This window comes from Schistocerca serialis, chromosome 2 (genome assembly GCF_023864345.2).
Source record: "Schistocerca serialis cubense isolate TAMUIC-IGC-003099 chromosome 2, iqSchSeri2.2, whole genome shotgun sequence".
NCBI lineage: Eukaryota > Metazoa > Arthropoda > Insecta > Orthoptera > Acrididae > Schistocerca > Schistocerca serialis.
Genome location: NC_064639.1, coordinates 308,101,983 through 308,246,161, shown reverse-complemented (window position 1 = coordinate 308,246,161; position 144,179 = coordinate 308,101,983). Strand labels below are relative to the sequence as shown.

At 41.4% G+C, this 144,179-nt stretch overlaps 2 protein-coding genes across 2 annotated transcripts in view; one reads left to right on the top strand and one right to left on the bottom strand.

The window, feature by feature from the left end:
- The window catches only part of LOC126455929 (trypsin-like), a 48,570-nt gene extending 2,194 nt beyond the window's left edge, over positions 1-46,376 (top strand). Inside the window, exons 2-7 of the mRNA XM_050091688.1 lie at positions 6,178-6,263; positions 10,377-10,489; positions 13,247-13,397; positions 20,126-20,239; positions 31,517-31,681; positions 46,191-46,376. Of these exons, the coding sequence (XP_049947645.1) occupies positions 6,178-6,263; positions 10,377-10,489; positions 13,247-13,397; positions 20,126-20,239; positions 31,517-31,681; positions 46,191-46,376 (815 nt within the window). The remainder of the gene's footprint in view (positions 1-6,177; positions 6,264-10,376; positions 10,490-13,246; positions 13,398-20,125; positions 20,240-31,516; positions 31,682-46,190) is intronic.
- Positions 46,377-58,989: 12,613 nt separating this feature from the next.
- LOC126457088 (gastrula zinc finger protein XlCGF49.1-like) lies at positions 58,990-141,839 on the bottom strand. Its single transcript, XM_050093113.1, has 3 exons — positions 141,718-141,839; positions 96,732-96,784; positions 58,990-60,582 (listed from the first exon to the last, which is right to left on the bottom strand). Exons 2-3 carry the CDS (start codon positions 96,758-96,760, stop codon positions 59,784-59,786), a joined length of 828 nt encoding a protein of 275 aa, XP_049949070.1. The 5' UTR covers positions 96,761-96,784; positions 141,718-141,839; the 3' UTR covers positions 58,990-59,783.
- Positions 141,840-144,179: the final 2,340 nt, after the last annotated feature.

The following is a 144,179-nucleotide window of genomic DNA, read 5'->3' as shown; positions in this document are numbered from 1 at the left end:
TATGATCCTGTGGATACAAAAAGATGACGCAAAACCCTATGCAGCGTGTTCGACGTTCTCCACATCTCTCACGCTTTGAAAACATCTGGTCTTCAGTTTCTGAGGGACTATAACGTCATGACTCGCCAGCCAGTACATGTCGATCCGTATCTGTCTATCATGATACCCAGCCGCGTAAGAGTAATGTTGCCGATACAGATGGGAGCTATTTGTACTAAACGAAAACATCGTATATCCTCAAATCATAAGCTTTGCTCATGTGCTCATTGTGTTACACTGTCCACGCACAATAAGTGAAATAAGGGTGCCTCCTGTTCTCCCTGGTTTTACAAGTTCAGTGGTCAGCAATTTCTTTGATGCCGGCGTTGCCCGAGTATGTATGTAGTCCAATCTTCCGTTTAGCTATCTCCGCGTTTTCCACCTGCCCATGACCCACTGCCCCCCCCCCATCCCCGCCCCCCCCCCCACCCTCTTTCTCTAGTAATATATGAGCCAAGTTCAGTTAAAATTGATCCAGGTGTTTAGCAGGAGCTTTTTATCCACGAATTTACTAGACTAAGCACATGTCACGCATGTTTAACATATTTCACGCATATTTCACCTGTCTCTGTAGCGAATTACGCCCTGCGGTTTCGTGGTCACGTAGCTCAATAATTATGACGTCACATCTTCCCGAAGAACGTGTCGTACAATGACCTAATTTTGCAGCTAATTTCAGTGGTATATTTGAATATTGTCTGCGAAATGTGTTGCGAAAAGAGTTTGCCACAAGAACGTAATAAATTAAAACGTCATGCATGATCCGGCAGTTTTTCACTCATCTCAGTGTTTATCTCACCAACTATTTTCCTAAACCTAATTGGTAGTATTCTGTCCTAAGCACTCTTCAACATCGCGTTTCGAGAGACAATGCTTTCATCATCAAGTTTTTAAACGTATCTCACGAGGTTAAACACTTAAATGTCTGCTAACACAATAGCGGTTTTTATAAAATTAAATTGAGTAAAAACACGTTGGACTGCGTGTCCTCGTCCTACATTAGAATCGTCGATTGTTGTTAGACTTTTTATAGTGTTTTTTTCCTGATGAGTTAAGTCTTACAACCTGATAGTGAGAGCATTGTCTCGAAACCCATTGTTGAGCTGTATGTAAAACAGAAATACGGTGGAATACACCATTTATTGCTGTTAAAACATAGCAATCGTTATCTCACATCATAAAAATGGATAATATTTTATTCCTAAAGCATTGTGTCTGCCCGCGTAACAATGTTAATGTCTTTTGTGTTTTATGGAAACTGATCCATTTCTAGGCGATAGCACACAGCCAATATGGACACATCTACCCCTGGTTTTGCTCTGCGTAAGTCACTGTACGGTGGGTAGCGAAAGTTCCACAGCATACCAGTAACATTTACTCTCCTAGCTATTCAAATCTACGATACTGTATGAGAAATGATCGACTGTTGAAATACCACGGCAGCTTTTCAAATTTCTGTAATTCCATTGTCATGGACATTAAAAAGAGAGGTGTGTTTTGGCATGATGTAATATTCTCGAAACTTCATGCAAAATACTGTCTCATGATTTTAACAGTAAGCGCTCTCGTGGTGCGCAGTGCCTCTCTCGTCTCACATTGAGGTTAGACGATCATTTATGTGACCTTATCGTGCCCACAAAACAAGTCAGTGTCCCGCTGATCTTTTGAATCAGTAACGAAAACGTAAAATCTTACCGTGATATTGAGGTGTACTATGCTATATAGGGAAAAATTCAGCAGTTGCAAGTTACAACATCCATTCAGAAACCACATGTGAATGCTTGCAGGTCATTGGGTTCAGATAGTGGGTTGATTTAAATTCCGGATATCTGCTGTAGCCCGGTGATTGATAGAGATAACAGCTCGCCTCAGATAATGGTCAAATGGCAGCACGCCACAACTCTAGAAGAATAACACCTCTAAAGCCATGGAGGCCAAGTTATGATGTCCAGTGTGCATTCTCAGTAGGTCACTATGTGCAGGAAGCGCCTACTGCGGTAGCAGAGTATGTTGCACACGTGGTTTTTTTTTACGTTAGAGACATCCCGCCACTGAGGCGATAAAATATTTTCTAATTTCAAATGGGGAAGAATACTGTCTCTGTTAATTATAAAATAGTATTCATCACGGCATATCGAAGAAAGATTGTTGATGTAGTATTAGTTAACTGTAGGATCGCCTGTGGAAGTATCCCTAACAAGTTCGTTTATAAAGGTAACAGTGCCCACATAGTACTAAGGACAGAAAATGGCTGAAGCCAGATGTTAATTTCAATGAAAGTCTTAATTACGGTTGGAATGTGCAGCCATATCGGAAAAATGCATTGAACGCCGGTGTTGGTTGCGAATTTGTAGCTGTAAAAAATACAATACTACCTAACAAGGCTAATACGGATTCAGAAAGCGAAATAAGTGTTAATGGAGGATCAAACATAGTCATCGAATGTTTTTATAGACCCCTGCTGTACGAACAGAAGCGGGGAAACGTTTGGTGGAAACTTGGAGAAGATTTCGCGTAAATTTCGTGGTCCTGTTTTAATGTTAGGTATAGATTTCAACTTACCAACCATACACTGGGAGACTCAAGAGAAAAAGATAGGTAGTGGAAACAGGGAGTTATGAGAAACTGTTGTAAATGCCGTATCTGCAATTTACCTTGAGCAGCTTATCAGGCAACCGTCTCCTAAAGGCAACATATTAAATCTCTTGGTCACCAACAGGACCGAAATTTTCGAATCAGTTAGCGGAGAACAGGGGATCAGTTATCATAATGGAGTTATAGCATCACTGAATACGGTTGTAAATTGGACCGTAAAGAAAGATAGCAAGAACGACAAGAAACTGATTTCAGATTACTTGAGCATGCCGTGAAAAATTTGTGATCGAAAATGTTGAGCATCACTCAACAAATTTTAAGAGAATAATACAAAACGCCTTAGACAGGTATGTGTCGAGGCATGCTAGTGTCAGTTTAGTATACGAAGTAGTTCATAAAACCCTTTGCTTTCGACAGTGTTCCAGAAATTCATCTAAATGTACTGACGGTTTGTAAGACATCTGCTCGTGAATTTCTCACATTTCAATAATGCATGAATGAATTCAGATGATGTCGCATTTCCATACAAAACGACATTTGTGAATGGCGTCCTCCCAAAATTACAATCACAGCAAAGCTAAACAATGCGATACTTACATGCTGTCAGTAGAAACTCTCGCCGTGGGCAGATGAGCATTATCTTGTTGGAATGTAAGCCCAGGATAGTTAGCCATGAAGGACAACAAAACGGGGCGCAGATTGTCGTCGACGTACCGTCGTTTTGTAAGGGTGCCGTGAATGACAGCCAAAGACGTACGAAATAGCTGGCACCTTATACATGCTATAAGAAAGACTCTGGTAAGTTAATATACAAAGAAGCCATGAGAAAGCTACGCTCAAGATAGGTACCGCAGTTGTTCATTGCTTAAATAGTGAGATGCAAAAAGATATTTTCTATGATAATTAATTGAAACCCTCAGCTGCCGACAGGTGTTGTTGATATACCTCGACATCCGTTTCAGTTCATCATTGATCCATTAGCTCAGTTTTTTTATTGCAGATGGAAGCTAACCCTCTGACAGAACACGCTGAGCTACCGTGCAGGCGGTTTTTTTTATGGATATTTTTTAAAATTTTGTTCGTTGTTGATCGTTGTGTTTGGTCGTTGTGGACGTCACTTGACATCCTTTCAAGTTCGTTTGATGATCCTTCCACTCAGTTTTTTATGACAGAGGCCAACCAGCTCTCTGACCGAACACGCTGAGCTACCGCGCCGGCCATTAAACTTAGTCTGTGCGAATGCGTACAGGTTGCGCGAACTCTTACGGGAATCGACACCTTAGTGTGCGCGAGTAATGAGTTGATGGGCAAATATCTATTAGGTACATTACGTATGTACAGGGCTATTACAAATGATTGAAGCGATTTCATAAATTCACTGTAGCTCCATTCATTGACATACGGTCACGACACACAACAGATACGTAGAAAAACCCATAAAGTTTTGTTCGGCTGAAGCCGCACTTCAGGTTTCTGCTGCCAGAGCGCTCGAGAGCTCAATGACACAAAATGGCGACAGGAGCCGAGAAAGCGTATGTCGTGCTTAAAATGCACTCACATCAGTCAATCATAACAGTGCAACGACACTTCAGGACGAAGTTCAACAAAGATCCACCAACTGCTAACTCCATTCGGCGATGGTATGCGCAGTTTAAAGCTTCTGGATGCCTCTGTAAGGGGAAATCAACGGGTCGGCCTGAAGTGAGCGAAGAAACGGTTGAACGCGTGCGGGCAAGTTTCACGCGTAGCCCGCGGAAGTCAACGAATAAAGCAAGCAGGGAGCTAAACGTACCACAGCCGACGGTTTGGAAAATCTTACGGAAAAGGCTAAAGCAGAACCCTTGCCGTTTACAATTGCTACAAGCCCTGACACCCGACGACAAAGACAAACGCTTTGAATTTTCGGCGCGGTTGCAACAGCTCATGGAAGAGGATGTGTTCAGTGCGAAACTTGTTTTCAGTGATGAATCAACATTTGTTCTTAATGGTGAAGTGAACAGACACAATGTGCGAATCTGGGCGGTAGAGAATCCTCACACATTCGTGCAGCAAATTCGCAATTCACCAAAAGTTAACGTGTTTTGTGCAATCTCACGGTTTAAAGTTTACGGCCCCTTTTTCTTCTGCGAAAAGAACGTTACAGGACACGTGTATCTGGACATGCTGGAAAATTGGCTCATGCCACAACTGGAGACCGACAGCGCCGACTTCATCTTTCAACAGGATGGTGCTCCACCGCACTTCCATCATGATGTTCGGCATTTCTTAAACAGGAAATTGGAAAACCGATGGATCGGTCGTGGTGGAGATCATGATCAGCAATTCATATCATGGCCTCCACGCTCTCCCGACTTAACCCCATGCGATTTCTTTCTGTGGGGTTATGTGAAAGATTCAGTGTTTAAACCTCCTCTACCAAGAAACGTGCCAGAACTGCGAGCTCGCATCAACGATGCTTTCGAACTCATTGATGGGGACATGCTGCGCCGAGTGTGGGAGGAACTTGATTATCGGCTTGATGTCTGCCGAATCACTAAAGGGGCACATATCGAACATTTGTCAATGCCTAAAAAAACTTTTTGAGTTTTTGTATGTGTGTACAAAGCATTGTGAAAATATCTCAAATAATAAAGTTATTGTAGACCTGTGAAATCGCTTCAATCATTTGTAATAACCCTGTAGATTGTGGACAGTTGGAAATGTGGGTCTCACGGGAAGCGCGCAAGAGATAAGTCCCTGCAGTCAGGGTATTCAGCTGTGTCCTCGGTGGCTCAGGTGGCTAGAGCATCTGCCCTGTATGCACGAGATCCCGGGTTCGAGTCCAGCTCGGAGCACACATTTTCAGCTGTCCCCATCGAAGTACATCAACGACACCTGTCGGCAGCAGAGGGTTACAATTAATTATCGTTTGTTCTAGAGAAGCTGCACGGTCATCAATGGTCTCTGTTCTTTCGAGAACAGTTACTATCTTCATATATTAGGTATTTTCTATGCTGATGATTCTATGCAAGTGTATTGACCGAACGGTGAAAAAAATTTGGAGGTGTCCGAGTTACAAAAGAAAACCATATTCTGCCATGTGAACAAACCCACTCACAAAAGTCACGTAATCGGGAAACTGCAGTTTTGAAGTACGATGCGTTCACCAGATTTGACATTGGATGACTTCCACCTGATCTGACGTCAAAGCGGTTTGTCTTTTGAGAACCTTTTGAGTATTAAATAACTTTTTTTCAGTGTTGGAAACCTCTCAGCACATAAGCACTGGACTTATGCACTGACCTGAGAGGAATTTATGACTTAAAATCACAGAGTATCACTATAAATTAGAGATATTAGAACTGAGACATGTGCTTTCTACGCCTAATTGTTGATTTTGTTCTGAAATTCACTGTTTGACGAACGTTTCAAGTGACAACAATGAGCGCAGTACGGTCGCGAAAGCTTCATAGCCCTCTCTTCGTTGCTGATCTTCTTCGCCGTGATACTCCATCTGACTAGTTTCTTGGATTACTGTCGTGACTTCGTGTTGTTCTGTTGTAGGTTGGGGACGTACCCACCGTCTCCAAGTCCAAGCCGGCCGCATCGTAGGGGGACGAAATGCCACCATCCAAGAGTTCCCTTACCAGGTAAGTCCAAAACCACTCCTCTCCACGAGTGCTGTTTCAAAGGGTTTGCCGGCCGGAGTGGCCGTGCGATTCTAGGCGCTACAGTCTGGAACCGAGCGACCGCTACGGTCGCAAGTTCGAATCCTGCCTCGGGCATGGATGTGTGTGATGTCCTTAGGTTGGTTAGGTTTAATTAGTTCTAAGTTCTAGGCGACTGATGACCTCAGAAGTTAAGTCGCATAGTGCTCAGAGCCATTTGAACCATTTTTTTTTTCAAAGGGTTGGGACAGACATTCATTTTCTGACAATAAACATAGTACAGGTACACGGCCATCCTGTGAGAAAAGTGAGAAAATATAACTTGACGAAGTCATCTATAGTTCCGACCGTTACAGGAACTAAGCTTTGTCGTATGACTAGCCGTGTACAACTGTAAAGTCGTGCGATCTGGAATTTTATAGTATAAACCAAGCAAAAAATAATGGGAAATACAATCGAAGACAAAAAAAAGATGCACCACGAAGGAATTATCCAAATGGGACGGAAATTAGTAGATGTGATGCACACGTACAGACAGACAACGATTCGAATTTCAGAAAAAATGTGGATGATTTATTCAAGAGAAGGAGCTTCACTAATGAGCAATTCAACAACGTGCTGGTCCATCTCTGGTCCTTAGGCAAGCTTGTTGGTTTCGCTTCGATTGATAGAGTGGTTGGGTGTCCTCCTGAGGGATATCGTGCCACACTCTGTCCAGTTGGCTAGTCAGATCGTCGAAATCCTACGCTGTCCATAATGCTCCAAACGTTCTCATTTGGGGAGAGATCCGGCGACCTTGCTGGCAAACGTATGGTTTGTCAAGTAAGAAGGAAAGAAATGGAAACTCTCGCTGACTGCGGACGGGCATTATCTTGTTGAAAAGTAAGCCAATATGGTTAGCCATGAAGGCAACGAAAAGGGGCGCAGAATGTGGTGTTGAAATGGTGATGCGTATGACAGCCAAAGGTGTCCTGCTATGAGATGGCACCCCAGACAATCACTTCTGTTTTTCGGGCCGTACGGCGGGCAACAGTCAGTTTGGTATCCTATCGCTGTCCAGGGCTTCTCGAGATACTTCTTCGCTGGTCGTCCAGGCTCAGTTCGAAGCGCGACTCATCACTGAAGATATTCTCCTCCAGTCAATGAGATGACAGGCGAATGCGTCTGGATACGCACTGGACAGTGGTGGGATAACAACCTGACTGTCGCCCGCCATAGGGCCCGACTACCAGGAATGATGGTCTCGGGCGCCATTTTTTTTCGTGGCAGAATGCCTTTTGTTGTCATCCGCGGCAGCCTTCAGCACAGCGGCACGTCGACGATATTCTACGCCACATTTTTGTGTCCTCCATGGCAAGCCATCATGGGCTTACATTTCAGCAAGATAATGCTCACACGCACACGGCGAAGGTCTCTTACTGCTTGTCTTCATGCTAGCCAAACTCAGACTTGGCCAGCAAGATCGCTGGATCTCTCCCCAACTGAGAACGTTTTGAGCATTATGGGCAGGGCCCTTGAACCAGATCGGAATTTTGAAGATATAACGGGCCAATTGGACAGAGTTTTGCATGATATTCCTCAAGAGCACATCCAATAATTCTGTCACTCTGTGCCGATTACGAGTAGATTAACTGCTTGCAAAAGAGGCAGAAGTGGACCAACACGTTATTGACTTGGTCGACTTGTTCGAAAAATGGTTCAAATGGCTCTAAGCACTATGGGACGTAACGTCTGAGGTCATCAGTCCCCTAGACTTAGAACTACTTAACTCTTACTAACCAAAGGACATCACACACATCCATGCCCGAGGCAGGATTCGAACCTGCGACCTTAGCAGCAGTGCGGTTCTGGACTGAAGCGCCTACAACCACTCGGCCACAGCGGCCGGCAGGTCGATTTGTGAAGCTCTTTATCTTGAAAAATCATCCAATGTTGCTGAAACTGAAATAAATTGTTCGACTGTACAAGTACATCACATTTACCGATTTCTGTCCCGTTCAGATAGTTTCTTCCTCGCACATCTGTGTGTCTGTGTGTGTGTGTGTGTGTGTGTGTGTGTGTGTGTGTGTGTGTGTGTTAGAGTGTACATCAGCATACAGGCTTAGTACCATAATGTGACAGAACATTCTTCCACAATCTTAAACTATTGTAAGACGGCAGCTTGCGAAATTACAAGTGGGGAGTACCCAAAGGAAGTAAAAGAGGTTTGATTATCTCTTCAACATAGGTAAAGGGAAAAAAGATCTTAATTTAAGTATTCTGTGGAGGATCTATTTCAATAGGCTAATTTAGAGATGCACTTCCCAGGTGTAAGAGTGCCAGGGGTCACTTTCTGAGAAAACGGGCAGTGTTCTAAACGACCGTGTGGTCCATGGCAAAAAATTGCACACAAATCCGAAATGACAAATAGAGAGTAATTCTAAAGGTAAAGCCCCCGTACAAACAAAACCACAATAGCAAACCTAGAGGAAGCGAGTAACTTTGTGCGAAAATAACGTCGGCCATTAGAAGGCTTCAGAGACATTAATACAAGTGGACGAGTAAAATGCCCATACTTTCCTCCTAGGTTATGTCGCCAGAAGATCTTGTCGAGGCCTATAAATATATGTCACTGTGTATCTCCTATTTGTATGTCTCTTAATGGCTGTAATAACCAAATCGTTCTTGTACACTGTTCTCATGTTCTGTCTAGATGGTATTTATAGACGTGGACGAGTATTCAAGTCTGTATCCGCAGCCTTTGATACAATTCTTCCAGGACATAAGAAAAGGAACATTTTTTGTGCTAATTTAGATACATAGTCGTTAATATGGATTGAATTGGGAATATCGCAAATGCGTACCAACGGCGGTTTATCATTTTTTATTGTACTACCAGTATGATTTTCATTGCATGCTACCTCCGTATATTCTGTGCTATATGTCAGTCTTCAACAAGACTGTTTTCTGTCAGAAGCTGTCCACTGTTAAGCCTTTGTAACGTCGTATCAGGGTACAACTTAAAGTAATGTATGCTCTGAATTGTTAAAACCAACTGTAGTATAACATTTCCAGTGCTGAGATGGCTGTATGGACGTGTTCCGAAAGCCAGAAAGTTTTAAAAAATCTGTTTCTGAAGTCCATGCAGCCCGCGGTGTGGGTGCGATACAAAATATGACCAAAGCTAATGCGTCCGAATCAATCTCGATGTCCTAATCCGGCGAGGAAATCGAAACTAGGAGACAGCTGTCTCTCCATACCGTGATAGCTCTGCGAAAATTTTACATTTTTCGTCAAAGAGAGCTTCACTTAAAAAAAAAAGAGGAAAGCTCCCTTTTTGCGGACAAAGCACTTACTGGCTGAGTTATCGAGACACTGCTAACAGTCACCATTGCTTCTGTACTTCTCTTCCACATTCCAACCTTCACAGGTCCATTCTGCATACTTCACTCGGCTAGAGAGCGTTCTCATTCAAAGACAGAGTTTTGGATTTGAATTCTGGTCCGTCGTACGGTTTTACTAACACATGCAGATTCAAAAACCGGCAACCAAATGCCTTGAATGCAAAGGAAAATAATATGCACGAACTGTTTTATTACAGCAGCATGGCATCATTTGAGAGACGTTTTGCTCAAGTAACGCGTAAGAGGACTCAACTTTTAACAATACCGTAGTGTACCTGGTGTGTATCTTCGTCTCTATCTATGTCGGGCTTAATGATGTCGGTACTACCATTCTGCCTGGCACCACATTGCCATTTCGACTGACAGACCACTGGGGCCTGCGGGGGGAATATTCAGACACGTAATCTCAAACGCTCTTCGATGCGACTTTTCAGTTATTAGGCGGGATAGATCTGTCTACGTCCTATTGATACTCGACTGGGCTCGTAATGGGAGAACATGTTGGTGTATTTGAGTCGCTCTGCATACAGCAATCTTGTTGCTACATCACAACGTCTGTCACGTCCCCAACTGAGAAAACTGAGCCTCCTTGTAGATGCCTCTCCCTAGTCACAAGGCTCTATCTAATACATATTCACTTCTCTCAAGCTACCATTACCAGAAGCTGTGGCATGCATCCAGCCATACTAACAGCTGTTCGCCTCTCTTCCAGGTGTCGCTGCAACGCAAGTACGCCATCGGCGACGGCGGCAGCCACTTCTGCGGTGGTTCCATCATCGATGCCCGTCACGTGCTCACTGCTGGTCACTGCCTCTACGCATATTAGTATGTCTGCCCACATAATGTTTCAATTTCTTGTGCGCGTATGCAAGGGGACGGGGGAGGAGGGCAGAGGAGTGGGTCTGTTCCCACAGTAAAGCAAAGGAAGTCGTAAGTTCTTGACCAGCTATAAAATCTCTTATGTTGTTGAAGAGATCTACAGAAAGCTGCTAGTCAGTCTCCATTAAAAGAGATGTATTTGAGCCATTTGATCAGGAAGTGAGACACTAGAAGCCGTAGATGAGATATCTTATTTCTGCACGAAAATAACTAATGATGAATGAAATTAAAAGGGATATACACTATAGATCGACAACAACAAGAAAAATACTTTTCAAAAATTGTCTCGTCTGAAGATACTTATCTGGAGTGTAGCCTTGTACATAACTGAAACGTCGATGATAAGCAGTTCAGACAAATGTGGTGCGACCTCTGGGAATTAATCTACTTTGGAAGGATGAAATGGAGAGATCTGGTTTACACAAATATACAGTACTGAGACCAGAAATTCCAGTAAATTAATGTACAGACAAATCTTCACAGGTCTGGTATTATTTGCTTTATTACTGTTTCACTCTACAAACGAGATCATTTTCAGATATTCACACTTCTGATGGCAACACGTCAGAGTTCAAAGCTCCTTTCGGCACCTTCGTCAAATTACTAAGTCATCGCTTTAGCGAAGACCCATGTAACAATAATGTCTGTTTGGTGGACAACATTCAGTAACTTGAGGACTCTCGATTTCGAATCCCATTCGGAACTGAAAGAGAATAACTGCGTTTCCCGCTGTCTGTTGAATCATGTTTTATTTTCCTTAAAAAGCATGTATTATAAATACTATGACAGCGCGCGATAGGCAAATTTTGTGATGCCTCAAGGCCCGTATACTTTCGAGGAAAAGTTTCTAACATCATTACACAGTCTCTTGCAGTAAACCATTTACTCGTAACTGGCCTTGTATTTGTTACGTCACCTTTCCAGAATGTAGCAGAGGCTTGGTCCACTCAGAAAAACAATCACTGATATGCCACTGCGTTCATGGGGTGCAAAGTGACACGATGTGAAGTTCTCGGCATATAACCCAACTTTGCCGTTAAATCTGACTGATTACTGATCCTCAAAAGTCACGATATTTTAACCCGTATACACAAATCAGTGTATTGGACATAAGTTCACGCGTCAGCAACTTGAATCAGAAGTGGTCAACAACTCGCTTTTTCGTGAAAACTTAGCTACTGTCGTCATTGGACAGCTTCATATCAAAGTCATCTTTTTAAAAACAAAAGGATCGTTAGCTACCTCAGTTAAATATGTATACTAACAATAATAAATTTTCTTTAAATACCTAGTTGTTTGAAAGCAGAGTATTAAAACAATGGTTAGTTGTCCTTAAGCCTAAGGTTGGTTTGAACATCAGACTGCTGTATTAGGCGTGGTTCTGTTGGGAGAGGTATGTCCTTCCATTCTTCTGCTCTTTGAATTTATTTGCCCAGCCAGTTTAAAATGGACCAAGAACCACGGTGCAACTCAGCATTTTCTACGCGAATAAATCACTTCCGGATGAGAAAGAAGCCATAAGTGTGGGCAATAAATCGTAGCATCGACTGAGGATTGAAGCTCGGATCTTCGGATTGTTCATCTGACAGAGCTACTTTGCCAGCGAGCAACCATAGAATTAGCAGGGAAGCACCCAGGCAGATTCTGCCCAGGTAAAACGTATGCAGTCTAGTGGCTCGTTATGAGCACTACTGACTAACTCGTACGTACCTAGCTATACTCACAATCTTAATAAAACAATCATTAAGCGGAAGTGACGAACGGGAAATACTACAAGCTTCTGTCATAGGGAAAAAACAAGAAAAGGAACAAAAAACAAGTAGGATCCTTTCCAATGATGACGTATAACTTTAATAACTCTTGTTGAATGTCTTGACCATGCTTTTTATTATTTCCAAAATCACCTTTCGATATTTCGTCATTTTCAAAGACTATGAAATACAAAAATGGTATCAGAAATATGAAAATATGTTACATATAACCATTGACTAGACACATAGTATAATGAGTAGAATATGGCTTTCTAGCTTACCAGTGTTATGTCAATCATACAAAATTGTTCATCAGATATATTGCATCTGGCCAACATTCTTCATCACGAGACAAATGAACAAGTGCAAACTGCTACCAAAGAACAAATTGGAAACCAAGTGGACTAAACCGCTAGGCGGCGGTGGATACGTGGTACACGCTGCATTTTTTTTGTTTACAACTACATTTTCATCGTTACATCGGATAAAATTACTTCCTCAGTAAACAGTTCATGGGAATTATTCTACAGTGCTTTACAAAAAGGTACTGTACGGTGATTTCCATTAATTATAGAAGATTGCACTTGTCTCATGATTGAGAATGTTGACAAGATACAACGTATCTAAAGAACAATTTATATGACTGACAAAACACACTCATTATACTACATCTCTAATCAATTTTGAAATGTAATATATTTTCATATCTTCTGATAACAATTTGTATTGAATTTCATAGCCTTTGAAAGTGACGGAATGTGAAAACGTGTAAGGTGAATTTGGAAATAATAAAAAGTGTGGTCAAGACATCAGAAAACTTATTACAGTGAGTCCAATAGGCCGCTTCGTCTCAGCATTCTCATGCAAACTGCAGACGTATAACTGTTGTCAGGAAACATATTACGGAAAGGAAATATATACACTCCTTGTTATACTGTGATCCTTCTTACAGCGACGTGCTGGACCAAGTGATAGTGTCAGCTGGCATGACCAACGTCAGGGACTTCGATGACCCGAACCTTCAGACCCAGGCAGCGGAGGCGGCATTCATCCACGACGGCTTCGACAACGATAAGCTCACATACGACATCGGAATCCTTAGAGTGAGTGGTGCTACAGCTCTCGCCATCTGTCTTTCGAGTCTGCAGTACACTGTATGTATCTGATAGCGAAGGCGTTCCCACATGTAAGGTAACAGTTTCTTCTGAAGAAGACGTCCCCAGTTGGCGTTGAAAACTAGTTAAAGAATTTTAAATTCTGTTTGTAACCTGTTGACTGGAAGTTTGTAAAATTGTAATTAATTACGGTTACTGAGCACCGACGTTTGGGTAATGAACTTATGGTACAGCGCTGAGGAACGAGTTTTGAAATAATTATGCGTATGCGTGGTTTTTTGATAACTGTAACATTTCGGAAATGTGTGGTGAATTAATCCACGCTGGGAAGGTGTGACGCAGGGATCTGGTTTACACAAAAATCCAGTATCGAGACGATAAATGTCAGTAAATTAATTCGCTGTTACATCTGACGAACCTTGGGTACACCGAGCTGCACCGCCCAGCCTGTCAACGTAGAGTTCAACGCTGTATGAATGTCGCTTGTGGATGCTCAGTGTTAGTTTACCATTTGAGGACCTTCGAGTTACAGATGCAGTGTGTACGTCACAAAGCCTGAATACTTTGTTACTTGATCACATTTATGGAAAAGTAGTATCGCTGCTTTTGCATTTGAGTCGCCTACAATTGTATTTACTTTAATTGGAAACTGAAGAACCTTACTGTGTTGTATGTATGGCTCCTGATTATATACAACATCTATCTCGCAGTTTTCTACTAATTTACCTATATCAGTCATTACTCTCACACAGTGCACAGCATTTATTTTTAATATCGAGATGTATCAATGCTGTCTAGTAACATTTATTTAATCGTATGGCTAGGGCCTCCCGTTGAGCAGACCGTTCGCCGGCTGCCAGTCTTTCAATTTGACGCCACTGCAGTCGATGAGGATGATAGCACAATACCCAGTCCCTGGGCGGAGAAAATTCCTCGACCCAGCCGGAAATCGAACCCGGGCCCAGAGGATTGACAATCCGTCACGCTGACCATTCAGCTCCCGGGGACGGACTGTCTAGTAACAGATAACATTTCAACTAAAGTTGAAAGAAATCGAAATAGATCAGAAGATGCGCTTTTACAAGGTCTTTATAAGTTTGTTCCAGGAGGTCACAGAGTTCTGATACGTTCGTTGGTATGCTGTTGACTTTCAATTGAATTTGATCAGTCTCTTCAGGAGTGGGAAAGACCACTCAACCAACCTTTGGGTGTATCACGCAATGTAGGACAGGGCCATTTGAAGTGTGTTGAGGTCCTCTATTCTATTCAGACGAAGATTATTTTCACGAATTTTATACATGTTTTTTAGTTCCTGTTGCATTTCTGCAGCTGATGGAATGCCCTTTGAGGGCAATTTCATACCCTCGACAGACTGCTGATTGTCAAGTGGAACAGCTTCCGGTGATCCCACTGCGTTACTGTCGAGGCCACTGGAAAAGACTTGGTGAGGCGAGAGAGCATCCAAAAAGGGAAGCTGCATCTGTCTTTCATCCTTCTTTGCTTCAGTACTGATTTCATCACGTTGTGCGTGGTTTCCACAGAAAGGAGCGTTCGCTTAACAAATGGCACCCCACACCTATGATGTACAGCAGGGTCGGCCACGGTTTGTCAAACTACACGCAAGTCTTATGTGTGGGCTGCTGGCAGGACGAGGTTCGACTCGTCTCGTCTTTCCTCAGTACTTCTCGGAAGTACTCGCTACAGCGTTACATTTCACTTAGCAATGCGGCGCAACATTTTTCGATCAGCAAGAATTTCCTCAGACAGAACCGTGGTGTCTGCGCTGTTTCCCTTCGCTATCTATTCGTGGCATAAATGAAGTCCACAAGTCCACAAAGAGGCACTGTAGCGATCTATAATCACAAGCTTTTAAAAGTGAATGAGAATGACAGAATAGAAGGATAGCAATTCGCAGTACCTGTCATGTGATACACAGAAACATAATAGATGGGCACAGAATATTTGCTATGAAAAGACGTTACAACACCTTGCACAAAGAATTTAAAGATTTAATTGATGACGAAGGATCAAACAATCGATGGGACTTACTGTACTGTACTTCAAGAAGCACTTCGTGCTAAATTTTAGACATGGAGCGCTTGATGACATTTGTGATATGGATAACAAATTTTCTGAGGTCGTACGCATTATTCCACTGTCAGTGGCAACAGCTTTCGATGGAACCGAAAGACGAGTATCGACATCTTCCATATTACTGCAAAGTACATTGATTAAGGTAAGGAGCATGCCTGGAACGATTTTGTGATACAAAACCCGTTATTGTTAAATTTGTGAAGGAAAAAGATCAGGAACGAAAATTAGAACATCCAAAATGGATTTCAGATCTCATTGTTTTAAGTGGACTTGACTCCACACTGTCTACAGTGAGACACTGTAAGGAGGGAAATGGCTTATTCTTGATTAGATGACGGTGTATTTAAAAAGAAAATGGCATTGTGGAACGGACCAGTTCTGGCCAGTTCTGACAAAATACCGTCCATTCTCCTAAGCTCATTGGTGTTAAGGAAAACGTTACATTTCAAGAATTTATTGTGCCTTCGAAAGAAATACAAGATAGCTTTCTATGCGTTTCGAGGAAACTGCCAGTGATGGTGGTTAGTGTTTAACGTCTCGTCGACAACGAGGTCATTAGAGACGGAGCGCAAGCTCGGGTTAGGGAAGGATTGGGAAGGAAATCGGCCGTGCCCTTTCAAAGGAACCATCCCGGCATTTGCCTGAAACGATTTAGGGAAATCACGGAAAACCTAAATCAGGATGGCCGGAGACGGGATTGAACCGTCGTCCTCCCGAATGCGAGAAACTGCCAGTCTCACACCTGTTTTCGAGCTGTTTTCAAGACCGTTTGTCATTTCAGTTTGAAGTGGCTCTGTGCATGTGCATATGTGACATATTGATCAGCAGTGTAATTACTGTTTAAACGACAAATTCTTATACGTTAAAACTTTTCTGGAGATTTATCTTGTTTTTTTAGGGAAGAGTCTCCTAGTCCCCATAATGACGATGTAAATAAATATTTTGAACTTCGGTACACTACAGCAACGGTTACAGAACAGCAGATATAAAAGACAGACAACGAGTTGCAATAAATGGTGGTTTTCAAATAATCTTGACCACGGAAACAACTTCCCATTAGCAATTCATTCAGTAAAAACTGTCTCCACGTGACATGTATCGGCAACGATCTGTATGCCCATTTGTAAAAATTAAGGCCCTTAGAGTCAAGGGCTTGTCTCATCAGTCGACATGTAGCTACTAACATGGTCTGTTATTTTAAGTGATTGGTTTTACTGATGTGATAAGCCCTTAGTTATAGGGGCCTTAATTTTTACACGTGGACATACAGACCGTTGCCGATACGTGTTATGTAGGGATAGCTTTTACTGACTGAATTGGTAATGTGAACTTTGTTTGCCCTTCTGAAGAAGATGGGCTTAAGTCTATCGAAACCATGGTCAAGGTTAATTGAAAACCACCACTTATTGCAACTGGTTGGCTAACTTTTATACATTATGTGATCAAAAGTATCCGGACACCTGCCTGAAAACGACTTACAAGTTCGTGGCGCCCTTCATAGGTAATGCTGGAATTCAATATGGTCTTGGCCCACCCTTAGCCTTGATGACAGCTTCCACTCTCGCAGGGATACGTTCAATCAGGTGCTGAAGGTTTCTTGGGGCATCGCATCCCATTCTTCACGGAGTGCTGCACTGAGGAGAGGTATCGATGTCGGTCGGTGAGGCCTGGCACGAAATCGGCGGTCTAGAACATCCCAGAGGTTTACTATAGGTTCAGGGTAGGACTCTGTGCAGGCCAGTCCATTACGAGAGTGTTACTGTCGTGTAACCACTACGCCACGGGTCGTGCATTATGAACTGGGGCTCGATCATGTTGAAAGATGCAATCGTCATCCCTAAATTGCTCTTCAACAATGGGAAGCAAGAGGTGCTTAAAACATCAATGTAGGCCTGTGCTGTGACAGTACCATGCAAAATAACAAGGGGTGCAAGCCCCCTACATGAAAAACACGACCACACCATAACATCACCGCCTCCGAATTTCACTGTTGGCACTACACACGCTGGCAGATGACATTCACCGAGCATTCGTCATACCCACACCCTACCATCGAATCGCCACATTGTGTGCCGTGATTCGTCACTCCACACAACATTTTTCCACTGTTCAATCGTCCAATGTTTACGCTCCTACACCAAGCGAGGCGTCGTTTGGCATTTACCGGCGTAACGTGCGGCCTATGAGCAGCTGCTCGACCATGAAATCCAAGTTTTCTCTCCTCCCGCCCAACTGTCATAGTACTTGCAGAGGATCCTGATGCAGTTTGGAATTCCTGTGTGGTGGTCTGGATAGATGTCTGCCTATTACACATTACGACCCTCTTCAACTGTCGACAGTCTCTGTCAGTCTACAGACGAGGTCGGCCTGTATGCTTTTGTGTTGTACGTGTCCCTTCGCGTTTCCACTTCACTATCACGTCGGAAACAGTGGGCGTAGGGATGTTTAAGAGTGTGGAAATCTCGCGTACAGACGTATGGCACAAGTGACACTCAATAACCTGACCAGGTTCGAAGTCCGTGAGTTCCGCGGAGCTATTCTTTGGGACATTGTCTCCGTACGCGGAATCAGATGACTAATGACTACTGAGGTCGCTGATATGGAGCAACTGGCAGTAGGTGGCAGCACAATGCACCTAATATGAAAAACGTATGTTTTGGGGGGGTGTCCGGATACTTTTGATCACATTGTGTACCTGCTGACGATAAAAATGAGATGAAATATGTCGGTCAACATGCGTGTGGGAGAGACCTTTTTTCAATTATGAAACCTAATAAGTCACAGTTGCCAACCAAAGCGAGAAAATCTGTAAAATTGTCTGTGTCTGTCCTTATGCCGACGTTTGTACTATATATTAACTGTATCATGTCTTCAGTGTGCCAAAAATAAATAATATTGAAAATTTGTTTTGCTTATGATCTATGCTGTTGAGAAATGATAAATCACGTTGTATGCACTGCGACGGCATTACCATTTATATGTGGCTCTTTCGCAGTTTCCCCCTCTTCCTTCTTCACGCTCACAGCGTGGCATGACGTTGGAGAGCATGCAGCTAGGCGAGAAACCTGTGGCACGAGAGCGAGACCACTGCTCGTGTGCCGAATTCTTGGCCGTATGTGATTTACAGTGTCTCTCTCAAGCACCTCGCCGTCGTCCTGAAAATAACAGTCACGCAGTTCCTTCTTCCGTGAGGAACTGAGAGAAATGCAAGTAACTAAGGGCCATGTCCAATACGTTTGCAGAACAGGCCAGAATATCAGATCCTAAAGCAGTTTGCACGTATCACCGTCTGCTGTAAAGCAAGTGTGACACGGTCTTGTGCAGAAGACATGCCCCAAAATGTTTGCTTGATAGCTTTCCGCAATCACATCATGATAGCCTCATTATATTTCAATGTCATTGTCTGGGCTTTATACAAATAATCTGTTAACAGCACATCGTGGAAATCGAATTATACACTCATACTGAGTTGCTCGATGATGGCCGCATCTCCGCTTTTTTCGACAAAAGCCTTCAGTTTTCTACTGCTTGCTGCACTAACTGGCTTTGCTGAGAGATAGGCTGTCAGATTTTGGTTTATCTTTCGGGCTACCGTACTCGATACGGCTTCACTACGTAACGACAAAGCTATTCTTTGGGACATTGTCTCCGTACGCGGAATCAGATTATCGCGATTTTACTAGATGTCGATGAATGGAAACATGACGCTGATCACCAACCGCGGTTTCATCGTCTGTAGAGTGTGTGTTGTCTTGATGTTCGTTCAGTACCATAATTCTACGAGTGCAGGCGAAGGAAACTGAAGAAATGTGGAAATTTAAGCAAATATAAGAAATTTTGGGAGTAGTTGCATTCTTGCTATGATAATTTTTGTATAAAGTGAACCAATCAAGTTAGTACATACCATCATTCGTTCCACACCTGCGAATTCTCTTCCTTGTTGCGAACTTGGGAGCACATTGGACAAATGGCTCGCGAACAATACACGAACGGTTGCTCCACAATGTGGAACGTGTATTATTACGAATTTCTTGGCCGCTTCTAGTATACAGTGAACGATTCCAAAACATTAGTTGATATGTCTGCCTAGTAGTGAGATTAGCAGACGATTTATCTGCAATCTCCGATGACAGGCGTCTCGTATCGAGAATTTTGCATAGGTGTCTCGCAGTAACTTCGAGTGCATTGTCACTTGGTTTCCTTTTTTGCATCTAGGATGGCCAACAATATTTATCTGACGAGCAAGATGACTATCTAAGAAATGGTGAAAACGGATAATGTTGTGAATGCAGCTGCTATAGTTACCTTTAACTAGACAATTTAATATTCAATGTGTTTGTAAAACACCACTTACGCATTCCTACTGCTTATGCAGTACCTGTGGACCTCGAAGCCCATATTTCGTCTGCACACGGTTATGGCTCTAAATGCATAGTTTCAGCTGTTTGTCGCTTCTTCTTTGATCGGTGTATCTAACACACATCCATTCGTGAGAAAGGGATGACTGTTGGTTGCGTTTAGTTTAGTGCATAATTTCTGTTTTATATTCGAAGTTGTAAAACTGATTGGCTGCTTCAACTGAATCTGCTCGTAACTGAACGTGAACGTATTATGTTGAGCAGGTGGCGGGGAGCTTCAACCTGGACGGGACTTACGTGGCAGCAGCCACCCTGCAGAACAGCACGCCTCCTGCGGGAACCATCTGCACCATCACCGGCTGGGGGTACGTTGAACAGGTGAGACTCTCGACAATGAATTTTGACTCTCCAGTGTAGTGTGCGCTGATTTGAAACTTCTCAGCAATTTAAAACTGTGTGCCGAACCGGGACTCGAATCTTGGAACTTTGCTTTTTTCGTGCAATTGCACTACCGACTGTGCTATCCAAGAACGACTCAGGACCCACCCTCATAGCTTTACTTCCACCAGTTGCTCATCTCCTACCCTCCAAATTTCACACAAGTTCTTCTCCACCAAAACTCACACCTGGAAGCTTTAGAAGGTGGGAGTTGAGGTACTGGGCTAAGTAAAGCTCAGATGTGGAGGGGGAGTCGTGAATCATGTTTGGATAGCTCAGTCAGTTGAGCACTTGACCACGAATGGCAAAGGTTCTGGTTCGAGTCTGGGTCCAGCAGACAGTGTTAATCTGCCAGATTTTCAGGTAAAATTCTGTGTAATACTGAACCAGTGAGTTCCGTTACGAGTGCAGGCCACTCTGAAATGAAGTAAGTAAGGTGCTAGCTGCACACTGTAGTAGGAAACTCCCTGGCAGAGCTAAATTTACGCCTAAGTTTCGTAAGCCATCTCACGGTGTGTGGCAGATGAAACTTCTATTACCATCCCCCACCCCCTCTCCCTCTCCTCCCTTTTCCTAGTCTAATCGCACACTGCACTCCTTTAATATTCTTCTCTCGGTCATTTCGCGAGGTAGAAATGGGGGAAAGTAATATGTTGTGGGAAAACTCTTTGAAAGCCAGCAGGAAAAAATACCAGTAAACTTCTTTGTGAAACAGAATGCTTCCCATGTAGTGTCTACCATTGGAGTCTGGTGAGCATCTCTGTAACGCTCTTGGGCTTGCTAATCGAACCCGTGACGAAACGACCCGTTGTTCGTAAGATATCCTGTACCTCTTCTATTAACCATGCCAGCTAAGGAGCTCAGACTGACACGCGAAGAATCTGTCGACCACGTGCTTCGTAAGCTCTTCCTTCGTGGATGAATTAATTTTTTTTAAGATTCTTCCGGTGAATCTCAGCCTGACATCTGGCTTTCCTACCACCAGTTTTATTTGCTCGTTCCACTTTAGATCCCCCCCAATAGTTATTCCTAGGGCTTTAAGGGTTATTACTGCATCCGATGATTCATCACCAGTTGTGTAACCATAAAGCAGTCGATGTCCATACCTGTTTGCGCGCTGTATGTTACATATATTTACATCCACGCCCAGCCGCTAGTTTTGCACCAATCGTTCATTTCAAGGGCTCCCTGCATCATTTCGCGGAGTTTCCGATGTTATCCACTAGATCAGGGGTAGTCGACCTTTACTTACTTACTGCCCACTTTTGTATCTGTGGAAGTAGTAAAAATTTTTGATCGCCCACCGTTCTCTCAACCATGATGATTTTTAAGGTAGATAAGTGACTATATTTTACAAAGCAGAGTTACAGCAAGTTAAAACATATAAGAATAATTACTTACCAAATACTTTATGTCAAAATTTTATGAAAAACCAATGAAAACGTTCTTAGAATGCCTATCGCAAACGGTCCACCAAGTAAGCTGGAAATCCCACTAGTGGGCGGTAGGGACCATGTTGACTATCATTCCACTAGATTATTTATATACAGGGTGTTACAAAAAGGTACGGCCAAACTTTCAGGAAACATTCCTCACACACAAAGAAAGAAAATATGTTATGTGGACATGTGTCCGGAAACGCTTACTTTCCATGTTACAGCTCATTTTATTACTTCTCTTCAAATCACATTAATCATGGAATGGAAACACACAGCAACAGAACGTACCAGCGTGACTTCAAACACTTTGTTACAGGAAATGTTCAAAATGTCCTCCGTTAGCGAGGATACATGCATCCACCCTCCGTCGCATGGAATCCCTGATCCGCTGATGCAGCCCTGGAGATTGGCGTATTGTATCACAGCCATCCACAATACGAGCACGAAGAGTCTCTAAATTTGGTACCGGGGATGCGTAGAAAAGAGCTTTCAAATGCCCCATAAATGAAAGTCAAGAGGGTTGAGGTCAGGAGAGCGTAGAGGCCATGGAATTGGTCCGCCTCTACCAATCCATCGGTCACCGAATCTGTTGTTGGGAAGCGTACGAACACTTCGACTGAAATGTGCAGGAGCTCCATCGTGCATGAACAACATGTTGTGTCGTACTTGTAAAGGCACATGTTCTAGCAACACAGGTAGAGTATCCCGTATGAAATCATGATAACGTGCTCCATTGAACGTAGGTGGAAGAACATGGGGCCCAATCAAGACATCACCAACAATGCCCGCCCAAACGTTCACAGAAAATCTGTGTTGATGACGTGATTGCACAATTGCGTGCGGATTCTCGTCAGCCCACACATGTTGATTGTGAAAATTTTCAATTTGATTACGTTGGAGGACATACTGACGAAACTAAAATGAGCTCTAACATGGAAATTAAGCGTTTCCGGACACATGTCCACATAACATCTTTTCTTTATTTCTGTGTGAGGAATGTTTCTTGAAAGTTTGGCCGTACCTTTTTGTAACACCCTGTATATTGTTAACCTTATGGACACTATAACACTCCCCTAGGGTATCGTCAGGAGTGCTCCAGGGCAGCGTAATGGAACTGCTATTATCTTCTATATAAGACTAAATGATCAGGCGGACAGGGTGAGCAGCAATCTGCGGTTGTTTGTTGATGATTCTGTGGTGTACGGAAAGGTGTCGAAGATGAGTGACTATAGAACGCTACAAGATGACTTAAGCCAAATTTCTAGTTGGCATGATGAATGGCGGCTGGCTAGAAATGTAAGAAAAAGTATGTTAATGCGGATAAGTAGGAAAAACAAACTCATAATGTACGGACATAGCAGTAGTAGTGTACTGTTTGCAACAGTCACGTGGCTTAACTATCTGGGCAAAACGTTGCAGAGCGATATGTAATGGAATGAGAAGAGTTCCTAGATAACAGAACGCAGCATGTCATTCTCAATGGAGAGAAGTCTTCCGAAGTGAGAGTGATTTCAGGTGTGCCGCAGGGGAGTGTCATAGGACCGTTGCTATTCACAATATACATAAATGGCTTATCATTTAGCTACAAAATAGCAGGTCAGCAACTGGAAGCAGTTAATTCCATAAATTATCTGGGAGTACGCATTAGGAGTGATTTAAAATGGAATGATCATATAAAGTTGATCGTCGGTAAAGCAGATGCCAGATTGTGATTCATAGGAAGAATCCTAAGGAAATGCAATCCGAAAACAAAGGAAGTAGGTTACAGTACGCTTGCTCGCCAACTGCTTGAATACTGCTCACCAGTGTGGGATCCGTTCCAGATAGGGTTGATAGAAGAGATAGAGAAGATCCAACGGAGAGCAGCGCGCTTCGTTACAGGATCATTTAGTAATCGCGAAAGCGTTGCGGAGATGATAGATAAACTCCAGTGGAAGACTTTGCAGGAGAGACGCTCAGTAGCTCGATACAGGCTTTTGTTAAAGTTTCGAGAACATACCTTCGCCGAAGAGTCAAGCAGATATTTGCTCCCTCCTACGTATATCTCGCGAAGAGACCATGAGGATAAAATCAGAGATATTAGAGCCCACACAGAAGCATACCGACAATCCTTCTTTCCACGAGCAGTACGAGACTGGAATAGAAGGGAGAACCGATAGAGATACTCAGGGTACCCTCCGCCACACACCGTCAAGTGGCTTGCGGAGTATGGATGTAGATGTAGATGTAGCATGTGATGATTGTGGTAGCAAAGGCGAATCTGACTCCGGTTTATTGGGAGGATTTTGGGAAAACTGGATCATCTGTGAAGGAGACCGCATATACGACGCTAGTGCGACCTATTCTTGATTAATGCTCGACTGTTTAGGTTTCATACCAGGTCGGATTAAAGGAAGACATCGAAGCAATTCATAGGTGAGCTGCTAGATTTGCTACTGGTATGTTCTAACAACACACAAATGTTACGAAGTTGCTTCGGACACTCAAATGGGAATCCCTGGAGGGCAGACGAGAAAATTTAGTGAACCAGCATTTCCAGCTGACTGCAAAACGATTCTACAGCCGCCAGCATATACGTCGCGTAAGGACCACGAAGACAAGATATGAGGAATTAGGGCTCATACTGAGGCATACAGACAGCCGTTTGTCCCTCACTCTACCTGCGAATGCAACAGGAAAGGAAACGACTAGTGACAACGTGCCGTATGGTGGCTTGCAGAGTATGTATGTAGATGCAGATGTACTTCAGGATAACTTGTTACGTCTGCCATATCCGTCCATTTAAGAACGATATGTTGAGTTCTGTCTACAAGTAAGTTCTAAATCCAGTCACAGGACCGGCCAGCTACTCTGTAAGTCTGAACTGTAGTGAGAAACTGTATGGAATGCTTTTCGGAGCTCAAGAGCCACCACATCAATCTGGGTGACGTTGTCTACAACGCTCTGGATCACACAGACGGATAGAGTGAGCTGTTTCACATCATTCCTGCATGTGAAATCAATGTTGGTTTGCATAGAGGAGCTCAAAAAAGTACCTAACACGCAAGTATAAAACATTTTCTATAACTTTGCAACACACTGACGCCAGCGTAATAGGTCTATAACTATTACATTTGCCCGATGAACCTCTTTAAAACGGGAATAGCGGGGTTTCCTTTTTTTTATTTTTTATTTTTTTTAACACACATCTACATCTACATTTATACTCCGCAAGCCACCCAACGGTGTGTGGCGGAGGGCACTTAACGTGCCACTATCATTACCTCCCTTTCCTGTTCCAGTCGCGTATCGTTCGCGGGAAGAACGACTGCCAGAAAGCCTCCGTGCACGCTCGAATCTTTCTAATTTTACATTCGTGATCTCCTCGGGAGGTATAAGTAGGGGGAAGCAATATATTCGATACCTCATCCAGAAACGCACCCTCTCGAAACCTGGACAGCCAGCTACACCGCGATGCAGAGCGCCTCTCTTGCAGAGTCTGCCACTTGAGTTTGCTAAACATCTCCGTAACGCTATCACGGTTACCAAATAACCCTGTGACGAAACGCGCCGCTCTTCTTTGGATCTTCTCTATCTCCTCTGTCAACCCGGCCTGGTACGGATCCCACACTGATGAGCAATAATCAAGTATAGGTCGAACGAGTGTTTTGTAAGCCACCTCCTTTGTTGATGGACTACATTTTCTAAGGACTTTCCCAATGAATCTCAACCTGGCACCCACCTTACCATCAATTAATTTTATATGATCATTCCACTTCAAATCGTTCCGCACGCATACTCCCAGATATTTTACAGAAGTAACTGCTACCAGTGTTTGTTCCGCTATCATATAATCATACAATCCTTCTTTCTATGTATTCGCAATACATTACATTTGTCTATGTTAAAGGTATCTTGGTATCCTTCATGGCCTCGGCGATAAACAATTTGTTGTTGCTAGAAAGGGAGCAAGTTCGTTCACACTTTCACATAATCTTATCAGGATCTCATCACGCGATTATGTCTTTACTCTGTTGAATAATTTTAGTCTACGATCGCTTACTTACTGTCATTTCGGAGCTCGTGCCATGACTTTACCTGTTGCTATCTAGTACGCTCTCTCGTTATGTAAAAGGGGTCGCAAGCTTCCTCGCTAAACTAACCCCTGTAGTCTTGAGATAAATTTAACTCACGTTTTACTCCCCAGGCCCCGGTGTACAAAATAAATTACAGCGGTCAGAGAAACAGTACAACAATTGGCTGTTTCGTTGGAGAAAAAGCTTATCCCCTATGATAAATTCCATCAAACGTTTCATTCTTGCAATTCTAAAAGACTGTCTTTCTTTCACGTTCTTTAACCTTTATTTCCTTTCCCACACTTTTTGTTTTGTATTGATGTTATTATAATATAAAACTGATGCTACACGCTCACTTCTTGACGTTACTTTCTATGTAAAAGTGTGTGCAAGTCCAGTCTAAAAGGTAAGACATCTCGGTGGATGTAACTGAGTTTTATACACGCCTCACCTGGTGAGACTACGTAAATACCATTGCAAGTAAGCATTCACTGTGCGAAAGTAGCTGCAACAGTCTGAAAGAATTGTCGAGGGGAGTCGCAGTGCGCTCGTACTGAGATATACTACTGTGGGCGTAGGAAGTTCTTTGCCTAAATGACTTCAGACGTGGAGTACCCCGTGTGTGTGTCCCCAATGATCTGGTCCGGAACACGTGACGAGCCTGTATCACATTCTCATTCCGACGCACAGTGGAATATTTGCACTGAAATCCTGGCCAAAATCAAAGTCTAAAGCACTCCAGTTCGCTTTTAATTTAATGATAAGTGTAATATCCCTAAAGTAAAAGATTTCGTTTCCCATTTTCAGTGGCAGAAAACAGAAACAAAAGTGACCTATAGTAAGGCTGTAAAACTTTAACTTTTATCTCTCGAAGGTAGTGGCTCAATAATACTTCCGTATAACGCCAAGGCCAATTTCAGAAATGTAAGAATTAACTGTTATATTTTTTTTTTAGAAAAGAGTACACATGTATATTTGTATCCTTTAGTATTCCGTATATAAAATAAACTGCCCGTGAAGCACAATTCGGATTCATTATTGACGAAAATATAACTTAAAAGGGTAATTTTATAGCAGACAAACATGCCAAACAAAGAGATATAACTTGAACGTGACAATATTAAGGAATTAGCAACTTACTGAATTTCACACTCATTAAGGAACGCAGAAATATTCGTAAGAAATCAACCGTCTGTAGCAGCAACATTAACGAAGACAACATTAATGTAATGGCAACTCACAATCAGAGCGAAAGGTTTCGCCTTGTGTCCGCCAGGTGGCAGCACTTACGACTATTTCGCCCAATTTCATCTTTGTACAATAATTTCAGCATCATCTCCCTTCTTCTTAGTATTATTATGCAATCTTTGATGTTGTTTCTCTTCTGCTTATGTTAAAGACTTCCTTTTCCTTTGGAAAGAACATTAAACGTGAAATAATAAAGTTTTACGGATTCACATTCACATGAGTCATACAAAATATGGCTCTGAGCACTATGCGACTTAACTTCTGAGGTCATCAGAACTAATTAAACCTAACTAACCTAAGGACATCACGCACATCCATGCCCGAGGCAGGATTCGAACCTGCGACCGTAACGGTCACGCGGTTCCAGACTGATGCGCCTTTAACCGCACGGCCACACCGGCCGGCTGAGTCATGTTGTTGTTGTTGTGGTCTTCAGTCCTGAGACTGGTTTGATGCAGCTCTCCATGCTACTCTATCCTGTGCAAGCTTTTTCATCTCCCAGTACCTACTGCAACCTACATCCTTCTGAATCTGCTTAGTGTATTCATCTCTTGGTCTCCCTCTACGATTTTTACCCTCCACGCTCCCCTCCAATACTAAATTGGTGATCCCTTGATGCCTCAGAACATGTCCTACCAACCGATCCCTTCTTCTGGTCAAGTTGTGCCACAAACTTCTCTTCTCCCCAATCCTATTCAATACCTCCTCATTAGTTATGTGATCTACCCATCTAATCTTCAGCATTCTTCTGTAGCACCACATTTCGAAAGCTTCTATTCTCTTCTTGTCCAAACTATTTATCGTCCATGTTTCACTTCCATACATGGCTACACTCCATACGAATACTTTCAGAAATGACTTCCTGACACTTAAATCAATACTGGATGTTAACAAATTTCTCTTCTTCAGAAACGCTTTCCTTGCCATTGCCAGCCTACATTTTATATCCTCTCTACTTCGATCATCATCAGTTATTTTGCTCCCCAAATAGCAGAACTCCTTTACTACTTTAAGTGCCTCATTTCCTAATCTAATTCCCTCAGTATCACGTGACTTAATTAGACTACATTCCATTATCCTTGTTTTGCTTTTGTTGATGTTCATCTTATATCCTCCTTTCAAGACACTGTCCATTCCATTCAACTGCTCTTCCAAGTCCTTTGCTGTCTCTGACAGAATTACAATGTCATCGGCGAACCTCAAAGTTTTTATTTCTACTCCATGAATTTTAATACCTACTCCGAATTTTTCTTTTGTTTCCTTTACTGCTTGTTCAATATACAGATTGAACAACATCGGGGAGAGGCTACAACCCTGTCTTACTCCCTTCCCAACCACTGCTTCCCTTTCATGTCCCTCGACTCTTATAACTGCCATCTGGTTTCTGTACAAATTGTAAATAGCCTTTCGCTCCCTGTATTTTACGCCTGCCATCTTTAGAATTTGAAAGAGAGTATTCCAGTCAACATTGTCAAAAGCTTTCTCTAAGTCTACAAATGCTAGAAACGTAGGTTTGCCTTTCCTTAATCTTTCTTCTAAGATAAGTCGTAAGGTCAGTATTGCCTCACGTGTTCCCGTGTTTCTACGGAATCCAAACTGATCTTCCCCGAGGTTGGCTTCTACTAGTTTTTCCATTCGTCTGTAAAGAATTCGTGTTAGTATTTTGCAGCTGTGACTTATTAAGCTGATAGTTCGGTAATTTTCACATCTGTCAACACCTGCTTTCTTTGGGATTGGAATTATTATATTCTTCTTGAAGTCTGTGGGTATTTCGCCTGTTTCATACATCTTGCTCACCAGATGGTAGAGTTTTGTCAGGACTGGCTCTCCCACGGCCGTCAGTAGTTCCAATGGAATATTGTCTACTCCGGGGGCCTTGTTTCGACTCAGGTCTTTCAGTGCTCTGTCAAACTCTTCACGCAGTATCATATCTCCCATTTCATCTTCATCTACATCCTCTTCCATTTCCATAATATTGTCCTCAAGTACATCGCCCTTGTATAGACCCTCTATATACTCCTTCCACCTTTCTGCTTTCCCTTCTTTGCTTAGAACTGGATTTCCATCTGAGCTCTTGATATTCATACAAGTTGTTCTCTTATCTCCAAAGGTCTCTTTAATTTTCCTGTAGGCAGTATCTATCTTACCCCTAGTGAGATAGGCCTCTACATCCTTACATTTGTCCTCTAGCCATCCCTGCTTAGCCATTTTGCACTTCCTGTCGATCTCATTTTTGAGACATTTGTATTCCTTTTTGCCTGTTTCACTTACTGCATTTTTAAATTTTCTCCTTTCATCAATTAAATTCAATATTTCTTCTGTTACCCAAGGATTTCTACTAGCCCTCGTCTTTTTACCTACTTGATCCACTGCTGCCCTCACTACTTCATCCCTCAAAGTTACCCATTCTTCTTCTACTGTATTTATTTCCCCCATTCCTGTCAATTGCTCCCTTATGCTCTCCCTGAATCTCTGTACAACCTCTGGTTCTTTTAGTTTATCCAGGTCCCATCTCCTTAAATTCCCACCTTTTTGCAGTTTCTTCAGTTTTAATCTACAGGTCATAACCAATAGATTGTGGTCAGAGTCCACATCTGCCCCTGGAAATGTCTTACAATTTAAAACCTGGTTCCTAAATCTCTGTCTTACCATTATATAATCTATCTGATACCTTTTAGTATCTCCAGGGTTCTTCCATGTATACAACCTTCTTTCATGATTCTTAAACCAAGTGTTAGTTATGATTATGTTGTGCTCTGTGCAAAATTCTACCAGGCGGCTTCCTCTTTCATTTCTGTCCCCCAATCCATATTCACCTACTATGTTTCCTTCTCTCCCTTTTCCTACACTCGAATTCCAGTCACCCATGACTATTAAATTTTCGTCTCCCTTCACAATCTGAATAATTTCTTTTATTTCATCATACATTTCTTCAATTTCTTCGTCATCTGCAGAGCTAGTTGGCATATAAACTTGTACTACTGTAGTAGGTGTGGGCTTCGTATCTATCTTGGCCACAATAATGCGTTCACTATGCTGTTTGTAGTAGCTTACCCGCATTCCTATTTTCCTATTCATTATTAAACCTACTCCTGCATTACCCCTATTTGATTTGGTGTTTATAACCCTGTAGTCACCTGACCAGAAGTCTTGTTCCTCCTGCCACCGAACTTCACTAATTCCCACTATATCTAACTTCAACCTATCCATTTCCCTTTTTAAATTTTCTAACCTACCTGCCCGATTAAGGGATCTGACATTCCACGCTCCGATCCGTAGAACGCCAGTTTTCTTTCTCCTGATAACGACATCCTCTTGAGTAGTCCCCGCCCGGAGATCCGAATGGGGGACTATTTTACCTCCGGAATATTTTACCCAAGAGGACGTCATCATCATGTAATCATACAGTAAAGCTGCATGCCCTCGGGAAAAATTACGGCTGTAGTTTCCCCTTGCTTTCAGCCGTTCGCAGTACCAGCACAGCAAGGCCGTTTTGATTAATGTTACAAGGCCAGATCAGTCAATCATCCAGACTGTTGCCCTTGCAACTACTGAAAAGGCTGCTGCCCCTCTTCAGGAACCACACGTTTGTCTAGCCTCTCAACAGATACCCCTCCGTTGTGGTTGCACCTACGGTACGGCTATCTGTATCGCTGAGGCACGCAAGCCTCCCCACCAACGGCAAGGTCCATGGTTCATGGCTGAGTCATACAGTTTACATATTTATTTATAATGTCATTTGCAATCGGAACACACATGAATTTTTCAATAAGTTAAACAAAAGCTGTATGTTATTTTAAAAACCTTTTTATTTAAGTATGGGAAATTTGGAGAATTTTTTATCTTTGTAACCGGCTCTCAGTACTGTAACAATCGCGACTACACTTTAGAATAGGCCCAATAAGCCCCAACACATTCAAAATTGCTGAAGAAAATGACAAACGAAAACATTGTTCAGTTAAACTCATCAGTGTCGTTGGTGTGTTATAAATTCGAGTAATTAGGTTTGTTCAAGTTTAAATACAAGCTGTTAAAATCCCTTGATATTTAGATCTGCTGAATATTAAAAAAATTCTTTTAGAGAAGCCACAAAAAATTAGAATCGCGCTAATACCTTAATTAAGAAAAATGTTCCCTGGGAGAAAATCCTCATTTCAACTGTTGCTAGGGACTAACAGATATGCCACAGGCCCCAAAACGCAGGTATGAACCTACCAGTTGGTCAATTACTATACAATATGCTTGCTACACTCTTTGGGCAAACTAATTTTTGCAATTTTGGCGACGATTTCGGTACCCTGCACAATTTCCGACGAGATCATGGCCTGTAATTTCACAGAACAATTCCATTCGTCGAGGCAGTGAGACTGTCATCTCCCCAGATCGACAGCCACCATCAACGCACTCACGTGCGTATTTATTTTCCAGATGCGCTGGATGTGTGATTATCAAATACCGTTCGTTTTGTGTTTCAGGACGGATATTATGTGCTGCCTGCGATCCTACAAGCCGTAGATCTGCCACTGATTTTGTCAGACGAGTGCGCCGAGTTGTACGCCAATTACGACGACCCTGACGCCGAAGTACGAGCGGACAACATCTGTGCCGGACTGGAGGAAGGAGGAAAGGACTCCTGTAACGTGAGTAGCCGAACAGAACAATGTGACAAGTGTTTCTGACTGGGTCAACAACGTGCTGTTTCTCGCATAGAAACGAACCCATTGTGACTCTGGTTTCAGGGATGCGTAACAATGGGCGCTGACGAATGGGACAATCAGGAGCTCTTGCTCAGAATCACGATCGTCTAAGGCTCGTTAGTACAATGCGTCCGCAACGGTGTGTTCCGCGTGTCTTGTCTTGAGGGACGCGTAAGGTTGGCAGTACATTCATGCCACTGTAGGAGGGGGTAGCCAAGAAAACCGGAATAACACTGCCGTCGTTGGAGCTTGTGTACTCAGCATTTCTGACGATAGGCACGTACAGAGACATTCATTGCCAGTTCAGTGCCGCCTGTGTTGTCGACCTGGCTTGTTCCGTTCACCTGCAATGATTGTTTTTGCTTGCGCAGTTTTGTTCGTGTTTCGTTTTTTATGAAGCCAAGTTTCAGTGTACGAAGTTTAGCTGTAAAATTTTGTGTTCTACTCGGTAAAAATGTTGTTGAAACTGTTTTAATGTTGAAAAGAGCTTACCAAGATGACGCTATGGAGAAAACCAAAACCAAAAGAACCATGCCAATATTAGCCAAAAACTGTCACTGTGTGGCCCCCACAGGGCTACTGAATAATCTCAAAAAACATGTCCTGACACCACTAATGTTTAATATCGCAGATCAAGCTTGAATTGCGTTCCTGGCGGTTTCCAAAACTCTATCGATGTAGGTTATTTTCATACTCACTACACAGAGGCCAGATGAACCTAAAGTAAAGGGTACTTTGTGGTGATCGATTTCAAAGGGTCGTCTGGTGATCCAGGAAATCCTTCCCTCGCTACTCATATAGCATATAGGGATAGTAAGTATATGAAAAGGAAGGTTTAAATCTTCCGTCCGGTCGACACAGGAATACAATGATGTGGTAAGTGAGAAGCATAATTATACACCACTTTAACAAGTTCTTGAACTATGTTTCTTAATTTCACCTCCTTTTCTATTACCCCAACGATTACCACATCTGTAACCTATTCGCAACGTCTTTTACTGAAGTGACACGTGTAACATAATCCTGCAGGTTTCAGGAAGGCATCTATTCCGAAGACTTTTGTACTAGCAGAATGCGAATTAGTGTGATACTTGAAGTTACTATAACAACGAAACACGTTGCGTTAACAGCTACTAAACGGAAAAATTTTACAATTATACTGATTAATTTGTGAGTAGTTATCGAGAATGTTATTGTTTTTTATCTGAAATTTAGCAGAGCTGTTCAAATGGTTCAAATGGCTCTGAGCACTATGGGACTTAACAGCTATGGTCATCAGTCCCCTAGAACTTAGAACTACCTAAACCTAACCTAAGGACATCACACACATCCATGCCCGAGGCAGGATTCGAACCTGCGACCGTAGCAGTCGCGCGGTTCCGGACTGCGCGCCTAGAACCGCGAGACCACCGCGGCCGGCAGCAGAGCTGTAAATGTTACATGAAAATAATGTGGTCGTTAGCTCCTCTTTGAACAAAAGTTATGGAACTGTTTATGTTGAGTGGAAACATGAATGTGAATACTGAAACAGCTGTAAGCAATAACAATCAATGCATGCACGAGAGCTCGGTTGAGAACGCCGTACATGACAAAATATTTTAATTTCTCTAAGACTGAACAGTTTGTAATAATTCAAAACAGAAAGTCATTCATTAACTTGACACGTAACGCAACAACGAAAGAGAAACGTTACTTTACTTCAGTTTTCAATGACCACTTTTTTTTTCAATAAACAGAACACATTATCAGAAACTTGATACATGAACAATGAATACGTCCCGATCAACAGTAATTGAAACTGACTATACCAAAAATACGAAAGCCAAGAATCACACTATAATGTGATATATAAAATTATAGGAACAAAAGCCTAATGTTGCTAGGGATGACTTGGATCTTATGCTTTTCAATTTTTCCATATGTTATCCTTCAGTGTTAAAAGTCGCTTCACATTACATATACTATTTGTAGTATCGTTCCCAGAACCGATCGCGGTCCTCTGGTTTGGAGCCGAGTAGAAGGCTTAAACCAGAGGCTCAGACAATTCTGCGGAGATCTGGGGTGCAAATTTCTCGACCTCCGCTATCGGGTGGAGAAATGTAGGGTCCCCCTGAACAGGTCAGGCGTGCACTACACGCAGGAAGCGGCTACAAGGGTAGCGGAGTACGTGTGGAGTGCACATGTGGGTTTTTTAGGTTAGAGAATTCCCTCCCTAGGCCCGACAAGACGCCTCCTGAGGCGTGGCAAGGTAGGAGTAGGCAAAATGCAACAGGGAATAACAATATTAATGTGCTAATAGTAAACTGCAGGAGCGTCTATAGAAAGGTCCCAGAACTGCTCTCATTAATAAACGGTCGCAATGCCCATACAGTACTAGGGACAGAAAGTTGGCTGAAACCAGACGTAATCAGAATGAAATCCTGAACTCAGATTGGAATGTATACCGCAGAGACAGGCTGGACAGTGAAGGGGGAGGCGTGTTTATAGCGATAAGAAGTACAATAGTATCGAAGGAAATTGATGGAGATCCGAAATGCGAAATAATTTGGGTGAAGGTCACGGTTAAAGCAGGCTCAGACATGGAAATTGAATATCTCTATAGGCCCCCTGGCTCAGCAGCTGTTGTGGCAGAGCACCTGAAGGATAATTTGGAAAATATTTCGAGTAGATTTCCCCACCATGTAATAGTTCTGGGTGGAGATTTTAATTTACCGGATATAGACTGGGAGACTCAAATGTGGCAGAGACAAAGAATCCAGTGAAATTTTTTGAAGTGCTTTATCTGAAAACTACCTTGAGCAATTAAACAGACAACTGACTCGTGGCGATAACATATTAGACCTGGTGACAAACAGACCCGAACTATTTGAACCAGTTAACGCAGAACAGGGAATCAGCGATCATAAAGCGGCTACTGCATCGATGATTTCAGCCGTAAATAGAAATATTAAAAAAGAGGAAGAATTTTCTGTTTAGCAAAAGTGACAAAAAGCAGATTACAGAGTACCTGACGGCTCAACACAAAAGTTTTGTCCCAAGTACAGATAGTGTTGAGGATCAGTGGACAAAGTTCAAAACCATCGTACAATACGCATTAGATGAGTATGTGCCAAGCAAGATCGTAAGAGATGGAAAAGAGCCACCGTGGTACAGCAACCGAGTTAGAAAACTGCTGCGGAAGCAAAGGGAACTTCACAGCAGACATAAACATAGCCAAAGCCTTGCAGACAAACAAAAATTACGCGAAGCGAAATGTATTGTGATGAGAGCTATGCAAGAGGCGTTCAATGAATTCGAAAGTAAAGTCCTATGTACTGACTTGGCAGAAAATCCTAAGAAATTTTGGTCTTATGTCAAAGCGGTAGGTGGATCAAAACAAAATGTCCAGACACACTGTGACCAAAATGGTACTGAAACACAGGATGACAGACTAAAGGCCGAAATACTAAATGTCTTTTTCCAAAGCTGTTTCACAGAGGAAGACTGCACTGTAGTTCCTTCTCTAGATTGTCGAACAGATGACAAAATGGTAGATATCGAAATAGACGACAAAGGGATAGAGAAACAATTAAAATCGCTCAAAAGAGGAAAGGCCGCTGGACATGATGGGATACCAGTTCGATTTTACACAGAGTACGCGAAGGAACTTGCCCCTCTTCTTGAAGCGGTGTACCTTAGGTCTCTAGAAGAGCGTAGCGTTCCAAGGGATTGGAAAAGTGCACAGGTCATCCCCGTTTTCAAGAAGGGACGTCGAATAGATGTGCAGAACTATAGACCTATATCTCTAACGTCGATCAGTTGTAGAATTTTGGAACACGTATTATGTTCGAGTATAATGACTTTTCTGGAGACTAGAAATATACTCTGTAGGAATCAGCATGGGTTTCGAAAAAGACGGTCGTGTCAAACCCAGCTCGCGCTATTCGTCCACAAAACTCAGAGGGCCGTAGACACGGGTTCACAGGTAGATGCCGTGTTTCTTGACTTCCGCAAGGTGTTCGATACAGTTCCCCACAGTCGTTTAATGAACAAAGTAAGAGCATATGGACTATCAGACCAATTGTGAGATTGGATAGAAGAGTTCCTAGATAACAGAACGCAGCATGTCATTCTCAATGGAGAGAAGTCTTCCGAAGTGAGAGTGATTTCAGGTGTACCGCAGGGGAGTGTCATAGGACCGTTGCTATTCACAATATACATAAATGGCCTTGTGGATGACATCGGAAGTTCACTGAGGCTTTTTGCAGATGATGCTGTGGTGTATCGAGAGGTTGTAACAATGGAAAATTGTACAGAAATGCAGGAGGATCTGCAGCGAATTGACGCGTGGTGCAGGGAATGGCAATTGAATCTCAATGTAGACAAGTGTAATGTACTGCGAATACGTAGAAAGATAGATCCCTTTTCATTTAGCTACAAAATAGCAGGTCAGCAACTGGAGGCAGTTAATTCCATAAATTATCTGGGAGTACGCATTAGGAGTGATTTAAAATGGAATGGTCATATAAAGTTGATCGTTGGTAAAGCAGATGCCACACTGAGATTCATTGGAAAAATTCTAAGGAAATGCAATCCGAAAACAAAGGAGGCAGGTTACAGTACGCTTGTTCGCCCACTGCTTGAATACTGCTCAGCAGTGTGGGATCCGTACCAGATAGGGTCGATAGAAGAGATAGAGAACATCCAACGGACAGCAGCGCGCTTCGTTACAGGATCATTTAGTAATCGCGAATGCGTTACGGATATGATAGATAAACTACAGTGGAAGACTCTGCAGGAGAGACGCTCAGTAGCTCGGTAAGGGCTTTTGTTAAAGTTTCGAGAGCATACCTTCACCGAAGAGTCAAGCAGTATATTGCTCCCTCCTACGTATATCTCGCGAAGAGACCATGAGGATAAAATCAGAGATATTAGAGCCCACACAGAAGCATACCGACAATCCTTCTTTCCACGAACAATACGAGACTGGAATAGAAGGGAGAACCGATAGAGATACTCAAGGTACCCTCCGCCACACACCGTCAGGTGGCTTGCGGAGTATGGATGTAGATGTAGATGTACACCCCACTACCCTCACGATCACTACACACCAGCTTGTCAAATGTAAAAGTATTATGTACAAACATATTTGTCCATTGTTTCTATGAATATGAAGGTGTCCTTCTTGATTCAACGATTTAAAATGGTATCTTTATCATGATTAAATCCAGGGTATCCAACGAATTATTCAAACAATGTTTGGCGAGCACTGAAAACTAAAACTCTGAAATACAAAAATAATATCAGAATGACCGAGAAAAACCGTGCTCGACGGAATAAAAATAATACATTAGCACTCATCAAAGGGGAGTAACATGAAATAAACTCATCTTGAGTTCCTCTTCTGTGCCAACCTCTTCGTCTCAGTGTAGCACTAGAAACCTACGTCGTCACTTATCTGCTGGATGAATTCCAGTCTGTCTTCCTCCCCTCTACCATGGGAGTTACTCCGTGGTGTCTTAAGAGATGTCCTACCACCCTGTCTCTTCCTCTTGTCAGTGTTTTCTATATATTTCCGTCCTCGCCGATTCTCCGGAGATTTTCAATATTTTTTCTGTAGCATCATATCTCAAATACTTCGATTCTCTTAATTTCCAGTTTTCCTATAGTCCATGTTTCACTACTATTTAACGCTGTGTTCCAAACGTACAATCCCAGAAATTCCTTTCTCAAATTCCCATGTTCGATATTAGTAGACTTCTCCTCGCTAGGAATACCATTTCCACCAGCGCTAGCCCGCTTTTCATGTCCTTGTTCTGTCAGTCGTGGGCTTTTTGCTGCCTAGGTTGCAGAATTCCTTAACTTCATCTACTTCGTAATTATCAATCCTGATGATAAGTTTCTGCTGTTCTCATTTCTGCTACTTCTGAATACTTTCGCCTTTCTTCGATTCACTCTTTAATTCACACTCTGTATTCATTAGATTGTTCATCGCATTGAGCAGATCCTGTAATTGTTCTTCACTTTCACTGAGAATAGCACCAGCGACTCTTATCATTGTTATGCTTTCATCCTGAATTTTAACTCCACTCTTGAACCTTTCTTTCATTTCTGTCATTGCTTCTTCGATGTGTAGAAGGAACTGCAGGGGCGAAAGACGCTTACACCCTTTTTAATCCGAGCACTACGTTCTTGGCCTTCCAGTCTTATTGTTCCCTCATGCTTCTTGTACAGTGAACGTTACCCACCTTTCCTAGTAGCGTACCGTTGTTTTTCTCACAATTTGGAACATCCTGCACCACTTTACATTGGCGAACGCTTTTTCCATGTCGACAAATCCTATGTACGTGAGTTGATTTTTCTTTAGCCTTGCTTTCGTTGTCAACCCCAATGTCAGAATTGCCTCCCTGCCATCTACATACAGGGTGTATACAAATTGCAGATTTATTAGAGGAGATAAAAGAAACGCTTGTGCTATGTGACATAAATGGCCCAGCTACTCTGTCTCCCCGCTAAGCGTCCTTAAAGGATTTGACGCTGAACTTCATTGACGCAATCCCTCACACTTGCTTTGACTGCTTTGTGTGAAACATGACGACACTGGAATCTACTTACAACACAATTACATCTTACAGCTAATAGTGTCCACAGCACTAGTTAAAGAATTACATTATTACTGTTTATGTTGTATTTTGTTTACACAAAAGTTTCTAGTGATGTTTACAGGTTCTTGATGGATGATTGCACACTAAATGAGTTAATTGACTATGGAGAATGATATTCAGGCAGGCTCTACAGTATCACGTCACATTGACCGACTGACGGAAGACAGGTACGTCCAGTAGCGTGCGAACAATTCAGTTTGAGGAAGCCGTGTTACAGCGAACTGAGGGCAACCGCAGCGCCAGCCAGGGAACTAAACTCCTCCAACGCCAGTGCAACATGTGAAACGTCTTACACGAGACGTGCATGAACCCATTGAAGCACCGGAAAGTACAACACCTACCAGCTGATGATTTTCCCCAGAGCTTGGGATTCCGTCAGTAGTATCTACACCAAACTGTAAACGTCTCTGCCTTCCAAACGTGTGTAGCCTCAAGGACCATGCCTGAGAGTTGGAAAATTCTAAGGCAATTCGTGTGTTCTATCTTCAATAGATTTACCATAAATGTGTGCGCTGGTACCGTTCACGACCATGTAATTGGGTCGTATCTTCTGCCCAACACGGTAGATGAGGAAAACTGTCTTGACGAAGTACAGTCGGAGACGTTGGAGAGTGTCCCGTCAGGCAACGATTGTAGTTCCGTCATGACGGGGCTCCACCACAGGTTGCCGGTGATGTCTGAGAACATTTATACAATGTTTTTCCCAGTTGTTGGATTGGGAGGTGTGGGCGAGTACCGTGGCCGCCAGTTTCTCTCGATCTCACTTCTGTGGATTTCTTTTTGGGGGAGACATGCTGGTAAACACCATTGAAAAACTGTTTGTCCGTTTGGCTGAAATTGCAGCCTTTACAAGTGAACACCTGATTGTTTTGGCCGTGTTAGACAACCATTATCCATGCAATTTGTGCATTAAAGTAAACGGACAACATTTTCAGTAACATCTCTAAAACAATATTCCTCATCCTGTGTGCTTCTACACCTAGTCACTCAATGGCGCTACTTTTCCGCACAGTACAGCGTTATCAGCATATAGTCGCAGACTGCTCCTTACCCTAGTCGTGAGATTGCCTATATATAGAATAAAAGGGATCCTCTCACACTTCCCTCAGGCGTTCCTGACGATACTTTTCTCTCCGATGAACACTCACAGTCCAGAACAACGTACTGGGTTCCATTACTTACAGTGTGTTCGAGTTACATATCTGAGAACCTATACCTTATGCTCGGATCTCTGTCAACAGTCTGCAGTGTAACGCTGTGACAAAGGCTTCTTGGAAATCTAGAAATATGGAATCTACCTGCTGCCCTCCATCCGTAGCTCACGGAATATCGTGCGAGTAGAGGACAAACTGACTGTCACTCAAGCGATGCTTTCTATGTCCGTGCTTATTTGTTGACAGAAGCTCTTCTGTTTCAAGTTAATATTAATTTGATATTTTTTAATTATGTAGCACAGCGACGTTAAGAACGTTGGTCCGTAATTTTGGGGGTCCACTCTTTTACAATTGTTACACACGGGAGGCGGCTGCGCCTTTTTCCAGTCGCTTTATACGTTCAAATGGTTCAAATGGCTCTGAGCACTATGGGACTTAACATCTATGGTCATCAGTACCCTAGAACTTAGAACTACTTAAACCTAACTAACCTAAGGACAGCACACAACACCCAGCCAGCAGAGAAAATCCCTGACCCCGCCGGGAATCGAACCCGGGAACCCGGGCGTGGGAAGCGAGAACGCTACCGCACGACCACGAGATGCGGGCGCTTTATACGTTGCATTGAGCGAGAGACTCACAGTAAATGCACAAGCTAGGTATGAGGCGGACGCTGGAAACTTACTTTTTCGTGTCCGGAAACTACAATTTGTTTGCCCAGTATTGGGCAATGTCCAATGCTTCTTCTTTAGCCAGCCATAGATCGTCGAGGGTGCATCTGTGGGGGCAGGCAGGGCATTGTAGAAAATGTTCTATGTCCTGTCGAGTGCTGCAGTCGCATTTGTCGTCATTTTCGTCCAACAACCCCCATTTGATCAGATTAGATTTCACAGGAGCCACCCCAGTTCTGATGCGGTTAAGCATTCTCCAGGTTTTCCAATCACCAGAAACGCCGCTTGGTGGGTCCTCTCTTAGTGGATAGTAGATGGGGGGCTCATCTAAGGCGCAACTTAGAAAACGGCGTCTGGATTTGAGTCTGCTGGGGCCACACACTAGGCCAAATATTGAGTGACGAGCATCAAAGGTTTGTTTTAGCTTCTCGGTATGTTCATGGGCTTTCCTACGTGAGTCAGGGTTTGTGAAACCTGCGGCCCTGTGAAGATTTTCTATGGGGGTTGGTTTCATGCAGCCTGTCACTATCCTGCATGTTTCATTCAAGCTAATATCTATCTTTTTTGCGTGGGCGGATTTGCACCATACTGGGCAGGCATATTCGGCAGTTGAGAAGCACAAAGCTTGGGCTGAAGTTCTGACCACGGTAGGTTTGGCTCCCCATTTGCTATTGGACAGCTTTCTTATTAGGGAATTTCGTGCTTCTACTTTTTTGCGTGTTTTTTCGCAATGATATTTGTATGTCAATGTTCTGTCCAGCACGACGCCAAGGTAGGTGGGAGTATCTGTGTGTTCTAGTAATGTCCCATCCCAGGTAACACTGAGCCTGTACTTTGCCTGCCTCGAGTTCAGATGGAATGCACTCACTTGAGTTTTGGAGGGATTGGGTTTTAGAGAATTCTTTTTGTAGTAGGTTGACATTGTAGAAAGGGCGGTTTCTAGTTTCTCCTCGATGGCTTCAAACCTGTTGCCTTGAACTGTTATTGCCAGGTCGTCTGCATATACAAAAGTTTTGGTTTTGTCTGGAGTTGGTTGGTCATTTGTATAAATGTTGAATAGGATTGGCACCAACACGCTCCCTTGGGCGAGCCCATTTTTCTGATTCCGCCATCGACTCTTTTTCCCCCCAAGCATTACGAAGAACTGTCTATTTTGGAGCAGGGATTCGATTATCTTGACTAGGTGGTAGTCTTTCAGGGTCTCGTAGGTTTTATGCAGTAGTGTTCGGTGATCTACTGTTTCATAGGCGGAACTTGGTCGACTAGTGCCAGCCCGGTGATTAGTTTATTCTCAAACCCACCCTCGATATGTTCCGTCGATACCAGAATTTGACTGGTACAGGACTTTCCAGGTCTAAAACCTGCTTGGTGTGGAATTAGCTTCGAGTCAACGATCTTCTCTATTCTGTTGAGGATCAATCTTTCATAGAGCTTAAAGAGGTGGCAGAGAAGGGTTATGGGTCGATAGCTCTTCGGAGACTCTGAGTCCTTCCCGGGTTTAAGGAGAGCCACCACTTTTGATTTCCTACACAGTTTCGGGATTTGAAAGGTTTCACAGCACACGTTAAAAAGTCCAAGTATCCAGTCCCTGGCGCCAAGGCCGAAGTTTTTAATCTGTTCCACGCAAATATCATCAAACTCAGCGGCTTTCCCATTCTTCATGGTATTTATGCCATTGTTCAACTCTCTCATGGAAAATGGTTTCTGGAAGTTGGTGTTTTCCGTTGGCAGTAGGCATGTGATTTTAGTTTTCTTACGTTTGGAGTTGAACTTGCTGTTTAGAAGGAGTTGGCTGGCCACCTGGTTTGGAGTGATGTTGGCCGGGGCCTTGCTTAGCCTTGGGTCACCATCCAGTTTCTTAATCAGGTTCCAGGCTATCTTGCTACTGTGGGACATATCCATTCTTTCTGGGGTTACTATCCACTTCTTCTCGCGTGCGCCGCTGAGGGCTGACATAAAGCTGTGCCGCAGGTGACGGTTTCGTCGCTGAATGGGTCTTCCGTGAACAATACTTGATACTTCTCCAGGATGTCCTTTGAGGCATTTGAGAGCCCTGGGGTATAGTGTGGTCTGCAGCCCCTAGGAATATAGCGTCTGGATACCTTTCGCAAAGTCTCAACAAAGATAGGATAATTATTTGGTGTTGGGGTCAGACTGGCTAATTCCTCATCCAGCGCTTGGGAATATTCTGACCACCTAGCCTTTTTAAAGTTGAATCTCCTACGGAAAGGTATTTTGGTTGTTTTGATTGGTGAGTAGACTTGGATTCCAATAGGTCGATGTTGTGTCTTTGGGATTGCATCATATACTCTTTTGTAGCAGGTGTTGTAGATGCTCTGGCTGACGAAGCAAATATCGGGATTGTAACCTCGCTTCCAAATTTTGCTGTTGAGGGAGCAGGGGAGCTTGGGGTCGTGGAGAAGTGAGAGGTTATTTGCCTCAGCCCATTGTTCTAGCAGCTGACCATTGGCGTCTGTCTCGTCGTAGCCCCAGGTGGTGCTGTGGCTGTTAAAGTCGCCCACAACAAAGTGAGTCCTTTGGTTGTTGAAGCTTTCTGGCGTTGAAATGTGTAAGTTCTGGCCGGGGGGTTTACATACGGAGCAAATTGTAAATGATCCACTCTCTATGGCTAACACTTCAATGTTGTTGGTGGTTGTCTTACTCGTGTAAGAGAGCAGCATCTTGCGTCTGGTAAATATTGCGTTCCCATACCTTCTGTGAGGTGCTTCTACTGCCAAGCGCATTCCTTTGATATTGGGTCTGTTTGCTGTTTCATCTCTATGCGTTTCCTGCAGGCACAGTACGTCCCACTTTTCTGATTGGCATAGTTGCGATATTACATCCTCTTTATTCTTGGTGATTCCCTCGACGTTCAGGCTGGAGAACGTCAGGGTTGGCTCTGAAGAGGACCTGTTTTTGTTTTTGGCTTTTGATTGCATTGGTTTCCGGTGGTGGAAGGTTTGGCCGTTGTCCGATTGGGCAACGTTTCCGGGGAGCGCCGGCATTTTACTTTCTTCTATGTAGCATGTAAGTAAAATGCACACGTGGAGGCACCTTCCTTGCTCCCCGGACGCTGTAAAACTGGATTCCAAGTGGACATCGGAACTTATTTGCAGCTGCTTTACGACGCCAGGGATCCCTATTTCTATGGCCTCTGCGTGAATATTTTTTTTTAAACCCAAAATTTAGAACTTCCCCTTTTTTCGTTGTCTTCTATTGCTACACCAGACTGTCTACGAGTGAGAGAATAGAAGCCTCCTACCCGCTTAGTGATTCTACGTAACACGAGAATTTTCTACGACTATCAGCTAGATGTTTCTCTAAGGTATGACAGTGGAAGTTGTCTTATAGTTTGTGCATCTATCTTTTTGTAGACGCACTAATTTCTGCTAACTTTTGCCCTCCGAAATTTTGATGGTTCTTTTTTTTTTTTTTTTTTTTTTTTTTTTTTTTTTTTTTTTTTTTTTTTTTTTTTTTTTTTTTAATGGTTCAAATGGCTCTGAGCACTACGGGACTTAACTTCTGAGGTCATCAGTCCCCTAGAACTTAGAACTACGTAAACCTAACTAACGTAAGGACACCACACACATCCATGTTCGAACCTGCGACCGCAGCTGTCTTGCGGTTCCAGACTGTAACGCCTAGAACCGCATGGCCACTCCAGCCGGTTTTCTTTTTCTTTTTTTTTCTTTTTAAATCGAGAGTGCAACAATCTTTATTATCTCAAGATTTTCTGAATTTTGTTGATAAACCGCGGCAAGTCTTATCCCATTCTTAATTCACTTACTCCACACCTAAGTTCTCCACAGCGCGTTTTACAGTCAGTTTAAACTTTGCTCACTATTCCTTTACGTCCATGACACAGGATCTAAGTGCCGCCAATTCATTGTCTAAGTATGATGTTAACAACTGCTTATCTATTCTTTCGAGCATAAAAACTCGCCTGGCTTTTGCAAAACGCTGTAGAAAGAGAACCACTGCTCAGAACAGCATATTAATAAACGCAGGGAAAAATGTCACGGAAGAAAAAAAAATTAAAGAAAACTTTACCAATAGATGGCGCTGCAAGTGTCTTAACGTAAATGGGGTTGGTTACAAATGACAGATGAATTGCTGTGTTTTGATTTGCGCACTACATCGTCCATACTGTTAAATATGCACGTCTGCACAAGTTCGGCAGTCAACAGCTGTGGCGCTGTTACTTAGGTAAGCCCATCCATCGCGGCACGGTCGTACCACATCGAATGGGGAAAATCGGTTTTAAATTGTCCTGAGGCCAAAAACAGCATAAAAAGCACAATGACATTTGTTTTTAATTGTCCTGAGGCCAAAAACCGTATAAAAATCAAAATGACATCGGTTCTTAATAGTACTGAGGCCAAAAACAGCATAAAAGCAGCAATGATATCGGTTTCTAATTGTTCTGAGACAGGCGCAAGACTTTTCAGTGCGCTGTCAACCATTTTCTGCCACAAGTTGATACTGGGAAATAGGATATTCCACAGCAGATCAGTGCGTCTCGGGGCTGACGTTCAGAATGCGTTGCGCAGTACATGTCTTCAATTCCGCTACGTTCGTAATTGGAGCACGGAACACATCTTTCAGATAAACCCGCAGCCAGAAGTCACACGGATTAAGATCAGGTGATCTGGACAGCCAGGCTGCGGGGAAATATTGGCTGCTAATTCTAGAAATTCCGGCACTGGCTGTGCAATGTGCAGAGGAGCGCCATTCTTGCTTAAAAGTGATCCTATCCACGCTGCTGAAGAGTTGGAATGACGTTGGTGCGCGTTAAGGCTCTCACAGCGTTCACCAGTGACGGTACGGGTAACATGACCCGCAGTGTCTGGAACCGCGAGACCACTACGGTCGTAGGTTCGAATCCTGCCTCAGGCATGGATGTGTGTGATGTCCTTAGGTTAGTTAAGTTTAAGTAGTTCTAAGTTCTAGAGGACTGATAACCTCAGAAGTTGAGTCCCATAGTGCTCGGAGCCATTTGAACCATTTTTTGACCCGCAGGACTCATCTCCTCGAAACAATACGGTTCTACTATAAACTATACCGTCAACCCACACCACACAGTCACCTTCGCAGAACCATGCTGGTACCGGCTGATGTGCGTGTGGGTTTTCCATAGCCCTTATTCTGGAATACTGTGTACTGACATGTCGTTGGAGAGAGAAATGGACTTCGTCTATCCACAGAATGTTCCTGGCCGTTAATTATCCATTTCCATGCGAACAAGAACTACCAGAACAAACGTTTGTCTTGCTGGTAGGTCAGCAACAAGCAATTCCTGAACATGGGTGATTTTGTATGGACAGCAATGGAGGGTGTTTCGTAGGCTTTTATGCACCGTGCTCACAGGCATCTCCAACGTTCGGGCAATTCCCTGTGCCCTGGATGTTTGCACACTATTGTTCGAACCCTCCTGCAATGCTGTGCCCATATCTCCAACAGACGTCGGATCAACTGCTTTTCTGACTCTGCCACATTGGATTCTAAAAGAAGCTGTCTTTTCGAATTTTTGTAATCATTTTCTCCAGACCCTTAGCAAACATTGGAACAATGCCTCTTTTATACCCTTAAGTGTCCGGAACTTTCATAGGGCTACATGTCCACATTCACCGTTCTAGTTCTATACCAGCAGCGAGCGATCCTTCATGGAGACTGTCATGTTGAGGGTCTCGGACGCAAACTGAGTAACAGCCGTGTGCTGTGCGTCTGTTGGTGTGTATATTCTGATACTTGCACATTTTCGTTACTTTTTTTATAATTATTTCATGACGTTTCCCCATGCGCCAGTAATATGTTGTTCAAATTGGACGCCATTCTGAGCAATGGTTCTGATTCTACAGTGTTTTGAAAATAGATCCCCTTTGAGATACCTATGGTAGCACATATAAGGTATTAATTGTGAAAAAAAAGTACTGAAAAGGGAAAATATATTTTGCAAATACTAAACCAGTACGATGTGTTGCAGGGAGACAGTGGAGGACCGATGACGTGTGGTGGTGCGGTGACGGGGCTGGTGTCCTGGGGTGACGAGGTGTGCGGCATCCCCCACTACCCTGGTGTCTACACCGACGTGGCCACCTACTCTGACTGGATCGCCGACACGCTCGCTGCCAGTTACGCAGAGATATCTCTCAAGAAACTGCAACAGTAGCTGCCTGCAGCACTGACCGTCCACATCTCGTTCAAAAGTAACACACGTGTTCCACGGAATTTGTAACCGAGCTTACAGGTTATTACCAATCAAAATTTCCCATCCATAATAATATAACAATAAAGGCCCATACATCGACAATGTTTTTATTCGTTTTAAAACTTTATTTTATCCTCCTTACGATTTAGCAACCTATGACCAGCCAAAATCAACCATTGTAATAAATTCGTTTGGTCTTCAGTTCCTTTCTTGGTTTCCAGAAACACTTCGTTCTCTCACTTTTTTAATTCTTTGTCTTGATTTTCCTTCTGGAAATTCCTGAAATTTTGATTCAAATTACTCAAAAATCACATTAATGTGGAAGTGACACACGTACATTCAATAGCTAGTCATCTGCTTTACCCTATATACACATAAACGAACATAAACAAGAACACTTTTACAAACACTATAGTTAGGGTGACGATACGTCCCGATTAAACGGGATTGTCCTGTTTTTTGAGGCTCAAAAATTTGTCCCGACTTTTTTTAAAACAAGCAATTTGTCCCTATTTTCAAGGATTATTTTCAGACACTTACAGGGTGGTTAAAATATTTTCTGAGTGTCGATTTTATAAACTATCAATTGAAACTGACATTCCGTACGTTGGTACCCCCTGATAATATACAGCTTAAGCACTACAATTGTTGCGTACTCTTATTTTCTTTGCTTTTGCTTGCCATTGTTGTCAGCACTCAGTATCCGTTTCGTGAAGTGCTAGCACGTCGTGGCGATGCCGAAACGAAAATCGAAAGTTTTCGGAAGAGCTTCAGAGGAAATTTCCATGCTTCACTGCTACAGACAATGACTGTTCAGCAAAATTTAACTGCGCTGTATCCGTGTCTCATGGTGGTGCTGCAGATCTCAAGCATCATATGGAATCAGAGAAACACAGGAAGAATCTTCGATCGGCAGGTTCCTCAAAAAATGACGAGATATTTTGTAACTTCAAGTACACAGGAACAGAAAAACGTAGCTGCAGCAGAAGGAACCCTGTCATTCCATGTTGTTAAACACCACCAAAGCTATCGTTCTAATGACTGCAGTGTTCAACTAAACAAAAAATTTCTTTCTGGTTCTAAGATTGCAGAAAATGTTTCGTGTGGAAGAACAAAGTGTGAAGCAATTATCAACAATGTTACAGCTCCGCATTCCCAGATACAGGTAATAGCTGCTGTAAACAGTGCAAAATACTTTTCAATATCTACTGATGCTAGCAACCATGGGCATCAGAAAATTTTCCCGGTGATAGTTCAGTATTTTTCTGTAAGCGAGGGTGGACTGCAGACGAAATTGCTTGATCTTGATGAACTGCAGAACGAAAAGTCCAAAACAATTTCCAATTATCTATCTCATGTTGTACAGTCATTCAGTATCATCTCGAAGTGTGTTGCATTTGGCGCAGACAATACTAACTGTAATTTGGGGGGGGGGGGGGGGTGTCAATGAAGGACACATCTGAAAGAAAAATTAAAAAACTCTTAACATTGTTGGCATAGGTTGTCCAGCACATGTTGTTCATAACACACTTCAGAGTGCTTGTGATGTTTTACCTGTTGGCATTGACTGCATTGTCATGAAGTTGTACAACCATTTTCATATTTTTTCTATTCATATTGCAGAACTCACTGAATTCTGTGAATTTGTTGGAGTCACTTACAAAAATTTATTTTCCGTTTTCAAAACAAGGTGGCTTTCACTGTTGCCAGCCATAGAAAGGATCTTGAAAATGTATGAACCTTTGAAATCTTACTTTTTGTCACAGTCTAACTCAAAGTGCCCTGCATTCTTAAAGAGTTTTTTCAGTGATCCTATAAATGAACGTTATGTACTTTTTGTACATTCACAAATGAGTGTTTTCCAACAATCCATTCTGAGCATTGAGAAACAGAATAATTCCATATGTGAAGTATTAGCAGTCTTAAATAAAGCTTTGACAAGTCTAAATTCGAGGAAACATGAACATTTTGTACCACTAAGTGTAAAAAAACTGCTGGATGATTGTGATGACCAGTCTGTTAAGAAATTTGACATAGCAGTATCAACGTTTTGTGATGCTTCAGTAGACTATTTATCCTCATGGTTACAGGGAATAGCTAAGTTTTCTGTATTCTCATGGATGATGCTCACAGAACCACCAGAATGGTCAGTAGTTGAAACTATTTTAATGTGGCTAAATGAAAGGGGCATTCTAGTAAATGACAGCCTCTTATTTGATGAAATAGTTCATATACAGTCATTTGTAAAATAACAATTGGAAACAGACAGTGAACAATGGAATCAGTTGATGGCACATGAAAAATGGTGTAGGTTTTTAGATCTTGCCAGTGTAATGAACAGTTCAGAGAATCACTTAATATAGCGCAGTACTTCTTTTCACTCCCTGCCCACAGTGCAAATGTTGAAAGAGTTTTCAGCTTACTATCATCACAGTGGACAGATGAGAGGAATAAGATTTACGGTGAGGAGCGTTAAGTGTATTTTAATGACCTGTTTAAACTTCAGTAAATACGGTTGCACTGACTTCTATTCATACCTATTAGGCAATCCTGAGCAGCTGAATGAAATTTCATCTTCGAAGAAATATGACTGCAGTGTGGAATCCACAAAACCATAAATTCCTTGTGTTCACTAAGAACTTTTTTTGTAGTGCTTGTTACTGTATGTCTTTCTACATTCTGTGTTATAAATGTTAAATTTCTTAATAAGTAAATTTCTGAAAACTTGAAATGTACTTCTTTCCAGTCTTTCCATTCATATCAGTGAAGGCTATATTTGCAGAGGAAGAAGAAATGTTAGCATTAAAAGTGATATGTAACGAGAAATAAAAATTGTCCCACTTTTTGGCCAAGAAAATGTATGAAAGTCCCACTTTTGTCCGAAGAAAATATGGTCACCCGAACTATAGTCCGATCCCCTCAACGATTCACGCAGGTCAAGAAAGGATGGAGATTGCCTTGCTGCTGGTTCGAAACGACATGTGTTTTCTGCTTGATGTAAGCGTGTATATTGCCGATTATGTCTCTCATTTGTTTGTTTAGAACTTGTCGCTTACCACCACCATCACACATAACAACTCCGAATAAATAACGGTACGATCACGTGTAATTGGGTACAACACTTACAGCAGAGCATTCAGAACACTACTGAATGCTAATTGGCAGCCAGAGAATGCGTAATGTAGGTGTGCAGAACGAGTCGAAACTCGACAGCCAGCGTTTTGTGACTAACTATAGACATTCAATTTCTTGGATGGTAAATATTTTCTCTTGTCTGAACGACAAATGCTGAAAACAGAAATCTGTCTCAAATAATCCCAGCAGGGACTCTCTTTGAACTATTACCACATCACTTGAAATTTGCCTGAAAAGTCCCTGACCTCTCAATGACTCTTCACTCGAAGAGTGTGTTCTAGCTCGAGGGGGAAAAGTATACGAAAAAAATCACGTTTTTGAATGAAATTTTATTTTTTTCTCTTTTTTCCAACTATTTCTGTCTTGAAAGTTCTCGGATCGACTACATCTTTGTTCACTATTTTGTAAGTGACTGACATTTCGTTTACTGAATGTCCCGCCGAACATTCTTACTGAAAAACAACCTTACTCGTAAAATTAGGTCCATCTGTTGCTTATCGGTATGAATACGTATTCCACCAGTGCAACTCTTGTACGGGTATACTGAATCCATTGGAAAAGTATACGACGGCAATATTCTGACCTGTTGCCACAGCGACGGTAACCACTTAACAGTACTGTTATTCTAGTGTCGGTAGTTCACATTGTCTATACAGGGTGTTACAAAAAGGTACAGCCAAACTTTCAGGAAACATTCTTCACACACAAATAAAGAAAAGATGTTATGTGGACATGTGTCCGGAAACGCTTAATTTCCATGTTAGAGCTCATTTTAGTTTCGTCAGTATGTACTGTACTTCCTTGATTCACCGCCAGTTGGCCCAATTGAAGGAAGGTAATGTTGACTTTGGTGCTTGTGTTGACATGCGACTCATTGCTCTACAGTACTAGCATCAAGCACATCAGTACGTAGCATCAACAGGTTAGTGTTCATCACAAACGTGGTTTTGCAGTCAGTGCAATGTTTACAAATGCAGAGTTGGCAGATGCCCATTTGATGTATGGATTAGCACGGGGCAATAGCCGTGGTGCGGTACGTTTGTATCGAGACAGATTTCCAGAACGAAGGTGTCCCGACAGGAAAACGTTCGAAGCAATTGATCGGCATCTTAGGGAGCATGGAACATTCCAGCCTATGACTCGTGACTGGGGAAGACCTAGAACGACAAGGACACCTGCAATGGACGAGGCAGTTCTTCCTGCAGTTAACGACCCTAATGTCAGCGTCAGAGAAGTTGCTGCTGTACAAGGTAACGTTGGCCATGTCACTGTATGGAGGGCGCTACGGGAGAACCAGTTGTTTCCGTACCATGTACAGCGTGTGCAGGCAGTATCAGCAGCTGATTGGCCTCCACGGGTACACTTCTGCGAATGGTTCATCCAACAATGTGTCAATCCTCATTTCAGTGCAAATGTTCTCTTTATGGATGAGGCTTCATTCCAACGTGATCAAATTGTAAATTTTCACAATCAACATGTGTGGGCTGACGGGAATCCGCACACAATTGTGCAATCACGTCATCAACACAGATTTTCTGTGAACGTTTGGGCAGGCATTGTTGGTGATATCTTGATTGGGCCCCATGTTCTTCCATCTACGCTCAATGGAGCATGTTATCAATTTCATACGGGATACTCTACCTGTGTTGCTAGAACATGTGCCTTTACAAGTACGACACAACATGTGGTTCATGCACGATGGAGCTCCTGCACATTTCAGTTGAAGTGTTCGTACGCTTCTCAACAACAGATTCGGTTACCGATGGATTGGTAGAGGCAGACCAATTTTATGGCCTCCACACTCTCCTGACCTCAACCCTCTTGACTTTCATTTATGGAGGCATTTGAAAGCTCTTGTCTACGCAACCCCGGTACCAAATGTAGAGACTCTTCCTGCTCGTGTTGTGGACGGCTGTGATACAATACGCCATTCTCCAGGGCTGCATCAGTGCATCAGGGATTCCATGCGACGGAGGGTGAATGCATGTATCCTCACTAACGGAGGACATTTGGAACATTTCCTGTAACAAAGTGTTTGAAGTCACGCTGGTACGTTCTGTTGCTGTATGTTTCCATTCCATGATTAATGAGATGTGAAGAGAAGTAATAAAATGAGCTCTAACATGGAAAGTAAACGTTTCCGGACACATGTCTACATAACATATGTTCTTTCTTTGTGTGTGAGGAATGTTTCCTGAAAGTTTGGCCGTATCTTTTTGTAACACCCTGTATAGATCGATGCAAATGTCCTTCAGATACTGCTGACAATCTATAGCCATATTAAATATATGAAATGTATTTGGAAATTATGAATATGGTTGTACACCATCTGTTCGATTTACTAGAAACACATGTAAGTTTGAGTCAGGATGGAACTCTGAACGTATACAGATTTCCCTCTAATCGCAAGTAGTCGTCTTAACTACATTTTCTTCTTCTTCTTCTTCTTCTTCTTCTTCTTCTTATCATGTGGTAGGTTCTTTCAAGATTTGGAAACATTATCAAAATAAACAACAAAAATAACATACGAACACCCCACTGGCGAAACAAAACAAAATAGTGACTATGTACCAATGAGAGATAGCAGGTTCACATTGATCCACAAGTCCCAGCAGGCATGGGTTGGTTACGTCTTCTCTAAGACATTCCATGGTCCTATCACATGAATCAAGTTCTGAAACAAACACCAAACAAGAACTCACCTTCTATTACCCGGAAACACCGCCTATGGAGAGAATACATGGAAACACTACCCAAAAAAATTGGCATGATATTGGTGACATCTCGAATGGTATATTAAAAAGTAAGACGATCTTGGAGGAATGTCCATTTATCAAGGACGCTCTTTCTGCCATCTTAAAACAAATAATTAGCTGACAGGCATTCGATCTAGTTCACTGCATTTGTCTTCATGCATGGGAAGAAAGTCTCATCTGGGAATGGAAGAAACTGTAACACGATATCCAGTGGAAGAGCGTGAAGAAGAAAGGCAAGTATTTTCCATATCAACGGCCACAGCTCAGTAGAAGGTTGATGTTCATCTGTGTAAAGCATGTGACACTGAAGGCAAAGTGGAGAATCCGTCTTATTAATGGCATGTAGCCAGAGTTGCATCATGTGTTCCTCACTGGCAACCAGATATAATGTCACACAAGCATCTGTGGCGAGGAGGACTTGGTACACGGAATGCCACACCCCTGGTCATGTGATCTCAGGATGCCGACTCTACACCATATTTCGGGTGAGATCCTTCATAATTAGGCAATAAATGTTATAAGCCTTAGGAGTCCTGGTATAAGGCAAGCCGACGTGGACATAATTGTATTAATCTTAGAATGGAGGGGGGTAGGCTTCCACTTTTTAATTCTAAGCAGTTTACATATTTGTACAAATAATGAAGATATAAGAATTCTTTCTGATCGGTTAAGAGAGCGTAAGAACCACCAGAAGGGAATATCAGGTGGTTTACAAAAGCCTTATCCACTGTTTCTGCGGTCATGTCATCTATCGGCACTAGTATTACACATCAGGTAAAGTGATCCAATTCCTATACTTATTTTCCGGCTGAATTTGCGAGAAGGGTCACATTATGTCCAGAACTTTTGTTTCAAACTGCCTCAAAGCTTCTAGTAAGTTCTACAAAGCAATTTTCAAACATGTCTGCTGTGCCTCTGGGGCACACGGTAACCATACTCATACATACTTATCGACGTCCACCAATAACGGGTAGCAACACAAGTATTTGTAGCTTGTTTGCCACTATGACAGACTTATATACTACCATGACATTTTCCAAGAGGAGTTTTGAAATACAATATACGTCTTCCGACTCAAAATGAGGCATTGTAGCATATTGTTGGCAATTGGCATCTTCTCTTTAGGCGTATTTAATTTTGCTACTAGCTCTTCATCTGCTTGCACTAGTGGAACCTTTCTACTGAGGGCATCTACATTGTGGTGCAGCTTTACAGGTTTATGACGTACTTCGTAATCATAACTTCAATGCCCAATGAGTCATTCATCTACTGGAATCCCGAGGAGATCACGAATGTAAAATTAGAGGGATTAGAGCGTGTACGGAGGCTTTCAGACAGTCGTTCTTCCCGCGAACCATACACAACTGGAACAGAAAAGGGAGGTAATGACCGTGGCACGTAAAGTGCCCTCCGCCACACACCGCCAGGTGGCTTGCGGAGTATTTATGTAGATGATGTAGATGTAGATTTTTTAAATTTAACAGTCATAACAGGGTAGCATGGTCAGTTACCACAGTAAATAAACAACATTTGAAATAGCTGACACCAAATATCAAAACCAACAACTCCTTTTCCATTGTTTAGCTGCTAAGGAGTATATAACCAATAGGCTTGATTTTGCCATTGTGCTCTTGGCTTCAGATGACACCTACGAGAAATCCGAGGTGTCACAGGACAGTACAAATGGCTTTTCCGAGACAGGATACACCAATAGAGGAGAACTTATAAATACTTCATTAGCTAGACCTATCTGCACACCGATTTTATGTTCTGCAGTACGTTCAAAAGTTACTTCTTTCTTCAATAATCTTTTAAAGGTTTAGTCACATTAGCATAATCTCTTACTAATCAACAGTAATAACTGGCTAGCCTTGTGAAGCTCTGTTATTCTTTCACATTTGCAGGAGCAGGGAAACTCACTATGGCTTCTGACAACCTCCGGTCAAGCTTTTCCCCATCAGAGCTAACAGTGTGTCCAGTGTACTGTATTTGCACTTCGGCAAATGAGGTTTTTGCAACTTCAGACTTAAATGAGCATTCTGTAACTTCACCAGTCTATTTCTCAATGATTCTGCTTGCTCCTTGGGTGTTCGAGAGAAGACTATATTATCTGAGTAGACCAGAGAGATAGTGGGTTTTAACCCTCACAACAACAAATCTCTGAAATGTGGTGGGTGCATTTCTTAGGCCAAAGGGCATCCATATAACTCATACAGGCCAGAAGGCACAATGAAAGCTGTTTTGACTGGTTGTGCATGTGTGTGTGTGTGTGTGTGTGTGTGTGTGTGTGTGTATATATACATAAAAACAAAGATGAGGTGACTTACCGAACAAAAGCGCTGGCAGGTCGATAGACACACAAACAAACACAAACATACACACAAAATTCAAGCTTTCGCAACAAACTGTTGCCTCATCAGGAAAGAGGGAAGGAGAGGGGAAGACGAAAGGAAGTGGGTTTTAAGGGAGAGGGTAAGGAGTCATTCCAATCCCGGGAGCGGAAAGACTTACCTTAGGGGGAAAAAAGGACAGGTATACACTCGCACACACGCACATATCCATCCACACATACAGACACAAGCAGACATATATAAATATGTCTGCTTGTGTCTGTATGTGTGGATGGATATGTGCGTGTGTGCGAGTGTATACCTGTCCTTTTTTCCCCCTAAGGTAAGTCTTTCCGCTCCCGGGATTGGAATGACTCCTTACCCTCTCCCTTAAAACCCACTTCCTTTCGTCTTCCCCTCTCCTTCCCTCTTTCCTGATGAGGCAACAGTTTGTTGCGAAAGCTTGAATTTTGTGTGTATGTTTGTGTTTGTTTGTGTGTCTATCGACCTGCCAGCGCTTTTGTTCGGTAAGTCACCTCATCTTTGTTTTTATGTATAATTTTTCCCACGTGGAATGTTTCCTTCCATTATATTGATATCATTAATTTGAATCCAACAATTACGTTTGTTATTGTCACTGTTGCATTTTGAAATCTTTTCTGTCGTCTTATTTTCCTCTTTCTGAAATATGTCTGCTTGTGTCTGTATGTGTGGATGGATATGTGCGTGTGTGCGAGTGTATACCTGTCCTTTTTTCCCCCTAAGGTAAGTCTTTCCGCTCCCGGGATTGGAATGACTCCTTACCCTCTCCCTTAAAACCCACTTCCTTTCTTCTTCCCCTCTCCTTCCCTCTTTCCTGATGAGGCAACAGTTTGTTGCGAAAGCTTGAATTTTGTGTGTATGTTTGTGTTTGTTTGTGTGTCTATCGACCTGCCAGCGCTTTTGTTCGGTAAGTCACCTCATCTTTGCTTTTATGTATAATTTTTCCCACGTGGAATGTTTCCTTCCATTATGTGTGTGTGTGTATATATATATATATATTGCGTGTATTAAACCGGGGATCTAGAAACAACGGAGAGGGTTCGTCCCGCTGTAGCCCTCAGTGGTTCACAGACTATAGCAGTCCACTCACCCCACCGCTACCTCACACCGAACCCAGGGTTATTGTGCTGTTCAGCCCCCAGTGGACCTCCCCAGGAATGTCTCACACCAGACGAATGTAACCCCAAGGTTTGCATGGTACAGTAATTACGGTGTCCATGTACGTGGAGACAGTGTTTGTGCAGCAATCGCCGACATAGTGTAACTGAGGCAGAATAAGGGGAACTAGCCCGTATTCGCCGAGGCAGATGGAAAACCACCTTAAAAACCATCCACAGGCTGGCTGTCACATTGGACCTCGACACTAATCCGCCAGGTGGATTCGTGCCGGGAACCGGCATGCCTTTCCACTCGGGAAGCGGCACACGAGGCCACGCGGCTAGCTGGGCGGGCTTTTGACTGGTACTGAGGAGTTATTGGAATCTGATGAAAGCCAGAGCACATATCAAGAGTGTTCAGAGATTTACAGTTCCCTAAACTGCCCAATATTTCATCATTATGTGGTGAGGGATAGGTGTTATGGGTTGCAATCTTGCTACTGCTCTGACATCTACACATAGGTGAAAAGTCTTCTCGTCATTAATTGATTTCTTATGCACAACTACAACAAGACTTGAACAGGGACTGGCTGATGATTGAATAATTCCTACAACTAGTTGTTGCTGGCTTTTTTCCCTCCTCAATAGACTGTAACTGACACGGAATTTGGTACAATTTCTGGGCAGCTGGCCTTGCATTCCCGGTAGGAATTTTCTTGGCATATTAGATCAGTAGCAGTCAAATATTGCCTCTCTTCAAACAACCATGAATATTCCTCTAATACATGGTATAACAAACTGTGCTTGGACTCAGTTAAATGAAACAATTTGATTTGAAACTGTTGCTTAATGGGTTGTGTGATCGCATACACTTCTCCAACTGGTAATAATTCCCCTCTTTTTGTTAATTCTCTCTTCAGGAAAGATTCTTCACAGTCCATTACCCTCCTGGCCACTAAGGTTCCTCTTAGTATTACTACATTTTGTGTACCAGAATTGTCTAGACTCACTGGAATTCTTACTTTTTCTCCCACAATCTCTGCCTCATAGAGGACTCATTTCACATGCAGCTGTACCCTGTTGAGAACCCCACTCTGCATGAGCAGATCAACCAAAAAGATGGTCCCTTCGCACTATTTTCTTTTGACTGTCAACCAAAGATTTCTTCCAGAGCAGAAGTTTACTGTTACAAGGGTGGTTGATTGTAACTACAAGATACACAGTGCAAAGGAGTTTATGGGAATTGGCCCCTTCCCAAGACTTCTTCGCATCTGTGAGGTGCTGTCACTGCCAGAATGGTGAATTACTTCACCAAATTTGACAGAGTGTGACTGAAAATCGGTCACGACCTGAAACCAGCACAGGAAACCATTACTCAGTATGACACCAAAATCAAGCCTTCTTTGTCTTAGAGCTTTCATCTTAACCTTGTAAGTGGTGCCATTAATTGCTAACTTACCTAAAAATGTGCCTGCGGAATTTATCACCTTATTACCCAAATTACTAACACAACAACAGGGCAGTTTTGAGGACAACTTGTTGCCAGGAGAAAGAAACACTAAACTTTTCTGGGCAACCACATACTCTAAAATTCGAGCTGGTTTTCCGTCCATTTCTGCCTTCAACATCACGTCCTCTTCAGTGAAAAATCTCTAAACTTAAGGAAGCAAACACAATCCTGTAATACCAGGTGTCATAGCCTACACAGCTTTTCATGCTAAAACTGAAAATCTGTAATATCATGTTATTACTTGGGGCAAAGAAGTGAAATGCAGTATAACTCTGAATTTAATTTGTTTATGTCCATTGTGCATTTGAGTACCGGATGCTGCCACTGTGACCAATACTAATATTGATAATTAAACGTTGTTGTTTACAGCGATCTGAAAAGCTGGCCTTTGAACAATGTCTCTTGAGTACCTGTCACTGAATTATAAAATATTTAGTTTCACAGATAACAAACAATATACACTGTTCCTGAAATGTACTGTTTCAACTGCAGTAAATCAGTAACTCAAATGTCTTGCTATTTACCTGCATTTTGAGCCTATTTGTCGGTGAGGCACTATCTTTCTGCTATAGGAAATGTATGCTTCACTATTTACATTTTTTAAATATATTCTTCACTTCTCACAAGATCCTTCTTCCTTTTCTTAGAGGAAGCATCAAGCATCGTCTCGTTTTTGCTGTTTTATAGCTTTGTAAATGTTTTGGCAATACTAGCACTTATTCATGGGAAAGCAGGAAAGTATCCAAGTTAGTGACTTAGGAACCTTTCTGCAGTGCAACTTATTTTCATATAGGACTTGGGACTTGTCAATGTTATGATATCAATGAGATATGAGAGAGAGAGAGAGAGAGAGAGAGAGAGAGAGAGAGAGAGAGAGAGAGAGAGAGAGACTAAAATACAAGTCACGTGGGAAAGCACTAAACTGGAATACAGAACATAACTATATCAGAAGTTCTCTCTTCTTTTATTTGGAGGAGATGGTGGTCAGTCAGTGTGTAGACAGGGGCAGTGACCTTCTATATTCCCAAAGGGGATTGGTATTGTTTGAGTCAGTTATTGTTGGAGTCACCATTGACTTTAGAACAGATGAAGCTTCACAATCAATTATACTTTTCCGGGTGTAACTGCAAGTACATGTACCATTTTGGTCTCAAATATCTGGATGACAATTGGTTTTGGTGACATATTTTATAATGGCAGTAGCAAAAAAGATGGCAAGTGCAAGGGGCTCAGTGTCAATTTTCTTAGCTCTGCCATAGGACACTGCTGGTCACCTATAGCTCATCAGTTTTCACATTTGAGTTTTTTGTAGCAATTCCTGCACCACATCGAATGATTCATTATGTCTTGTACAGACTTGTGAGGAGATATACAAGACTATGGATTCTCAGACACCACCAAAAACATAAGTGAAGGTTGTATTTTCATACTTTAAGCATTTCAATTATGTGTGTATAGGCCCTAATATTGAGACAGATATACTGTGCTGTAATATTCTTAAGTAGAGACAACAAACACTACACTTTCAATGTGCCCCATACAATGATCATCACATAGAGAACTGAAAAATATTCTCCCTTCACCTCAGACTTCTGATCAATAGACTATACATGCAGGTGAATAAAATGGTTAATTCAAGAAAGGTGTAAGAATGTTTTATAACCAAAATTGAAGTAATAATTCTGATCACATTTGCTGCAAAGACTTGTGTCTACTGTCACTTCACAGACCCAAACCAAGAACACAATTTGCATTTCTACTAGGGCTGCTACTAATGCTAAGTACTTACTATGAAACACTATGGTTCATTCAACACACAGACACACAAATGGCTTATTAGCTTATGACATATTTAGAATGAGTTTCTAATTTTATTTCAGCTTTGCTATTCCAGATTCATATGACAATAACCACTGAAAGTAACTGAAAACATACAGCTCAGGTAGCAGTGTTATCTTGTTGTCTTCCACCTCTGTCCTGTATCCATCATTTCCCAATCTGTGTGATGTAGGTCTTGTGGGTCTAGTTAGAACTATTTCAGTTGTCATATTTTTTATGGCTGAACAGATGAAATAATGCATTGCACACAAACAAGGTATACCCGTTTCATACTCTTATTTTAAAGTATTTTTAATGACATAGAAGTTCTTCCAGCAGTCAAACAGGTAGTAATTTTTATCTGCCATTCACACAGTTACAAAACAGTCAGCTGTACAATTCACCAGAAATAACGCAATCTGCTGTACAACAAAGGCTTGCAGTTGTCTAACTACATAATTTTTATATGACAACAACACAAAAGCAATTCTGCAGATATATGGTTCTTCATATTGTTTGCAAACGTTTTTAAATATTCGTGACACGTTTAAAAATGTGCCACTAACAGAGTTCCCATCAGGTAACTGCTGTGTGACACTACGCAGCCAACAGCATTTCAAAATATGCAGTATCCTCTAAGTTTTCAAACTAGAAGCATTCACGTCTGTATTCCTTACTGTTCATTGCAAATATCTTACTACAGATCTTGCAACTGAAGGAGCATTCACACAGTGGACAAGCAAATGCCTTTTTAGATTACTACTATCTTGGAATGTCTTGCTACACACAGTGCAGCAGTAGGGGCGCTCACCCGTGTGGACACGTAAATGCTTTGTCAGGCTGTCTTTCCATTTAAACTTCTTGCTGCACTCTGTGCATTTGAAAGGGCGTTCACTTGAGTGTAAAGGCAAGTGCTGCTTTAGGAGAGTGGTAGTTACGAATCTCTTGCAGCACACAGTACAACTAAAGGGCTGTTCACCTGTATGTCTACGCAAATGCACCTTTAAGTGACCACTCTGTATGAACGCTTTGCTACAAACAGAGCAGATGAATGGACGTTCTCCTGTGTGTAGCCCCATATGGTACTTCAGAGCAGTGGCTGATTTGAATGTTTTGCTACATTCAGTGCAGCTGAATGGGCGTTCACCAGTGTGCACACGCAAATGCTCCTTTAAGCTATAACTCTTGGTGAATGTCTTGCAACAGAAGGTACAGCTGTAGTAGTTGTCACCACTGCGAAAAAGTGGATGTACCTTCAGACTGTCCTTATTCTTGAATGTCCTCTCATACACATTGTAAATGTTGATAGTATCATTCTCTCTGAAAACATGATCTACAGAATTTCTAGCCTTGTCTGCACCTGATACATTCTGCACAAAATGTTGTTGGCTGCTGCTGGAAAGCTCTGCTTGATCTTCGAAAGCACTTGTAATATGACTGTCATCATTGCTTGTATTGTTGGCTTGTTGACTCCTGCTGCTGAAATAAAGAGAAATATATCAGAATAATTGTCATTACTGTAGTATAAATAAAATATTAAATACTGTACAAGGTAAAACTAACAAAGTTAATTGAAAAATAAAAAAGGAACAAAGATCATTAGTGCCTAACATACAGTTAATGTGGAGGTCATGAGAAATTGAGAATTAGCTCAGATTTGGAGAAGGGTGGGGAAGGAAATGAGTGTCCAATGCCTCATCAGTGTACATACTTGCTAGATTTTATTAGACTGTATTGAATCCAATACAAAAATTCACTATGAATGGGCAAATTCCAGTCAGAAAGCCGCAAGGCTTAGGAAAGAGTCATCCATATGTTCCGTTATTGGCTACACAGTCTGCAAAAGTAACTTCCTACACTACCTGAGCTCAGTGAGAGCATCCACTAAGAAACTATGGATCCTCGTGACAGCAAGAGTGTCACACCTGACTAACAATCTAAATATTTTTATGGAAATCTAGTACTGCGTTACATAACCTTAGAACTTGACTCTTTCCATTAAAATAACAACATATTATATTAATTCTTTAAAGACATATGAATCTGACACAAGAAAAAGTAATATACATATACAAACATTATATGACTTAATCACAGACCAAACATTGGAAACCATGAGAAATAAAATGTAAGCGCTTTGTTTGCAAAGTTCATTTCTTCACAAGACTACCATTTGGTGAATAAGTACTACACACTATCTTTACATATATTACATCCATACTGCAGAGAACAATCTACACTATTATTGCAGAAATGAAAAAAACCCTCAGTTATTGATTAATGGGATAACAATTACAATTCACTATTGAAAGTTTACAATTAGTTGTTAGTTTCTGACACAAAAAGTATATGAAATAAAAGCAGGTAAAGAACATATTACATAGTGTGCAGCAGCTAAAGTGAGAATTTAATTTAGAGATGACTTTTACGTCTGCATGAATGTTTTTGGCATGGTTACTTAAATTCATCAGTTAAACGGTTAGAAGCAAGTAATGATTATACAAACACTTGCAAAATCCAGAGCTTGGCCAAGGAATTGTGATTACAGAAAGTACTTACAGTGTTACACCACCACTTTAAATAACAAACCAATTCAGTTATGGAAAATCAAGATTTTACCAAATCATAACAATTTTTCATCTTTCAATCACAAATAATTTATTTTGGCATGAGGCTGCAAGGAAAAAAGAATCAAAATACAAAACCTTCTCATGGACAACAAAGAATCAGGCAGGTTAGAAGGCATTCACTAGGCAAGCTCAAGTGAATTGTAAGAGCAACCACTGGTTAACCTACAATCATAAGGACATTCCTGTTGTAACCACAACTAAATTTCCCAGTTGTGCCCATGAGCTTGGCACCACTTCAAGTGGCAGCATCATGTTGCCCTACTTTTTATTTCTAGACAGAGTCAGTTTTATCATAAGAGCATATATGGTGTGTGCTATTTCAGAGAACAGACACCATTTTGATCCTGCAGCCAATATCAATCAAGAAAAAAAAGAAAAAAAAAGAATTAATGACATTACCTGCCAAAGGGCATTGAATTAAAACAAAGGAAAAAGTTGAAAATTTGTGCTGGAGCAGGATTCGAACCTGAGTCTCCTGCTTACTAGGTAAATGCGCTGATAACTGTGCCATCCAGACAAAGCAGTCATCACAACAAGAAGTACTATCCTAGCATGCCTCCCATCAGATGCAAATTCTCAGCTTATCCACACACCACTGACATAGTGCCCCTCCCATTATCCTCAATACTCACGGTATTTTGCCAATTCCCATAAGAAGTTGAACATGGTGTACATACACAATGGAGTGATCAGTGGTTGTCCTCTTCTTAATTACAATTAAGGGAAGGATGCCCATTGATCTTTTCCATGCAGATGCACACCACACTTTAACTCTTATGGATACTGGCAAAATGCCACAAGTAACGATGACAAAGGGCATGGAGCACTTCATCAATGGTGTGAGGATAAGTTGATAACTAGGGTCTGATGGGAGGCCTAGTAGGATTGTCAGTGCAGTTGTGATAATGACCATTGTGTCCAGACGGTGCAATGGTCAGGACATCTGCTTAGTAAGCAGGAGACCCGGTTCCGAATCCCTGTCCCACACAAATTTTCAACTTTTCCCATTGATTTAAATCAATGCCCACTGGCAGGTAATGTCATTAATTCCTTAAAATCTTATCACAAGAGGTTTATGAGGAAGTGGTGGTGAAAAAATAGCTCCTGAAGAAGAGTATTTTCCAGCAGGATGTTGTTCATCCATCTACATAGCATCTGATAGAAACTCGCTCTCTGTGGTTTTGTTTGGTGGAGTTCTGGCCTCCATGATTGACATGTTTGACTATGATGTTCAGAGTATTATAAAAAAAAGCCAGTAAAAAGCTTAGGAACCTATACATAGCATCTCTCAATACAGCCATTATTCAGGAATGGATGAAGATGGTGTAAGAACAAATGAAATGTATGTGCTCAGGGTCCAGTCACAGAAAAAATGGAGAAAAGGATTGCATGTCTTACTAATGATGATATCATTAGACATGGAGCACAAGCTCAGAATGGACAAAGATGAGGAAGGATACTGGCTGTGCCCTTCCCACACAAACCATCCCAGTATTAGCCTTACAAAATTCACAGAAATTGGGGAAAGTGTAAATATGATTAGCCAGATGAGAATTAGAGCCCCACACCTCCTGAATACGCACACAGTGTCTTAAATGCTGAGTAACCTTTCGCAATATGTCAGGATCAGAATGGAGGTGGAAATCAAATTGGTAATGGTTAAACTGAATGAAGGATTTTAGGAAGCCTTTACTAAAAATCTAATATACATCTTTATCTGAAAATCTGATGTGAGTAAAATCTTATTTCTATCTCAGGTTATTTGCTGCACTCTGCATAAAGGAAGTGAGGCAGAACTGGTAAAACAATTATCTCACTGTCAAGTCTGACTAGATTTAATTGGCATCACCATGATGTGAAAACCTTGTGTAGGCCACAGGTAATATCAAACCAGTAACCTTAGAATGAGTGTAAATTGCTAACATATTGTCAAGAGGAACATCATTCAAGGGAAAATATAAATACAATCACTTAAGAATGCAGGGTGAAAATGATTAACACCACTTCGAGGAATGATCTGATGAGATGGTGAGTATAATATCTCTTTATATTCGATGAATTACTCCAATACAATTCTACCCTTGAATAACGTTTAATAATTTTTTATCTTCATACTCGCAGAATCCATGCGCAAAGTAGTTTCATGAGCGCATAATTATTCTTTGTAGTACTCTCTCTGGTGGTTGTTAGAAAAAAGCTTCCGAGATTGTCTTCATGCCGATTAGCCTGAGCATTGTTTGAAGAATTGTTATCTGAATATTGAGATTATATATATATATATATATATATATATATATATATATATATATATATATGTATATGGTTATAATAGAGGGAAACATTCCACGTAGGAAATATATATCTAAAAACAAAGATGATGTGACTTACCAAATGAAAGTGCTGGCAGTTCGACAGACACACAAACAAACACAAACATACACACAAAATTCAAGCTTTCGCAACAAACTGTTGCCTCATCAGGAAAGAGGGAAGGAGAGGGAAAGACGAAAGGATGTGGGTTTTAAGGGAGAGGGTAAGGAGTCATTCCAATCCCGGGAGCGGAAAGACTTACCTTAGGGGGAAAAAAGGACGGGTATACACTCGCACAAACACACATATCCATCCACACATATACAGACACAAGCAGACATATTTAAAGACAAAGAGTTTGGGCAGAGATGTCAGTCGAGGCAGCTGCCTCTGCACTTCTGCCTCGACTGACATCTCTGCCCAAACTCTTTGTCTTTAAATATGTCTGCTTGTGTCTGTATATGTGTGGATGGATATGTGTGTTTGTGCGAGTGTATACCCGTCCTTTTTTCCCCCTAAGGTAAGTCTTTCCGCTCCCGGGATTGGAATGACTCCTTACCCTCTCCCTTAAAACCCACATCCTTTCGTTTTTCCCTCTCCTTCCCTCTTTCCTGATGAGGCAACAGTTTGTTGCGAAAGCTTGAATTTTGTGTGTATGTTTGTGTTTGTTTGTGTGTCTGTCGACCTGCCAGCACTTTCATTTGGTAAGTCACATCATCTTTGTTTTTAGATATATATATATATATATATATATATATATATATATATATATATATATATATATATATATATTCATCAATATATTGCGTAGTTGTTAATCAGAAGAGAACTTCCGAAAGACTGGATACGAACCTGCATTTAATAATCCAAGAGCTCCATTACTTCTTCGGGGGGTTAAACTTCATCAAAGCCAAATATCCGCTTGATCTGAGGTTTCCTGGCGGATTATACAACACTCCCAAAAATACGAGGCATTTTATTTGTACAGATTAGCAGACTGCAGCAAAGCACGAGCCTGCAGAGGAGAAGAATCATCGCCTGATTTCATTCTAACAAGTAAAATTTCTGAATCATTTTGAGTGACTGGGTTATGACTGTGTTTCCTATTATGAATGATTGATTGCTCGAATGAATTGAGAACTACATAACCACATAATTAGTGATATGAATATAATAGAGGGAAACATTCCACTTGGGAGAAATATATCTAAAAACAAAGATGATGTGACTTACCAAACGAAAGTGCTGGCAGGTCGATACACACACAAACATACACACAAAATTCAAGCTTTCGCAACCAACGGTTGCTTCATTAGGAAAGAGGGAAGGAGAGGGAAAGACGAAAGGATGTGGGTTTTAAGGGAGAGGGTAAGGAGTCATTCCAATCCTGGGAGTGGACAGGTATACATTCGCACACACACACATATCCATCCACACATACACAGACAGAAGCAGACATTTGTAAAGGCAAAGAGTTTGGGCAGAGATGTCAGTCAAGGCGGAACTACAGAGGCAAAGATGTTGTTGAAAGACAGGTGAGGTATGAGCGGTGGCAAATTGAAATTAGTGGAGATTGAGGCCTGGTGGATAACGAGGAGAGAGGATATACTGAAGGGCAAGTTCCCATCTCCGGAGTTCTGACAGGTTGGTGTTAGTGGGAAGTATCCAGATAACCCGGACGGTGTAACACTGTGCCAAGATGTGCTGGCCGTGCACCAAGGCATGTTTAGCCACAGGGTGATCCTCATTACCAACAAGCACTGTCTGCCTGTGTCTATTCTTTCCTGATGAAGCAACCGTTGGTTGCGAAAGCTTGAATTTTGTGTGTATGTTTGTGTTTGTTTGTGTGTCTATTGACCTGCCAGCACTTTCGTTTGGTAAGTCACATCATCTTTGTTTTTAGATATATAATCACATAATTATATATAAAAACAAAGATGAGGTGACTTACCGAACAAAAGCGCTGGCAGGTCGATAGACACACAAACAAACACAAACATACACACAAAATTCAAGCTTTCGCAACAAACTGTTGCCTCATCAGGAAAGAGGGAAGGAGAGGGGAAGACGAAAGGAAGTGGGTTTTAAGGGAGAGGGTAAGGAGTCATTCCAATATCGGGAGCGGAAAGACTTACCTTAGGGGGAAAAAAGGACAGGTATACACTCGTACACACGCACATATCCATCCACACACACAGACACAAGCAGACATATTTAAAGACAAAGAGTTTGGGCAGAGATGTCAGTCGAGGCAGAAGTGTAGAGGCAAAGAAGTTGTTGAACGACAGGTGAGGTATGAGTGGCGGCAACTTGAAATTAGCGGAGATTGAGGCCTGGCGGATGACGAGAAGAGAGGATATACTGAAGGGCAAGTTCCCATCTCCGGAGTTCGGATAGGTTGGTGTTGGTGGGAAGTATCCAGATAACCCGGACGGTGTAACACTGTGCCAAGATGTGCTGGCTGTGCACCAAGGCATGTTTAGCCACAGGGTGATCCTCATTACCAACAAACACTGTCTGCCTGTGTCCATTCATGCGAATGGACAGTTTGTTGCTGGTCATTCCCACATAGAATGCATCACAGTGTAGGCAGGTCAGTTGGTAAATCACGTGGGTGCTTTCACAAGTGGCTCTGCCTCTGATCGTGTACACCTTCCGGGTTACAGGACTGGAGTAGGTGGTGGTGGGAGGGTGCATGGGACAGGTTTTGCATCGGGGGCGGTTACAAGGATAGGAGCCAGAGGGTAGGGAAGGTGGTTTGGGGATTTCATAGGGATGAACTAACAGGTTACGAAGGTTAGGTGGACGGCGGAAAGACACTCTTGGCGGAGTGGGGAGGATTTCATGAAGGATGGATCTCATTTCAGGGCAGGATTTGAGGAAGTCGTATCCCTGCTGGAGAGCCACATTCAGAGTCTGGTCCAGTCCCGGAAAGTACCCTGTCACAAGTGGGGCACTTTTGTGGTTCTTCTGTGGGGGATTCTGGGTTTGAGGGGACGAGGAAGTGGCTCTGGTTATTTGCTTCAAAATCCAGAATCCCCCACAGAAGAACCACAAAAGTGCCCCACTTGTGACAGGGTACTTTCCGGGACTGGACTAGACTCTGAATGTGGCTCTCCAGCAGGGATACGACTTCCTCAAATCCTGCCCTGAAATGAGATCCATCCTTCATGAAATCCTCCCCACTCCGCCAAGAGTGTCTTTCCGCCGTCCACCTAACCTTCGTAACCTGTTAGTTCATCCCTATGAAATCCCCAAACCACCTTCCCTACCCTCTGGCTCCTATCCTTGTAACCGCCCCCGATGCAAAACCTGTCCCATGCACCCTCCCACCACCACCTACTCCAGTCCTGTAACCCGGAAGGTGTACACGATCAGAGGCAGAGCCACTTGTGAAAGCACCCACGTGATTTACCAACTGACCTGCCTACACTGTGATGCATTCTATGTGGGAATGACCAGCAACAAACTGTCCATTCGCATGAATGGACACAGGCAGACAGTGTTTGTTGGTAATGAGGATCACCCTGTGGCTAAACATGCCTTGGTGCACAGCCAGCACATCTTGGCACAGTGTTACACCGTCCGGGTTATCTGGATACTTCCCACCAACACCAACCTATCCGAACTCCGGAGATGGGAACTTGCCCTTCAGTATATCCTCTCTTCTCGTCATCCGCCAGGCCTCAATCTCCGCTAATTTCAAGTTGCCGCCACTCATACCTCACCTGTCGTTCAACAACTTCTTTGCCTCTACACTTCTGCCTCGACTGACATCTCTGCCCAAACTCTTTGTCTTTAAATATGTCTGCTTGTGTCTGTGTGTGTGGATGGATATGTGCGTGTGTACGAGTGTATACCTGTCCTTTTTTCCCCCTAAGGTAAGTCTTTCCGCTCCCGGGATTGGAATGACTCCTTACCCTCTCCCTTAAAACCCACTTCCTTTCGTCTTCCCCTCTCCTTCCCTCTTTCCTGATGAGGCAACAGTTTGTTGCGAAAGCTTGAATTTTGTGTGTATGTTTGTGTTTGTTTGTGTGTCTATCGACCTGCCAGCGCTTTTGTTCGGTAAGTCACCTCATCTTTGTTTTTATATATAAATTTTTCCCACGTGGAATGTTTCCTTCCATTATATTAACCACATAATTACATAGATAGGAGGAAAAATTACATGAGAAACCTGTCAGTTGGCTTCCAAACTATTTCTTTTTCAGCAAAATTGTTGCTACATGGGTGGCATTGATTTAATTTAAATTATACTTCATACACATTAAAAGCATTTGGCAGAGTTGCACCATCTTGTGCTTAGAGGATGTAATTTTAATTATTGGTGTTTACCTTATGATCACTGCTGTTTTCTAATTCTGACCAAATGTTTATGGTGAACTTCACAAGGGTAAAAATGAAATGTGAAGTTACTTTACTGTACCTTGTTGTTCAGAAACCTGTTTACACCCTACTTGAGGATGTATTCACTTAAAGTAACCCCTGCTGTAAATTATGTACAAAAGGTATTATGTCTGAATAGTAGAATAACAACAGAGCTTTACTCCAAAGCACAATAAATAAATCTGAACAAAGTATGCAGTTGTAAATTTTGACTTCTAAATGATCACCAGCTAGAGGGAGATCAAAAATTGCAGATGTCTATAACATGTAATTCCCAATTCCAGGTGTGAACAATATGAAAACCTATAAACATTAAACGTTTAATTTTTACACACTGCCATTTCCTGAAGTTTCACTGTTGCAGTCTAAGTCACACTCTGACTTTAACAAAATAGTAAGACATTTTCTTAGGTAATGATAGATTTATACCCATTTATACCTAACAAGATTAACAGTGGTCCTACTACTGGGCCCTGTGGCGTGTTGGTTGTTACATGTATAGATACAATATGATTTGTTACTCAAAGTAGTGGAATTTCCCAATTCGATACTTTGTTTCTTATTGATTAAATGTGAAGTAAACTACGTATCAACTGGTCCTGTAATGTTGTACATTTTGTATATATATCTGCATATGCCATGTGTCTAAATCATAAAAAAACAGTTTTTATTAGAATGAATCAATGGAGAGAGATTTGAAGATGCTAAAATGCAGTATCATTGAAGGTGCCCACACTGCATTGCACCAAAAAGATTTCACAGGAGCCATATGTTGTCCATATACAATGCTGGTAAAATTACTGTGAAGTGGAAACACTAAGCTCATTACACTCGAGTACCACACTGTTAGGCTTTAAAAATTAGCTGATAGAGGTACTCAAACATACAGGGGAAAAAAGCATCAAGCTACTGAAAAGGACTTCCGCAGCAGCTCAGTTTCGGAGGTCACTGACAAAGCAATTTAGTATGAGGTGACCAAGCTTAATTTTCACTCAGTTTGATCCCTACATGACAATGACCACTTCAATTGAAGCACATCAGTTTCTATAGTGGTCCAATCACTGCAGTCATTAGCACATTAATCCGCATTCCAATGAACTTCTGTGAATTAGTTAATGTCTGGTAAACTGTGTTTCGTCAGCAATGAAACTTAGCAATGTAGTGTGGCACCTACAGATGGTTTTAGTCAAAGGTACAAATAACTCAGATGTTTTATGTAAATTTTACCCAATTACTTACTTCCCATAGTATAGCAATAGTGTGGAACTGGACCATATCTGTAGCTATGGGAATGATCTTCAGTACAAAAAGGAAGGACAACTGAATCATGGTTAGAGGAAAACCAGACAGATATTCTACACTCATCAGCTCAAGTGCTGACAATAACCTCACTGAACCTCTTTGGGCTTAAAGTGTAGCCTCAGTTGTGTGCCACTTCAATTTAACCAAAACCCTTTAGACTTTCTTGCTTTTCTGGTTACAACACACTGATTGAGGTGAGCTGGCAGGTAACTGAGCTGCTACATTTCATGAAATAGGTAAATTACTTTTCACAATAAACACCATACTATCCCTTTTCTGAATTTCAGCCCCCTTTCCGTGATGTTAATCAGCTGGCTGATTGCCAGCATTAGACCTATGTAGCTGCTGAGGCCCATCTTACCCACAGTTCTCCACACACCCCACAAGCACCCTTCTGTTTTCTTCGCCTCAAAAATACTCTGCACAGATGATACTTCTAATCTCAATGCACTTCCTAACCATATAGTTCATGCCATCCTGAGCGCCAAAAGCAAATGTAATGCTGTCACTAATTCTGGGTGTTACTGGGTGAAAAGCAGCTTTGCATTGTAGCCATACGTGAGGCAAGAAGGTAGACGCCACACAATGAATGCAGAAAGGCTATGCAACTAGGAACTGGCCTGTGAAGTATTTCCAAACCACTGAGCCATGAAGATGTTGATCTGTATGTGCCTGGAACCAATGTATTGGCACAACAGTGCTATCAATCACTATAAATACCCCCTGATTCTAGCATGGTTATGTGCAGTCTGGCAATGCCCTTCACAATGTCGGGTCCACGCAAGTCCCCATCACATTATAGCCCACCCCTCTTTATGATTGTGAGTCCAAACCTGTGGACTTAGGACAACATGGTATATAAGCCATCCTCAAGCTACATGGTAGCAACCAAACTCCTGCCTTGGAGCGCAGCAGTTAGCGGCCAGGGCAGTATTGCCACCATACATCTACACTGTGATGAGCTTCTAACCCATTAGTGATGAACTCCTACAAGAATTCGTCAGACGTTCAAGTCACTGGCATTGCTCACTTGGGGTCACATAGTGCTAACACAGGCATGACTGGTTAAACAGTATCAGCAAAAAGAGGACGCTGACTTCAAAAACCTATCTCACTGCTGTGACCTTCCAGCGTCAATGGCACCACCGGTAAACCATGCACCTGCAGAGAGAGTGTCTGGCTGCATCTCAGCACTTCAACATTGTAGCTCAAGATTAAATAAAAGTTTTCCTAGCCAACCCTGGTCTGCACCACCATCTGTACAACCCACACTCCACCACCTCTACACCATAGAGGCCTCACTCACCATGAGTTACTATGCCTTAAGTACTTTGGTATCAGTGGACCTCACCTGGCAGCTGGAGCCACAGACTTCACAACCGCAGAACGCAATTTTGTCAGCCAGTGTTGTAACTGAGCAGACTATTGATTTTTGTGGTTGTTTCCCCTGTTTTATGTGCAGATGGCATAGAGCCTAGGTGAGTATTGCACAGGGATTTTAGCGTTATGTTTGGAAAGCCAGGAGAACTGGCTGATATTCCGCAATTGCATGGTAATGCAAAGGAGCACTATTTACGACCTGTGAGATATGGTTAGTGTAAGTTGCCAGGACAATGTGCACCTAGTACAGAGTTAGTACCAGTAGTTTATGTTAATTGACATTAGTATGGGCATCGGGTTAGTCAGTGGACAGAGAAGATAGATGATAAAATGTAAGTGGTGTTGTGTCATAAGGCCTGTTGTGAATATATTTTGTGTTCCTTAAAATGATTGGAGATTAAGGTTCCACAATGGCAGAGTCTCAAATGCATTATATCACTAGTGGGAGGCAGTTCAACCATTGGTTAATTAAATGCTGCAATTCAGAGCAAATAATGCATCTTGCATAATAGGCTTGCAAGTAGGGTGGAAGAGATGGAATTAGCTAAGCAATCTACTCCTTTATTAGATCCAGCTACAGCCAGCTTGATCACACCCTTCTGTCTTTTTTTGGATGAGCTGCTGTTATTACAGCTGATGAAGTTATGGTTGTTAGGGGAATCCCCTTTGTTGGGGCTAAGGAGTAAATAGACATTCGATGAATTGAAAAAATGGCCTGCTACAAAGGAACAAGAAGTAAAACGTAACAGTTTTTTTCAGAAGCACTTGGGATGCTTGTCAAAGGAGAAAACTGAGTTGATACAGAATTTGAGAGACAGAGTATGGAAAGTGAATGTGCTGACATATGAATTAGGAGAGAGTGATGATGCAAATAGAGTCATACTCTACAGTGCAGAACAGAGAACACTGGATGCATTTTTATGGGGTTTGCCACCGGATATGTCATGAAGGGTGAGAATGGGTGCCCTCAAGGTTTATACTCCATGGTCAAATTAGCCACAGTGTTTGAAGAAAATGATATAGTTATAGGAATGCAGGATGAGAGAGGAATATTCTCCACTAACACGAGGTGTTACAGATGTGTGGAAAATGTGGTGTGGTTTGACACCATCAACATGATTGTAGAAATGGTGAAGGGAAACGGGAAAAATAAGCATGGTGTTTCATGCAAAAGGGAACCCTAGGTCCACCACACAGTGTTCCTGATAAATTTTGATGCAACTGATACAGATGCAGAAGTGGAATGTAGTAAAGTGCAAATAGTGAAATGCAGAAAGGTCTCTACTGGTCACAGGGGCACATTTGTCTGTAGCAAGTATGGACCTAATAGCTCACAAGCAATTAAACCCTTCACGCTAAAATTTATGTGGAGTTTGAGATAGTGGAGTCTTTTGGTTCAGCAGTGATGTACTTTCACGTTCAGACACAGAGTTTTAAGCACACGAGCAGAAGTAGGTGATGACACATCACGTTGCTTTGAAAGAGAAGCAGTGTAAGTATATGAGAGGAGTTGGATGGGAAAGTAGTGCTAATGAATTTAGATAATTTTGGCATTAATGGAGCAGAGTTCATCACAGAATATTGTTAGCTAATTTGTAAGTCTCAGATGATGTGAGTTGGGACTCAATCAGTGTGCACCAGCAATGTTTGCAAACCACTGATAAGACTGCATTGAGAAAAGAAGTTGGAGCATCTTAGATGGAAATGTAGAAATTATTGTTTTTTTTTTTTTTTTTTTCTCAAGAGCCTCTACACTATAACACTGCATCATATCCCTAAGGAACTGAGTTGCCAATCCATCGTAGACCTTGACAGAACCACAATATTTACAACCAATAATAAGAGAATTCATTGATTAACAGCTGGTTGGTAGGGTAACAGAGGAAAGCACTATTCCATAGAATGTAGCCTTGATGATAGCACCAAAGCTGTCACCATATGGGACTAAAACATATAGATTCTGCTGTAACTACATAAATCTTAACAGAAAAACTGTAACTAATGCATATCCAATCTCAAACATCACTGAAACTACTGACAATGAGGGCAGTGCAGGTACTTCTCTACCTTAGATCTGAGGAGTGAGTACTCTGATATAGATGTATTCCCAGATGATCATCCTAAAACAGCATTCTCTGTCCCATGGGGCCACTTTCAGTATCACATGATGCCATTTGGGTTAAAGAATGCTCCGTCAATGTTTCTGCATTTGCTCGATGCAGTGTTGAGGGTACTGAGACCTCAACAGTGCAGGGAATACTTAGATGATATAATTGTTTTTGTGAAGGTTATGGCAGAACATACACAATGTTTGTGAGAAGTTTTTACAAGATTATGAGCATTGAATTTAACATTAAGCACGTAAAAATGTCACTTTGCATTGGAAAAAATTATGTATGTCGGGTACACAATGAAAGGGTTCAGACAGATCTGAGTTTGATACAGGGAGTAAAAGAATTTTAGATTTGGGGTAATGCAAAGGAGTTGCAATCTTTGCTATAAGGGTTAGGGAATTATTATAGAAAATTCGTAAAAGAGTGTGCAGATGTAGCAAAATCACTTACATGACCTTTAAAAAAAATTGTAAAATTTAAATGGACGAAAGAAAGCCAAGATGTGTTCAAAGAGTTACAGAGAGAACTGACACTGAGTTCAGAACTAATTTTTACAGTCTTTGAGAGAACGTTTATCTTGTCAACCAACGCTACCAGTCAATCTACAGGGTGTATTCTCAGTCAAGTACTAAACGGAGAGGAACAACCGGTATAATATGCCTCCAGGCAGTTGAAAAGATCAGAGGATAAACACTCCGCAAATGAAAAAGAGACGCATAGTGTGATGTATGGAATCCCACATTTCTGATATTATTTGTATGGGAAGCAGTTTATAAAGGGGTAACTGATCATGCAGCTCTTAAATGGTTGTTGGGGCTTATGGTCATTTCTAGTAGACTGACTAGATGATTACTGAGGTTAAGCGAGTTTGAGTATGAAGTCATACATAAGCCCAATAAGAAACAAAGAAAACACGGATAGTTTAAGCCAAAAAGTAGCACTGATACAAACAGAGCATAATGACCTTGCACAATGGGCTGGCGCAGAACATAAACAGTGTGTGTTGCAGCCACAATTCCCTGTGTGTGACAAACTGTTGTGTAAGACAATGAGGTTGGGTCCATGGGTAGTAGTGCTAGCTGAGCTACAACAGGAAGTGCTGCAAGAGGTGCATGACCACATATTGTCAGGACACGGGGGGTTGTAGAATAATAAAGAAGCAAGTAGTGGAATGCTACTACTGGTAGTCAAGGGAAGATTAAGTGGATCAATACATAAGGGGTTATGTACAATGCACGTAACTGACTGATATGAGTCATACATTAATACCTTTGTAGAGGTTACTAGAAGTGAAGGAACTATTTAAAATGATTGGGTTGGACGTGCTCAGGCCATTTAACCAGACTCCGGATGGGAATTGATTTGTGCTGACTATTTTGATCATTTTTCTCCATATTTGGAAATAATTGCAGTTCCTAAGCAACAGGCAGCATTGGTAGTGCATGCATTGGTCAACAGCTGGATGCTCAAATTTGGAGAGTCAGAGCTATGATTACCAATCAAAGGACAAACTTTGTCAGATTTGTTGAAGTAGTTGCGTAGTTTGCTAAAGGTTAAGAAGTTAAGGACCAGTCTACTACACCCTCAGGCTAACAGTAGGTTGGAGAGAGTACAATACAATCGGAAATATGTTGAGATGTGTATTTATTTTTTGTTGTAAGTGGATGTAATTCAGAAGTCCATTCTGTTACAGGACCATCACTGTATGAGCTAGTTTACAGGAGGCAAATGCCGCCACCATTTGACTAAATTAGGATAAGAGCTGGCAAGGATGGTGATTCCATGAATGATTTTGCTTAAACGGTCAGAGAAATTTGGAAGTGCTTTCAAGTAGCAAACACCAGAATGTCAAGAGCCATTTCAAGGTGCTCCAGATGCATTGATGTAAGTGTCGTCATCCACTGAGGGTAAAGCTATGGGTGGTAGGAAGAAGGGGAAGTGCGCAAAACCTTGCACAGCACGTACAGGGGATTCTTTATATGGATTAAGTTGAAGGAATGAGGAGAGAACAGTTTATGTTTTGTGTTAGAATGTGTACAGTTGAAAGTTGGGTGACACATTATTTAGATGCATAAGAGAGTAGTGTACCAGTTGAAGGCGAGGGTAGGAGAAAGGAGTTTTGTTCATGTTAGATGTAGTGTTATATGTTCACTTTTGTCTAAGATAGGTGTTTTAGGGTTGGGTATTCTACTTCTGTGTCTACTTGATGCCAGACCTTTCAATGGAGCCTTGGGAGTGATGAGAGATCCCCATTCCCAGGTTGCTGCAGGTCAAAGTAAAGATGAGGGGAGCCCTTATCTTGGCAGTGCTCACAGTGTCAGCATAGTGTAGTGGATGTTCTGTGTGTACTATAATTGCAAGATGAAGAGCTTTTCACAAGGCAAGAGAATATAATACTCACAAGCCATATTTGGACACTGAAGCTGATCCTGAACGCTTGGGAAATTCGTAATGAAGTGAGATGCTTAGAAGATGTGTCCATGGAGTTATGGTGGAAGCTGGAAGGAAAATGCATGCTGAAGGAAATGAGGAGCAACTATGGTAAGTTGCACCATTCGTACAAACAACTGCAATGAAATATGCGGCAGATAGTGGAAATAGTGCCACGCACATGGTGCTGCAATATAAGCAATGTTAAATGCAGGGGGTAGGCTATTGAAAATGATTTTCAGGACTGTGGATGTCAGTGACATCTGAGAGCTAAATGGGACAACAGAGAGAGTGAATGAGAAATAAAGCCACCATGAAATGGCACCTGTTTGAAACAAAGGGCTTTGAACAACACAAGGGCATAAACAAAGCTTAGCAATGGAGGTAATGTACTTGGTCAAAGCAACAGTAAGTACTGTGAGCCAGAATCTAGTAGTTCTAAGTGCTCAAGTAGATGCTCTGGATAGGAGAATGGCAGTAGCAAGACTGCTGCAATCTTTAGCTGTTAGCTTGTGGGATGCTCAGACAGTGGTAACAGAGTTATAGGAAGCAGTCACCAAACACCAAACCAAACACGACCGTGCACAGGTGAACGCACATTCACTAGCAAGGTGCATTGTCTTGTAATTACGAATATGCATTTACACCGGTACGAAAGAAAGCAAAAGCACGTGATGCGATTTGTTTTTCTGGCACTATATCTATTTCATGTTAACATCAGTATTTAGTACAACCTGATGGAGAACAGAAACACACAACTTGGTTTATTTTGTATAGCGACATGCTGTTGGTCATGAAAGCCAAACGGTGCAGACAGAGAAAAATTTGGGTATCTGAATTTTTGCGCCAGCATTAAGTAGTGGTGGTTCAGCTCTGATCAGTGATTTGTAGCTAAAGCAATGAATTGGTTTATTCGTGAACTTCACGTGTATGTCAATGGATGATTTTCACCTTCTTCTAACAGCAACTGAACCAAAAATTTCAAAGCAAGACACAAATTATTGATTAATCATATCAGCAAAATATGGGCCAGCACTAACACTGCGCTTCTTAGTAAGCGACTGTTATGCTAGCTTCAAATATCTATTTCGTATACAAACAGCATCTGTTTTCCAAATAATTCCTGAAGTATGCAGTGTCATATGCCAAACACTAGAGGATTTTATAAAGGTAAATGGCTATAAGATAAGAGTAAATGAAAATGAATAATGCAGCATAAAAATATAGAACAGACCAGTCTTATAGGCTATTTCATATCTGCAGTTAATAAAATAAAACACACATTATTAAAGTGCAAAAAAGTTCCGCTACTTCTGTTTCTGTTTTTAAATGTAGTAAAACAGTTGGTAAACTGTGACATTAACAAAGATACCTTGAATGTAAGTCACATAAATGATGAGGTCTTTTGTGTATTTCTATTTTATGTTAATCAACATTATTTGTTTTGGTTTATTTTAATGGTGTTTATTTCTCTTACACATATTACAACTAAGAGATAAAATGAAATATGATTTAAATACAAAATTTATACATCACATATTCACTATGGTGTGTTTGTGTTGATGTGCTGGAGGATGATGTATAGACAATGTCAACTGGCAATACTTCCTGTGCAGGGTTGAAATTACCCATGACTGCCTGGAAAAGTAACTCATGCATTTTGTGCTGTACAATGTTTTGTACATAAACATAGCAACTTTTTAGTTTGGAGGCAACATACTCCCCAAAGCAATCTGATGGGGACTTTTTCTCTGGATTGCTTACTTCCTTTAAAAATTATCACTTAACACCTTAATAATTTCAAGTGCATCACTAAATTCGCTGTCTACTTTAGGCATACTGCCTTTTTTTCTTATGGAGGGACAAACATCACCTCCATTAAGCTTTCATGTTCTACAACTTCAACTTCTGGTGCTGTAGTGTCTTACATCACATCCTCTTCTGTCTGACTGAGTTCCTAAAAGATAACGATACTGTTTCATTTTGTAAATTATTTTATGGCAAGATTTGTTACCTGTAATGGTACAATAAGCATTTTCCACATTATCATAATAAGACATTATGTTCTTCCAATTGGTGCAACCCTGACATCAGTTAATTTCTTGCTTCAATGCAGTCACTTTAGGTATAGGTTGCAACAAAAGTTATGCAGTAACTAATTTACTGGCAATATGGCAGCACATAATCACACAAAGACATAACATAATAGTAACATTCTTTGGATTGGCGTAACCCAAACATTAATTAGTTTATTGCTTTCATACAGCTTGTTTCAGATTTTATGTATTTATTATTTTATTGGCAGCAGCATTAATATATTGTATTTATCTTTTTGTTTCAGCTTCCTCAGCATGAAAATGAGTAATTAGAAATCACACAGGGCTTTGAGTACCAATGGAACTTCCCATACTGCTTGGAGCTATTGATGGGAAGCATTGAGAGATAATTACACCTGCAGAAAGCTGAACAGATTTTTATAATTATGAAGGATATTTCAGCATTGTGATTTTAGGAGTAGCTGACACTGGTTACTACTTTATATATACAAATGTTGGTTCATAAGGACATATTTCAAATGGTAGGGTGCTGAAAAACACTTTCTTCTGGAATCAAATGGAAAATAACAGCCTTGTTATTCCAGAGGAGGCACCACTTGCAGAAAGGAGCAAGAGCATACCTTATGTATTCATCGGTGACCAAGCATTTGCTCTCCATGAACATTTGTCAAAATCATATCCAAGTCAACATGCACAAGGAAGTGATGAACGTGTGCTCAGTTACAGACTGTGCAGAGCAAGGAAGGTGGTAGAGAATACATTTAGAATTCTTTCATCAGTGTTACAGATGGTGACAAAGTCAATGTTATTGGACATTGAAAACAGTGTTCTAGTTGTGCAAGCATGCATGCACTTATCTGTACACTTTTTTGTAAAGAAGCAAAACCCCAAGGAATATTTACATGCTGCCAGGGACAATTGATGAAGCAACTGAGGATGGAACTGTGGTTCTGGGTAGCTGGCAGCAAGGAACACCAAGTGACAGGTCTTTCTTGCATCTGAGATCTGTATCATCCACTTCTTTAAAAAAAAATACATACCAATATAATTGTTGTTAAGCGGATTACGTAATGATTGTACTGCTCTCATTAAACTAAAACATGAATAAAAGAAAATTACTACTAACACATGCTTATCATTTTTTACCTGATTCTCCTAACTTCGTATTTATCCAGGAGGAATGACATTGGTCTAAAAGAAAACCACTTAGATATATATTTCTCTACTGCACCCATCACTGAGGTTGTGCATTCTTTTGCTCGCTCTCGCCAGAATGAGGACAGTAGAGTGTTCATCTCCTCCTTTACTTCGCCTGCAGGTATTTTGAGACCTTTGGCAATTTCTTGTCTGGCATCATTCTTCTTGTTTAGAATGTTGCGATGATCTTTAGTATCCCATAAACACCTGTGGTATCAGTACTCTTCAGTTACAAGGAGAACAATATCATCCAGCCACTCCATCACTCTGAAATATCTCCACAAAATACTATACCACCACAGTTTGCACGAAAAAACAGTACACTGTGGCAAAGCAAGTGTCTTATCATTGAAGCTGGTGCCGAAGACGTGAACTTCATCCATAAACTGACAACGAGCAAATCACAATCGAACATCTGCAAATACAACCCTTGCACGATCAAACACCATGCACACAGTGTTCACACTGGAGTGAATGTGTGTTAGCTGTTGCGCGTTCGCTTGTTTTTGCTTTGGTGTAAATGGTTCTTAATAGGTAGATATGTCTACAGTGTAATCCCACATTTATGTTTTCATAATTAATGTTTTCCTGCTACAGTATTTGACATTTTTTGATTGAGCCTTTCAAATTTTCCATGTTTACAATTGTAATTCACACCTGCTTTTAAGACCTCATAATGATAAATTTCATATCACTTTGATTTAATGAGATAATGTTCATGCAGAGAGGAAAAAAAGTGTAATTGACATAAAAAGACATTAGCAAGGCATTTATTTTCAAGTAGTATTTACAACATTAAACCTTGTACCCCAGATACTCAAGTTTTGAAGCAGTAGAAGCTGCTGGAAGTCTGAACAGTTTGTGCCACAAATGATTTGTCTCCTAATACTGCCAGTCTAATGATAACTATACAGAGTGCCCTGGAGGAATGGTCAGTATTCAGATATCTGACAGGAATGATCATTCAAAGCAAAAAAGCCTAGTAAACATTGGCTCTTAAATGCATACCTTAAGAGCTATGAGCACATGTTCAGTAAAAGAGATGTGTTTCACAGTATCAAAGATGAACAGGTGCTCACAGGTATTCAGTTTGGATCCTATGTAAGTTAGACCTTTTTGTTTCGAATGATCATTCCTGTCCTACCCCTGAATACTGACCATTCCTCCTGGGGCACCCTATATTGTGAGTAGTACTGTTCACAATTACATTACTGAATGAAGTGCTGGGGGCTAAACTTCAGTATTAGTCTAAATGGACGAAAAGTAAGCACAATACACAGGAGGTATGATAGCACCTCTTTCCTGTAATACAACTAGTTTCGAACCATCATAGATGCGGTGCTTCCTGTGACAAATGTATGAACTATATGGGGACTGTTGGTGTATTATTTCAAAATGCAATAACTCTGTTTGGCAGGGAAACATTATCAGGTGATGTATGGGGTGGGAGGGGAGGGGGGGGTGGCGAATATGAAGTAATTTCAAAGGTGATGGTTAGGTTGGGATATACTAATACAGCTTTAACAGCTGCGAGAAAAATGAGCAGGAATGAAACTTAAATACAATAATAATTGCCACATACTTTTGACACTTCTTTTGGAATACATGCCAAATACCAGAGTTGGCTAGACTCAGACATGACAGAAAAGCTAAAATCTATCTCTACATTCTGCTCTATATTACATCTGAAGTATACTTTATTCATTACACCACCACATTTCTATATACCATCAAACGGGGTGATTTTGGACACTGGGACAAATTCGGACAGTATGGCTTATTTGCTCCTTGCTACTGCATAGAAACAAAGAGTTACTTATTTTAAAGTCCAGGCGCCGGTTATTTTAAGTGCAAGATTGCATTTATCGCTTTTATTTTGCGTCAATTGTTTCCCTAGGTGAATAATTGACAAACAGTCTCAGTGTTAAAAATCCATGCATTATTGTAAAGTGGAAACTTTCTATTGTTGCGCCGAGTGGGAAGTTATTGTAACCGTAATTGTCAACGCGCTCGGTAGCTAACAGCATCGAGACAATTTCTGTACAAGTTTGTCGAGTTTCTCGTGCAAGGTTATAAAATAATGACGGTTTTTGTAAAACTGTATACTGTGTGGGGTGATTTCGGACAATGCCAAGAATGTATAAGAGCAGGAGAAGTGCTACAGTACAGTATAATTATGACCCGGAACTTTTAAATAAAGCTGTTCATGATATTCAAAGTGGTAAATTATCATACAGAAAAGCATGTGGTTTGTATGGTATACCTAAAACAACCTTACAAAACAAAGTGCAGGAAGCCCATTCGAAAAAAATGGGAGGACAGCCAGTGCTAAATAAAGAAGAAGAAGAAGAAGAAGAAATGTTGAAGCAAGGTATCTTGAGGGTTGCACATTGGGGACTTCCCTTCACTAAATTGGATATTAGATATTTAGTTAAAGGCTACCTTTATAAATCTGGCCGAAAAGAGAAGAAATTTCATAATAATTTGCCAGGAGAAGAATGGGTGCAACTATTCCTCAAACGACAGTCAGAAGATCTTTCCATTCGCTTAAGCGAAAATATTAAACGAGCACTTGCAGAAGTGAACAAAGAGACTGTTTATTTAAATTCCTGCAAAATAAAAACTTATCTGTAATATATAAAATTCATTATATCATTCCATATCACTTATTCGTAACAAAGGGCTGCCTTAAAACGTGTAAAATGTCACCAATCCATGGGGTGACTTCGGACACTATATTTAACTGCCTCAGATAAATATACATACACATACACTTTCTGGTTCTGGGATATTTTATTCATTACACATATATCCTACCACTTTCATAACAATCCATTTAATCTAAGAATATATACGAAAGTTAAAATCAAAATAACAACAAAACCATCCGAAATCACCCCGTTTGATGGTTATGTCATGAGAACTTTGTGGAATGCAAAATTCTCATTGAGTCTGCCATCTTATGTAAATCTTATGCAATCACCAATATCACCCTCTGCCAACAGCTATCCAGTATTTCAAATATTTTTATTAAAAAAATCACTTTCAGTGTACACTGTAGTAAGTTTTATTATGCGAAGTTCGATATACTTCTTGTCTACAGCTTAGTGTCATATATATGAATGTATGTATGCACAAGTCCGCAGCTCGTGGTCTCGCGGTAGTGTTCTCACTTCCTGAGTACGGGGTCCCGGGTTCGATACCCGGCGGGGTCAGGGATTTCGACCAGGCTCGAGATGACTGGGTGGTGGTGTGTTGTCTTAATCATCATCACTCATCCCCATTACGGTTGGAGGAAGGCAATGGTAAACCACCTCCACTAGGACCTTGTCTAGTACAGCAGTGCGGGTCTCCCGTATCGTTCCCTATGTGTAACTTATGTATGGCCAACATCAGTACAATTAATAATGTAGCTTATTGAAGTTTTGTTTTTTTAAACTGTGTGTTTAAAAAGTAATTTTCTGTCATTTTGACTTTCCCATAATCTACATCATTATTTTAGAGTCCCTTGCAAAACGTAAAAAGGGGGTTTCATTGTAGTTCAATTGTTCTCAAGTGTGTATCTTTTAGTTTTTCTCTCCTAAATTAACTTTCTTCAATAGAACATTCCTCTATTTGAAACATTAATTAAAATTTCAGTGTGTTCATAATTATGATCTATCAGTGTATTTCAATTCCGTATTATTTTCATATATCTAATACAACAACAGTAGAAATCCTTGAGTAACAGAAGAAATATTGAATTTAATCAATGAAAGGAGAAAATATAAAAATGCAGTAAATGAAGCAGGAAAAAGGAATACAAACGTCTCAAAAATGATATCAACAGGAAGTGCAAAATGGCTAAGCAGAGATGGCTAGAGGACAAATGTAAGGATGTAGAGGCTTATCTCACTAGGGGTAAGATAGATACTGCCTACAAGAAAATTAAAGAGACCTTTGGAGAAAAGAGAACCACTTGTATGAATATCAAAAGCTCAAATGGAAAACCAGTTCTAAGCAAAGAAGGGAAAGCAGAAAGATGGAAGGAGTATATAGAGGATCCATACAAGGGCAATGTACTTGAGGACAATATTATGGAAATGGAAGAGGATGTTGATGAAGATGAAATGGGAGATATGATACAGCGTGAAGAGTTTGACAGAGCACTGAAAGACCTGAGTCGAAACAAGGCCCCGGGAGTAGACAACATTCCATTAGAATTACTGACGGCCTTGGCAGAGCCAGTCCTGACAAAACTCTACCATCTGGTGAGCAAGATGTATGAGACAGGTGAAATACCCTCAGACTCAAGAAGAATATAATAATTCCAATCCCAAAGAAAGCAGGTGTTGACAGATGTGAAAATAATCGAACTATCAGTTTAATAAGTCACAGCTGCAAAATACTAACGCGAATTCTTTACAGACGAATGGAAAAACTAGTAGAAGCTGACCTCGGGGAAGATCAGTTTGGATTGTCAGGTCCCCAGAGGATTTAATTAACAAAATGACATACCTACTCATAATGTAAAGGTTCAGCCAGTATTTATTACGCGGACGCCGCGCAGTACCGCAGACACGGAAGGGAAAGTGTCACACAGTACAAATAGCCTGAGCTAGTAAACACGTCGAGGATATGAACAGCGCGTCTCTCGGACCTTGGAGGGTGAGAAGGAACTTTCCGTCCGGGATTCGGCCCGACATATCGAAACCAATGTAGGTCCACAGCGACGAAATGTCCGGGAAGACCGAAAAATAAGTTAGAGAAAGCAGATGCGAGGGCTGCGTCCGAGCAGGGCAGACCTTCGCAATGGGTATTTAAGGGCATCCACGAGCAGCACGAAGCAGAGTCGTCGCAGAAGTCAAAGAGGGCACAAGCAGCGCCCAAGGCCCGGCAGCATCGAGAAGGTAGCATCCGCTGCTGATGAGGTTGTAGTAACTGCAACTACAAGAAGACGGTGATGCTCTGGTGGAATCAACTACAACTGTCAGTTAAGTAGAAGTTTTACCGTGGCATAGTTTTGAACAGGGACAGTTTGTCTCTGTCTCAAGTAGCCTCTACAGCTAGTTTCAGCAATAGAAGGAACAAGCCACTGGCTGGTGCTTGTCTCCTGTGGATAGGATCAGGGTCCTTTATTTAAACGAAGAGTAAAGTGGAGATTCTGGCTGAATCTATAGAAGTGTACAGAGTAAGGGGAGGGGTCTGACACCTCACATGTTCTTTGTGATATTAGTTTAATAAATTACGTTAAAGGATAAATCTCACCTTACTGTTTTCAGTGCTGCCAATTCCCCCATTGTATCCGCTACCTATTGGGAGTATTGTCTAAGGTATCTACACCTCCTACACGCCCTTCGACAGTCCAGGAGATTCTACTCCCTCTCACCTCCGTAATAAAGACTAGTTAAAGGGAACCGAAAACCCATAATTGTCGTCAACATCCCGAGTGCGCCACGCAGGCTTGACCAACTCTATATTGGTATCCGGGACCTGTGCCGGGACGCGACATAAATTTTTGGTGTCAGATGTGGGGTGGTGCCATATATGCGTAGATCCATAATACCATGGTGGTGGAAAGATAAGTAGCAGCAGACAGTTGTACCACCGAGTATCACCGCAAGAAGAAGAGGCCCATACGAGTAGCAGTGCCCAAGACTCAGCAGACCAGAGGAGCCCAGCAGCCCAACGAGAGATCGAGCAGCAGAGCCCGCAGTAGGAAGGCCCAGCAGAGCCCAGCGGACGGGACGAGCAGTGCAGCAGTGGGCAGCGACCAGAGGAGCCCAGCAGCCCAGCGAGTACATCAAGCAGCAGACACAGGCAAGACAGCACGTCGAAGTAGTAGTAAGGCCCTTTGTAATTGTAAACAATGACTTCCTCCAGTACTGATAAGAGTGGCATAAGCACGAAAGATGCGTTAGTTTTAGTTCCTAAGGTTTTCGAGGGTAACCGAAGGGAATTACAAGAGTTCATTGGGAATGTGAATGCTGCATTCGATGTTGTTAAAAGTGAGGACGAGAAGTTATTGTCCCAATATGTAAAGTCCAAAATAACAGGGGAGGCCAGGGCGAAGCTATTAGTGGGGGATCGAACAAATAATTGGCCGGAGGTTCGAAGCATATTGGAAGAGAATTATTCGGATAAGAGAACCATAGATTTCTATGCATGTCGCATGTTCCAAGCAAGGCAATATCCGGGAGAATCTGTAGCATCTTCGGGTAATAGAATAGACGAGCTACCCAGATCATTCAGAGTTGCCGTAACACGAGTAACAGAGAAGGCGCAGCCGAAAGGCGCATTAGAATTGGTTTACGCACTAGGTCGTGCATGCTTTATTCAGGGGCTAGTAAATGATAGAATACAGACGATTGTGCGCAGCAGAGGGGAAGAAATAAGTCTTGGGGATGCAGTAGAAATAGCACAGCAGGAGGAAAGTGCACTGCTATCGATGAAAGAAAAGGGACAATTTCATAAAGGGGCTCGCAGAGAGACGGAAATTAGAAATAAGTGGGGAGAAAAATGCTATAATTGTGGGAGAAAGGGCCACATTGCTAGAGAATGTAGGAAACCAAAGATGATTAGTAAAGTACGATGGGTAAAGACACCCACTAGGGCAGAGGAAGCTAGGAGGTTCCAGAATTTTTGTTATAATTGTGATGAGTCAGGGCATACGGAAGCTATGTGTAGTAAAATTATAATTTGTGAGAAATGTCAGAGACGTGGGCATAAGGAGACGGAATGCCGAACCCCCAAGTGTTTTATATGTAATAAATACGGGCATACCGCATACCAATGTAGGGAAAAAGTAGGAGTAACCTCAGGAAAGAAGAAAGTGGTTTCGGGAAACTAAAGAGGTGGGATACGGAGCAGTCTCGTGTTACCACCATCAAATGGCCCAAGGTTAGGGTGATAGACTGCGAGGCAGAAAATGATGTTATGACGACTCATTGCCAAGAAATCGGTTTTTAATTAAGGGAGAAGCTATGATCCCAGGGTTACCAGTTAACAGAGCACAAGTGCGGAGGTTAAAAGGGGTAACAAATGGTACAGTAAGTACGCTGGGTACTGTGATATTAACTTTGAGAATAGGCGAAACTGTGTTGGGGAAACACACATTTCACGTGTTAAGCAAGTGAACAGATGTCCCGTATAATGGCTTGGTAGGCAGAGATTTTCTACAAAAGCAAAGAGCAGTCATTGATTACAGAAACAGAAAGTTAGAAATAAATGGATGGACAACGCCATTATTAGCAGTGCCCGAAGAGGAAGCAACAAGGGAAACAAGAGAAGTACAAAGCATGAGAGAGATAAATACGCATCAGAAGGGTAAGGACCCGACAAATGGAAAATGTGGGAAGAAACGATGTTATAGGCCGCGCCACAAAAATTTAAAGGACCAGAGCATCGTCGGTGAAAGCAACGGACCGAGACAGCCATCAGGCGGGATGACTCACAGCCAGGAACGCGAAAGTAGCGACAGAAGTGGAACAATCGGACCAAGGGAGGAGAAAGTTATGAGAATTTGCGTCAAGGGACACGAAGCTACTTCAGAGGGCGAAGAGGTTATTGTACCAAAACAAGAGAGAACACAGGGTATTTATGTTCCAGAAGCGATAGCACGAAACGTACAAGGGAAGTGTATCATTAGTGTACTGAATACAAGAGAGGAAGAATGTGATTTAACTTCCATACAATTAGTGGCAGAAAAGATATGCAATGAAGCCACAATACGAATAGTGCAAGACGCGCCGGAACAGGCAAAAAGTTATAGGGATCGCAGTTTACAGGTCCGAGAAGCTTTACGAACGGAGCATTTAAATGACGAAGAAAAGCATGAGTTGCAGAAATTGTGTAGTGCATATTGCGATGTGTTTCATTTAAAGGGGGACTGGTTATCCTTTACAGAAACAGTAAAGCATACTCTTCCGATACTGCCTCAGCATAAAGGCAAGGTTATCAATGTTCAACCATATCGGATTTCAGAAGCACAGAAACAGATATTGAGGGAACATATAAAGAAAATGCTGGCTGATGATATTATTGTGGAAAGTCAGAGTCCCTGGAACGCACCCGTTTTGTTAGTTCCAAAGAAGATTGATGCTAGTGGGCAAATGAAGTACAGGTTGGTGACGGATTACAGAAAGTTGAATGAGATTTCAGTAGGGGAAGCGTTCCCAATACCGAATATATCGGAAATACTGGACCAGTTAGGAAAGGCTAAGTATTTTTCCACGTTAGACTTAGCAAGTGGCTACCATCAGATATTAATGGACCCTCAGGACAGAGAGAAAACAGCTTTCAGTGCCAATTATCAGCACTATGAGTACAAGAGAATGCCAATGGGATTAAAAGGGGCACCCAGTACATTCCAGAGATTAATGAATGTTGCACTAATTGGGTTACAAGGAACCAAGTGCTTGGTGTATTTAGACGATATATTTGTTATGGAAGCTCATTGGTGGAACACAATGAAAAATTGAGGGAAATTTTCGATCAACTAAGGGAACACAGCTTAAAGTTGCAGCCAGATAAGTGTGAATTTCTGCGTAAAGAAGTAGTATTTCTTGGACATAAAATCACAGACAGAGGGGTACAGCCGGACGAGAGGAACGTAGAAAAGGTGAAGAAGTTCCCAGTACCGAAAACCAAAATAGAGTTAAAAGGACTCCTAGGATTAATAGGCTACAATAGAAAATTCCTGAAGGACTTCAGTAAGATTGCAGCACCCTTGCACAAATTGCTGAAGGGAAATGAAAATTATGAATGGGGAGGACAGCAGCAAGATGCATTTGAACAGTTAAAAGAGAAGTTAATCAATCCCCCCATATTACAATATCCCGATTTTGAGAAACCGTTCGTTATTACCACAGATGCTAGTGGCGAAGCGATTGGAGCAGTTTTATCTCAGGGGAAGATTGGAAGCGATTTGCCAATAGCATATGCTTCAAGATCATTAAATAAAGCAGAGAGGAATTACTCAGCAACTGAGCTAGAGTGTTTAGTGTTAGTATGGGCAACAAAACAATTCAGACCATATGTATATGGGAGGAAATTTACAATTGTCACAGACCATAAGCCACTAACTTGGATTTTCAGTGTGAAAGACCCATCATCGCGTTTATTAAAATGGAGGCTAAAACTAGAAGAGTATTCATACGAAGTTATATATAAACCAGGGCGACTGAACGCCAATGCAGATGCATTGAGCCGAATGAGACAAAGTGACGAAGAGGCACAGGCGAAGGAAAGCCAAGAGCCAATAAGAATGATAACCGAGACTAATGAGTTAGAGGAAGAGGAGGCAGAGCTAAGTGAGGAACAGAAAGCCGAAATTTTGAAGGAGGTACACGTTAATCCCCTAGGAGGACACCAAGGTATTCACCAAACTCTAGAACGTTTAAAGAGATACGGTTCATGGAAAGGAATGAAAGGTGATGTCGAGCAATACATTAGAACATGTGATAAATGTCAGCAAAATAAGTTTACGCAAAGTAAGATAAAGATGCCATTAGTTGTTACAGACACGGCAGAAACTGTGTTTGAGAAGTGTTACATGGACATAGTTGGTCCTTTAGACGTAACAACAGGAGGTAATAGATATATTTTAACATTTCAGGATGATTTGAGTAAGTTCACGGTAGCTATTCCAGTGGAGAGGCAAGATGCAGATACAATAGCCGAGAAATTCGTCGAAGAAATTATATTATGATACGGAATTCCATCAGTATTGTTAACAGACCAAGGATCAAACTTTCTGAGTCAAGTGTTTAAGAGATTATGTAAAATATTGAGAATCAAAAAGATCCAGACCACTGCTTTTCACCCCCAGACGAATGGAGCGCTAGAAAGGACGCATCGAACGCTAGTGGAATATTTAAGGCCTTTTATAAACGAGGACCACAGCAATTGGGATAAGTGGGTTCCTTACAGTACGTTTGTTTTTAATACTACCCCTCATAGCAGCACCGGGTATACCCCATTCGAGCTACTGTTTGGGAGAATTGTGAATGTACCAGGAATCTTATAGAAAGAGACAGCCACAATAGGGTATAATTATGACGATTATGTAGACCAGTTCAAAACAAGAATGCAGGAAGCACATATGGTAGCACGAAAGAAAATAAAAGAGGCAAAATTAACCAACAAGGCTTACTATGACAAGACAGAGAATTCCCGACACTTTAAGATGGGTGACAGAGTGCTGGTACATGACGAAACCATGAGACGCAGGAGATCGAAGAAACTAGATTCCCAATTTAGAGGTCCCTACAAAGTATTGGAAGTAGATTTGCCTAATGTAATATTGAAAACGCATAGGAAGCAACAATTAAAAGTACATGCTAACAGGCTGAAGCCATACTATTAGGCTATTTTCGCTTACAGGCCCAGCATGGTGCCCAGACCCGCGACATTTTGGATTTGGATTGTCATCTGCGTGGGGTGGTCATACTGTTTTTAAGCACCTGGTGAAGTGGACAATTTCGTGGAAATTCACCTGATAAAGGCGTCTCCAGGTCTGTACTACCACCATGAAGGAGAAGTAGAAATTACTAGTACAACGTGGAAACTGGTAACATATCTTAACCTTAAAACATTAGATGAGAAATTCTATGCTGCTGCAAGGATGGGAACAATGGCGGTGCAACAATGTAGGGAAAAATTAGTGCGTTTAAACATTAGCAGAACTGAGTGTAACATATTAAGTAATGGAGTCGAACAGAGTGTAGAAAGGTTACAAGAAACGAAATCACTTATACATCAATTAACTAGACCCGGAAGACGGCAGAAAAGAGGTATTTTTAACTTTGTAGGAGAAATCAGTAAAATATTGTTCGGCACTTTGGACGAGGTGGATGCTGCATATTATAAAACTCATATTGATCAGATGGAAGCAAGATCTGAGCAGTTATTGAAGTTATCAAAAGAGCAAGTGGCTGTAGTCAGAGCCACTTTGACTGGTCTAAACAGAACGGTAGAATCAATCAGTTCAAATGAGCTATTGCTCAAGAACGGAATGGCCAACCTGGAAAAATTTATCATGTATTCGTTGAAAACAACCGATCATGGTTTGAAACGGATGGCAGCATTCATGACGATCAATGAGCAGCTCCTACAGTTGCAAGGCTTGTTTAATGAGATAGGTGCGCAATATGAACAATTAGTAAGTGCCATAGTTCATGGGCAGAAGGGTATCCTTGCACCTCATATTGTGAATCCAGTGCAGATTGTTCAGAATTTAAGATTAATTCAAGACGACTTAAGAGACGTAAGATTTCCCATCCCTCTAGTAGAAGAATATGGGTATATACTTTAAAAAGTTATGGATCTTGATGTATTTGTAACCAAGGAAGTATTAGGTTATGTTATAAATAACCCCTAATTGAAAATAAGGAATTTAATCTATATAAGATGTTATCACTACCAGTGGAAGTAACGGCTGGCACAGGACAGTTTACTTACATACAGCCGGAAAAAGAATATTTACTGTTAGATAGCTCTAAAAAGTTATATGCTAAGGTATCCTATGAGCATTTAGAATGTAAGGAAATAGATAAGAATAGAAAAATATGTAAACAGACATTTGGCCTAATATCAATGTATGACCAAGAGGACTGTGAAGTGAAGTTACTACAAGAGTCACAGATCCCAACTAATTGTGTTAAGAAAATGATTTCCTTGGAACGAAGTTTATGGACTCATTAGAGTACCAAAGCATGGTTATATATAGTACCTAAGGAGGAAGACATGACGATTTTATGCAGTTCACATCCGTCACAGGACATAAAACTTCTTGGGAGAGGAATAATAAAATTCAAAAAGAATTGTAAAGGATATGGGACACACATATATATTCAATCAGATAAAGTGATTCAAAGCAACTATACTAGGAAAGATATTATACCTAACGTAGATATTAATTTAGATTGTTGTGAGGAAGTGAAAACGAAAATTAATGAGTCGGAAATAAGATTTGATTTACCTTTGAAGCACGTCACTTCCAATCTAGATGATTTAAGAGTAGCAGGTAAAAGACTGGACGAAATTAGTAAATTCATAGACAAGGAACAAATTGAATTAGAGAGAGAGAAAAGAGTCCAAACATATTCAATAACTACGTGTATCAGTATAAGTTTAATTGTCATAGTCATTGTAATTCTGTGTTGTGCGAAGTGTAATTGTTGTAAATATTTATACAAGAAGTTGTTTGACGAGATGGGAGGAGGGAGCTATTGTCGCTCGATTTGTGTAAGAACAACGGTAGCTAACACAACTGAAACATCTAGACTACCTGTAAGATCAGGAGACAGAGATGAAGAAATAGTAATTTATGAAAGGCATCCACGAGATGCGGACGACAGAGTATTTATAAAGAATACACGATAGAACATAGCAAGTAGTCATTTTCTTTCAGGGTAATATAAGGAACATTTTTGTGATATTGCGATGTAAAGTTGTTTCTCTTTCAGGAAAAACAAAGAATTGTAATAATTTGATGTATTAACGGCACTTTGAGTAGTGCGCATTAATGTACTTTTGGGGGGAGGTGTCAGGTCCCCAGAGGATTTAATTAACAAAATGACATAGCTACTCATAAAGTAAAGGTTCAGCCAGTATTTCTTATGCGGACGCCACGCAGTACTGCAGACACGGAAGGGAAAGTGTCACACAGTACAAACAGCCTGAGCTAGTAAACACGTCGAGGATACGAACAGCGCGTCTCTCAGACCTTGGAGGGTGAGAAGGAACTTTCCATCTGGGACTCGGCCCGACATATCGAAACCAATGTAGGTCCACAGTGACGAAATGTCCGGGAAGACCGAAAAATAAGTTAGAGAAAGCAGATGCGAGGGCTGCGTCCGAGCAGGGCAGACCTTCGCAATGGGTATTTAAGGGCATCCACGAGCAGCACGAAGCAGAGTCGTCGCAGAAGTCGAAGAGGGCACAAGCAGCGCCCAAGGCCCGGCAGCATCAAGAAGGTAGCATCCGCTACTGGTGAGTTTGTAGTAACTGCAACTACGAGAAGACGGTGATGCTCTGGTGGAATCAACTACAACTGTCAGTTAAGTAGAAGTTTTACCGTGGAATAGTTTTGAACAGGGACAGTTTGTCTCTGTCTCAAGTAGCCTCTACAGCTAGTTTCAGCAATAGAAGGAACAAGCCACTGGCTGGTGCTTGTCTCCTGTGGATAGGATCAGGGTCCTTTATTTAAACGAAGAGTAAAGTGGAGATTCTGGCTGAATCTATAGAAGTGTACAGAGTAAGGGGAGGGGTCTGACACCTCACATGTTCTTTGTGATATTAGTTTAATAAATTACGTTAAAGGATAAATCTCACCTTACTGTTTTCAGTGCTGCCAATTCCCCCATTGTACCCGCTACCTATTGGAAGTATTGTCTAAGGTATCTACACCTCCTACACGCCCTTAGACAGTCCAGGAGATTCTACTCCCTCTCACCTCCGTAATAAAGACTAGTTAAAGGGAACCGCAAACCCATAATTGTCGTCAACATCCCGATTGCACCACGCAGGCTCGACCAACTCTATATTGGCATCCGGGACCCGTGCCGGGACGCGACAGGATTCCGTGGAAATATCGGAACATGTGAGGCAATACTGACCCTACGACTTATCTTAGAAGCTAAATTAAGGAAAGGCGAACCTACGTTTCTACCATTTGTAGACTTGGAGAAAGCTTTTGACAATGTTGACTGGAATACTCTCTTTCAAATTCTGAAGGTGGCAGGGGTAAAATACAGGGAGCAAAAGGCTATTTACAATTTGTACAGAAACCAGATGGCAGTTATAAGAGTCGAGGGACATGAAAGGGAAGCAGTGGTTGGGAAGGAAGTGAGACAGGGTTGTAGCCTCCCCCCAATGTTATTCAATCTGTATACTGAGCAAGCAGTAAAGGAAACAAAAGAAAAATTCGGAATAGGTATTAAAATCCATGAAAAAGAAATAAAAACTTTGAGGTTTGCCAATGACATTGTAATTCTGTCAGAGACAACAAAGGACTAGGAAGAGAAGTTGAACAGAATAGACAGTGTCTTGAAAGGAGGATATAAGATGAACATGAACAAAAGCAAAATGAGGATAATGGAATGTAGTCGAATTAAGCCGGGTGATGCTGCGGGAATTAGATTAGGAAATGAGACACTTAAAGTAGTAAAGGAGTTTTGCTATTTGGGGAGCAAAATAACTGATGATGGTCGAAGTAGAGAGGATATAAAATGTAGACTGGCAATGGCAAGGAAAGCGTTTCTGAAAAAGAGAAATTTGTTAACATTGAGTACAGATTTAAGTGTCAGGAAGTCGTTTCTGAAAGTATTTGTATGGAGTGTAGCCATGTATGGAAGTGAAACATGGACGATAAATAGTTTGGACAAGAAGAGAATAGAAGCTTTCGAAATGTGGTGCTACAGAAGAATGCTGAAGATTAGATGGGTAGATCACATAAATAATGAGGAGGTATTGAATAGGATTGGGGAGAAGAGAAGTTTGTGGAACAACTTGACTAGAAGAAGGGATCGGTTGGTAGGACATGTTCTGAGGCATCAAGGGATCACCAACTTAGTATTGGAGAGCTGCGTGGAGGGTAAAAATTAGAGGGAGACCAAGAGATTAATACACTAAGCAGATTCAGAAGGATGTAGGTTGCGGTAGGTACTGGGAGATGAAAAAGCTTGCACAGGATAGAGTTCCATGGAGAGCTGCATGAAACCAGTCTCAGGACTGAAGACCACAACAACAACAATACAACACAGTTTTCACAATATTTTGCACATACTATATTGCAGAAACTTTGTCTTTCTACAAAAAAAATTATTTACTGTAAAGATAGACTCATGGGTTGTGAGTAATTTAGTACTAATAAACATGTACCAAATGTTCACATCACAGACTGAAAAGATCTTTGCTGCGCAAAAATCTGACAATGACTATATCTTCTATTACTGAAATCTGCTGGATTAGAGAGAGAGAGAGAGAGAGAGAGAGAGAGAGAGAGAGAGAGTGGGGTGGGGGGTGAGGAGAGTAAGGTCAGATACATCAGAAAAAAGGAGGTGAGTAGAGCATCATACACTGTTGCCAAGCTTTCATAACCAATACTGCTAGAGCACCTCCACACTTTTACCCTTTATCATTGCAATAAATATTACAATTCAGTGTCACCCGTAACACAGGACATGCTATTAATTGTACATAAACAACTGTTTTATGGAAAAAGTTTGAATAGGTCTCTTAAAGAACCCCTCCTTCCCCCCTGCATCTATTAATCAGGAAAGTACAAATTTTGATAGAGAATACGTAATCACACTGCTCATAGCCAAGTTCTATGCTGTGCATTTTCAGAGATATGAAGTAGGTTACTGACTGTTTTAGCTATAGAAGTTTGTGAGTGAGTGAAACTTGCTGGCGCAGCATTTAATACTTTTCATTTTCTCCATTACCAATTAGAATCTGGGAGCCTGGTGAGAGGTGGAGATGTTTGGAGAACAAGAAAGCATAATGAAATACATTTGATGATGAACCAGTCCAACGTTTTGCAATATCAAAAGAGCAGATGACTCCCACAGGTTGATCAAATAATCTCTCTGACAGAGACCAAGTTTCCTAAGAGAGTTTTCATTGTACACATCACAAGAAAAGACTCCTGGGCATGTGAGGGAACAGATGGGAAGATGACAAGAATAAATGACAAAGCTTTAAGCATAGCCTTTTGGGAAGAAACAGCAAGACAGAGTTCAGTGTGGAAACTGATTGTTGACACCGCATATGCATTCTACAGGACTGGTGACCACTGGGTAGGTAAGTACATTAGTAAACCTGAGTTGCTATTATTATTCAAATTATGAAGCCATTAAGCTAGGTCACCCCCTGGGAAGATTTTGGCCATTTGTATTAATGAGAGGTAGAAGTACAGTCAGTGGAATGCGCTATGAAGTCCACAGGCACAGCAGCAACACACTGGTTTTGCATGGTGTGAGAAGGTGGGCACTCACATCTGGCTTGCCTACCTCTGCATTCACATGCCTTATCTGACTCCATCTGGAAAACATCAAGTAAATTTTGTGTACAAGTTCAAGTAGTATTGACTGATTTAAACCACACTATTCATTTGATAATCTTTGAATCACATATTTCTGTTGCTATGAGTATATATGCGCACACCTTGAAACAGTGTGTGGGCAGAGCATAGAGTTTACAAGAAGCTGTGACAATTTACAAATACGAAATTTTTAATGTAAACATTATAACAGAAAGAGTGAATCTGATAGATGTGTCATTTGTTGAACAATAAGTTATTTAGCAAGAAAAGGCCTTGCCTGCAGGGGAAGCAACTGTTAAAATTAAATTTTTGAAAACAGCCACAAGTCGCACTTAGTATGTTTTATTTGCCAATTCTGGTCTTGAAATGAACAAGTGCATCATCCGAATATACTTTTAAAGTCGGCTGACAGCACTACAGATTAAACTGCCTGTATTATAGTATTTAAACTTACTTTTAAATTACAATAGTAAATGATGACACTGACAGTGATAAAGATTAAATTATTAACTTTAATTATTATTAAATTACATTACATTATTATATTGTAATGTAGAAGAAGGTGTAAGTAGATGAATTATGAACACTAACTTCACTTAACGAAGGTTTATTCAGCACTTTCACATAAAAGGGCGCGGAGCTAACTGCCTCCAGCCAGAACACATACAATATATATACAGCTACAGAACATTCCAGTACAATGGTTCTTGACATCTGTGGATAATTCTAGAATTTACTCGAACCGAATATAGAAATTAAAATTGTACAGTCCAGGTGAGTTTTGAACTCACGACCCTCCATGCAACAGTTCAGTATCATAACCACTACACCACGCTGCTACTCAGCTTCTTCTGCAACAATATTAAATTATGTAATTATTTAATTAATTAATTAAATTAAATCTCTGGCACTCTCCGTGTCATAATTTATTACTGACTTTAAACATAAGCGTAAGTACTATAATACAGCCAAATTAATCTTTAGTGCTTTCAGCCAACTTTAAACTGAACAGCTCGTTCATTTGAAGAGCACAACATGTAAATAAAAAATATTAAGTGTGACTTCTTGTTGTTTTCGAAAACTTAATATGTTATTTCACCAACATGAATGATGGACACACAATCTTGAGAACAGTGCTTACAAATTTTTTTTTCAAAAATGGGACTTTTGGATAAGTAGCAGGGTTCCATGAAAGATTAGTAATGATTTAAATACAGAGTGAGAAACATGGTAAAAAAACTGAAAATTATTAAGAAGAATGGAAGACATTCACAAAGTTTGCCTGCAATATTTTCAATACACATTTTTTAATTTATGTGCACTTGTTATACACCACCAACACCAGTTTCTGTCAGTCCACTGAAGTTAAGTGCTGTGGGCTTGGCTAGCACTTGGATGGGTGACCATCACATTCTTCCGAACGCTGTTGGCAAGAAGAGTGCACCCAGCCTTTATGAGGCCAACTTAGGAGCTGCTTGACTAAGAAGTAGTGGCTGAGGTTATGAAAACTGACAATGGCCAGGAGAGCAGTGTGTTTACCACATGCCTCTCCGTGTCCGCATCCAGTGACACCTACCAGCTGAAGATGACATGGCAGTTGGTACCGTTGAGGCCTTCCAACCAAGGCCTGTTTGGAGAGGGAGAGGGAGGGAGAGGGAGAGGGAGAGGGGGGGGGGGGGGAGAGAGAGAGAGAGAGAGAGAGAGAGAGAGAGAGAGAGAGAGAGAGAGAGAGAGAGAGAAGGGGAAGGGGTGGGAGAGGAGAGAGGGAAAGAAGATTCAGATACTTATAACATACCTCCCTGATGTGAAGCTATCACCAGACATGCTCTTCTTTCTTCTTGCAAGCTTCTGAGAAAATAAAAAAAAAAATTAAAAAAAAATTTTAAAAAAATTAAAAAAAGGTTACAAGAATGACAACTGTTAATAATATAATCACAACAAATAAATCACAAAAAAATGAAACTAAAGATGTGTTACATGTTTACAAGTAAAAAGTGGAATATGCACCTAAGCATACTCATCCTAAAATTATGTGTATATTAGAAGTGGTGTCTAAAATAGGTACCATCAGCACTAACCAATCATGTCACTCCATATGTAAGATTTCGGCAAAACTTCAGGTATCAACATCTATAGTGATGGATTCTGTGGTATATAAAAAAATAAATAAATAAATCCAGGAAGCTGGAAAACCTGAATCTCACACAGAAGTCAGAGGTGCTAAAAAACAAATATGGATTTTTGATACCTTTCATATGAGGTTCTAGCCATCAAACTTCGTTGAGAACCACTGCATGAGGTTCTGCCATCTAGAACTAATGCAAGTAATTGTACTATTGATAAAGAAAGTTTTTTTTTCCACTGGAGATTCTGTAGATAGCACATAAGGACTGCAATCTGATTATACTGAGCTACAATCTGATGATACTGTGCTTCCCAAGTAATGGACACTTCTACATAATGGTCCATTATTTATTTAAATTGACTCTATAGCTGTTTATAGTAGAAAGCCTATAATGTATCTACTGAATGGTCACATAGAGCAGCGATCATAGTCCATCTCTGGGTCTAAGCATGATGCCAGCAGAAAGGCAACAGATTACATTAATTCTGAAAAGCTACACAACTGGTTACAGTGTGAAGCTTGCTGGAAGGGTAGGTAATGCAACTATACCACTAAACCATGACATAAAATGCATTTCCTACAGATGGCAAATATTTGACAGCAGTGTAGTGTATATTGTTACAAGTAAATCCAACTCTCAGTCTTGGACCGAAGGCCTGACCTCACACAAAAATAAGAAAAAGTTACTGAAACGTGGGGAAGATGACATAATTTTGGTTTTCAGTTGCACAACAGAATCACTGTCAGACAAAACTAATTTTTATGCTTCAGTGAGTTTCTCACGATGTTGTTAAAGACTGTAACAATATTATGAAAGGGATAATTGCTACTCACCAAATAGCGAAGAGGCTGAGTTGCAGATAGGCACAACAAAAAAGACTGTCACAAAGTGAACTTTTAGCCAAAAAGGCCTTCGTTAGAAATAGACACCAAAGACACATGCACACAAATACAACTCGCACACAAATACAACTCGCACACAAATGATCAGTGTCTCTGACTGCCCGAGGCCAGACTGCGAGCAGCAGCACATGATGGGAGTAGCAACTGGTGGCAGGGTTAAGGAGGGAGAGGGGTAGTAGATTAGGGTGGGTGACAGTAAAGTGCTGCTTGTGGAAGTATACAGGGATGAGATGGAGAGAGGGTAGGAAAGCTAGGTGCATGTAGCCACTATGCTGCATTCTATGTGGACATGATAACCAACAAGCTGTCTGTCCGGATGAATGTCCACCGACTAATTATGGCCAAAAAGCAGCTGGACCACACCATTGCTGAGCACGACATCCAACATGACATTCTTCATTTCAGTGACTGTTTCACAGCCTGTGTCATATGGTCTTCCCACCAACGTCAGCTTTTTTAAATTGTGCAGGTAGGAACTCTCCTTGCAGTATATCCTATGTTCCCGTAATCCTCCTCGCCTCAAACTTTGTCAGTCATTGTCCTACCCCATCTAGCCCCTTCCTTGTTCACGTTCCAGCAATATACAACCTCTATTCCACCAACACATCCACAGTCTTTTCACTTCTCTCATTTTCTGCTACCCCCCCCCCCCCTTCCCACCGTCTTCACTTCTCTCATTTTCTGCTACCCCCCCCCCCCTTCCCACCGTCTAACCTCATAACTGCACTTAGCTGTCCTACCCTCTCTCCACCTAGTCCCTGTATGCTCCTTCAGGCTGCACTTTACCATCCTCCATTCCTACTCTGCTAGTTGTGTGTGTGTGTGTGTGTGTGTGTGTGTGTGTGTGTGGGGGGGGGGGGGGGGGGTCTATTTCTGACAAAGTCCTTGTTGGTCGAAAGCTCATTTTCTGACAGTTTTTGTTGTGCCTATCTGCAACTCAGCATCTCTGCTATATGGTGAGTACCAACTATCCTTTTCATAATGTTGTTACATTCCATTCTGGAGTTTCCACTGCTTGTTGTGGAGATTAATTCATGACAAGATGCAGAACAAAAATTATCATCAGGACAATGAGTGTGGCCCATTTCGAATTACCAGTTGGTTATTCATGAATCTGTTAAAACATATTATTATCCCAAAAATTGTTCCTTCCTCCCTCACAAATTAATACATTTAAAAATAAACAGGAGTGTGGAAGAAAAGATGGGCACTTGAAGGAGCTGGGTGTTATGAAGTTCAACATTAGACCAAGTATTAAACTAGCTTTTAAGAACTATGTCACACATTCCAGTGTGCTTGAAAGTAGAGTGATAAAAGGAGGTAAATGCACTACATTAAGACAACTTTTTACACCACAGCCAACTATCTGTCCTATCCAATTAAACACTTGTCTATATTCATATGTCTATACACACGACTTTTTTTTCCCCTTTTACTAAGGTGACAAATCCTGTGTCAATGTAAAACAATCCTTGGATGAATAAATTAAAAATACAAAATCATCAACTTCTATGGCCTACACATTCAGAGAAAAATTGACTTCTTGCAAGATTGCAAGCTCACATATTCATTTGGTTAGTGTGAAATATAACCATTGGTTTATTTCTTCATATGTTCCACCTGTGTAATTATCCAAATATTTAAACTGCAGCATCATCATGGATCTTGGGAAAAACAGTTGCGAAATACTTCTCACCATTACTGCCAAAGTGCTAATACATCCCTATATGTCTGATTTCTTGAGAAGTGTGTTCCTGAAGGACTCAATGAGTTTAGTCAGCAGGTTTTCTTCAGTCAACAATAATACTGCAGGTAATGGCCAATGAAATACAGTGGGAGAGGCTTAAAGGATATCTCAGCGCATCACAGGCAGGCTTACTCTTCAAATAGACATGCTTACTCTTCAAAATCTAAGTGCACACATTCAACGATGGATCAAGAAACTTGCTACTTCCTTCCATACATCTCTCTCAACATGGTCATGGCAACAACAAAATACAGAGGAGAGCACCTATATTTATTCAAAGGAGCTGAAGTCATATGGGTAAATTACTTACCCTTTGACAGACAGAATATGGTTGATTGTGGACATACAGAATTAAAAGGTATTCACATATATTTATCTAATTACTGTTGGAGAATTAAAATAGCAACAAATATGAAACTTAATATTTTTCATCTATTACTGTTGTAAATATATTATTCCGTAAGTCACAACTCTTCACTACCATCTTATTATCATCGTCTCGGAATCTAGTGATATAGCCAGTATAATGGGACAAAAAGTTATTTCAAACAGTTCTGAAGTATTTATATGACATAGGTCTAAGTGGATATCCTAAAAATTTCAATATTTTTATTGTTGCTTCAAAATTACGGCTTAAGTAATTTTTAGTACTGCTAGTAACACAGGTCACAAATGCTTTTGTTTGTTCATAATTTAAGGTGTACTGGTAACAAATCACGAAATAGCAGGTGTCAAACTGTGCATAAATAAGCCTGAAATCTTTGCTAGCTTTTGGATGAATCCTTTTTCAGAGATATTAAGTTCTCAGTCTTGCACCTTAAGAGAACTTTGTAGCTCTAATGTTCAGTGAGTTGTTTATTTAGCTTGCTACATTATTTACATCCCATGAGCAAAAGCACTTGTTACAGCTGTTTGGATGTCCTATACTACTGCAAAATGGTGTCCTTTAACAACTGATTTTGCTTTTGGGAATTTTAAAAAAGAAAAAAGACACAGAGCCATGTCAGATGAATACAGAGGTTGTGGTACCACCTACAATGGAGTTTTAACATCAAAAATTGCCTAACAGACAATGCTGTATGGGGTGCTACATTATTGTGATCCCATTGTTAGCAACATCTGGCCAAACACGACTGACCTTTTTCGAAGTTTTTCACGAATTTCTTGGTAGCAGTATTGGTTTACTGTCTGGCCTGGAGATAACTACATTTTGTGCACGACACCCACAGAATCAAAGATGCACACTAGCAAGCATTTCACATTTGACTTTAACATGTACCCTTTCTTTGGGCTTGGTGATTCCTTTGAACACCACTGCAAATTCTGATGTTTCCTCTTGGTTTTATGTAGGTGGTGGTGGTGGTGGTGGTGGTGGTGGTGGTGGGAGAAGGGGGGGGGGGGAGGAAGGAAGAAATTCATCACCAGTGATAACATGATTGAGTAATTCCGGGTTCAATTCCACCTGTTCCAAGACGTCAGCAGCCACAGTCCGCTGTTGATCTTTTTATTTCTGTGAGATTTTTTGGGAACCATTTTTACACAAAGTTTTCACATTCCCAGATTTTCAGTGAATATCAGGTGAGCATTTTCCCAATTAACGTTCAGCGAATTTGCAATAACTTTCATGGTTAATCTTTGATCAGCTGTGTTGTCATCTGCTCGTGCTGTTGATCATCCACTGCAGTGTTCATCTTCGTCAGTGGTTCTGCCTTCATGAAACATTTTGTGCCAATGAAAAACTTCATTTAAAAGCCTGCTGAAGCTCTCTGTATGTTACTGCAGGATTCTTACCTAGTTCTACACAGAAAGAGGTGGCATAATTCTGCGCAGTATTTTGAGGTTCCAGTGGTGTGACAAGGAGCAAATGCAGGACTTCACAATGCAAGCTGCTGCTCCTTACTGAAACACTGTAGGTGCTTGACATTTGTGGTTGTGCTGAGAAAATGTCAACATCACACAGTGTCTGCAGTAACAGGGTGCAGAATTGCCACGTTAAGGAAGAAAAAATGCGTCATCACTTTATTGACACATCTTGTATAGTAGCAAAAGGCCGCATTTATACAAGATTTCTTCTCATCCACATTCATGCTAATACTGCTACACTATCACTTCTATTTCATTACTAATAATAGTAGGACCAGGTTCTTCCAGTAACTTTATTGACACCACAGTTTTTAATAAAGCAGAGAGTCATTGACTACAGAATCTCAAGAACTAAATGACAGGACATGAAAATAGCATGGAAGGCAACTATTATTACAGCCAATTGCTTAACTGAGAAACAGCTGAATGAAGGATAAAGACTTCCTCTACACATGAAAATCTTTGTAGAAGTACTTTTGCTGATTCCAATCTATCTCCACTGTTGTATGACTTTGAACACTGTTTACAGTCCTATATTCTTGTTGAAAGTGCCAACAGATGACCCACTCTCACAGACCGAGTTTAAATTATGTGCTTTTGTTCATGATATTGTTACAAGATTTTGGCTTATTATCCCAATTACACATGAGGGTATCAAAGTAATTTACACCTCAGTTTTACTTGGCCAGTGTATAGGCAGCTTTGATTCTGAACATCAAATAACGTCAAAGCTCTGAAGTCATATGCTTGCAGTGAGCACTTCATGGCAAATGAAAATAAGTTGAAGCTGAAGCAGGATCTACTGCTTTACGTGAGCAGTCATCTGAACAATTAAGCTATCTGTGCCCACTTCCAGACCTAACTTTAATTTTCATTGTTATTGATGTTTCCCCTAGTTACTTCCAGTCACTACAAATACAGGTATTCCCTGGTGGTATGCTCGAACAGCATCAATGGAGGAACCATTTGGTAGAGAACTTTGGATTACCCGCAGATATATCAACTAAGTCAAATTCACTGTTCAGATTAATTGTATAGATGGGGCCAAAAGCAATGAAGATGCAATGACATGAGGTGAGAAAGTGACCAATTGCAATAATTGTAAGACACAGATTTGAATCCAGCCCGGCACAAGTTTTCGTCTGTCACAACATTCAATACAATGTATGTTCAGTATTACTAAATGGTTTTAATGGATACTGTGTCATGTCACTGTATATTCATTAATTTCATGCCCTTTGGCTCCATTTCAGTTAATTTAATCCAGTTGACCATTTGACTGTACTGGGTTGCACCAGGAGCAGGCTAGTAACTGGCTAGTAACTGGCCTAGGTGAACTCAAGGCAATCACTGATCACTGAATATTTTTGTCAGGCATCCGATTCCACTGCAACAACTGTAGAATCATTCACAGAAAGTCTACCCTCAGTTGTACATAAGTGCACCAATCACGCAATATTATTTGGAGGCTACTTTAACAAAGCGAATATAGACTGGGATATGTATGGATTAATTGCATGTAGTGTGGACAGTCAGTCAAGTGAAATAGTTCAGAACAGATTTTCTGAAAACTATTGAGCAGCTAAGAGAGTTTTATGCCGGAAAGAGCACATAAGCAGTTGTTAGCATCCTACAAAGGCAATGCTAATAGACAACATTCAGTTCAATTACAATGGATGTAGAAGAATTACTGGCAAGGTTTAAACTGATTATAAATTGCACTCTGGAGAAATATGTGCTGAGCAGGAATATTAAGGATGGAGAATGGAAAAGGCCAAGCTTGATCTAATAAAAACATTTGGAAAATGCTGAGGAAGCAGAAATTGTTGCACTCTTGGTTCAAAACAGTATGCAGAAATCTGGCAGGCAAAAGTTATCAGAAATTTGGAAACTCAAGGTATGAATACCAACAACATAAAAAAAAAGACAATCACTCATTGATAAGTCAGGTGTGGCAGTAGACGACAGCAAAAGGAAAGCTGATGTTCTAAATTTCAGTGTTTAAAAACTCATTCACAGACAAGGATCGTGCAGAAATACCATCATTTGACAGCTGCTCAGATTCCTGTATGGATGATACAGAGACAGGCATAGAGAAACAACTGAAAGGATGAAAAACGAAAACACTAAGTCTGTGTGGAATCCCAATTTGGCATTGGCTCCCTACTTAGCTTGCATTTGTTGCAAACCTCTCACCAAGCACAAAGTCTTAAGAGATTGGCAAAACATGTACACAATTCCTGTACATAAGAACGGTAAAAGAATGGATCTGCAAAACTGCAGACCAATATCCTTAACATCAATTTTCTGCAGAATTCTGAGCATATTGTAAGTTCAAATATAATAAACTCTCTTGAGGCAGAAAAACTTCTGTCCACAAATCAGCAACAAACTTAGAAACCATGACTCACATGAAACTCAGCTTGCTCTTTTCTCACACAATATCCTGCAAATCATGGATGAAGGGCAACACACAGATTCCATATTCCTAGATTTCTCAAAATCATTTGACACAGAGCCACACTGTAGATTTATAACGAAGGTCTGAGCATACAGAGTCGGTTCCCAGACACTTGAATGCCTAAAAACACTGCTTAAGTAATAGAACCCAATATGTTGTCCTGGAAGTGTTCCATGGAAGTATGGTTAGGACCTCTCTTGTTCTCTATATACAAAAGTGGTCAGATGGATATGGTCAGCAGAAATTTACAGCTGTTTGCTGGTGACACTGTAGCATATGCAGAAAAGTGTCATCATGAATATAGGAGGATACAGAATGATTTTGACAAAATTTCTATTTGGTGTGAAGACTGGCAATTTGCTCTAAATGTAGAAAAATGTAAGTTAATGCATGTGAGGGGAAAAAAATAAAAAAAGGAGCTGCAATGTTTAAATACAGTATTGGTGGTGTGTTGCCTAACACAGTCACAATAATTAAATATCTGGGTGGAACACTGCAAGGCAGTGTCAAATGGAACAAGCACCTAATATCACATTTTGTGTAAAAACTGTGATGACAAGACAAGAGAAGTTAGGACTTGTATGGAGGTGTGTCGGACATTAGCCTTTCTCTTGGTCCATTTGTGAGTGTAACAGGATAGGGAATGACTAGTAGTGGTACAAGGTACCCTGTGGTGTGGTTGCTTATCGAGTATGTAGATAGATGTAGATGTAAAACATTGATATGAACCACATCTGTCTCTAAAAACCTAAAATCCCTGTAGATCTAAGAAGGTCTAGTTGTTCACCATTCCATGTGGACAAACAATGGCATATGAAGCAGGTGTCTCTGACATGGATGGTGTTTTACAGACCGCACTGTGCAGGGTAGCTGCCCAAAGCTAAGTTGGGGCACACCATCCTCGGTACTAAGGCTGAAAATTTCATTGGCACTGAAAGCTCTGTTGCCCAGTCTAGTTTCATCATGGTGCTACATGTCTACCACTGTTATACAGGAAAACTTGGTAGCTTCTTCAACCATGGATCTATAATCAAACGAGGACTGCAAAATGCATGTGCATAACTAGAGAAGAGATGTTCAAGCTGCTCCCCATGAATTATGAATATTACATTTTAAAATATTCAGTACTCTTAGGGATTGTACTTTAAAGTCCCTAACATCTGGTGAAGACATAAGTATCCAACCACCCCCTCCCCCTTTCTTCTTCTTCTTCTTCTTCTGCTCTACAATTAATTATGGATCTTGGTCTCTTCAATAGTTCTCCACCAGTTATCAAGATACAGCACTTGAACTGTGCATCCCATTTTCTGCAGGTCCTCCATGATGCCATCTGTTCAATTGGTCCTTGGTTGACACTGTCCTTTTTGAACCTCACATTTTCATCTAAAATGCTTTTAGTTACTTCTGTATCACTCATCTGTGCCATATGCCCATTCCATCTCAATCTGAGTGATTTCGCTATTCTTCTAATAGGTGAATTGTTATATATAGTTTGTAGCTCATGACTGCACCTCCTCCATCCCCCTCTTTCACAGGTTGGGCATATTATTCTTTGAATTACCTTTCTCTCAAAGTTTTCTAGCATTCCAATATCTTTCAATATAATGACTAAGCTCTTGAGGTACATGTAAGCAATTATCTTTTGTGTGTTTCATTAATAATTAATTTGGTAATATAGTTATTAGTCTTGAGGAAAATAATTTTTTAAAGCAATATAGGTGCTTTTGGGTGCAGTTAATCTATTTTAATTTTATCAGATGTGTCATCTGTGTGGGTGACCATCAATCCCAGATATTTAAACTACTCAACTCCGTGAAACCATGACTTCATTGTTTTCCTTGTGTGCTTTCCAAATAGTCTTAGATTTCATTTTCTGTTAATTGATATTCAGTCCCATATTTCTACTGGCCTGCCAAAATGCAATGATTGTCTCCTTTATTGCCTTCCAAGATACAAGATAAAGCATAAGCAAGTATCTGCACTAATTTATAAAAGTTCATTGCCTGGTCAGCAGGTTGTCCCCCTCACGACCTTTTACAATGCAACATTAAAAAGGAGACATGCCAACCCATCTTCTCGCCCTACACCGCCTAGTGAACGAGAGACCATTTCCCCCATTCTTATACTACCTGTACCTCATTCACTGTCATTCTCACAAGCCTTAACAATTATTGAGCTCCTAGTTCAATCATGACACAGTAATAATTGCTTGCTATTATGCTGGTATACGCTGATTTGTAATCAATGAAAAGGTGACATGTGTCAATCACAAATTCAAATGTTTTTTCGAAGTTCGCTTTTAAAAGTGATGATCTGATCTTCTGTTGATTTCCTGGGGAGAAATCTATATTGGTATGAGCCAATATCTCTGAACAATTGGGAGGCAACTGTCAAACAGTATGAGGTATGTTGGAGAAAACTATATCCCACATTTCGCAGTGTGATTTCTCGATAGCTGTCACACTCTAACCTATCTCCTTTTTTGTATACAGGGCATATAATATCTTCCCTAGACTACTGGGCATTTTCTTCTCATCCCATACTGAAATAACCAGCCTTAGCAGAATCTGTTCTAACTAACTGCCACCTTGCTTGAACAGCTCAGCTGGAATATTATCTGTTCTCGGTGACCTATGGTTTTTCAATATCTTTTAAGGAATTTTCATCTCTTCCAGCTGGTGGGACAGGGTTTTTGTCCATGTCATTTACTCCTTCCTCATCTCTCGCATCTCTTGGTATCAGTCTGGAATGGAGGAATTTACCAAAATGTTGGCACAATCTTTCACAAATCTCTTTCCTCTCTATTCTTCTTGTTTAATTCTGTATGAAGCTATAGTTTTTATACTGGATGGCTTCTGGGCAGCACTTACCTTCCTCATTTCATTCGGAATCATTAGGTCCATCTTTCCAGTCTTGTTCTTCTTTAACTCTCATTCATCTCCCCTGTTGCGATCTCACACTCATTACCAAATGAGGATCCCACAATCATGTTTCAGTTTACTGTGGATAAGAAAAGCCTTGTTCCACTCTCCTTCCTTGTGGTATGTTTCTTGTGGAGTCCAATGGTGAGTTTAAACATCTGTTCTCTCCTCACTTGGCCATTTACATCACTAGCAATTATTTTTACATAGTGGTCTATGCAGTTATTACATGTTCTTTCCAACAGTTCACAAAAAGTCATTTGGAGTTTTATAATGTAAAATATCCAAAAATTTTAGGAACCATACTACTAAGTGCTTATGATATGGCAAACAGGTAAGTTTAAAATCAAATGTGAAATCCAAAAACCACCTATGCCTTTAAAATTTAGAACAGTGGGCAGAGTGCAAACAATTAGAAAAGAGACTTTTCAGTTGATAACTTAACATTACTTTTCTCCATCCAGCCACCTTATTGTAAGACTCAAGAAGACTAAGAAATTATCAACCAATGGTTAACACGGGACAAGAATTTTCACTTTAAAGTTTATAATGCTGACATTACAACCACCAAAGCAATCAAATTCTTCTGAAAACACTCCTACAAACAAAATATTTTTATTCTGCGAAACTCTGAAATTTTGTGACTTATTTATTTTAACCAGACACTGTACTGCAGAAATTACAGACTTGTAGCTACACTTGTCACTATTATTTCTCATTGTGTATCTGGAATTTGAGTGCTTAAAGTTTCCTTATGCACATGTCATGTGAAAGGACTGCAAATGCCCAGTTGTGTTTTATGTGACTGTACACTACAATAAACTGAATGCTGAATCCAAGGGCATATGGAAAATACATGTAACTTCATGTGTATGAAGAAACATAGGATACGAGACCTGTACACCATTAGGGAGCACATACTGTCACTGGTCAGCTAAGCTCCTTTCTGTCAGGTACAGAACATGACGAGTTGTACCTAATACAAAAGTATAGAAACACTAATGAGCCATAGATTCACCATGTTGATCTCACATTGCAGTAGCCACCAGAAAGATCGCGGGAGGCACACATCGGCATGGCGCGTCATGGACAGTAGTTGCCGAAAGTTAAGTCCCGTCCACCAGAGGGCACGCGAGAATTCGGCCGTGACCTCTGCCGGCGAAACAACAACAACTCAGGCAGCACAGGCCGTGCCCAGTTCAGTTCACACAGGGCATGCCTGGCAGACAGTTCACGGTCTACACTATGTGAAGTGTTACGGAAAATGTGAATTGTGTTACTACACAATTGACGACAAGTAGGGTCGTTCTTTCGCGTGTTGCATCGTCGTTCCGGTTTCACAGCTTATACACGGCATGGAGGATTTAGTGTGGGTTTCTGCAGACGGAGCTCATGGTAACCATGAAACAAGTGCTTCCGGTGTTGCTCTCCATGCAGTCTGCTCCAGCGCCATTCCCTCCTCCCTTTCCCCCGTATGACGAGACGGCGGAGGATTGGGACGCATATGAACATCACCTTCGGCAGCATTTCCAGGCGTTTCATGTTGCCGATGCGGAGGTATGTCATGCTCTTTCTTGTCTTGGATATTTCCCTCGCTGTATCAAGTTTTGCGGCAGCTAGCACCGTTGCAGGAACCCTCGTCCTTGTCTTTTGATGCATTGCGTTCATTGCTGTCTTCATATTATCACTGCCGCACGCATGTTGTGGCGGCTAGGGTCGAGTTCTATCAATGCAAGAAACAGCCCCATCAGTCTTACCGGGTGTGGGCCCTGCATGGTCTTAGTCGCAAGTGTCATTTTGTCACAGAGCAGTCGCGAGAGTCGTATGCCCACGTTATGGTGTGCGACGTCATTTTTCGTTCGGCCCGATAGGGAGGTCCGGCAACGGGACCTGCAGTTAGAAGACCCTTCCCTTGAGGAAGTCCTGTCCATTGCTCAATCGTATGAAGTCTCTCACGCTGCAGGTGAACAGTTGGAAGCGTGGTGCGACATCGCGGCAGTTTAGGGCGGCACGGCCGCGTCCACTGCACCCGGAGTGGACGACGTGCAAGCGGTACAATCCGGCCATTACAGTCGCTCCTGCATGGCGCATAGAGTTCTGGCCGCCAGACCCTGTTACTGTCCTGTGCGTCATGCTATATACATCATGATCAGTCAGAGTGCCCCCAGCATTGGGCCGTTTGTCGCAAATGTAATAAAAAAGGACACATTGCTAAAGTTTGCCACTTAGCCTCAAAAGAATCGAAGGAAGCAGGTACAGAGGACATGGACGTTGACATTCAGGAAGTTTCATTGGGCCAGGCTCCCGACGCATTGGCACACAAACTCTTTATCGCGGTGTCAGTTCGGTCGCGCTGATTACAACTGCAAGTAGATATGGGAGCGGCAGTTTCCTTGTTGAATGCACAAACTTACTCCGACCTTGGGTCACCCCCATTGGCGCCAGTTTACCGGCGTCTCCATGGTTATGGTAAACAGTTAATTCCCCTACTGGGTCAATTCACTACTTACAAATCACTACTTACAAATCAGTCACTCGGCCTCTTACTTTTATTGTTGTCAGTGATGCGAGCTCCGCTAACCTTTTTGGATTGGATGCCTTTCGGTTTTTCTATCGCAGACACCATACAGTTGGTCTCCGAAGACGTTCCCTATCAATCATTGGAATGTTTGATCTCTGACTTTAAGGATATCTTTGAGGAGGGCCTGGGGCGTGTTTCAGACTTTGAAGATCACTTAACATTGCAGGCGTTGGCTCGCCCGCGTTTTCTATGCGCGAGGCAGATCCCCTTGGCTCTCCGCCCTCAGGTAAAAGCAGAGCTAGACTGGCTGCAAGCCCTTGGGGTCGTTCTTCCCATTTCTTCTAGTGAGTGGGCTTCGCCCCTCATTATTGTCAGGAAACTCTCGGGAAAATTACGTCTTTGTGGCGATTTCAAGGCCACCATTAATTCCCAATTGGTGGTGGACACCTATCCCTTGCCTCGTTCTGATGAATTGTTCCCCGCCGCCACGGGCGACCAATATTTTTCGAAAATCGATCTTTCGGAGGCTTATCATTAGATACCACTTGATGAGAACTCCAAACGGCTGGCGGTCGTAAACACCCAGTTTGGCTTTTACCAATACCAGCGGTTGGCTTTCGGAATATCCAGTACCCCGGCGATATTCCAGCATTATCTTGAGCACGTCACGTCGACAATCCCTCATTGTATTAATTACCTGGACGACATAATTGTCACAGGCCGCAGCATGAAGGAACACTTGCACAACCTTCGAACCCTCTTTCTCAAATTCAGATCCATGGGCCTGCATTGCAACCTGCGTAAGTCGAACTTCTTCCAACCATCCATTGAGTATGTGGGCTACACCATCTCTAAGCACGGCGCCCAGGGCACTAGGAAGTTTGGTCCAAGCTATTGTCAACCATCCGCAGCCCACTTCGCTGAAGGAGTTACAAGCTTTTTTAGGCAAGATTGCCTATTACCACCAGTTCATTCCCAGGGCTTCCACCATAGCCCGCTCCCTGTACTGCCTTCTGCGCAAGGGTGTTCCTTTTGATTGGTCGCTGGCATGCGAGCGAGCGTTCACCTCGTTAAAGGGCCTCCTCACATCAGCACCTTGTTTGGCTACTATTGACCCCAATAAGCCATTGGTCCTGGCTACAGATGCTTCGCAGTATGGGGTGGGGGCAGTCCCGGCACATCACAACGCGGATGGATCCAAGCAGCCACTGGTGTCTGCATCTAAAACTCTTAGTCCTGTGCAGGCCCATTACTCCCAGGTGGAAAAAGAGGCTCTGGTCATTGTCTACGCTGATACCAAGTTTCACCCTATCTTGTATGGCATGAAGTTTCAGTTAATCACTGACCATAAGCCGTGTATGTCGTTATTTGGCCCCGCCTCTCAGATTCCGGATAGGGCGGCCCACAGACTGCAGTGCTGGGCCTTGTTCCTCTCTAAGTACCATTATGACATTCATTTTCGCCTTACCGGACAGCAAGCCAACGCCATCGCTCTTTCCCGTCTTCCGGTGAGCCCGGATCCTAAGTTCGATCAGGAGGAGATTATGTGTTTTCATTTGGATGTGGCGTCCCGATCGCTAGTTCTAGAGTCGCCAAGGAAACGGCAGCTGCCCCGGTTCTCCGGCAAGTAGTTCACCTCGTTCAGCAGGGGTGGTCGTCCCGACCTCCAGGCCGGGCCTTGGACCCTCTTCATAATTATTTTGTTCTATGAGACCACCACTCAGTCTTGGAAGGAGTTCTCCTTCTGGCTACCGAGGATATGGCTCGTCGCATGGTTGTTCCTGCAAGTTTGCGAAGGGAGGATTTTTGTAGGTGCTTCGGTATTCAACACATTTGCTCTCCCCCCTTTCATCCACAATCGAATGGGGAAGTCGAGCACATGGTGCGCACATTTAAAGCGCAGATGAAAAAGTATGTGCACGAATTTCCTGTGGAGGAGGCATTGGCGTTTTTCCTGATGGCATACCGGACAACATTGATGGGAGAACACAGCCCCGCAGAGCTCCTCCGGCTTGGTCCTTGCCAGTCTTCGCAAAACGGGGTACCCGGCTTTCCACCGGGTATGTCGGTCTGGGCACGTGGGTTTGGTCGCAATCCACATTGGATATCGGCGGTGGTCCTGTGCCGCAATGGCCGCCGGCTCTATACCTTGCAGGCAGGGGACCGGGAGGTACGTTGTCACCAAAATCAGCTACGTCCACGTTTGGGCACCCACCCTCCGACCCCTCGGGCACCGGTTTCCCCATTACCGGCACCAGTGTTGTTTTCTCAGGGGATGCTACCCCCTCTCCCACCCATGACTCCGCCACTCTGCGATGGCTCTCAGCCTTGGCAGCCTCCAGTAGCTCCAGCACCGGCATTGCCATCGTTAGAGATGCCCCGGCGAGAGCCGGCCCCCTCACAGGCCCCGTTTCTCAGGAGGCTGGTTCACCTGTGGTCGTCCCTTCCCCATCGTCCCCGCCACTGGGTCTTGCCCCTCCCGAGGTGGACCGGGATCCGGAGTTCGACGGCTTGTCGCCCGTTCTGTCCCGGACTCCGGTGGTGGGATGATGGGGGCCTCTGCATGTGGGTCGCTTCCAACCGTATTCAAAGGTTCTGACTCAAGGGTTGGCAGATCCCCCCTGACTCCAGCCTTCCAATGGACATGGAGGTCATCGCTACGGCACGACGCTCCACCTTCTGACGCAGTGGATCACAGTGGCTTCACCCTCCCCCCCCCCCCCCCCCCCCCCCAAAGTTGGAGGAGTGCAGTAGCCATCAGAAATATCGCGGGAGGCGCACATCGGCATGGCGCGTCACGGACAGTAGTTGCCACAAGTAAAGTCCCGTCCACCAGAGGGCACGCGAGAATTCGGCCACAACCTCTGCCGGTGGAACAACAACAACAACAACTCCGACAGCACGGGCCGTGCCCAGTTCAGTTCACATAGAGCATGCCTGGCAGACAGTTAGCGGTCTAGACTATGTGAAGTGCGACGGAAAACATAAATCGTGTTACTACACACATGCAGGGCAAAACAGAGAATGAGTAATCTAGCTATTACTTAGAATATTTCACACGCATTGAGGGGGCAGAGGGTTGTTGCTCTGGACCCCTAAAACAAACCCTCTCCCATGAAATATTTTGAGGAGGAGATAGATTAGGTCATTATGTCAGGCATCTGTTTTTCTCTGCATGTGTCATCTGTGTGTTGAATTCCTAGGTCCTTTTTACTCTCATACTTGGTATGGCTCTTAATGCATTCCTAATACAGAGAGGTGGTTGCTTTGTCTACCTGATGACAAGTAGCTGATCAGTGACAATGTGTGCTCCCTAATAATCTGTATGTATATTTTTCTTTTGCTGAAATTCACTCACTCATGTTAGTCAACACCTTAGAACCGTGGTCTGCCATGAAGAATTGTACAGTGTGATTCAACCTGGAAAAGCTGTTTCAAAGAAAGCTTACAAAATGTGTGTCAGCAGATGCACAAATTATTCTGTCACACGACTTAAAAGACGGTTCATTCTATCATGCCCAATTGACAACTAAAATGTCTGAGCTATATTCTCACTTCAGTAATAATACACATGTCTGCATTCAGATACAGTTCCTTACACAAAAGCATGCACTTGTACAAGCTGCACTATTCGTTCATTTATACAACACATTCTCTCTCTAGTATTGAGAGAGTATGAGCTGTTTGAAAACTGAAAACATGACTTTATGTATATTTTGATGAACAAAATATTACTTAATTAACTATTTAGCAAAAAAATTGCTGTCCAAAGAAGTGCTATTTCTATCAATACATAAACTGTTAGAAGCTTTACACAATGGTTATCAGTTTAGTGTGCTCATACAATCTACATCTCTATCTACATCCATACCCCGCAAGCCACCTGACGTGTGTGGCAGAGGCTACCTTGAGTACCTTTATCGGTTCTCCCCTCACTTCCAGTCTCGTATTGTTCGTGGAAGGAAAGATTGTTGGTATGCCTCTGTGTGAGCTCTATTTCTCTGATTTTATCCTCATGGTCTCTTCATGAGATATACATAGGAGGGAGCAATATACTGTTTGACTCCTCAGTGAAGGTATGTTCTCGAAACTTCAACGAAAGCCCGTACCGAGCTAGTGAGTGTCTCTCTTGCAGAGTCTTCCACTGGAGTTTATCTACCATCTCCGTAACACTTTTGCGATTACTAAATGATCCTGTAACAAAGCGCACTGCTCTCTGTTGGATCTTCTCTATCTCTTCTATCAACCCTATCTGGTACGGATCCCACACTGGTGAGCAGTATTCAAGCAGTGGGCGAACTTCCTTTGTTTTCGGACTGCATTACTTTAGGATTCTTCCAATGAATCTCAGTCTGGCATTTGCTTTACCAACAATTAATTTTATATATTCATTCCATTTTAAATCACTCCTAATGCCCAATCCCAGATAATTTATGGAATGAACTCCTTCCAGTTGCTGACCTGCTATATAGTAGCTAAATGATAAAGTATCTTTCTTTCTATGTATTCGCAGCACATTACACTTGTCTACATTGGGATTCAATTGCCATTCGCTGCACCATGCGTCAATTCGTTGCAGATCATCCTGCATTTCAGTACAATTTTCCACTGTTACAACCTTTTGATATACTACAGCATCATCCGCAAAAAGCCTCAGTGAAATTCTGATGTTATCTACAAAGTCATTTATATACATTGTGAACAGCTACGATCCTACGACACTCCTCTGCGGCACACCTGAAATCACTCTTACTTTGGAAGACTTCTCTCCATTGAGAATGACATGCTGCGTTCTGTTATCTAGGAAATTTTCAATCCAATCACACAATTTGTCTGCTAGTCCATTTGCTCTTACTTTGTTCATTAAACGACTGTGGGGAACTGTATTGAACACCTTGCCGAAGTCAAGAAACACGGCATCTATCTGGGAACCCATGTCTATGGCCCTCTGAGTCTCGTGGATGGATAGCACGAGCTGGGTTTCACACGTTGTCTTTTACAAAACCCATGCTGATTCCTACAGAGTAGATTTCCAATCTCCAGAAATGTCATTATACTCGAACATAATACGTGTTCCAAATTCTACAACTGATAAACATTCCAGATATAGTCTATAGTTCTGCACATCTGTTCGACGTCCCTTCAGAAAAACGGGGATGACCTGTGCCCTTTTCCAATCTTTTGGAATGCTACGCTCTTCTAGAGACCTATGGTACACCGCTGCAAGAAGGGGGGCAAGTTCCTTCGTGTGCCCTGTGTAAAATCGAACAGGTATCACATCAGGTCCACTAACCTTTCCTCTTTTGAGTGATTTTAATTGTTTTTCTATCCCCCTGTCATGTATTTCGATATCTACCACTCTGTCATCTGTGCAACAATCTAGAGACGGAACTACAGTGTGAAACAGCTTCGGAAAAAGACATTTAGTATTTCAGACTTTAGTCTGTCATCCTCTGTTTCAGTACCATTTTGGTCACAGAACGTATGGACATTTTGTTTTGATTCACCTACCACTTTGACATAAGACCAAAATTTCTCAGGATTTTCTGCCAATATAGGCAGGTTTTTTATGTTACAGCGTTCCCTCCCTAGGCCCGCCAAGACACCTCCTGAGATGCAACAAGGTAGCAGTAGGCAAAATGAAACAGGGAATGACAATATTAATGTGGTAATAGTGAACTGCAGGAGCATCTATAGAAAGGTCCCAGAACTGCTCTCATTAATAAACGGTCACAATGCCCACATAGTACTAGGGACAGAAAGTTGGCTGAAACCAGATGTAAGCAGTAATGAAATTCTAAACTCAGATTGGAATGTATACCGCAGAGACAGGCTGGACAGTGAAGGGGGAGGCATGTTTATAGCGATAAAAAGTACAATAGTAACTAAGGAAATTGACGGAGATCCGAAATGTGAAATAATTTGGGTGAAGGTCACAGTTAAAGCAGGCTCAAACATGGTAATTGAATGTCTCTATAGGCCCCCTGGCTCAGCAGCTGTTGTGGCAGAACACTTGAAGGAAAATTTGGAAAATATTTCGAGTAGATTTCCCGATCATGTCATAGTTTTGGGTGGAGATTTTAATTTACCAGATATAGACTGGGAGACTCAAATGTTTATAATAGGTGGCAGAGACAAAGAATCCAGTGAAATTTTTTGAAGTGCTTTATCTGAAAACTACCTTGAGCAATTAAACAGACAACTGACTCGTGGCGATAACATATTAGACCTGGTGACAAACACACCCGAACTATTTGAACCAGTTAATGCAGAACAGGGAATCAGCGATCATAAAGCGGTTTCAGAATCGGTGATTTCAGCCGTAAATAGAAATATTCAAAAAGGTAGGAAGATTTTTCTGTTTAGCAAAAGTGACAAAAAGCAGATTTCAGAGTACTTGATGGCTCAACACAAAAGTTTTATCTCAAGTACAGATAGTGTTGAGGATCAGTGGACAAAGTTCAAAACCATCGTACAATATGCATTAGATGAGTATGTGCCAAGCAAGATCGTAAGAGATGGAAAAGAGCCACCGTGGTACAACAACCAAGTTAGAAAGCTGCTACGGAAGCAAAGGGAACTTCACAGCAAACATAAACATAGCCAAAACCTTGCAGACAAACAAAAATTACATGAAGCAAAATGTAGTGCGAGGAGGGCTATGCGAGAGGCGTTTAACAAATTCGAAAGTAAAGTTCTATGTATTACCGTTAGTTTCACATGAGCTCCCGAGGCCCACCGCACAGCATCCATGTAGACAAGGCGCATGCCAGAGCTTGGTGTTGACTTAGTACTTACGTACTGCATTTTTAAAATGTGACTACACCTACTCAGGCTGTTTTAGTTTTATTTTTAGATTGTGCCCTCTTTGACAAATTACTGATTCAGGTATATCTTCTGAAGAAGGCTCAATTATTTGGGCTGAAACCTACGTAAAGGTTGGTTTCATTAGCACAATCGAGGCTGATAGTTTCTTATATAATAAATTAAAAATATGACAAGAACAATTAAAATGCATACAGACATGTTCTCTCTCTTTCAAGCTCCAAATGAAAAGACACTGTTGCTGTGCTGGAGGAAAAAAAAAGAATGCAAAATCGTCCACAATTAAGGATCGCTGAACAGGAGATGATACGGCAAAGAGTGTAACACTTAAAAAAAAACTTCCCTGGGGAACACCATTCTCCTGCTCAGAACTACTTGACAGCACATCACCAACTCAACACCAATGAAAGTGCTTCAATAAGAAGGACTGAATGAAGATGGCATCAAAGAATTTACCTATACAATGGTGTTTACATAGGAAAGCCTGCTCGATAGCTGCGTCTAGCAGGGTTAAGTTCTCGACAATTGATCTTTATCTTCTGAATATGCACCGAGAGTGACAAAGGAGCAGCCTCGTCTCTAACATCTAAACCAGATGACGGTTAACCATTCCACCTCTTGTCTTTCCTTCACATGTCATTAAGATGATGCTCCAGTAGTCACCCATTTGGTATTTACCTAGTTTGAGGGAGGTATCAAAATTGTCTCCCTCCATGAATTGGGAAAGCGGTCTGTATCCATATCAAATGGAAACATTCAGGAGGATTTTCTTTGAAGTTGCTTGCAAGTGTCAAAGAACGCTGTACTGGATTTGGTCACAACTGGATGCAGCATCATGAACCTACGACAGTGCTGAATCCTGCTCCCACATGGAGAATTGTTGCATTGGAAGTCCAACTTGCTCATTTCTAGTGTCTGATACTAGTGGTGGAGTGCCAGAGACTGGCTGGCATTGGAAGTAGTCACTGTGAAATGCTCTGCCCCATTTGGGTGATGTCTATGGGTGTTGTCTTTGGTGAAAACTTGCATTTACTGGAAATCCTCCTGATAGCTTCCCATACTTTTGTAGAACAAGTGGAACAGTTGACAGAGTCCAGGAACACTTGCCATTAACTTTTCTTGCTCTCCTTAATTATGCATTGAGCCTTGGATCATGAAACTCTACAGGCTGAAAGGTTGTCTGCTGCTGTGCAGCATTTAAACTACTGTAGAGCCCCACAACTGACCAGGATTGCTGAGCAGCACTCATGGGTTCACCAAGGTACTGGTCACCTCTGAAGATGACCTGAGGCCTTCAGGATGGATAACTCTGCAGCAGGGTGGACCACTTGTGTGATTGGTCCATCCATTCCCGGATGCTGCCTCAGTGTTCTAACACAGCCCACTGACTGGGAAGTGTCCAGTTAGCTCTGCTGATCATCCATCTTGGCAGTTTCCTTTCAGGGGTTGCAGCATCCGGTAGGTAAATCCTGAATGGGAAGTTATCACTGGAATGAAAGGTATCAGTAAATTCACACTGAGCAGAATCTGCAAGGATCAGGCAGCAGAACAAGAAGTTGACATATGAGGGTTACCAGTAGCAGCGTTCAAATCAGTAGCATTGCCTGTGTTTAGGATGCACAGCTCAAGAGATATGGGGCTCTCTAAAACTCAACCCCTAGAACAAGTAATGTTGGAGCCCCATAATATATTACAGAAATTGATGTTTCCCAGTGGGAGAAATGGCCATGTGAGTTGTTCTGAGAGCCTCACAATCTATAGCTCCCTGTGGTGGTAAATACAGAGAGCAGATGACAATCCTTTGACTCTCATGAATTTTAACAGCAATGGCTTTTAGGTCAGTAGCCACGGATAAAGAGAAATGGTGTGTGTTATTGGAAAACACAGTAACCCCCTCCCTTGGCTCTTTCCCCAGTGATAAAGGATATAGTGTCGTAGCATGGATGTGTGTGCCATTTTTCTTGGAAACATAAGCACAGGGCATTCCTGTGTGAGGAGTTTCAGTTCCTCTACATATGCTCCAAACCCATTCATGTTCTAATGTAGTATGGGAGTCATATATCACGAGGGTTGCACTTTCACACTGGCTCTCCACTGAGGTAGGAAGCCTGCAGCAGATGGAGGCGCAATTGTGGGGCGAGATGGTTGTCCCAGGCATCTACATCTACATCTACATCTATACTCCGCGAGCCACCTTACGGTGTGTGGCGGAGGGTACTTATTGTACCACTATCTGATCCCCCCTTCCCTGTTCCATTCACGAATTGTGCGTGGGAAGAACGACTGCTTGTAAGTCTCCGTATTTGCTCTAATTTCTCGGATCTTTTCGTTGTGATCATTACGCAAGATATATGTGGGCGGTAGTAATATGTTGCCCATCTCTTCCCGGAATGTGCTCTCTCGTAATTTCGATAATAAACCTCTCCGTATTGCGTAACGCCTTTCTTGAAGTGTCCGCCACTGGAGCTTGTTCAGCATCTCCGTAACGCTCTCGCGCTGACTAAATGTCCCCATGACGAATCGCGCTGCTTTTCGCTGGATCATGTCTATCTCTTCTATTAATCCAACCTGGTAAGGGTCCCATACTGATGAGCAATACTCAAGAATCAGACGAACAAGCGTTTTGTAAGCTACTTCTTTCATCGATGAGTCACATTTTCTTAGAATTCTTCCTATGAATCTCAACCTGGCGCCTGCTTTTCCCACTATTTGTTTTATGTGATCATTCCACTTCAGATCGCTCCGGATAGTAACTCCTAAGTATTTTACGGTCGTTACCGCTTCCAATGATTTACCACCTATGGCATAATCGTACTGGAATGGATTTCTGCCCCTATGTATGCGCAGAGTTCATATTCCATAGGCTCTGAAGACGAATCTTGAAAATCATCAGATAGAAAGATGTTGACGTGGTCTGATGGTTTACTACCATTCTTTGTCTGTGGTTGAAGTTTCCCTTTTTTTGTGAAGGCTTTGCAGCAATGACTACAGTAGGGATAGTGGCAGCACTGGACTGTTTACCAGACTCTACCTTTGCAGACACCGGAAGTTCTCAATGGTGGCAACTGTAGCTTTTTCTGACATTCTTGGTGATGAATGCAAGTAGTAATGCTGACACTAGCAATCTCCATTTGTGCAGTGACATGGGATTTTGGAATTGGCTGTTTATAAAAGCTGTAGCAAAACAAGATGCAAATACAGGAGGATGGATGGCTTTAGAGTGTTTTTTTTCCCCTCCTCACCATACGGGATACATTTCATTGTTTTCAGCTCCTGTATCTTCCTCTCTTCACGGCGGATGCTGTAGTCCTTACTCCAGACAGGCTGATCCCTGCAGCAATTAACACACTTCCAAGGAGATGGACAACTGACTTCTCCATGGGCAGCCCTCGCACATTTACCACAAGTGGCTTGTCACTAACACCTGAGAGTAGTGTGCCAGAAGTACTGACATTTAAACTGTGCATTGGTTTGGAGACATAAAGCTGCACACTTAAGCGAGGGAAACCTGCCTTGACATGCTCTGGAAACTTCATGTGACTTACCTTGAAGGAAACGGTCTATTGACGCACAGTCAACATCGGTTTAGAAAACATCGTTCCTGTGAAACACAACTAGCACTTTATTCACATGAAGTGCTGAGTGCTACTAACAAGGGATTTCAGAGTGATTCCGTATTCCTGGATTTCCGGAAGGCTTTTGACACTGTACCACACAAGCGACTCATAGTGAAATTGCGTGCTTATGGAATATCGTCTCAGTTATGTGACTGGATTTGCGATTTCTTGTCAGAGAGACCACAGTTCATAGTAATTGACATAAAGTCATCGAGTAAAACATAAGTGATTTCTGGCATTCCCTAAAGTAGTGTTATAGGCCCTTTGCTGTTCCTTATCTATATAAATGATTTGGGAGACAATCTGAGCAGCCGTCTTCAGTTGTTTGCAGATGACGCTGTCGTTTATCGACTAATAAAGTCATCAGAAGATCAAAACAAACTGCAGAACGATTTAGAAAAAAATATCTGAATGGCGTGAAAAGTGGCAGTTGATCCTAAATAACAAAAAGTATGAAGTCATCAACATGAATGCTAAAAGGAACTCAAACTTTGGTCACATTATAAATGAGTCTAATCTAAAAGCCATAAATTCAACTAAATACCTAGGTTACAATTATGAACAACTTAAATTGGAAAGAACACACAGAAAATGTTGTGGAGAAGACTAACCAAAGGCTGCATTTTATTGACAGGACATTTAGAAAATGTAACAGACCTACTAAGGAGACTGCCTACACTACGATTGTCCATCCTCTTTAGAATACTGCTGCGCGGTGTGGGATCCTTACCAGATAGGACTGACAGAGTACATCGAAAAAGTTCAAAGAAAGGCAGCATGTTTTGTATTATAGTGAAATGTGGGGGAGAGTGTCACAGAAATGATACAGGATTTGGGGTGGAAATCATTAAAAGGAAGGCATTTTTCGTTGCGATGGAATCTTCTCACGAAATTCCAATCACCAACTTTCTCCTCTACATGCGAAAATATTTTGTTGACACCAACCTACATAGGGAGAAACGATCACCACTATAAAATAAGGGAAATCAGAGCTCGTAAGGAAAGATATAGGTGTTCATTCTTTCTGCGCGCTATACGAGATTGGAATAATAGAGTACTGTGAAGGTGGTTTGATGGACCCTCTGCCAGGCACTTAAATGTGATTTACAGAGTCTCCATGTAGACATAGATGTAGAAAGTAAGGATAAGTAAGTATGATCTGACCAGACCGCCATCTACCCTTTTCATTATGTTTTGCACATCCACAGTACCTTCATAAGCCAACTCAGCTTCCAGTTCCTCTTTGGGAATATCTACCAGAGTCCTGCAAGACACATCTTTGCTGTAGTTCAAGGTGTTGTGTAACTCCATTTCAATGGCATATTCACCAAGACATCTAGCTTTTGGATGTTCACTGCTTGTTGGAAAATGGAAGGTTTGACCAACAGTGTCCCACCGCATAACTGCTTGACAGATTTTGAACTGCCAGCAATGCCCTATGAACCCTTTTGGATGTAGAAAGATGCACTATTTCCTTTTGATTATTAAAAACATATTCTGACTGCAGCACGAGTTCTGTTGCTATAAACAGAAGCAATCTGAATAATTCCTGAATCAGGATAACTGGCTACACAAGGCTTCTTGCTGGACTGGATGTTCATACCTATCAGCAATACACCAATTCTGCTGAGAGTTGTTAAATTTAAGTTTGAGGGTTCCATCCTGGTCCCACAAGTAGCTGGGGAACTAAGTGTCCACCCAGACAAAGCCCCACTTGCCCGTGTAAGCCTTTTAGAACTGAGGTGCAGCAGTTTCCCCAGAGGTTGCCCACTAACAGCTGTTCCACCTCAATAGCCATGCATCTCATCAGCACACAGCACATCTTGAAAATGAGGTTTTTTTTTTTTTTACAGAGGTAAAGCTAAGAGGGCAGCTAAGCCAAGATCCCTGGTCTCCATGACAACCAACGTGCTTGCAGGATACAGTGGTCGCTGAAGCAAGCTCAGAGCTTGTAGCTGCTCTCACCAGTGTCGCCTCAGGGAACTCAGGTTGGCCAAGCCCATACCCAACAAGTGAATGCTATGCTCCCCGAGGTGAAGTTAACTTCTGTTTTTGTGAAAGGCTATAAAATATTTCAGTGATTGGTATATGCGTAATTATTGTTTCACAGGTTGGTGCGAGATTTGAAAGATACTGTTACCATAACAATAACCAGTCAGAACATGAGTTTGCTCGCACCTCCTCATCTGTGCACAGTTGTCATATTGTTCTGCTACCTCAGCTGTCACTTACAGGTCAACTGTGGTGACAGTTGGGATATGTTACATAATTGTTGTAATTTGTTGTTGTTTGCTGTTTCTCTGTATGATGTTTCTTTTACAGAATGTGTGAAGATAATTGTGAAATAGCTTAGGACAACAAGACTTTTAGGACCCTGCAACATGAATGCAGAACTGCACGCAACACAGAATGTATGAATGTTCTCATCATGGAACCACGCAGCTGTTGCTCCTGGAGCTATATTGCATTCACGCAAAACAGTGAACTGACAGCATTCTCCTTTCAATGCTCAACTGTCTATCACTGTTACTGCGATCCAGGTATAGGCCTGCAATATGTGAGCACACCAATGACAGATGGCAACCTCACAGAATGGGTACACATTCCATGGCACATCAGACCACTAAAAACAAATCTCACAGCTTCTTAATCATCAATGCATATTGCTACACCACACACTTTCACTTGTTTGTGTCTACAAACAACTCAGTGCTCCTGCTTTTTGGTGAGTGGTCTCCTTGAATCCAAAAGCATGTACTTTCAACAAGAGCTTTCCTACAACAGTACTGCCGAAATTAGACTTGTGTTGCACTTCACTGTTCATCTTATTACCAGCGAATGGAGCACAATTAAGAGTGCACTCCCTCTGAACATGTGACAGATTGAGGCAAGTGTTCTAACTTCAACTTTTGGATGTAGATTATTTAATGCAGTAAGCTGTGTTGTGATCTGCATAAAAATGGAGTGGATGTGAGAGAAATAGTTATCTGCACTGAATTCCATACGCAATAAGAGTGTTCTGAAATAACTGCAAACTCAACTTTCATTCATACTAACACCTCCCAAATGAATTAAGACTCAAGTGACATTATAACGAACACAGTGACTTGCAGTAGTAAATGGGATATTGGATGATATGTGAACAAAATTGACATTTATTACTTCTGTACAGAACAACTGTTGAAACCCCGTGGGTGACATCTAAAGATGATGTATTCTTGGCATCTTTCAATAAAAACTTTTGTTTCCAAAAAACAGTAGCTCCACAGGCAGTGCTGGACGGTTATTCTGAACAAATGCAAGGGGTATTTCATAAAAGTTGTGTTCTTTTTACACCAGACATTATCGGGAAAGCGAGTAATCAATACTTGGGCCTTTTAGTAACATGGTCATGAGCCAATTGACAGAAACTTCTAGAAAAATTGTCAGATTACATATTATCCAAAAGGTGTCAAATTCACTGACAGTCTATTGAAGATAGCAGAAAGAAAGCAAAAATCTGTTGGCATCAATTGGACAGGAAAAACACACATCAAAATGTTAACCATAGGAAAGTGGTTTATAAATTATGAAAATTGATCTAATGTTTTCAGCAGGAACTGACTCTTTGGGGCAAACATGGCTCTGGAAACATAATGTCACATGACACCATTTTAAATTATGGGAATTTCTGCTCACTTCTGAGATTCCAAGCTGAAGCTAGCAATTTAGTTTTGCAACGGTATCTTCAAAACTATCCTAACAATGCACAGTCAGTCAGTGATGGTACTCAAAACCACATAATATATGTGATGATATTAAAAAAAATTGTCCTCAGAGTGAACAGTTGTAAGTGCTTTGCCATTCTTGCTGACAAAATGACAGACATTGAACATACTGGGCAGCTATCTTTGTGTTATCGGTATGTAGTTTTAGTATTAATTATGATCCATGGCGACTTCCCGGTGTTTATAACTGCCACAGACTTAACAGTGTATGGGCTGCAAACTCAATATCGTAATGTCCACTTTCAAATAAATCAGTGTTAATTGTGAAATTTTGGGGAGTCATGAATGCAACCGAGCAGTGGCATATACGCTTTTCATCAGAAAAAAACACTCAATGGATGCTCATACACAAAATGTAAATTATTGAACTACATGAAAATAAACATAAATTAGTTACAAACTATGTCATGCACACACTTTATTCAACATGTAAACATCACTACAGAAATTCAGATTTAGATTATGACATGTTCAATATGCCTGCCATCATTGGCGATGTTGTGGTACAGATGAATAGCAAAATTCTTCATGAACCACTGACTTCCTGAATCACTGTTTTCAGCTCAGCAATGGTTTTGGGGTTATTGCTGCACACCATGTCTTTAATATAGCCTCACAAAAAGGAGATGCATGTGTTTAGATCCGGAGAATATGGCAGCCAATCGAAGCCCAGGCAAGTGGCCTCTGGGTACCCCAGAGCCAGAATGCGGTCCCCAAAGTGCTCCTTCAGGACATCAAACACCTCCTGTGCTTCAACGGGGTTGACCTCCATTTTGCATGAACCACCTCTTGTCAAAATGAGGGTCACTTTGGACAATGGGGATAAAATAAACTTCCAAAACGCTCACATACTGTTTGATAGTCACCGTGTCATCAAGGAATATCACACCGATTATTCCAAATCTGGACACTGCACACTACACAGTCACCCGTTGAAGGTGGAGAGACTTCTTGATTGCAAAATGCAGATTCTCAGTACCCCAAATGCATCAGTTTTGCTTATTGACGAACCCATCCAAATGAAAGTGGGCTTCGGCACTAAACCAAACCATACCCCACATACTAATTCCCATCATGCCCTGCAACCAACCACACAGTTTGAACATCCAAATGCAAACTGCTCAAAAGTTATGACAATTTTATTTCTTATAGTTCTCTAATTGTCACCCTGTACATTGTAGTGCCCGCTCTTTAAACATAGCCTTTACTGGTTCATGTTCCCTGCACGGTGTCAGGAATTGCACAGGGAGAGTACAATCCACTGGGAACTTCTTCAGGAGCTCCACTAAACATAATGACTTTCTGAAGCAATATTACTGGAAACCAGACACTCAACACTTTTGGGCATTGTGCAAAATTCAGTAGATGTACAAAATGAAGCAATTCTACACTCTAAAGAAATGTCTTTAGTCAGCATTCTCTGCAACAGAATTGGTTGCTCACAAAGAAACTGCTCAAAAATTACACCCATTGTAACCAGTTATTTATTTCTCTTGTCCAAGTGGAAAAATTCTTCTCCTTGACTCTTTCATTTTGCCGAATGCTTGACCCTTTCACTTTGCCAAATGCTTCACAGTGTTAACTGTGATCTTGTTGCAGCATTGCAGTGCATTAGCAGTGTGCCCAAAGCTTTACAAGAAATGGTACAATCAGCGATAAAGAATTCAAAGACCTGTTTATAAAGGCCTCTGAATTTGTGCAAAAAATCTAAGTAAAATTCACATCAACATTGTCTGTCTCCATAATGAAATGTTGAGATAATAGTGCCGCAAGCAGCCCAGAAAAGTGTTACAGGATAAACAAAGCTTTGCCTTTCTTGCATCACATAGAAATCAAATCTACAGAAGATTTCAGAGCAATCAAAATTGAATCACATCCTTCAGGGCATAATTCAAAGGAAATGGATAAATTTCAGTTCAGAAGATACACTGGAGTCCATCAGATTTTTTGAATGTTGCCAGAAGCTTCACCTGTAGCTGAACAATTTTCTGTTTGAAAACAAAAATGGCTTAAAGAAGAACCAAGTATGATATCAGAGAGCATTTTGGTGGCATTAGAGACACACACTTCTAAATTTTTCACAATATCAGAGCTCCACTCCAAACTCTAGTCACCATCCCTATTCCAACAGCAATGCCAGCAGTGGCATTTTCAACTTTGATTGATTGACTGAGGGGGGGGGGGGGGGGGGCGATGGGACTAGATGGCAAGGTCATCAGTCCCACAATTCCAAAGTTACAAACGGAAGGGAGGGGGTCTGCTAAAAGTGGTGAGCAGTCAAACTATAAAACGAGGAAGTTAAAACACACACAGAAGAAGGTGTAATATGGCAGCCCAAATCTAAAAACTGGGAAAACAGAGGAATAGAGAGAGGTCTTTGCAAGGGAGTGTGGTCAAGGGTCCAGACCGATAAAACATTAAGAGAAGCCCCAACCACAACTACCCTTCACCTGCTCCAGGAGTAAAGCAAAAACCTTCCATCTGAAAATAAAAACCACTTTCACAGAGGAAACTGAGGACCAGTTGAACCATCCGTGAATCATCTGCCAATAGCATTTTCAAGTTTAAAAGATTTACAACTGGAACAGTGCAAATCAAAAGAGAGTGAGTCATTGTGCTCCACACTCTGTGCATCACAGTGTTCCAGTTGATCCAGACAGAGTAGTGACTCACTTTTCCAAACTGCCACAACAGATGAATATTTACTAAAGTATGTGTTACCAGGTATTCTGCATTTGACTGTCTGCTTAATATTGATGAAATCTATAACTTTTTGGGCTGTAATTAAATAGTGAAAATTATGACCATATGGAATTTAGAGAGAACCCCAGCCCCCCTCCATGAAAAAAATTCTGAATGCACCCATAACCCAAGCCTCTCAGCTGAATATTGCAACTTTCTGTTCACAAGTACTTTGGTGAGTGTAAATCATAACACCGACATTGAAAATGTCCTGTAAGGTAGTAATGGAATACTCAGAATATCTGCAGGAAGTTTAACTGAAAGAGTTCAAAGAATCATAGATTAGTATTGACGACTATATTCCAGACAGTGCTGAATCAAGTGAAGAAAACATTTGTGTTATGCTCTGATGTGATATGTGCAGAGAAGTTACACCACTGACTGCTATAGAACTAAGACAAATTCCTCCATTAAAACCAGTATACAAAGAACGGATGGAAGTCATTACACCCAAGGAAGACAAAGAGAAAGACGTAGGTGTCAGGTGCAACAGTTTTCTGTGGGCGTCCTGGAAATAATGACAGGGTATTTTCCTTTCTGAGCTTGATATGTAGGAACATGTCATCCCATGCTAAGTCGATTGCCCCACAAGGTAGACAAGAAACTCAAATCCACTGAGGTAGAGAAACAGAAGAAGCATGTGAGATTATTTTGGCAAGACTCAGTATCAGGGTTGGGCATAAAATGATAACTGGATCATTTTATTTCCCACTTGACTCATCACCAGATGTAACCTAAAACTTCAGAGAAAACTTCAGTTCACTTGTACATAAGTTCATACTGTAATCATAGGCGGAGACTCCAATCATACAACAATTAACTGGGAAAATTACAGTTTTGTTAGTGGTGGGAGTGATAAGACATCCCGTGAATCTTTACTGAGTCCTTCTCTGAAAACTACCTAGAACAGATAATTAGGAACCCCACTCATGATGGAAATATATCAGATCTAATGGCAGCAAACAGACCTGACCTCTTTCAGAACATCCACATCGAAATTGGTATCAGGATCCATGAAGCGGTTGTGCCAATAATGATTACCAAAGTACAATTAGCAAAGTACAAGGGTCATATTGGAAGTAATGCCTCCTATTTCTATTCATGGAAACTACAGGAGATACATAATTCCCACCAGCACAGCTAAAGAGAGCAATATTTCAGCTACAGACTTCCATTTTCCACATAGTCATCACCATTCATTATGCACTTTTTCCAACAATGACCAGTGCCTGCATGCGGCAATTGTTAAAAATCTGAACCAGCTGAGGCTAACCACTTCCTTACAGCTCTGACAACAGCATCAGAGTCTTGAAAATGTTGGCCACATAGTCCATCTTTCAGAGGCCCAAAGAGATGGAAGTCTGAAGGCAATAAATCGGGACTGTACGGTAGATGTGGTAAGACAGTCCAGCCAAATTTTGTAATTAGCTGTGTGGTCACAAAACTGGTGTGTGGCCTGGCTTTATAGTGTTGCAAGCGAAAGTTAGTCTTCTTCTCTGGCCTTACCCTGGAAATTCAGGCTTTCAGTTTAATCAGTGTCGTCTCGTAGCATGCTGCGTTTCTCCAGCCTCCAGGACATCCAAAAGAACCACACTCTGGTTATCCCAGAATACTGTGCACATCACTTTGCCTGCAGGTGGCTATGTCTTGAATTTCTTCTTTGATGGAAAATTCACATGTCGCCATTCCATGGGCTGCCTTTTGGATTCTGGCTCAAAGTGGTGACACCACATCTCATCTCTGGTGATGATGCTATTCAGAAAAATTGTTATCTTCAGCTTCATATTGGTCCAGCAGATCTCAGCAAATGTCCATTCGACAAGTCTTTTGTTCTTCTTTAAGCATCTGTGGGACCCATCTTACACAGACTATGCGATAACCGAGATGTTCCAACATTTCTTTCAAGGCATTCCAGCCAAGATACAGCTTTGCACACAATTTTCTGGTTGTTATCCACCGATCAGCATGGATGAGTTGATCAAGACGCTCTTCCTTGTGAGGGATGACAGCTGTGCAGAGTTGATTGAGCCATGGCTTGTCATGCACACTCTTTTCACTACCTTGAACATGCTGTACCTGTCACCTCACATTGCTCACATTATTGTAATGCCTTCGTACATCTTTAGCAAGCATCAATGGATTTCAATTAGCACAATTTCTTTAGCAGTGAGGAATTCAATCACACATTGCTGTTTTTTAAGTGCATCTGCATCAGACTCCATTTTGGAACACTCCTCTGCTGGTGCCAACTATCCCAGAACAATGAAACCACCTGCAAATGAAAGAGGGAGGTTGAAGCATTAGCATTACACCAATGACATCTGGCGTGGACATCCAAAGTCACCACAAAAAAATATTAGACACTACTTTTGGAAGGACCCTTATACAAAGGACAACTAAAACAAGCAGAAAGACATATATGTTCAGTAAATTAGACAAAAAACCATTAATGTCACATCTCAATGAGGAACTGAAACATTGAGCACAGGGCAGGAGCATGTAAAACAACTCTGGATCAAGTTTGAAAGAATAGTTGACCAGGTACTGGACAGATATGCATCCTGTAGAACAAAGCACAGTGCTATAGATACAGAGATGCTGAATGAAATGTATTTGCCTGTCAAGAGAACAATGCATGATGCTTTCAATGGCTACCACAGCAGAATATTGTCATGTGGCCTTCCATATAACCCAAAGAAATTCTGGTCACATTAAAGGCTGTTAGAGGCACCACAGTTAGTATCCATTCCCTAGTGAATGAGACAGGAACTTAAATTCAGGACAGCCAAGCACAAGCTGAAATGTTTATCTCCATTCTCTAATGTTCCTTTACAAAGGAAAATGAAGAGAATTGACCCAATTAGTCCCTGTACCACTGAAAAGATGAATGAAGTAACTATTAGTGTCAGTGATACTGAGAAACAGCTGAAATTGTTAAAATTGAACAAAGCTCCAGGGCTCAATGGAATACCTGTCAGGTTCTATACTGAATTTGTGGCTGAGTTAGCCCTCTTCTAACTATAATCTAGCGTAGATCCCTCAAACGAAAAACCATGCCCAATTCTTGAAAAAAGGCACAGGTCACACTCATCTAGAAGAAGGGTGGTAGAAGTTATCCACAAAACTGTCATCCAATCTCTTTGACATCAATTTATTGAAGAATCTTAGAAAATATTCTGATCTCAAACATAATGAGTTACCTTGAACAGACCGACCTCCTCAATGCTAACAAACACGGAAATCAAAAACATCAATCATGTGAAACCCCATTTGCACTTTTCTCACACGGCATACTGAAAGCTTTGGATCAAGGCAATCAGGTAGATATTCTTTGATATCCAAAAAGCATTTGACTCAGTACCACACCTATACTAATTGCCAAAAGTATGATCATATGGGGTATCAAGTGAAATTTGTGACTGGATTGAAGACTTTTTGGTAGGAAGGATGCAGCATGTTATTTTGGATGGAGAGTCATCATCAGATGTAGAAGTAAGTTTGGGTGTGCAACAGGGAGGTGTGTTGGGACCCTTGCTGTTCATGTTGTATATTGATGATATTGTAGATAATATTAATAGTAAAATGAGGCTTTTTGCAGATGATAGAGTTATCTATAATGAAGCATTATTTGAAAGAAGCTGGATAAATATTCAGTCAGATACCTATAAGATTTCAAAGTAGTGCAGAGATTGGATACTTGCTTTAAAATGTTTAGAAATGTAAAATTTTGCACTACACAAAACGAAAAACATAGTATCCTGTGACTATAATATTAATGAATCAATCAACCAATTCATACAAATATCTGGATCTACCACTTTGTAGGGATATGAAATGGAATGATCACGTAGGATCATCACGGATAAGGCAGGTGGTAGACTTCGGTTTATTGAGAGAATACTGGGGAAGTGCAATCTGTCTACAAACAAGACTACTTACAAATCACAAGCGCGACCATTTCTAGAATATTGCTCAAGTGTGTGGGGCCCTTACCAGACAGTACTAACAGAGGATATTAAATGTATACAGAAAGGGCAGCACAAATGGTCACACTTTTGTTTAATTTGACCTTCACCTCAGAGATGGCTACATCAGTACCTCCGTCCATATCAGACCTACTAACCACCGGCAATACCTCCACTCTGACAGCTGTCACCCATTCCATACCAGGAAGTCCATTCCGTACAGCCTAGCCATCCATGGTCTTCGCATCTGCAGTCACGAGCAGTCCCCCTCAAAATACACCGAGAGTCTCACTGAAGCCTTCACTGATCATAATTATCCTCCCATCCTTGCACAAAAACAAATCTCCCGTGCCTTATCTTTCCAGTCTCCCACCACCTCCCGAAGTCCCACAGTCCGGCCACAGAGGAGCATTCCCCTAGTAACTCAGTACCATCCAGGACTGGAGAAACTGAATTACATTCTCCGCCAGGGTTTCGATTACCTCTTGTCGTGCCCTGAAATGAGAACTGACCTGCCCACTATGCTTCCCACCCCTCCTAATGTGGTATTCCGCTGTCCACTGAACCTACAAAATATACTCATCCATCCTTACACAACCCCTGCTCCCAATCCCTTACCTCATGGCTCATACCCCTGTAATAGACCTAGATGCAAGACCTGTCCCATACATCCTCCTACCACCACCTACTCCAGTCCAGTCACTAAGATCACCCATCCCATCAAAGGCAGGGCTACCTGTGAAACCAGTCATGTGATTTACAAGCTAAGCTGCAACCACTGTGCCGCATTCTAAGTAGGCATGACAACCAACAAGCTGTCTGTCCGAATGAACGGCCACCAACAAACTGTGGCCAAAAAACAAGTGGACAACCCTGTTGCTGAACACGCTACCAAACATGATATCACTGATCTCAATGACTGCTTCACAGCCTGTGCCATATGGATTCTTCCCACCAACACCAGCTTTTCTGAATTGCACAAGTGGGAACTTACCCTGCAATACATCCTACATTCCCGTAACCCTCCTGGCCTCAGCCTTCGTTAGTCACTGTCCTCACCCATCCAGCCCCTTCCCTGTTCCCATTCCAGCACTACACAGGTGTCATTTCACTGCCACACCCAGTCTTTTAATTTCTTTTTATTTCTCTCCTTTCCACTACTTACCCCCTCTCCCCTCTGGACCTTATCTCCTGCCTTCCGTCTAAACTGCAACACTTCACTGCCTGCCACTCCCACCGTACTATCCCTCCCCCTCCTCATCCCAGCCTCCTCCTTACCCCCACCCAGTCGCCACTCCCATCATGCACTGCTGCTGCTGCTCACAGTGTGGTTTCAGCTCTCTGAGACTGCAGATGCGTGTGCAAGCTGTGTTTCAGTGTGTGTGTGTGTGTGTGTGTGTGTGTGTGTGTGTGTGTGAATTAGCAAAAGCTATCATTGTGTGAATCTTTTTGTTGTGCCTATCGCGACTCAGCATCTCTGCTATATGGTGAGTAGCAACTTTCCTTCTCTGGTATTGTTACATTCCATCCTGGATTTTCCATTGTTTGATTTTTGTTTAATGCGAGAGAGATGTCACACAGAAACTGAAGGAACTGAACTGGAAGACTCCTGAAGACAGACTAAGTCATTCTGAGAAAGCCTATTAACAAAGTTTCAAGAACCGATTCTAAATAATTACTCTAGGAATATACTACAACCATCCTACATATCATCATCTTGTGGTGCAGTTCTTCTTGTTGTCTCCGTGCTTGCTAAGAAAATGGGATGAGAAGTTCCGCCTTATGCAAGACACCTATTTTCTTTTGTTTCACCCATACATGTTTCAGCACTTTTGTGCTATCATGAGTGGGTTCTATTTTTATTTTTAACTTACATTATATTATTGTCCGCTTGTTTTGGTAGCTGTTATGCTACACAATATACAACAGGTCATAGTTTTGAAGTTGTGGTACGTTTTCCTGTTTTGTTGGCGAAGTAACTGGGCTTACTTCTTTGCCTGTGTTCGTGTGGTAATGCAGTTTTTCGATTACTCAAAACATAGGCGGAGTTTTCGCTGCCATTACGTGTCGTAAACGACGACACGTAATGGCAGCGAAAACTCCGCCTATGTTTTGAGTAATCGAAAAACTGCATTACCACATGAACACAGGCAAAGAAGTAAGCCCATTTACGACGACACGTAATGGCAGCAAAAACTCCGCCTATGTTTTGAGTAATCGAAAAATTGCATTACCACACGAACACAGGCAAAAAAGTAAGCCCATTTACTTCGCCAACAAAACAGGAAAACGTACCACAACTTCAAAACTATGACATGTTGTATATTGTGTAGCATAACAGCTACCAAAACAAGAGGACAATAATATAATGTAAGTTAAAAATAAAAATAGGACCCACTGATGATAGCACAAAAGTGCTGAAACATGTATGGGTGAAACAAAAGAAAAAAGGTGTCTTGCATAAGGCGGAACTTCTCATCCCATCCTAAATATCGCTCACATAGGGATCATGAGGATAAGATTAGACTAATTACTACACACACACACACACACACACACACACACACACACACACACACATATATATATATATATATATGCATTCAAACAATCAGTCTTCCCACACTCCATACCCGAATGGAACAGTAAGAAACCCTAATAACTGGTACAATGGGACATACACTCTGCCATGCACCTCACAATGGTTTGCAGAGTATATATGTAGATGTAGACAAAAAGTGGCACATTGTCAAAAGAAAGTACATGTTATAGGCTTCCTACAGAGACAGCTCCACTGTGGTACAGATAACAAGTGCATCGCGGTGTGGGACTGAAATGGGAGGGCAACTGGAAAAGTACTCAAAAGCTGAAGAATGTGGGATAGTACAATTGTTGTGGAAAAATTATCAAAACTACACACAGCTTCACAGTGAAATTCTGGTGGTTTGTGGACTAAACAAACTGTCATGTCCGGCTATATTGAAATGGTGCCAAACATTTGACCACAGCCACACCACTGTGGGCAATGCTGATTCGCCATACAGTCCATATCTTACACCTTTCATTTATCATCTTTTTGGCAAGCAAAAGAACATATGGGGAGAGATATTTTCCAACTATGAGGATGTTCACACCATGTTTTCTGAATGGCCCCCTGACCAAGGAATTGATTTCTATCATTGAGGAATTCAACAATTTGTAGAACAGTGACTTTGTGACTGTGGTGTCACCGCCAGACACCACACTTGCTAGGTGGTAGCCTCTAAATTGGCCGCGGTCCGGCAGTATACGTCGGACCCGCGTGTCGCCACTATCAGTGACTGCAGACCGAGCGCCACCACACAGCAGGTCTAGAGAGACTTCCTAGCACTCGCCCCAGTTGTACAGCCGACTTTGCTAGCGATGGTTCACTGACAAATTACGCTCTCATTTGCCGAGACGATAGTTAGCATAGCCTTCAGCTACGTCATTTGCTATGACCTAGCAAGGCGCCATTATCAATTGCTATCTATCTTGTGATGCATGTACCGTCAGACCGATGTTCACCAATTATGGATTGAAGTTAAGTATTCCAGAAGCTACGTACTATTTTTGCTACTATAAAGACCTTGTCCTGTTCCAGACCTCACGCCATCCTGCGTGAGCTTAAACACATGCCTTTTGGCTACCTGTCATAGTGGATTGGCTGTCCTGCCAGTCCACAACAGTGACTATGCTGCAAAATAGTGTCACGCAAAGGTGTAAAAACTTACTTGGCCCCTAGCTGCATAGACAGCACGGTAGGACTGGGACAACAGTAGTGGAGGCATAGTACTGCAATTGGAGCTATTTTACAAACATCTATCTCACAGAACATCCAAGCTACAGCTACAGAGTCTGCAAATGATTGTATTAACAGTTTATGTCTTAAGACCAATAATTCGACAAATACAAAGGTCTGAACCCAATACTATATTGAAAATAAAAAATCAATACCTAAATGAAGGATCAATCAAAGGAAAATAGAAGTCCAAACACGCATGGCAGGAAAGAACTCTCATAACACAAAAAAGAGAAAAATACAGTGGATAACTTCTCATAAGCGACGCTGACAATGTAAAATAAAGAAAATGTAGAATATTGATCACAGACCTTCCATTTACCTGCTACTGTCAGAATGCACGAGTCAAAATTGTTGTCACCAGTGTCATTTGAATAACTAATGTGAAGACAGATAACCCGTTCTATTTTGTCCAGTAATTTTTCGTGCTCAGTATACTTCTTTTTAACACCTTCCATGTCTATCAACTGCCTCCAATTCTAGCTCAGTGACAGAGCTAAAATTTTTCCTTACCTAGCTTACATACTTTCTTGAGCTTAAGAGTAACACACTTTACATTTGCCCTTATCGTTTCTATTGTGTTTGATTCTCGGTGATGCGTGAGAATTTTTTGATTTTTATTAAGGCATGTCACATTATCAAATTTAACATTACCAGAATTTAACAAATTTGTCATCTCTGCTTTCCTGAAATTTGTCATCTTTCCTTTCCCGTTGTTCATTGTTGGTGGTTTTCCTTCTATCATATTTTGCCCTACTATAGGGCACAATAATGGAATTACTAGGCACATTGGGCACTAATTTCTGTTCCAGCCACATGATACAAAAAAAGAAAGTAATCCAGTTGAGCTGCAATACTATTTTATGCACTGTACAGCAATGGTAATGACTCAATTAGCTTCAAAAATTTACAGCATTCATGCCATATGTCAGAACATTCAACTATTCGCTTCCTGTTACCTCATGGCCTCCACCTCGTAAATGCTATACAATGTCAATTAGATGAACATTTGAACATATAAACAAGATAGGAACAAAACAACTGAAAACTGACATATGTGAAGCATAACTTGTCAAGTAAAAGTATGTTCTCTGATTAACAAAAGAAGTGATTTTAATGTCAGACATACCGTGTCATGCAGAAAAGTTACGTATCAATCTCCTGACAACATTTTCGTCAAAATTATCTAAATATGAAGTTTTCTTCGCCTCCTTCTGCATCTTTCATACAGCAGAGAAGGCTTTGGAAGCACCTGTCACTATTTTTTTCCACTCTCTCTTCATTGAGTGACTGGAAATACCAGTGACTGCTGCCACCCTCCCCAGCAGACATTTTAATGGGGTTTTTACTCCCTTGTCTAAGTCTTCAAATATAAATCTTAAATTGCACACAATCATCCACACCTGACGATGATGGACCTATGGTGCTTGGAGCCTGTGATGCCATGCTTTGTAGAAGAGTTACTGAGAGAGCATTGAATATAGGGTTGTCAGGTAACTCACAACTGAAAGACAAAGTGCACAGCTACGCAAGCAGCATGTGACCAAAGCGGACACCCCTTCAGGACAAAGGGATGGAGTCACCCATCGGTCAAGACGAAAATGCAATTCTGCAAAAGTTGCCATTTTATCTTGTGTGACTTCTATCTATGTCACTTTGAATCGCAGTGCAGCATTCAATAAAAGTTACTTGGCGTGCCATAATAATACGTAACTTACTTTTAGAAATCTCCTTGTAATTTCATTGTAGTTTTGCATGCTTGAAATACTGCAGGATTCTGTAAAGCTTTGTACAATTCAAAGCATGCATTGGAAAAAACCTATTAAAAATGAAAATAATGAGATTCTGTACATAATGAAAAATGAGAAGTATAAAATGATCCTATGAAGGGTGGAGAAGTAGCTGGAGACGATGACTTTTCAATATAAATAGCTTAAGATCAAAACACAGAAACAAAAAAGAAAATTACAACATTATTTCCAGAAAAGCAAATAGATCAGCAAACAAACTGTAGAGGAAGACAATGTTGACTTCAATGAAAATGGAACAGATGTGACTGGTACACACTGCCAGGCAAATTGATGGAATACTGAATAAGGAAGTAGATTGCTAGATTCCAAGAGAAAAGGAAAGATCAAGAAAATAGCCTTATCAGAGATGGACAGATAATGGAAAAACATATGGGTAACATGGTTGCATATCGCTGAAGACTGTAACGCATGGGAAAAACCCTAAAAGCGTATATGAATCAGGAGATATGGCTAACGATGAACTGTGTAGAAACATGTCACATGAGGCACAAGAGGCCTTTAAAAACATAGAAGAAAAGTGAGGCACTAAAACAAAGTCATGTTCTTCTGACAGATAAAATAAAAGACACTGAGCATTAGTTCACTGATGTCACAGTAGTGCTGCTCAAAACTCAGTAAATCGGTGGTAATGCCCTCTTCATCAAAGAGAAATTATTTTATGATTACACATGTCCGTAGTCCAGAAATACCGGGTAGTTCCAATTAAAGTGCAGCTACTCATGGAGGTCCAGTGGGGACTGTAATTATTACATGGCAGCAAAACTTAGTAAATATGCTAAGTGCATAAACACAGAACCGATTTGTACTGGAAAAAAAATTTGTTCCAATTTTGGCAACCAAGTGCACATCTGGCTTAATACATCATTTGTTTGATGGTATGACATCCACACTGTCATCTGACAAGCTGTAAAGTGAGTGAACAGTATTTCTACCGAGAAGAGAGACTGGACGTTGTTCTCAACACTGTTTTATGTGAACAGCAGCAATTACAGTGTTGAACTGAGAGAGTATCGCTGACTGAAAGGTCTGAGTAGAGGCCCAATGTCATCAAATGGTTTAAAAATGATGATAACGAAATTTGAAAAGATGGGCGAGCTTGGTGCAGCACCTGGAGAGGAAGGCGTCCTGTCCTGGTGGCAGTTATTGATGAGTTGGTTGTTGCTGTCACTGACCATGCAGCAACTGCCCTGCATAATGCTAGTGCTCATGCAGTGTCACGAGAATTGTCCATCCCATTGTCAACAGTACAGTTTGCCATATAGCCCTTCATTCAACACTCTCAGCAACACTCTAGCTGCGTGAGAAACTAGACTGACGGTCCTATGCTCTTCACATTTTTTGGTGTTTCTCTTTTTCTCTATTGGTATCAAAACTGTTGCAAGGAAGTCCTCAGGCTATTCCCCTTTGTCGTATATCTCATTACAGAGGTGGACTCTTTCTTGCCTTGTTTCCCAGACTCTTCAACAGTTCTGCTGGCAAATCATCAATTCCACATGGCTTCCTATTCTTCACCATCTTCTTCAGGGCCTTTTCTACTTCTACTTCCAAGATGGTGAAACCCTTTCCACCTTCCGGCACATGTTGCTCCTCTTCAACCTTAATTTCGCTTTATATTTCATCCCACTTATATAGACATTCAATATATTCTTGCCATCTGTTCTAAACCTCCTGTGGGTCTTCTGCTAGAGTACCATCAGCTCTGTCTATTTCCATGTTATTCCTTTCTTTTACATTCAAAAACTATCTCATTAGCCAGTCTATACATCATTTCACACTTTTACTATTCCTCCATTTTCTCTATTTTGTCACATTTCTATTTTATCCATTTTCCCCTTGGTTCTTCAGTTTCTCTTCTTAATTCATTAGTCAGTTTCGTGTACCTCTGTTTGCCTTCTTCAGTTTCTACATTTTTCCACTTTCTCTGCTCTTCCATCTTTCTCAACATGTTTTCTGTTATCCATTCTTTCCTGGTACTTTGGGATACTCTAATTCCTAGTACTTCTTTGGCAGAGTCCGTGCGTCCTTCTCCCATTTTTTCCATTTGTCATTAACACTTTCATCAACACTACCTCTTTCCCATTTTTCCATAAATCTGTTTTCCAAATCTGATACCTTTCCTGCCTCTTTGAGTCTTTCTATGTTTGGCCTTTTTTTTTTTTTTTTTTTTTTTTTTTTTTTTTTTTTTTTTTTTTTTTTTTTTTGCTTTAAATCATGGAGAAAAAGTGTTAAAGAATGCTGATTCGAGAGTTGGAACGGTGCTCCACAAACTTTATTATTTGTCTATTGCCTAGTACCATAATAATTAGTAGCATGCAATCACAAATTTTTTTTTCTACAAACGACTCAACAGCATTCTTCAAAAGACAATAATCTCATCATTAGCTTATAAAAAAACAGCTAATGAGGTTAAAATGCTGAAAAGTCTATCAATATTATTGCAATGTTCATAGAATAAAATGGAATAAAAACAAATTGGTCAGTGTGTCTTCATCTTACATCAACAACTTCTGTCAGTAGTTATCCCATCTCACACCACATACTTCACCAGGCCACATCCTGCTGATCTGCTCTGAACTCCAAGAGTGTCAAGTTGACACCCACGCAGAGCTGTGGAGATGCTTGTGAACTAACATGTCCATAGCATTACAACATAAGCACAGCTATTGGCTCAACCACAATGCTGTTCTATTGGCTGCCTATACTTTCCACATTTTCTAACTATACAGTCGTCAGCTTATAGCTACTTCAGCAAAGACGCACTGCAAATTTATGATAAAGCATTAAGAAATCTCAGTCCGTTTTCATTACCTTGTGCATTCTGGATACCGCCACATTTCTTTTCATTAATTATGACTGCACAGATGAGGAAAATGTAGGCAACCAATAGAACAGCATTATCATTGAGCCGATAGTTGCACTCATGCTGTAATGATGCGAACATGTTAGTTCACAACAACCCTTGTCAGCTTGACACACTGCTGCAGTTTCCTGCAGAAAATTAACGGGACCTTTTTTTTCTGGCGTCTTCTTCCCCCACTCTTCCAGATCGGGCAATCTCTAACAAAATGCCATTTCTCCACAACGGTAGCATATTCCTTTAGCTATCGAACCCTCTCAATAATGCTGAATGTCATTACTCTATCCCCACTACAGCCTGCTTCCAATTCTCTCTGTTTGCCATCACCATAATGAACATTTTCAATTTTAGTTAAAAGTTCGTCCAATTCAGCAAAGGAAGGTGGTGTATTGCAAAAGAGAATTCTACTCTTATGGGCGGACTGCATACCTTCCAAAATATTCGTGACTGCTTCAGTCTCTGAAATTTCAATACACAAGGCTAAGATAGCACAACGGACCTGTTTAACGTAATGGGATAGTGTTTCATCCTTTCTTTGTACCTGATAAACATATTTATCAATAATGTCTTTCCTCTCACAAGCATCAACATCAAGAGCGTTTTCTGGATATCCCAGAATGTTTGTTGGTTCTAGGCCTCAGCAAAAATTTTGGCTAAGCTTTATAAGTTGCAAATTTTAAAAGAAAAACAGCCTTATGGCCTCAACTTTACACTAATAAAAAATTACTTTACATGAATATAACTTTAACATAACTGCAGACCGGAGTTCAGTAGTTGTGAAATTAAGTCAATTATTAAGCCTTGTGAATATGTAAAATAACGATTTATAAAAGCTATTACGTTTCAAAAATACCCAAATAGCAAGATCTCATAAATACATGAATTAACTATTATGGAAAACATTCAGAAATATGATGTTATGATAGCCTGAAAGATCTACACAAAAATCAGAGCATTCTCGATGTTTGTCGTTCACATCAACCATGCGTCTGAATTCCGTGCTCAAGAGCTCAAGTGACAGCAACAGGGAGGAAGACCTGCGTACACCAATAATGGCTCCTAGAACACACAAACCCAGTATTAATACACAGTTCATGAAAATACCAAAACCAACAGCCAAGCACTGGGTAGCGCCAAATTCAGGAAGAGGTGTTAAACATTATAGTGTGATAATCCCAGTTAATATTACAGCAATTGTTCATTAAACAATCTCCAATGACGTTAAATTTCACTTGATAAATTTATAACCACAAATAGCTCAAGCTCCACTTGCTGCCAGACCAAGGTGCCAGAATTTCAACACCGTGCATCATCGCAGTACATCAAGAGCCGACTGACTACTCGCGATGCTCCGTATGCTGTCTTCCCTCTGCCACTGCCCCGGGTCTCACCTTGCGCGCTGCAGGCGTCCTAAATAGAGGGCACTAGCCAACCAGAATGCAACAGAGAGCGTAACTTTGACAGAGAAACTATCCTGCCAAGAGCATTGCAGGAAGACATGGCTCAGTGTTTTATTCCATTTTATTTTTGTTGACGACTCTATTATGCTGGTAGATTTTTCAGTGTTTTACCCTCATGAGCTAAGTTTTACAACCAGATGACGGGAGCATTCTCTCTCAAAATACGCTGTTGAATTGTGTGTAGGACATAAATTATGGCTGAATGCTAATAATTATTACAGTAAAAACATTAAAGCCATTAGGCCTGCATCTCATTTGTGATAGATAATATTAAATCTATTGCCCAGCACTTTTTTAAAATTGTAAATCAGGCTTCTCAGATATATTGTTTGTTTTCCATCCAAGATTTTCTGCTATTTCAATAAATTACTTAGACTTTGATGGTAAGGAAATAAATTGTGATTCATACACCTGCTAACAATTACAGCCATTTTAAAGAGTAGGCCTACAGTTAAGCAAAAACGGCAGTAGACAACTCAAGATGCCCCTGCACGTCCCACACCAAGCCATATTTGTAATTCACAAAACAACACAACACTATATTTCCTCACTCTGCTAATATCCAGTTCTCCAAAAAAAGTTAGGCTCTTTCGGAACAATTATAAATACTCATTCAAAATTAATATTTGGTGTGACTGAGGTTGCTAACCCGCAGGACTATAATTCAATGAATATGACCAATTTATTGCTTTTTGGTCGCTGACACTCTTGGTTAACACACACCACTGTTTTACAGTTCTTTGAACCCAAATATATTAAAATTTAGATTACAACACTCAAATTGAGTCACTAAATTTGCTTGCTTCTCTTTCTATTTCCTTTCCTCAGCCATGAGAGATCCACCCATACTCAGGATGTGCTAGATCCAGTCATTTGAGTACGTTGACACAACTACAGCCTTCTGAAAGTTCGACGATCTCTGCCTATAATTTGTTCTTGGTTACAGCTGTTATCATCGACAAATCACTTTGTTATTGCACCCTATGCGCTCCATCTTTGATTTGTGTATCTGTATTTTACACCACACAATCTTATATACGAAAACGTTTAAAATTTACCCTCTATTTAAAAATACAAACAGAGAGTGAAACATGCACAATATACTTGAAAGCATAGTTTGACATGTGGTCACATACGAAGAAGGTAGCAAAACGTAACTTAGATATTACATGAAACAACATTTTATATTTCGGTACACACTGTGTACTACACAGTTTCATCATGTAGGTTTTAGTTTACAGCTGTGTGGAAACTCTTTGCGGTCTGTTACGGGCGTAGACGACGTAAGCGTGTAGTTGGTTTGAAAGAATTAAAACGGAGAAATCTTGGATAACAGCATTCATATTAAATTCACTATACTTCAGCTTGCCATTTACCTCCGGAACAACGCATATTTCCTGGTCAAATGGATCACGTCGACGTTTTCTCCCCAAGTTTGTATCTCCAACACACCCTTCCCATACTCTGTTTTGTTTACAAATAAAAACACGTGGTTCGTGCAAAGATGGCACATTAAATTCAAAGCAGTTATCTCTACTTCGAAGACAGAAGATTATACAAGTACTTACCTTTTATCCACAGACGAAGTTGTTACCATGGAGGTAGAATAAGGGGCATGGAGATAAGAATTCTTACCTCCATGATAAGGGGAGATGACGCTAAAGACATACGCTGTACGTTTTTCTGAAGCCTGTGAGCGGGGTCTCCCGCCATCTTGGATCCCCCTTGGGGATTGCTTCTTGTTCGTTATTTCTGTCGTGTGCACACGATATTTTTTTTATATAGTAAATGTTACACTGTTCTAGTGAACAACACAGTCTAAGGAACGCAACTTCAAACGTTTTTCTGGTCTCTTAAATGCGTATTCGATACAGTAATACGACACGAAAATATGAAGCTTCTGGCCTCAGTACTTTAATTCCTTTTTGTTTATACACTTCGAATAACCTGGAAGAGAAGTATGCGCTATGAAAAGCGTGCTTTTGCAATCCATTTCTATTCACTTTCATTGTGTTTGTGTCGATAATTGATAAAGCCAGAACTCCAAAATCAGTGATTGATAGTTTAGAGGCACCTATTTGTATTCGTTGCTTTTTCAAGTCAAATGCAAATTTTAAATGTTCAAGTGTGCAAGAAACTTACCTTATTTCCTTTGGTGTCCCGTAGATATATGCAGGGATGATATAAACAAGCCAGCTGTCATGTTAACAAAGTGAAAGATTCGTGAAATTACAAAGGAAAAGAACTGAATTTAAGCTTGTCAGGTCCATTGTAGTTTACACATCTGCTTTGTTTTCAAATTGTACCTACCAATTGATATTCAGAGTGGCACATAACAGCAATTTACAGGGTAACACGACAGCACAGTGATTAATGTAATAATCTAAATAGCCTGGACTTAGATAGGGAACTTTGCTTTAACAAATATGTAAAGCTTTAAGTACTTATAATTCAATCACTGTAACAGGCGTTCACTCAGAGAGCTCTTCGCATTGGATTGATAGGAAATCTAAAGTCAAATCACAGAAATAAAACCGCACAGTAAAACTTTATAGTGCATCAGAATTTCAAGTATATATAAGAAAATAGCGCTTAAATAAGTCCAATTACAAATGAAAAGTGTTTTGTTTACGCTTTAGACTACAATCAGAATGATTAGTACACCCGTGCTTTTTATCAAAACCCTTCACGACTACATGGAATCAAACGACCAGAAGAGAATGTTTTGTGGTAGCTAACATGGCGGACCTTCAGTTGGGTCGGCTTCAAGTTTGTGACGTCATGACAACTCCTCTTGTTTTTACCTCCATGGTTGTTACATTCTTTCCAAGTTCTTTCCCCTTTTGCCTTTATTTTTAAAATTTAGCCAGGACAGCATAATTTAGGGATTACGATGGATATCAACATCCGTACTGTGTAAACTACAGTGAAGTGTATGGTAGATGGTAATTCTTGGGATATGAAGTGGAATGATCACATAGGTTCACCTGTGGATCAACTGGGTGGTAGACTTCAGTTAACTGGTAAAATACTGGACCAGTGCAATCAGTCCACGAAGAAGACTGCTCACAAATCGCTCCTGCATTATAGCAGGGGGTTTTGTGATTTTTTTATCTTCTTAGGTTTTATTTTTATCATTCTGCTTTGTCATGAAACGTTCCCAGTGCCCCCTGACAACTTTGATATTTCTTGCATTGAGTTTTCTTCTCAAGAAATGCTAGATATCTGAAAGTGAAAAAAGGTTTAATTTTAAAATAACTGAACAGAGCTGACACCTACAGCATTATAAAAAAGAACGTATGGTGATGAAGTAATTTTCATTAAATGACTTTTTTAGCGAACAAATTACCTCTATTGAAGCAGAAAAATACATTTGTTTTTCATTTTATTTGTTATGCAGGTAAAAAAGAAATGGATCAGGTAAACAGGCTTTATGAATTCCCCTACAAATGTTGTTTGATGATATGTAGGGTGAACATTAATAAAACTGACAAGCTGCAGGAACGGATTACTGACTGAAAATAAAGGAAAAAAGGTCTTACGAACATGTGTCCAGAAATGCATTGTTGTCACAGTATATAGTGCTGACAACTCAAAGTTAATTCTGACCAAATGCAGTGTGTTCCTTGCATATCTTAGGCTACGTGATTGACACAGCATACGGTATGCAGCAGAATGATCCAGTATTTATGCCAGGAACAAGTCAAGATGGTGTTGTGTACAGCGAAGGAGATGAAAATGGTTGACAGGCAGAATCCAACCCTCCAAATCTAGTGTACGCACTGTCTGCTGCCTCCTTGCACATTCATCTGCCTCGTGGGGGAGCTGTGTGGTCTTA

Bases quoted from the DNA above. Each gene is read 5' to 3' on its own strand.
- LOC126457088 (XM_050093113.1), bottom strand. From the start codon at position 96,760: ATGTCTGGTGATAGCTTCACATCAGGGAG. The intron at 60,583-96,731 runs GTATGTTATAAG...TCTTTATTTCAG, and splicing joins GATAGCTTCACATCAGGGAG to CAGCAGGAGTCAACAAGCCA.